Here is a 144,179-nt window from a genome sequence, read left to right as displayed (position 1 = left end):
AAGCACGTTCCTCTTTCAGTGCAGAGATCTGTGAGTTGGGAGATCCTGGTAGGAAAGAGGAGGGTGAAGGTGTTAATGACATGACCTGATTCTGCCATGAAGGCTGAGTGGAATCAGGTGGAATGCTGAAGTTCTCCTGTGCACCGATCATCTTTCTTCTTCCAAGTGGACAGAGGAAATGACAAGGCTCTGTCAGTTACTGGCAGTATTTAATTAGCTCCTGTACACAGCGACCATCATGACGTCAAAGAAGGACTCTGGGTGGGAATAGAGGGACTGAGTTTCTCCTTTAGTGCTTCATGCTGTGCCCATCATTTCACCTACAAGATGGTAGGGAGCGTATCCAAGTGGAAAGCTGTCATGATATTCATGTGGCCTAAAGTCAGTGTGGGTTTTGTACCATGGAGGTAATTGTGAACCAGGGCAAAGGCAAGGCTGGTGAGAGTGGGTGGGGTTTTTTTGTTTTGTTTTTTGTGGTGCTGATTGCATTGGTGAGCCACTCTCTCTCTCTATTGGCTTTATTCCAGAGTCCTTTCCTTCCGAGTACGTCGCTGTGCGTACCGCACGAAAAAGCATCGATCTCCACTCTGGTAATCCCTCCTATTTACCTGATCCATCATCTGCCCTATTCTTGATTATCTGCTCTGTGCTATCTTTGGCAAAAAACATGCATGTGTTCTGGAGAGTTATACATTGAGAGCTGATGAGTCAGGAACCATAAATATACCCAGAAAGGACCTGTGAAAGCAGCAATGGTTTTCTGCCTAGACAGCAAATGAGACACCACCAATGATCTGATGTACATTGGTGTCATATTTTTATGACAATCATTCCTCCACCTGTTTCCTCTTTGAAAGGTTCTTCCTGTCTGAGACCATGTGAATACACAGAGCAGTTTTTATTGCCTATTCTGACGGTTGTGAATTTGGTCTCTTAGCTTCATGTAGGTTGATTTTGGTCACACTATACTGTAAATCTGACATCAATAATGCTCACCATGCCAGTAAGACACCTCCTTCACTGAGAGTGACACAAACCCCCTGACTGTCCTGATGACAGGGAATCACAAGTGTCTCTCTAGTACTATGTAGGAATGACAAAAGTGACATTAGAGCTGGGTGTGGCACTGAAGGCTAATTATTCAAACACTTGGGATACATAAGTAGGAGGATAACCATGAGTTCAAGGCCACCCTGAGACTACACAGTGAATTCCAGGTCAACTTCTTGTTATAGCAGCATGATAGATTCAAATAGGCTTGAAAATGTCAAGAGGGTCCTTGGCCAGTTGATAACTGTCCCAAGCTCTGCAAAGAATGTGAAAAGGCTTATATTTGAAAACAGTTGCATTCTACACAATTTCAGTTAGCTCCATAGCATATTTTTGGGACATGGCCTTAAATCCAGTGTGCCTAAAAATGGCCTCAAACCCTCTTCACCCTTCCTTCCTAGAGCTGACATGACAGGTAGGGGCTGCCACATTCAGCTCAGTAGGACTGATTTGTACCATTCACAGTGCCCAGAGCTTTCTGGCTGGGGCTTCAAAGTGTCAGTCATTCCGGCTTCTTTCTCCCCTTCCCCCGGTAGAAGGGATCATTAGCAACTCAGTACCACATGCTCAACATGCACATCAATGACTGTATAGGTCCACATGGAGAAATTTCCACCAGCCAGGTGAAATCACAATTACTAAAATAATGACATTGTTTCTGCTTCCTTCTAGACCTCGAGCACGAGGGAAAACATGGCAGTCCATTACCTCTAGAAACACCACAGGTCTGTGTCTGTAGAGAAATGCAATTCTATGTCCGGTACATGTGCATATCTTTGGACAGGTTAAGATCAATACGAGGAAGGACTTTCCTCATCAGTGAATTTCAATCTCACATTCCCAGCAAGATACCAGAGAGTCCAAGCAGACTCCAGAACTGCAGTCAGCCTTATAGACTATATTTTCTCGTCTAAAGTCAAATGTGACAGCATTGCTGACCTATGCAAACTGCCACTGCATGATTTCCTAATGCATCCTAGTTCAGCCAAACACGATGAGGAATGTACTAAGGGATGACCACTCACAATGTTCATTTTTCTCTAGGTGGAGAAGTTCAAGGAGGAGGATGATATTGGTATGTACTGGGAAATCCACATATACTGAGGTGGCATGTTCCTCTTTCTGTGCTGTGATCTCTGAGCTGGGTGGCCCTGGTAGGAAAAAGGAGGGTGAAGGTGGACATGAGATGACCTGATTCAGCCATGAAGGCTGTGTAGGAATCATGTGGAGTCCTGAAGTTCTCCTAGGCGCCGATTATCTTTCCTCTTCCAGATGGACAGAGGAAATGACAAGGCTCTGTCAGTTACTGGCAGTATTTAGTTAGCTCCCTGTACACATTGACCATTGTGACATTAGAAGGAGGAGGACTCTGGGTGGGAATAGAGGAACGGAGTTTCTCCTTTACGGCTTCATGCTGTACCTGTCATTCCACCTACAAGATGATAGGAAGTGTATCCAAGTGGAAAGCTGTCATGATATTCCTGTGGCCTAAAGACAGTGTGTGTTTCATAGCATGGAGTAATGGTGAACCAGGGGAAAAGCAAGGCTGGTATGCTGTGAGGGGTGTGTTTTGTGGGGTGCAAATCGGATTAGTGAGCCACCCTCTCTATTGGCTTTATTTCAGAGTCACCTACTCCCCGTTACGTTCCTGTGCGTGGTGCACGGAATAGCATCGATCTTCACTCAGGTAATCACTTCTGTTACGTGACCCAACATCTGCCATATTCTTAGTTATCTGGTCTGTGTATCTTTTGTAAAAACAATGCATGTGTGATGGAGAGTGATACTTTGATAGCTGATGTGTCAGGGAGCATTGACATACCCCAGACAGAGAGACATCTATGAAAGCTGCAAGTGTTTCCTGTCATTGCCTAGAAACCAAATGAGATATCTCCAATGGTTTGATGTATGTTGGTCTCACAGTTTTATGAGCAATTATTCTACCTGTATCCTCTTAGAAAGTTTCTTCTCCCCTGAGACCATGTGAATACACACAGCAGTTTTTATTGCCTATTGTGACAGATGTGACTTGTGTGTCTTAGCATAATGTAGTTTGCCTTTGGTCACACGTTAAACCTGACTTCAGTGATTCTCGGCATGCCACAAAGGATACCATGTACACTGAGAGAGACACAAACCCCCTGACTGTCGTGATGGCACGGACTCACAATGTGTCTCCAGCAGTATGCAGTAATGACAAAAGTGACAATGGAGCTGGGTGTGGCAATGCAGGACTTTAATTCCAACACTTGGGATGCAGAAATAAGGGGTTCCCCATGAGTCCCAGGCCATCCTCAGAGTATATAGCGAATTCCAGGTCAACCTGGCCTAGGGTGACACCATACCTATAAAATGAAAAACAGAAAATAAAGAAAGTAGGAAAGAAATGAAGAAAGAAAAGGAAGAAAGTTAACGATATTTGGTATTGAACCAGTATTAAATTATTGTACTTTCATGTTTGCAAATCCTGTTCACGTACATTATGGATTTGAACCTGTGGGTAGTAAACAACATTGTATTTCCTAGGTTATGCTTTCACCCTCAGATGAATTTCTGCCAAATTTGACAACCTGTAAAAGGGACTTCATGTTATAGCTGCATGATATGCACAAATGGACTTGAAAATGTCGAGAAGTTCCTTGGCCATTGTGGGAACGTTTCCAATTGGACAAAGATTGAGAAAAGGCTTCCATTAGAAAACACTGTGAATTCTATGCCATTTCACTTTCCTGTTTTGCATCTGTTTGGACCAGGGCCTCCTTAGCTCAGACAGGCTACAAATCCTGTATACCTAAAAGTGGCCTCAAAACCGCTTCACTCTTATTTGTAGAGTGGCATGACAGGTAGGGACTGCCACATACAGCTCAGTAGGACTGATTTATACCACTCACAGTGCCCTGAGCTTTACGGCCCAGGCTTCAAAGTGCCAGTCATTCGGCGTCTTTCTCTCCCTCCCCTGGTAGAAGGGATCATTAGCAGCTCAGTACCACGTGCTCACCATGCATCTCAATGACTGTTTAGGTCCACATAGAGAAATTTCCTCCGGCCTGATGTAATCTCAAGTTGCAATATAATGATATTGCAATATAATGACATTGCTTCTGCTTCCTTCTAGACCTCGAGCACGAGGAAGACCGAACCAGTCCCATCACACTCGTAAGACCACAGTTCTGTGTCTTTATAGAAATGTAGTTCTTTGTCCAGTACATGGGCACTGTCTTTGAGCAGATTAATAACAAGAGCTGGTGAGAATTCAGTGGGAAGCTCTATCCAGCCTATTGTGGGTACCACATGAAAACTTATGGCGCCAAATTCAATATCATTAATACGAGGAACGATTGTCCTCATCAGTGAATTTCCATTTCACATTACCATCAGGAAACCAGAAAGTCCAAGCGGAATCCATAACTGCAGTCAGCCCAATAGTCGGTATCTTCTTGTCTGCGGTCTGTGGCGATAGCATTGGTGACCTATGCAACCTGCCACTGCACGATTTCCTAATGCATCCTAGTTAAGCCAAACATGATAAGGGTCATAGGAGGGATGACCATTCACAAGGTTTCTCTTTCTCTAGGTGGAACAGTTCAAAGAGGAGGAGGACATTGGTATGTACTGGGAAATCCACATATACTGAGGTGGCATGTTCCTCTTTCCGTGCTGAGGTCCCTGAGTTGGGAGTTCCTGGTAGGAAAGTGGAGGGGGAAGGTGATAATGGATGACCTGATTCAGCCATGAAGGCTGTGTAGGAATCATGTGGAGTCCTGAAGTTCTCCTAGGCGCCGATTATCTTTCCTCTTCCAGATGGACAGAGGAAATGACAAGGCTCTGTCAGTTACTGGCAGTATTTAGTTAGCTCCCTGTACACATTGACCATTGTGACATTAGAAGGAGGAGGACTCTGGGTGGGATAGAGGAACGGAGTTTCTCCTTTATGGCTTCATGCTGTACCTGTCATTCCACCTATAAGATGATAGGAAGTGTATCCAAGTGGAAAGCTGTCATGATATTCCTGTGGCCTAAAGACAGTGTTGGTTTCATACCATGGAGTAATTGTGAACCAGGGGAAAAGCAAGGCTGGTATGCTGTGAGGGGTGTGTTTTGTGGGGTGCAGATCGGATTAGTGAGCCACCCTCTCTATTGGCTTTATTTCAGACTCACCTCCTCCCCGTTACGTTCCTGTGCGTGGTGCACGGAATAGCATCGATCTTCACTCAGGTAATCACTTCTGTTACGTGACCCAACATCTGCCATATTCTTAGTTATCTGGTCTGTGTATCTTTTGTAAAAACAATGCATGTGTGATGGAGAGTGATACTTTGATAGCTGATGTGTCAGGGAGCATTGACATACCCCAGACAGAGAGACATCTATGAAAGCTGCAAGTGTTTCCTGTCATTGCCTAGAAACCAAATGAGATATCTCCAATGGTTTGATGTATGTTGGTCTCACAGTTTTATGAGCAATTATTCTACCTGTATCCTCTTAGAAAGTTTCTTCTCCCCTGAGACCATGTGAATGCACACAGCAGTTTTTATTGCCTATTGTGACAGATGTGACTTGTGTGTCTTAGCATAATGTAGTTTGCCTTTGGTCACACGTTAAACCTGACTTCAGTGATTCTCGGCTTGCCACAAAGGATACCATGTACACTGAGAGAGACACAAACCCCCTGACTGTCGTGATGGCACGGACTCACAATGTGTCTCCAGCAGTATGCAGTAATGACAAAAGTGACAATGGAGCTGGGTGTGGCAATGCAGGACTTTAATTCCAACACTTGGGATGCAGAAATAAGGGGTTCCCCATGAGTCCCAGGCCATCCTCAGAGTATATAGCGAATTCCAGGTCAACCTGGCCTAGGGTGACACCATACCTATAAAATGAAAAACAGAAAATAAAGAAAGTAGGAAAGAAATGAAGAAAGAAAAGGAAGAAAGTTAACGATATTTGGTATTGAACCAGTATTAAATTATTGTACTTTCATGTTTGCAAATCCTGTTCACGTACACTATGGATTTGAACCTGTGGGTAGTAAACAACATTGTATTTCCTAGGTTATGCTTTCACCCTCAGATGAATTTCTGCCAAATTTGACAACCTGTAAAAGGGACTTCATGTTATAGCAGCATGATATGCACAAATGGACTTGAAAATGTCGAGAAGTTCCTTGGCCATTGTGGGAACGTTTCCAATTGGACAAAGATTGAGAAAAGGCTTCCATTAGAAAACACCGTGAATTCTATGCCATTTCACTTTCCTGTTTTGCATCTGTTTGGACCAGGGCCTCCTTAGCTCAGACAGGCTACAAATCCTGTATACCTAAAAGTGGCCTCAAAACCGCTTCACTCTTATTTGTAGAGTGGCATGACAGGTAGGGACTGCCACATACAGCTCAGTAGGACTGATTTATACCACTCACAGTGCCCTGAGCTTTACGGCCCAGGCTTCAAAGTGCCGGTCATTCGGCGTCTTTCTCTCCCTCCCCTGGTAGAAGGGATCATTAGCAGCTCAGTACCACGTGCTCACCATGCATCTCAATGACTGTTTAGGTCCACATAGAGAAATTTCCTCCGGCCTGATGTAATCTCAAGTTGCAATATAATGATATTGCAATATAATGACATTGCTTCTGCTTCCTTCTAGACCTCGAGCACGAGGAAGACCGGACCAGTCCCATCACACTCGTAAGACCACAGTTCTGTGTCTTTATAGAAATGTAGTTCTTTGTCCAGTACATGGGCACTGTCTTTGAGCAGATTAATAACAAGAGCTGGTGAGAATTCAGTGGGAAGCTCTATCCAGCCTATTGTGGGTACCACATGAAAACTTATGGCGCCAAATTCAATATCATTAATACGAGGAACGATTGTCCTCATCAGTGAATTTCCATTTCACATTACCATCAGGAAACCAGAAAGTCCAAGCGGAATCCATAACTGCAGTCAGCCCAATAGTCGGTATCTTCTTGTCTGCGGTCTGTGGCGATAGCATTGGTGACCTATGCAACCTGCCACTGCACGATTTCCTAATGCATCCTAGTTAAGCCAAACATGATAAGGGTCATAGGAGGGATGACCATTCACAAGGTTTCTCTTTCTCTAGGTGGAACAGTTCAAAGAGGAGGAGGACATTGGTATGTACTGGGAAATCCACATATACTGAGGTGGCATGTTCCTCTTTCCGTGCTGAGGTCCCTGAGTTGGGAGTTCCTGGTAGGAAAGTGGAGGGGGAAGGTGATAATGGATGACCTGATTCAGCCATGAAGGCTGTGTAGGAATCATGTGGAGTCCTGAAGTTCTCCTAGGCGCCGATTATCTTTCCTCTTCCAGATGGACAGAGGAAATGACAAGGCTCTGTCAGTTACTGGCAGTATTTAGTTAGCTCCCTGTACACATTGACCATTGTGACATTAGAAGGAGGAGGACTCTGGGTGGGATAGAGGAACGGAGTTTCTCCTTTATGGCTTCATGCTGTACCTGTCATTCCACCTATAAGATGATAGGAAGTGTATCCAAGTGGAAAGCTGTCATGATATTCCTGTGGCCTAAAGACAGTGTTGGTTTCATACCATGGAGTAATTGTGAACCAGGGGAAAAGCAAGGCTGGTATGCTGTGAGGGGTGTGTTTTGTGGGGTGCAGATCGGATTAGTGAGCCACCCTCTCTATTGGCTTTATTTCAGACTCACCTCCTCCCCGTTACGTTCCTGTGCGTGGTGCACGGAATAGCATCGATCTTCACTCAGGTAATCACTTCTGTTACGTGACCCAACATCTGCCGTATTCTTAGTTATCTGGTCTGTGTATCTTTTGTAAAAACAATGCATGTGTGATGGAGAGTGATACTTTGATAGCTGATGTGTCAGGGAGCATTGACATACCCCAGACAGAGAGACATCTATGAAAGCTGCAAGTGTTTCCTGTCATTGCCTAGAAACCAAATGAGATATCTCCAATGGTTTGATGTATGTTGGTCTCACAGTTTTATGAGCAATTATTCTACCTGTATCCTCTTAGAAAGTTTCTTCTCCCCTGAGACCATGTGAATGCACACAGCAGTTTTTATTGCCTATTGTGACAGATGTGACTTGTGTGTCTTAGCATAATGTAGTTTGCCTTTGGTCACACGTTAAACCTGACTTCAGTGATTCTCGGCTTGCCACAAAGGTTACCATGTACACTGAGAGAGACACAAACCCCCTGACTGTCGTGATGGCACGGACTCACAATGTGTCTCCAGCAGTATGCAGTAATGACAAAAGTGACAATGGAGCTGGGTGTGGCAATGCAGGACTTTAATTCCAACACTTGGGATGCAGAAATAAGGGGTTCCCCATGAGTCCCAGGCCATCCTCAGAGTATATAGCGAATTCCAGGTCAACCTGGCCTAGGGTGACACCATACCTATAAAATGAAAAACAGAAAATAAAGAAAGTAGGAAAGAAATGAAGAAAGAAAAGGAAGAAAGTTAACGATATTTGGTATTGAACCAGTATTAAATTATTGTACTTTCATGTTTGCAAATCCTGTTCACGTACACTATGGATTTGAACCTGTGGGTAGTAAACAACATTGTATTTCCTAGGTTATGCTTTCACCCTCAGATGAATTTCTGCCAAATTTGACAACCTGTAAAAGGGACTTCATGTTATAGCAGCATGATATGCACAAATGGACTTGAAAATGTCGAGAAGTTCCTTGGCCATTGTGGGAACGTTTCCAATTGGACAAAGATTGAGAAAAGGCTTCCATTAGAAAACACTGTGAATTCTATGCCATTTCACTTTCCTGTTTTGCATCTGTTTGGACCAGGGCCTCCTTAGCTCAGACAGGCTACAAATCCTGTATACCTAAAAGTGGCCTCAAAACCGCTTCACTCTTATTTGTAGAGTGGCATGACAGATAGGGACTGCCACATACAGCTCAGTAGGACTGATTTATACCACTCACAGTGCCCTGAGCTTTACGGCCCAGGCTTCAAAGTGCCAGTCATTCGGCGTCTTTCTCTCCCTCCCCTGGTAGAAGGGATCATTAGCAGCTCAGTACCACGTGCTCACCATGCATCTCAATGACTGTTTAGGTCCACATAGAGAAATTTCCTCCGGCCTGATGTAATCTCAAGTTGCAATATAATGATATTGCAATATAATGACATTGCTTCTGCTTCCTTCTAGACCTCGAGCACGAGGAAGACCGGACCAGTCCCATCACACTCGTAAGACCACAGTTCTGTGTCTTTATAGAAATGTAGTTCTTTGTCCAGTACATGGGCACTGTCTTTGAGCAGATTAATAACAAGAGCTGGTGAGAATTCAGTGGGAAGCTCTATCCAGCCTATTGTGGGTACCACATGAAAACTTATGGCGCCAAATTCAATATCATTAATACGAGGAACGATTGTCCTCATCAGTGAATTTCCATTTCACATTACCATCAGGAAACCAGAAAGTCCAAGCGGAATCCATAACTGCAGTCAGCCCAATAGTCGGTATCTTCTTGTCTGCGGTCTGTGGCGATAGCATTGGTGACCTATGCAACCTGCCACTGCACGATTTCCTAATGCATCCTAGTTAAGCCAAACATGATAAGGGTCATAGGAGGGATGACCATTCACAAGGTTTCTCTTTCTCTAGGTGGAACAGTTCAAAGAGGAGGAGGACATTGGTATGTACTGGGAAATCCACATATACTGAGGTGGCATGTTCCTCTTTCCGTGCTGAGGTCCCTGAGTTGGGAGTTCCTGGTAGGAAAGTGGAGGGGGAAGGTGATAATGGATGACCTGATTCAGCCATGAAGGCTGTGTAGGAATCATGTGGAGTCCTGAAGTTCTCCTAGGCGCCGATTATCTTTCCTCTTCCAGATGGACAGAGGAAATGACAAGGCTCTGTCAGTTACTGGCAGTATTTAGTTAGCTCCCTGTACACATTGACCATTGTGACATTAGAAGGAGGAGGACTCTGGGTGGGATAGAGGAACGGAGTTTCTCCTTTATGGCTTCATGCTGTACCTGTCATTCCACCTATAAGATGATAGGAAGTGTATCCAAGTGGAAAGCTGTCATGATATTCCTGTGGCCTAAAGACAGTGTTGGTTTCATACCATGGAGTAATTGTGAACCAGGGGAAAAGCAAGGCTGGTATGCTGTGAGGGGTGTGTTTTGTGGGGTGCAGATCGGATTAGTGAGCCACCCTCTCTATTGGCTTTATTTCAGACTCACCTCCTCCCCGTTACGTTCCTGTGCGTGGTGCACGGAATAGCATCGATCTTCACTCAGGTAATCACTTCTGTTACGTGACCCAACATCTGCCATATTCTTAGTTATCTGGTCTGTGTATCTTTTGTAAAAACAATGCATGTGTGATGGAGAGTGATACTTTGATAGCTGATGTGTCAGGGAGCATTGACATACCCCAGACAGAGAGACATCTATGAAAGCTGCAAGTGTTTCCTGTCATTGCCTAGAAACCAAATGAGATATCTCCAATGGTTTGATGTATGTTGGTCTCACAGTTTTATGAGCAATTATTCTACCTGTATCCTCTTAGAAAGTTTCTTCTCCCCTGAGACCATGTGAATGCACACAGCAGTTTTTATTGCCTATTGTGACAGATGTGACTTGTGTGTCTTAGCATAATGTAGTTTGCCTTTGGTCACACGTTAAACCTGACTTCAGTGATTCTCGGCTTGCCACAAAGGATACCATGTACACTGAGAGAGACACAAACCCCCTGACTGTCGTGATGGCACGGACTCACAATGTGTCTCCAGCAGTATGCAGTAATGACAAAAGTGACAATGGAGCTGGGTGTGGCAATGCAGGACTTTAATTCCAACACTTGGGATGCAGAAATAAGGGGTTCCCCATGAGTCCCAGGCCATCCTCAGAGTATATAGCGAATTCCAGGTCAACCTGGCCTAGGGTGACACCATACCTATAAAATGAAAAACAGAAAATAAAGAAAGTAGGAAAGAAATGAAGAAAGAAAAGGAAGAAAGTTAACGATATTTGGTATTGAACCAGTATTAAATTATTGTACTTTCATGTTTGCAAATCCTGTTCACGTACACTATGGATTTGAACCTGTGGGTAGTAAACAACATTGTATTTCCTAGGTTATGCTTTCACCCTCAGATGAATTTCTGCCAAATTTGACAACCTGTAAAAGGGACTTCATGTTATAGCAGCATGATATGCACAAATGGACTTGAAAATGTCGAGAAGTTCCTTGGCCATTGTGGGAACGTTTCCAATTGGACAAAGATTGAGAAAAGGCTTCCATTAGAAAACACTGTGAATTCTATGCCATTTCACTTTCCTGTTTTGCATCTGTTTGGACCAGGGCCTCCTTAGCTCAGACAGGCTACAAATCCTGTATACCTAAAAGTGGCCTCAAAACCGCTTCACTCTTATTTGTAGAGTGGCATGACAGATAGGGACTGCCACATACAGCTCAGTAGGACTGATTTATACCACTCACAGTGCCCTGAGCTTTACGGCCCAGGCTTCAAAGTGCCGGTCATTCGGCGTCTTTCTCTCCCTCCCCTGGTAGAAGGGATCATTAGCAGCTCAGTACCACGTGCTCACCATGCATCTCAATGACTGTTTAGGTCCACATAGAGAAATTTCCTCCGGCCTGATGTAATCTCAAGTTGCAATATAATGATATTGCAATATAATGACATTGCTTCTGCTTCCTTCTAGACCTCGAGCACGAGGAAGACCGAACCAGTCCCATCACACTCGTAAGACCACAGTTCTGTGTCTTTATAGAAATGTAGTTCTTTGTCCAGTACATGGGCACTGTCTTTGAGCAGATTAATAACAAGAGCTGGTGAGAATTCAGTGGGAAGCTCTATCCAGCCTATTGTGGGTACCACATGAAAACTTATGGCGCCAAATTCAATATCATTAATACGAGGAACGATTGTCCTCATCAGTGAATTTCCATTTCACATTACCATCAGGAAACCAGAAAGTCCAAGCGGAATCCATAACTGCAGTCAGCCCAATAGTCGGTATCTTCTTGTCTGCGGTCTGTGGCGATAGCATTGGTGACCTATGCAACCTGCCACTGCACGATTTCCTAATGCATCCTAGTTAAGCCAAACATGATAAGGGTCATAGGAGGGATGACCATTCACAAGGTTTCTCTTTCTCTAGGTGGAACAGTTCAAAGAGGAGGAGGACATTGGTATGTACTGGGAAATCCACATATACTGAGGTGGCATGTTCCTCTTTCCGTGCTGAGGTCCCTGAGTTGGGAGTTCCTGGTAGGAAAGTGGAGGGGGAAGGTGATAATGGATGACCTGATTCAGCCATGAAGGCTGTGTAGGAATCATGTGGAGTCCTGAAGTTCTCCTAGGCGCCGATTATCTTTCCTCTTCCAGATGGACAGAGGAAATGACAAGGCTCTGTCAGTTACTGGCAGTATTTAGTTAGCTCCCTGTACACATTGACCATTGTGACATTAGAAGGAGGAGGACTCTGGGTGGGATAGAGGAACGGAGTTTCTCCTTTATGGCTTCATGCTGTACCTGTCATTCCACCTATAAGATGATAGGAAGTGTATCCAAGTGGAAAGCTGTCATGATATTCCTGTGGCCTAAAGACAGTGTTGGTTTCATACCATGGAGTAATTGTGAACCAGGGGAAAAGCAAGGCTGGTATGCTGTGAGGGGTGTGTTTTGTGGGGTGCAGATCGGATTAGTGAGCCACCCTCTCTATTGGCTTTATTTCAGACTCACCTCCTCCCCGTTACGTTCCTGTGCGTGGTGCACGGAATAGCATCGATCTTCACTCAGGTAATCACTTCTGTTACGTGACCCAACATCTGCCGTATTCTTAGTTATCTGGTCTGTGTATCTTTTGTAAAAACAATGCATGTGTGATGGAGAGTGATACTTTGATAGCTGATGTGTCAGGGAGCATTGACATACCCCAGACAGAGAGACATCTATGAAAGCTGCAAGTGTTTCCTGTCATTGCCTAGAAACCAAATGAGATATCTCCAATGGTTTGATGTATGTTGGTCTCACAGTTTTATGAGCAATTATTCTACCTGTATCCTCTTAGAAAGTTTCTTCTCCCCTGAGACCATGTGAATGCACACAGCAGTTTTTATTGCCTATTGTGACAGATGTGACTTGTGTGTCTTAGCATAATGTAGTTTGCCTTTGGTCACACGTTAAACCTGACTTCAGTGATTCTCGGCTTGCCACAAAGGATACCATGTACACTGAGAGAGACACAAACCCCCTGACTGTCGTGATGGCACGGACTCACAATGTGTCTCCAGCAGTATGCAGTAATGACAAAAGTGACAATGGAGCTGGGTGTGGCAATGCAGGACTTTAATTCCAACACTTGGGATGCAGAAATAAGGGGTTCCCCATGAGTCCCAGGCCATCCTCAGAGTATATAGCGAATTCCAGGTCAACCTGGCCTAGGGTGACACCATACCTATAAAATGAAAAACAGAAAATAAAGAAAGTAGGAAAGAAATGAAGAAAGAAAAGGAAGAAAGTTAACGATATTTGGTATTGAACCAGTATTAAATTATTGTACTTTCATGTTTGCAAATCCTGTTCACGTACACTATGGATTTGAACCTGTGGGTAGTAAACAACATTGTATTTCCTAGGTTATGCTTTCACCCTCAGATGAATTTCTGCCAAATTTGACAACCTGTAAAAGGGACTTCATGTTATAGCAGCATGATATGCACAAATGGACTTGAAAATGTCGAGAAGTTCCTTGGCCATTGTGGGAACGTTTCCAATTGGACAAAGATTGAGAAAAGGCTTCCATTAGAAAACACTGTGAATTCTATGCCATTTCACTTTCCTGTTTTGCATCTGTTTGGACCAGGGCCTCCTTAGCTCAGACAGGCTACAAATCCTGTATACCTAAAAGTGGCCTCAAAACCGCTTCACTCTTATTTGTAGAGTGGCATGACAGATAGGGACTGCCACATACAGCTCAGTAGGACTGATTTATACCACTCACAGTGCCCTGAGCTTTACGGCCCAGGCTTCAAAGTGCCAGTCATTCGGCGTCTTTCTCTCCCTCCCCTGGTAGAAGGGATCATTAGCAGCTCAGTACCACGTGCTCACCATGCATCTCAATGACTGTTTAGGTCCACATAGAGAAATTTCCTCCGGCCTGATGTAATCTCAAGTTGCAATATAATGATATTGCAATATAATGACATTGCTTCTGCTTCCTTCTAGACCTCGAGCACGAGGAAGACCGGACCAGTCCCATAACACTTGTAAGACCACAGTTCTGTGTCTTTATAGAAATGTAGTTCTTTGTCCAGTACATGGGCACTGTCTTTGAGCAGATTAATAACAAGAGCTGGTGAGAATTCAGTGGGAAGCTCTATCCAGCCTATTGTGGGTACCACATGAAAACTTATGGCGCCAAATTCAATATCATTAATACGAGGAACGATTGTCCTCATCAGTGAATTTCCATTTCACATTACCATCAGGAAACCAGAAAGTCCAAGCGGAATCCATAACTGCAGTCAGCCCAATAGTCGGTATCTTCTTGTCTGCGGTCTGTGGCGATAGCATTGGTGACCTATGCAACCTGCCACTGCACGATTTCCTAATGCATCCTAGTTAAGCCAAACATGATAAGGGTCATAGGAGGGATGACCATTCACAAGGTTTCTCTTTCTCTAGGTGGAACAGTTCAAAGAGGAGGAGGACATTGGTATGTACTGGGAAATCCACATATACTGAGGTGGCATGTTCCTCTTTCCGTGCTGAGGTCCCTGAGTTGGGAGTTCCTGGTAGGAAAGTGGAGGGGGAAGGTGATAATGGATGACCTGATTCAGCCATGAAGGCTGTGTAGGAATCATGTGGAGTCCTGAAGTTCTCCTAGGCGCCGATTATCTTTCCTCTTCCAGATGGACAGAGGAAATGACAAGGCTCTGTCAGTTACTGGCAGTATTTAGTTAGCTCCCTGTACACATTGACCATTGTGACATTAGAAGGAGGAGGACTCTGGGTGGGATAGAGGAACGGAGTTTCTCCTTTATGGCTTCATGCTGTACCTGTCATTCCACCTATAAGATGATAGGAAGTGTATCCAAGTGGAAAGCTGTCATGATATTCCTGTGGCCTAAAGACAGTGTTGGTTTCATACCATGGAGTAATTGTGAACCAGGGGAAAAGCAAGGCTGGTATGCTGTGAGGGGTGTGTTTTGTGGGGTGCAGATCGGATTAGTGAGCCACCCTCTCTATTGGCTTTATTTCAGACTCACCTCCTCCCCGTTACGTTCCTGTGCGTGGTGCACGGAATAGCATCGATCTTCACTCAGGTAATCACTTCTGTTACGTGACCCAACATCTGCCGTATTCTTAGTTATCTGGTCTGTGTATCTTTTGTAAAAACAATGCATGTGTGATGGAGAGTGATACTTTGATAGCTGATGTGTCAGGGAGCATTGACATACCCCAGACAGAGAGACATCTATGAAAGCTGCAAGTGTTTCCTGTCATTGCCTAGAAACCAAATGAGATATCTCCAATGGTTTGATGTATGTTGGTCTCACAGTTTTATGAGCAATTATTCTACCTGTATCCTCTTAGAAAGTTTCTTCTCCCCTGAGACCATGTGAATGCACACAGCAGTTTTTATTGCCTATTGTGACAGATGTGACTTGTGTGTCTTAGCATAATGTAGTTTGCCTTTGGTCACACGTTAAACCTGACTTCAGTGATTCTCGGCTTGCCACAAAGGATACCATGTACACTGAGAGAGACACAAACCCCCTGACTGTCGTGATGGCACGGACTCACAATGTGTCTCCAGCAGTATGCAGTAATGACAAAAGTGACAATGGAGCTGGGTGTGGCAATGCAGGACTTTAATTCCAACACTTGGGATGCAGAAATAAGGGGTTCCCCATGAGTCCCAGGCCATCCTCAGAGTATATAGCGAATTCCAGGTCAACCTGGCCTAGGGTGACACCATACCTATAAAATGAAAAACAGAAAATAAAGAAAGTAGGAAAGAAATGAAGAAAGAAAAGGAAGAAAGTTAACGATATTTGGTATTGAACCAGTATTAAATTATTGTACTTTCATGTTTGCAAATCCTGTTCACGTACACTATGGATTTGAACCTGTGGGTAGTAAACAACATTGTATTTCCTAGGTTATGCTTTCACCCTCAGATGAATTTCTGCCAAATTTGACAACCTGTAAAAGGGACTTCATGTTATAGCAGCATGATATGCACAAATGGACTTGAAAATGTCGAGAAGTTCCTTGGCCATTGTGGGAACGTTTCCAATTGGACAAAGATTGAGAAAAGGCTTCCATTAGAAAACACTGTGAATTCTATGCCATTTCACTTTCCTGTTTTGCATCTGTTTGGACCAGGGCCTCCTTAGCTCAGACAGGCTACAAATCCTGTATACCTAAAAGTGGCCTCAAAACCGCTTCACTCTTATTTGTAGAGTGGCATGACAGATAGGGACTGCCACATACAGCTCAGTAGGACTGATTTATACCACTCACAGTGCCCTGAGCTTTACGGCCCAGGCTTCAAAGTGCCAGTCATTCGGCGTCTTTCTCTCCCTCCCCTGGTAGAAGGGATCATTAGCAGCTCAGTACCACGTGCTCACCATGCATCTCAATGACTGTTTAGGTCCACATAGAGAAATTTCCTCCGGCCTGATGTAATCTCAAGTTGCAATATAATGATATTGCAATATAATGACATTGCTTCTGCTTCCTTCTAGACCTCGAGCACGAGGAAGACCGGAACCAGTCCCATAACACTTGTAAGACCACAGTTCTGTGTCTTTATAGAAATGTAGTTCTTTGTCCAGTACATGGGCACTGTCTTTGAGCAGATTAATAACAAGAGCTGGTGAGAATTCAGTGGGAAGCTCTATCCAGCCTATTGTGGGTACCACATGAAAACTTATGGCGCCAAATTCAATATCATTAATACGAGGAACGATTGTCCTCATCAGTGAATTTCCATTTCACATTACCATCAGGAAACCAGAAAGTCCAAGCGGAATCCATAACTGCAGTCAGCCCAATAGTCGGTATCTTCTTGTCTGCGGTCTGTGGCGATAGCATTGGTGACCTATGCAACCTGCCACTGCACGATTTCCTAATGCATCCTAGTTAAGCCAAACATGATAAGGGTCATAGGAGGGATGACCATTCACAAGGTTTCTCTTTCTCTAGGTGGAACAGTTCAAAGAGGAGGAGGACATTGGTATGTACTGGGAAATCCACATATACTGAGGTGGCATGTTCCTCTTTCCGTGCTGAGGTCCCTGAGTTGGGAGTTCCTGGTAGGAAAGTGGAGGGGGAAGGTGATAATGGATGACCTGATTCAGCCATGAAGGCTGTGTAGGAATCATGTGGAGTCCTGAAGTTCTCCTAGGCGCCGATTATCTTTCCTCTTCCAGATGGACAGAGGAAATGACAAGGCTCTGTCAGTTACTGGCAGTATTTAGTTAGCTCCCTGTACACATTGACCATTGTGACATTAGAAGGAGGAGGACTCTGGGTGGGATAGAGGAACGGAGTTTCTCCTTTATGGCTTCATGCTGTACCTGTCATTCCACCTATAAGATGATAGGAAGTGTATCCAAGTGGAAAGCTGTCATGATATTCCTGTGGCCTAAAGACAGTGTGTGTTTCATAGCATGGAGTAATTGTGAACCAGGGGAAAAGCAAGGCTGGTATGCTGTGAGGGGTGTGTTTTGTGGGGTGCAGATCGGATTAGTGAGCCACCCTCTCTATTGGCTTTATTTCAGACTCACCTCCTCCCCGTTACGTTCCTGTGCGTGGTGCACGGAATAGCATCGATCTTCACTCAGGTAATCACTTCTGTTACGTGACCCAACATCTGCCGTATTCTTAGTTATCTGGTCTGTGTATCTTTTGTAAAAACAATGCATGTGTGATGGAGAGTGATACTTTGATAGCTGATGTGTCAGGGAGCATTGACATACCCCAGACAGAGAGACATCTATGAAAGCTGCAAGTGTTTCCTGTCATTGCCTAGAAACCAAATGAGATATCTCCAATGGTTTGATGTATGTTGGTCTCACAGTTTTATGAGCAATTATTCTACCTGTATCCTCTTAGAAAGTTTCTTCTCCCCTGAGACCATGTGAATGCACACAGCAGTTTTTATTGCCTATTGTGACAGATGTGACTTGTGTGTCTTAGCATAATGTAGTTTGCCTTTGGTCACACGTTAAACCTGACTTCAGTGATTCTCGGCTTGCCACAAAGGATACCATGTACACTGAGAGAGACACAAACCCCCTGACTGTCGTGATGGCACGGACTCACAATGTGTCTCCAGCAGTATGCAGTAATGACAAAAGTGACAATGGAGCTGGGTGTGGCAATGCAGGACTTTAATTCCAACACTTGGGATGCAGAAATAAGGGGTTCCCCATGAGTCCCAGGCCATCCTCAGAGTATATAGCGAATTCCAGGTCAACCTGGCCTAGGGTGACACCATACCTATAAAATGAAAAACAGAAAATAAAGAAAGTAGGAAAGAAATGAAGAAAGAAAAGGAAGAAAGTTAACGATATTTGGTATTGAACCAGTATTAAATTATTGTACTTTCATGTTTGCAAATCCTGTTCACGTACATTATGGATTTGAACCTGTGGGTAGTAAACAACATTGTATTTCCTAGGTTATGCTTTCACCCTCAGATGAATTTCTGCCAAATTTGACAACCTGTAAAATGGACTTCATGTTATAGCAGCATGATATGCACAAATGGACTTGAAAATGTCGAGAAGTTCCTTGGCCATTGTGGGAACGTTTCCAATTGGACAAAGATTGAGAAAAGGCTTCCATTAGAAAACACTGTGAATTCTATGCCATTTCACTTTCCTGTTTTGCATCTGTTTGGACCAGGGCCTCCTTAGCTCAGACAGGCTACAAATCCTGTATACCTAAAAGTGGCCTCAAAACCGCTTCACTCTTATTTGTAGAGTGGCATGACAGGTAGGGACTGCCACATACAGCTCAGTAGGACTGATTTATACCACTCACAGTGCCCTGAGCTTTACGGCCCAGGCTTCAAAGTGCCAGTCATTCGGCGTCTTTCTCTCCCTCCCCTGGTAGAAGGGATCATTAGCAGCTCAGTACCACGTGCTCACCATGTATCTCAATGACTGTTTAGGTCCACATAGAGAAATTTCCTCCGGCCTGATGTAATCTCAAGTTGCAATATAATGATATTGCAATATAATGACATTGCTTCTGCTTCCTTCTAGACCTCGAGCACGAGGAAGACCGAACCAGTCCCATCACACTTGTAAGACCACAGTTCTGTGTCTTTATAGAAATGTAGTTCTTTGTCCAGTACATGTGCACTGTCTTTGAGCAGATTAATAACAAGAGCTGGTGAGAATTCAGTGGGAAGCTCTATCCAGCCTATTGTGGGTTCCACATGAAAATTTATGATGCCAAATTCAATATCATTAATGCGAGGAAGGATTTTCCTCATCACTGAATTTACATCTCACATTACCGGCAGGATACCAGAAAGTCCAAGCGGATTCCATAACTGCAGTCAGCCCAATAGTCGGTATCTTCTCGTCTGCGGTCTGTGGCGATAGCATTGGTGACCTATGCAAACTGCCACTGCACGATTTCCTAATGCATCCTAGTTAAGGCAAACACAATGAGGGTCGTATGAGGGATGACCATTCACAATGTTTCTTTTTCTCTAGGTGGAAAAGTTCAAAGAGGAGGAGGACATTGGTATGTACTGGGAAATCCACATATACTGAGGTGGCATGTTCCTCTTTCCGTGCTGAGGTCCCTGAGTTGGGAGATCCTGGTAGGAAAGTGGAGGGTGAACGTGATAATGGATGACCTGATTCAGCCATGAAGGCTGTGTAGGAATCATGTGGAGTCCTGAAGTTCTCCTAGGCGCCGATTATCTTTCCTCTTCCAGATGGACAGAGGAAGTGACAAGGCCCTCTCAGTTACTGGCAGTATTTAGTTAGCTCCCTGTACACATTGACCATTGTGACATTAGAAGGAGGAGGACTCTGGGTGGGATAGAGGAACGGAGTTTCTCCTTTATGGCTTCATGCTGTACCTGTCATTCCACCTACAAGATGTTAGGGAGTGTATCCAATTGGAAAGCTGTCATGATATTTCTGTGGCCTAAAGTCAATGTGGGTTTCATACCATGGAGGTAATTGTGAACCCGGGGAAAAGGAAGGATTGTGCGGTGCGAGGTGTGTGTTTTCTTTGGAGGTGCCGATTGGATTGGGTGAGCCACTCTCTCTATTGTCTTTATTCTAGAGTCCTCTCCTTCCGGATATGTCGCTGTGCGTGGTGCACGGAATAGTATTGATCTGCATTATGGTAATCCCTCCTACTTACCTGACCCGTCATCTGCCCTATTCTTTGTTATCTGCCCTGTGCTATCTTTTGCAAACACCATGCATGTTTTTTGGAGAGTCATACTTTGATAGCTGATGAATCAGGGAGCGTTACCATAGCCCAGACAGAGAGGAATCTATAAAAGCAGGCAGTGTTTCCTGTCATTGCCTAGATCTCAAATGAGACACCCTCAATGATTTGATGTATGTTGGTGTCACAGTTTCCAGATTAATCATTCTTCTACTTGTATCCTTTTAGAAAGTTTCTTCTCACTTGAGACCATGTGCATACACAAAGCAGTTTTCACTGCCTATTGTGACAGCTGTGACTTGTCTCTCTTAGCTCTATTTAGCGTGCCTTTGATCACACGTTAAACCTGACTTCAGTGATTCTTGGGATGCCACAAGGATACCACCTTCACTGAGGGAGACACCAACTCCCTGACTGTCGTGATGGCAGGAACTCACAAGTGTGTCTCCAGCAGTATGCAGAAATGACAAAAGTGACATTACAGCTGGGCGTGGCGCTGCAGGCCTTTAATTCCAACACTTGGGATGTAGAGATAAGAGGTTCCCCATGATTTCCAGGCCGCCCTGAGAGTACATAGTAAATTCTAGGTCAGCCTGGCCTAGAGTGACACCATAGTTATAAAACTAAAAAAAAAAAAAAAAAAAAAAAAGAAAGAAAGAAAAATGGTTGAAGATATTTGATATCTGAACTAGTATTAAATTATTGTAGTTTCCTATTTGCAAATCCTGTTTGCATGCACTATGATGTGAACTTGTGGAGAGTAAACAACGTTGCATTTCCTAGGTTATGGTTTCACCCTCAAATGCTTTTCCTCCAAATTTCACATCCTGCAAAAAGGACTTCATGTCATAGCAGCATGATATGTTCAAATAGGCTTGAAAATGTCTAGAAGGTCCTTGGCCATTTTGATAACTTTCCCAAGCTCTGCAAAAAATGGAAAAAGGCTTCCATTTGAAAATAGTGTGAATTCTATGCCATTGCACTTTCCTTATTTGCGTGTGTTTGCGACAGGGCCTCCTGTAACCCAAACAGGACTCTAATCCAGTGTGCCTAAAAATAGCCTCAAACCATCTTCACCCTTCTTTCCTAGAGCTGGCATGACAGGTAGGGGCTGCCACATGCAGCACAGCAGGACTGTTTTGTACCATTCACAGTGCCCAGAGCTTCATGGCCCGGGCTTCGATGTGTCAGTCATTCCGGCTTCTTTCTCTCTTTCTCCTGGTAGAAGGGATCATTAGCAGCTCAGTACCATGTGCTCACCATCCACCTCAATGCACTGTGTAGGTCCACATAGAGAAATTTCCACCAGCCAGATGAAATCAAGTTAGCAACATAGTGACACTGTTTCTGCTTCCTCCTAGATCTTGCGCATCAGGACAACCATCGCAGAACAGTAACACGTGTAAGACCCCATTCTCTGTCTTTATGAAATGTAGTTCTATGTCCAGTACATGTGCACTGTCTGTGGACAATATAAGATCCTGAGGTGCTTAGAATTCTGTGGGAATTCAGCCTATTGTGGGTTCCCATCACGATTAATGTTGCCAAATTCAATATCATTAATACATGGAAATTTTTCCTCGTCAATGAATGTGCATCTCATATTACCAGCAGGACACCTGAAAGTCCAAGTGGATTTGGTAATGGCATTCTACCTTAAACACTATACCTTGTCATCTCCTGGCCATTGTGGTCACTGTTGACCTATGCAAAGTGTGCCACTGCATGATTTCCTAATGCATCCTAATGATGCCAAAAACTGATGTGGAGTGTACTGAGGGATGACCATTCACAGTGTTTCTTTTTCTTTAGGTGCAGAAGTTCGAGGAGGAGGAGGAGTGTCCTGGTACGTACTGGGAAATCCCCCATTTACTGAGGAAGCACGTTCCTTTTTCAGTGCAGTGATCTCTGAGTTGAGAGTTCCTGGTTGGAAAGAGGAGGGTGGCGTTGGTAATGAGATGACCTGATTCTACCATGAAGGCTGTGTGGACTCATATGGAGTGCCGAAGTTCTCCTATGCACTGATTATCTTTCCTCTTCCAAGTGGACAGAGGAAATGACAAGGCTCTGTCAGTTATTGGCTGCATTTAGTAAGCTCCCTGTACACAGCAATCATCGTGATGTGACTCTGGGTGTGAATGGAGGGACCAGGTTTCTCCTTTTGGGCTTCATGCTGTACCCATCATTCCACCAACAAGATGTAGAGAGTATATCCAAGTGTAAAGCAGTCATGATATTCATGTGGCCAAAGTCCGTGTGGGGTTGGTACCGTGGAGGTAATTGTGAACCAGGGGAAAGGCAAGGCTGGTATGGTGTGAGGGGTGTGTTTTATTTGTGGTGCAGATTGGATTGGGTGAGCCACTCTCTCTATCGGTTTTATTTCAGAGTCTCCTCCTTATTGGTGCTACCCTGTGCGTGGTGCACGAAATAGCATTGATCTGCATTCTGGTAATCCCTCCTATTTACCTGACCCATCATCTGCCCTATTCTTGGTCATCTGGTCATTTGTCTTTTGCAAAAACCATGTATGTGTGCTGGAGAGTCATACTTTGATAGCTGATGAGTCAGGGAGCATTAACATACACCAGAGAGAGAGAAATCTGTGAAAGAAGCAAGTGTTTCCTGTTACTCACCTCGATGCCAAATGAGACACCTCCATTGAATTGATGTACATTGGTGTCATATTTTTAAGGCAATCATTCCTCCACCTGTATCTTCTTTGAAAGGTGCTTGCTGTCTGAGACCATGTGAATACACACAGCAGTTTGATTGCCTATTCTGACGGTTGTGAATTGGGTCTCTTAGCTAAATGTAGGTTGACTCTGGTCGCTCTTTGAACCTGACTTCACTGATTCATGGCATATCACAAGGATACCTCCTTTACTGACAATGACACAAACCTTCCTGACTGTCCTGATGACAAGGAATCACGCGTGTGTCCCCAGTAGTATGCAGGAATAACAAAAGTGAGATTACAGCTGGGCATAGTTGCACACGCCTTTAATCCCAGGAGTCAGGAGGCAGAGGTAGGAGGATCAGCCTGAGTTCAAGGACAGCCTGAGACTACATAGTGAATTCAAGGCAGCCTGGGCAAGAGTGACACGCTAACTCGGTACCTAGCAAAAAAAGGTCATTAGGAATCCGAACTAGTATTAAATTATTGCACTTTAATGTTTGCAAATCCTGTTTTTGTGCCCTATGGATGTCAACTGTGGTGAGTGCACACATTGTATTTCCTAGGCTCTTTCACACCCAGAAATGGATTTCTATCAAATTTCACAAACTGCCAAGGGGACTTCATGTTATAGCAGCATGAGATATTCAAATAAGCTTGAAAATGTCAAGAAGGTCCTTGGCCATTTTGTATACTTTCTCAACCTTAGCAAAGAATGGGAAAAGTCTTGCATTTGAAAAAAATGTGCATTCTATGCCATTTCACTTTCCTTATTTGCATGTGTTTGGGACAGGGCCTCCTGTAGCCCAGGCAGGCCTTAAATCCAGTGTGCCTAAAACTGGTCTCAAACCTATCACCCTTCCTTCCTAAAGCTGGCATGACAGGTAGGGGCTGCCATATTCAGCTCTGTAGCAATGTTTTGTACCATTCACAGTGCCCAGAGCTTTACGGCCCGGGCTCGACGTGTCAGTCAAAGCAGCTTCTTTCTCTCCTTCCCATGTAGAAGGGATCATTAGCAGCTCAGTACCACGTGCTCACCATACACCCGAATGACTGTTTAGGTCCATATAGAGAAATTTCCACCGGCCAGATGAAATCACAAGTTAGCAACATAGTAACATTGCTTTTGCTTCCTTATAGATATGGAGAAGGAGGAGGAGCGGAGCAGTCCCGTACCTGTGGTAAGACCACATTCTGTGTCTTTACAGAACTGTAGTTCTATGTCCAGTACATGTGCACTGTCTTTGAACAGAATAAGATCACGAGCTAGAATTCAGTGGGAACCTCTGACCAGACTATTGAGGGTTCCCCATGGTGATTAATGTTGCCTAATTCCAAATCATTAATATTTGAAAGGATTTTCCTCATCAATGAATTTCTATCACATATTACAAGCAGGACACCTGAAAGTCTAAGTAGATTTCATACCTGCAGTCTGCATTATATACTATACCTTGTCGTCTGCGGTCCATTGTGACATTATTATCAACCTATGCAAAGTGATTTCCTAATGCATCCTAGTAAAGCCAAAAATGATGTGGAGTGTACTGAAGGGATGCCCATTCACAATGTTTCTTTTTCTATAGATCCAGGAATTGAAGAACTGGGATGAACCCGGTATGTACTGGGAAATCCCACATTTACTGAGGAAGCACGTTCTTCTTTCAGTGCTGAGTTCTCTGAGTTGGGAGTTCCTGGTAGGAAAGAGGAGAGTGAGAGTGGTAATGAGATGTCCTGGCTCTGTCATGAAGGCTTTGTGGAATCAGGTGGAATGCTGAAGTTCTCCTATGCGCCGATTATCTTTCCTCTTCCAAGTGGACAGAGGCAATGACAAGGCTCTGTCAGTTACTGGCAGTATTTAATTAGCTCCCTGTACACATCGACCATTATGACATCAGAAGAAGGACTCTGGGTGGGAATAGAGAGACTGAGTCTGTCCTTTATGGCTTCATGCTGTGCCCGCCATTCCACTGACAAGATGGTAGGGAGCATATCCAAGTGGAAAGCCATCATGATATTAATGTGGCCTAAAGTCAGTGTGTGTTTGGAACCATGGAGGTAATTGTGAACCATGGGAAACGCAAGGCTGGTGTGGTGAGTGGGCGTGTTTTCTTCTGGAGCTGATGTGATTGGGTGAGACACTCTCTCTATTGGCTTTATTCCAGAATCCCCTCCTCCCTCGTCCGTCGCAGTGCGTGACACAAGAAACACCACAGATCTCCACTCTGGTAATCCCTCCTATTTACCTGATCCACCATCTGCCCTGTCCTTGGTGATCTGCTCTGTACTACCTTTTGCAAAAACCATGCATGTGTTCTGGAGAGTCCTACTTTGATAGCTGATGAGTCAGGGAGCATTAACACACCCAGACAGAAAGAAGTCTGTGAAAGCAGCAAGTGTTCCCTGTCACTGCCTAGACACCAAATGTGACACCCCCATTGATGTGATGCACATTGGCCCCATAGTTTCATGACCATCATTCCTCTACCTGTATCCTCTTAGAATGGTTCTTCCCGTCAGAGACCATGTGAACACACACAACAGTTTGATCACCTATTCTGACGGTTGTGAATTGGATCTCTTAACCTAATGTAGGTTGACTTTGGTCTGTCTTTGAACCTGACTTCTGTTATTGAGGGCATAGCACAACGATACCTCCTTCACTGAGAGTGACACAAACCCTGTTGACTGTCCTGATGACAGGGAATCACACGTGTTTCTCTGGTAGTATGCAGGAATGACAAAAGTGACATAGCTGCACGTGGTGGTGCAAGCCTTTAATTCAAGCACTTGGGATGCCAAAGTAAGAGGATGGTCATTAGTGCAAGGCTACCCTGAGACTCCATAGTGAGGTCCAGGTTAGCCTGGGCTACAACAGTGACACCAAACCTCGATAAACTAAATATATGTTCACATATATTGATATCTGAACTAGCATAAAATTATTATACTTTAATGTTTATAAATCTGTTAGTGTAAATTATGGATGTGAACCTGTTGTGAGTGCACAACGTTGCATTTCCTAGGTTCTGGCCTTTCACCCTCAGAAATGGATTTCTATCAAACTTCACAACCTGCCAAAGGGACTTCTTGTTAGAGCAGCATGATATATTCAAATCTGCTTGAAAATGTCAAGAAGCTCCTTGGCCATTTTGATAACTTTCCCAATCTCTGTGAAGAATGGGAAGAGGCTTCCATTTGAATACAGTGTGTATTCCATGCCATTTCACTTTGCTCACTTGGATGTGTCTGGGACGGCCTCCTGTAGCCCAGGCTGGTCTCAAACCCAGTGTGCCTAAAAGTAGTCTCAAACCTCCTCACCCTTCCTTCCTAGGGCTCACATGACAGGTAGGCACTGCCACACTCAGCTCAGTAGGACTGATTTGTACCATTCACAGTGCCCAGAGCTTTACGGCCCGGGCTTCAATGGGTCAGTCATTCCGGTTTCCTTCTCTCCTTCCCCCGGTAGAAGAGATCGTTAGCAGCTCAGTACCACGTGCTCACCATGCACCTCAATGACTGTTTAGGTCCACATAGAGAAAATTCAACCCGCCAGATGAAATCACAATTACCAACATAATGACATTGCTTCTGCTTCCTTCTAGATCTCGAGGAAGAGCACGGCACGACAGTAACTATTGTAAGACCACAGTTCTGTGTCTTTATACAAATGTAGCTTGAGGTCCAGCACATGTGCGATGTGTTTGGACAGAATAAGTTCCTGAGCTGGCAAGAAAACAGTGGGAAACTCTGACCAGCCTACTGTGGGTTCCGTATCATGATTAATGTTGCCAAAATCAACATCATTCAATGGGGAAGAATTTTCCTCGGCAATGAATTCCCTTCTCATATTAACAGCAGGACACCTGAAAGCCCAATAGGACTTGATAACTGCAGTCTGCCTTAAAGACTATCTTTGTCCTTTGCGGTCCATTGTGACATCATAGTTGACCTATGCTAAGTGTGCCACTGCGTGATTTCCTAATGCATCTTAGTAAACCAAAAAGGATGTAGAGTGTTCTGAAGGATGACCATTCACAATGTTTCTTTTTCTATAGGTGCCGAAGATTAACAAAATGGAGCAATCTAGTACGTACTGGGAAATCCCACATTTATTGAGGAAGCCCGTTCCTCTTTCAGTGCAGAGATCTCTGAGTTGGGAGTTCCTAGTAGGAAAGAGGAGGCTGACGTTGGTAATGAGATGACCTGATTCTGCCATGAAGGCGGTATAGGAATCATGTGGAGCGCTGGAGTTCTCCTATGCACCAATTATCTTTCCTCTTCCAAGTGGACAGAGGAAATGACAAGGCTCTGTCAGTTACTGGCAGTATTTAATTAGCTCCCTGTACACATCGGCCATCATGACATCAGAAGTAGGACTCTGTGTGGGAATTGAGGGACTGAGTTTCTCCTTTCTGGCTTCATGCTGTTCCTGTCATTCCACCTACAAGATGGTAGGGAGTGTATCCAAGTGGAAAGCCGTCATGATATTAATGTGGCCAAAAGTCAGTGTGGGCTTGATACCATGGAGGTAATTGTGAACCAGGGGAAAGGCAAGGCTGGTGTGATGAGTGGGCGTGTTTTCTACTGGAGCTGATGTGATTGGGTGAGACACTCTCTCTATTGGCTTTATTCCAGGCTCCCCTCCTCCCTCATCTGTCGCTGTGCGTACCGCACCAAACACTACAGATCTCCACTCTGGTAATCCTTCCTATTTACCTGATCCATCATCTGTCCTGTCCTTGGTGATCTGCTCTGTACTACCTTTTGAAAAACCATGCATGTGTTCTGGAGAGTCCTACTTTGATAGCTGATGAGTCAGGGAGCATTAACACACCCAGACAGAGAGAAATCTGTGAAAGCAGCAAGTGTTTCCTGTCATTGCTTAGACACCAAATGTGACAGCCCCATTGATGTGATGTACATTGGTCTCATAGTTTCACGACTTCATTCCTCTACCTGTATCCTCCTTTAATGGTTCTTCCCATTTGAGACCATGTGAATAGAAACTGCAGTATGATTGCCTATTCTGATGGTTGAGAATTGGGTCTCTTAGCCTAATGTAGGTTGACTTTGGTCTCTCTTTGGACCCGACTTCAGTTACTGAGGGCATATCACAAAGATCCCTCCTTCACTGAGAGTGCCACAAACCCTGTTGAATATCCTGATGACAAGGAATCACACGTGTGTCCCCAGTAGTATGCAGGAATGACAAAAGTGACATTATAGCTGCACATGGTGGTGCAAAGCTTTAATTCAAGCACTTGGGATGCTGAGGTAGGAGGATCATCATGAGTTCAAGGTTACCCTGAGATTACATATTGAATTCCATGTCAGTCTGGGCTAGAGTGATATCATACCTTAATAAACTACTATATAGGTAGATAGATATGTAGATATAGCTATCTGAACTAGCATTAAATGATTGTACTTTAATGTTTATAAATCCTGTTTGTGTAAATTATGAATGTGAAACTTGTGAGTACACAACATTGCATTTCCTAGGTTCTGGCCTTTCACCCTCAGAAATGGATTTCTATCAAATTTCACAACCTGCCAAAGGGACTTCTTGTTAGAGCAGCATGATATATTCAAATCGGCTTGAAAATGTCAAGAAGCTCCTTGGCCATTTTGATAACTTTCCCAATCTCTGCGAAGAATGGGAAGAGGCTTCCATTTGAATACAGTGTGTATTCCATGCCATTTCACTTTGCTCACTTGGATGTGTCTGGGACGGCCTCCTGTAGCCCAGGCTGGTCTCAAATCCAGTGTGCCTAAAAATGGTCTCAAACCCTCTTCACCCTTCCTTCCTAGAGCTGACATGACATTCAGCTCAGTAAGACTGTTTTTTACCATTCACATGCCCAGAGCTTTACAGCCTGGGCTTCGATGTGTCAGTCACTCTGTCTTCTTTCTCTCCTTGCCCCGGTAGAAGGGATCATTATCAGCTCAGTACCACGTGCTCACCATACACCTCAATGACTGTTTAGGTCCACATAGAGAAATTTCCACTGGCCAGATGAAATCACAAGTTACCAACATAATGACATTGCTTCTGTTTCCTTCTAGATCTCGAGGAAGAGGAGGAGCGGGGCACGACAGTAACTATCGTAAGACCAAATTTTGTGTCTTTATAGAAATGTAGTTCTACAAATTCAAGGCTGCGCATGGTGGCGCGTGCCTTTAATCGCATCACTCAGGAGGCATAGGTAGGAGGATTGCCATGAGTTCAAGACCACCCTGAGACTACATGGTGAATTCCAGGTCAATAGGTCAGCTTGAGCTAGAGTGAAACCCACCTCCAAAAAAACAAAAACATTCAGGCCTTAGTGATGATGGTTCAGTGGTTAAGGCACTTGTCTGAAAAGTCAAGAACCTGGCTTTGATTTCCCAGTACCCACATAAAACTAGATGCACAAGGTGGTTCATGCATCTGGAGTTTGTTAGCAGTGGCTACAGGCCCTGGCGTACCCATTCTCTCTCTCCAATAAAAAAATAAAAATAAAGTAAATCTGCTTAAGAAAAAGGAAGACAATACTTCAAGCACCAATCAAAATGCGTGGTAAGATGGATGAGTGTCACTTAGGCTCCTGAACCCCTGAACCAATTTAATGCTTATGTGGCTTTGATGGGCCTAAATAACCTCAGGAAGGTCACATTTTCAAGAACGCAGTTACACAGCATAGGAGAGAAGACCACAGGTTCGAAGCCAAATGACACTGAGCTCAAATCTGAGATATATAACCCTGTAACTTATTTAACTTTGCTAAACCTTAAGAAACAGAAAAATATGGATATTACATGTATGTGCCTATAGAAAGTAAAAGAGTATGTGCCTATAGAAAGTAAAAGAGTACCTACCTAAAAAAAAAAAAAAGAAAAAAAAAGAAAGAAAGAAACAGAAATGTAGTTCGATGTCCAGTACATGTGCACTGTGTTTAGTCAGAATAAGACCCTGAGCTGGTGAGAATTCAGTGGGAAACTCTGACCAGCCTGTTGTGGGCATGACGATTAATGGTGCCAAAATCAGTATCATTCATATGTGGAAGGATTTTCCACATCAATGAATTTCCTTCTCATATTAACAGCAGGACACCTGAAAGTCCAATATGACTTGGTAACATCAGTCTGCCTTAAAGAATATACCTTGTCCTTTGCGGTCCGTTGTGACATCATAGTTGACCTATGCTAAGTGTGCCACTGTGTGATTTCCTCATGCATCCTGGTAAAGCCAAAAACGATGTGGAGTGTACTGAAGGGATGACCATTCACAATGTTTCTTTTTCTACAGGCTCAAAAATCTAAAATAATGGAGGAATCTGGTACGTACTGGGAAATCCCACATTACTGAGGAAGCACGTTCCTCTTTCAGTGCTGAGATCTCTGAGTTGGGAGTTCCTGGTGGGAAAGAGGAGGGTGAAGGTGGTAATGAGATGACCTGATTCTGCCATGAAGGCTTTGTGGAATCATGTGGAGTGCTGAAGTTCTCCTATCCACCCACTACTTTTCCTCTTCCAAGTGGACAGAGGAAATGACAAGGCTCTGTCAGTTACTGGCAGTATTTAATTAGCTCCCTGTACACATCGACCATCACGACATCAGAAGAAGGACTCTGGGTGGGAATAGAGGGACTGAGTTTCTCCTTTACAGCTTTATGCTGTGCCTGTCATTGTACTGACAAGATGGTAGGGAGTGAATTCAAATGGAAAGCCATCATGATATTAATGTGGCCTAAAGTCAGTGTGGGTTTGGTACCATGGAGGTAATTGTGAACCTTGGAAAGTCAAGGCTGGTGTAGGGTGAGGGGTGTGTTTTTCTCTGGGGCAGATTTGACAGGGTGAGACACTCTTTCTATTGGCTTTATTCCAGCTTCCCCTCCTCCCTCATCCGTTGCTGTGCGTAGCACAAGAAACACCACAGATCTCCACTCTGGTAATTCCTCCTATTTACCCGATCCATCATCTGCCCTACTCTTGGTTATCTGCTCTATATCACCTTTTGCAAAAACTGTGCATGTGTTCTGGCGAGTCATATGTTGTTAGCTGATGAATCACGTAGAATTAACATATCCCAGAGAGAAATCTGTGAAAGCAGCAAGTGTTGACTTTCACTGCTTTGACATCAAATGAGACACCTTAATTAACTTGATGTATGTTGGTCTCATAGTTTCATGACAATTATTCCTCTACCTGTATCCTCTTTGAAAGGTTCTTCCCGTCTGAGACCATGTGATTAAACACAGCAGTTTGATTGCCTATTCTGAAGGTTGTGAATTGGGTCTCTTAGGCTAATGTAGGTTGGCTTTGGTCTCTCTTTGAACCTGACTCAGTTATTGAGGGTATGGCACAGAGATACCTCCTTCACTGAGAGTGCCACAAACCCTGCTGACTGTCCTGATGACAAGGAATCACACGTGTGTCCCCAGTATATGCAGGAATGACAAAAGTGACCTTATAGCTGCACATGGTGTTGCAAGCCTTTAATTCAAGCAGTTAGTATGTGGAGGTGGGAGAATGATTATGAGTACAAGGCTACCCTGAGCCTACATAGTGAATTCCAGGTCAGCCTGAGCTAGAGTGTCACCATACTCAATAAAATATACATTTACAAACATATATGTGTATATAAATCGGAACTAGTACAAAATTATTGTACTTTAATGTTCATAAATCTTGTTTGTGTAAGTTATGGATGTGACCCTGTTGTGAGTGCACACGTTGCATTTCCTAGGTTCTGGCCTTTCACCCTCAGAAATGTATTTCTATCACTTTTTACAACAACCAAAGGGACTTCTTGTTATAGCAGCATGATATATTCAAATAGGCTTGAAAATGTCAAGAAGGTCCTTAGCCATTTTGATAACTTTCCCAATTCTGCAAAGAATGGGAAGAGGCTTCCATTTGAATACAGTATGCATTCCATGCCATTTCACTTTGCTCACTTGGATGTGTCTGGGACAGCCTCCTGTAGCCCAGGCTGGTCTCAAATCCATTGTGACTAAAAGTAGTCTCAAACCTCCTCACCCTTCCTTCCTAGAGCTCGCATGACAGGTAGGCAATGCCACACTCAGCTCAGTAGGACTGATTTGTACCATTCACAGTGCCCAGAGCTTTACGGCCCAGGCTTCAATGTGTCAGTCATTCCGGCTTCCTTCTCTCCTTCCCCTGGTAGAGAGGATCATTAGCAGCTCAGTACCACGTGTTCACCATACACCTCACTAGCTGTTTATGTCCACATAGAGAAATTTCAACCAGCCAGATGAAATCACAATTACCAACATAATGACATTGCTTCTGCTTCCTTCTAGACCTAGAGGAAGAGGAGGAGCGAGGAAGCCCAGTAAGTGTCGTAAGACCACATTCTGTGTCTTTCTAGAAATGTAGTTCTATGTCCAGTACATGTGCACTGTTTGGACAGAGTAAGATCCTGAGCTGGTTAGAATTCAGTGGGGAACTCTGACCAGCCTATTGTGGGTTCTACATGATGGTTAATGTTGCCAAAATCAATATTATCCATATGTGCAAGGATTTTCTTCATCAGTGAATTTCATTCTCATATTAACAGCAGGATTCTGAAAGTCCGAGGATTTTGTAACTGCAGTCTGCATTAAAGACTATATACCTTGTCCTTTGCGGTCCATTGTGACAACATTGTTGATCTATGCAAAGTGTGCCACTGCGTGATTTCCTAATGCATCCTAGTAAAGCCAAAAATGAGGGGAGTGTACTGAGGGATGAGCATTCACGGTGTTTCTTTTTCTCTAGGTGCAGAACTTCGAGGAGGAGGAGGAGGAGGAGTGTCCTGGTACGTACTGGGAAATCGCACATGTACTGAGGAAGTCCGTTCCCCTTGCAGTGCGGAGATCTCTGAGTTGGGAGTCCCTGGTAGGAAAGGGAAGGGTGACGGTGGTCATGAGAAGACCTGATTCTGCCACGAAGGCCGTGTGGACTCATGTGGAGGGCTGAAGTTCTCCTATTCCTCGATTATCTTCCCTCTGGTGTTGGCTCGAAGGGGGAACCACACTTTGGGGACTTCCCTCCAGTCATTAGCAATGTAGCGCCGGGAGATCTCTTCGGGGTCCCTAGTCTGGAGCGTGGCGATGGCTGCGGGAGGCAGGAAGCGGGCTTGGGTCCCAGGCGGCCTGAGTCCCGCGGCAGAGGAGGCTGAGGGAGGCCGATGGCGGCTGAGGACGGCGAGGACGCGCGGGTCGCCGCCCTTCGCTCGCCCGGCCGCTGGGACCCTTCGCTGGCTGTGCTGCATCGGGACCGCTGCGTTCCAGGCCGCTGGCTGGGGCGGCTCCGGTCAAGGGTCGCGCTCATCGATGCCGCCGCCCCCGCCAGTTCTCTCGCTCTCCTTGTCGTTCGTAGCTCTTCTGTGGAATATTCCCAAGAGGATGTCTTCATCTGCCAGTGTGGAGGGGGCCGCCTCTCGCAGGGCGCGGGAACTCGCTTTATTGCTACAAGCCGTTACTCATATAACGTTGAAAACGAGGGTGGAGGTTTTAGGGCGGGGAGAGGTGAGGGCCAATAGGAAACCGCGGCTTTTGAGGTGATTGGCCCGAAGCGCGCCCGGGAATCCCACTCCTCGGGAAGGAGCAGCCAGAGGCTATTTGGCCCCTGCTGAGTCCGAGTGGGCCGGAGGCAGATCCCCAACTTCAGCTAGGCTCAGGAAGTTCCACGAGGCCTCACGCCCAGGCCTTCCAAGGCCCAACAGTCTTCTTTTGGATCCTCTTGGGTCTTTATTCTAGGACACTATGAGGATGTCTCCTTCAGTGTTTGTATTACATGACCTGACCGTGCATGGCCATTCAGACCAATTCATTATTTTAGCATCACATTTATGGAGACTTGAAGTGATTCTGTGAGCTATTGGAGGTTCAAACCATTTGACGACCGTCCCCTGATGTCTTTCCTTGCCATTAATGGAGTGAAAAGGGCTCATTTTCTCATTTCCACATTCGAGCAATCATTCTCGTACCTCTGAGTAACCTCTTTGAAAGTTTCTTCCTGTCTGAGACCATGTAAATATATACTGTGATTTCTTTAAAAATATTTTATTTTACTTTATTTGTATATCAAAGAGAGGGGGAGATAAAGAGAATGTGTGCTCCAGTGCTCCAGCCCCTGCAAAGGATCTCCAGATGCACGTGTCACCTTGTGCATCTCTATGTTACTTGTGAACTGGGAAAGGACTTGTAGTTCTGTAGCCTTTCCATAACCATATTACCTGCTGAACTGTCCCTAGAGCCTTCCGCGACTTCATTCCATCTCCCGACTCCTGTGGAATGGGTCTTTGTCTTCATATAGATCAATTTTCATGACTGTTTGAACTTGATCTCAGTGATTCAAGAAATTTCTCAATGGTACCACCTTCACTAAGTGTGATACAAATGCTCCTGACTGTCCTGATCACAGGGAAACAAATGCATGTATACCACATATTATACAAGAATGACAAAAGTGACTATGGAAATCCTGGACTATTATTAAGTTATTGTATTTAGCCAGATGTGGTGGCACACGCCTTTAATCCCAGCACTTGGGAGGCTGAGGTAGGAGGATCGTGATGAAGTTAAGGCCTGTCTGAGACTACACAGTGAATTCCAGGTCAGCCCAGGCTAGAATAAAACCCTACCTCAAAAAAAGTTATTAATCTTTAATATTTGCAAATAATAATCACTTATACTATGGATACAAACTAACTATAAGTGAATAAGAGTGCATTTCCTAGAATCTAGTGTATTTCATCATTGGAATTTGCTTTGTATAACAATCCATATCCTGAGCCGGGCGTGGTGGCGTACGCCTTTAATCCCAGCACTCGGGAGGCAGAGGTAGGAGGATCGCCATGAGTTCAAGGCCACCCTGAGACTACATAGTGAATTCCAGGTCAGCCTGAGCCAGAGTGAGACCCTACCTCAAAAAAAAAAAAAAATCCATATCCTGCAAAATGACTTCATGTAGCAGCAGCATGATGTATTCCAATGGCTTTGAAACAGTCAAGACGCTCCTGAGCCAATCTGATGACTTCCCAGACATGGGGGAAGGGTGGTAAAAGACTTCTGTCCAACAGTATTGTGCATTCATGGCTTTCAATTTTCCTTCTTTGTGTGTTTTGACACAGGGCCTCCTGTAGCCCAGGTAGGCCTTACATTCAGTGTGCCTAAGCACGTTCTCAAGCCCTCTGCATCCCACATCCCTAGTGCTGGCGCTCAGCTCAGCAGGATCATTTTGTATCGTGCCCAGTGCCCTGAGCTTTAGGGCCAGGGCGTCTCTGTGCCAGTCATTCCCGCTTCTTTCTGCCCTTCCCCCGGTAGGAGGGTCCTTATCCCAGTCCCGCTTGCTCAACAGCCCCCCCACTCGCTGCGCACACAGAGACATTTCCAGCAGTGAGAGGTAATCCCAAATTATCAAGGCAATGATATTTGTTCTGCTTCCTTTCAGCTTGGAAGAAAGGCAATAAAAGAAAAAATAAGAAAATTCCGGTATGTCTACAGTTCCGTGTCTTTTATAGAAATGAAGTTCTATGTTCAGTCCCTGTGCTCTGTTCAGAAGGAATCAGTTCCTGAGGGTATTAGAACTCCATGGGAATCTCCTACCAACCTATTCCTGATTCCCCATGACAATTAGTGCTGCCAAATCTAGTATATTGAAGTGGTAGAGCGTTTTCCTCATAACTGAATTTCCATCTCATAATATCAGCAAGATACCTAAACTTTCAAATGGATTTGATTACTGCACCCTGTATTAAAATCCTGTCCCTTTCTACATGACTTGCCCCATTTCTTCTGGGGTATGTTATGGTTTGGGTAGAGTTTTAGGGTGTCATCCAAAGGCTCTTGTGCTTTGTGCTTCATATGTTCAGTATCGTGGCATTGAGGTGATGACACATTTAAGTCATGAGACCTGATCGAGATAATTGGGACATAGAAATATCCCAACCACTTTAGAATGGAGTAATGAGCGCTCACAAGAGCAGATTGTTACAGTTTCTCTGTCATGCTGTTTTGTATCTTTGGAACTCTAAATGTAGCCTCAGCAAATAGAGTAGCATGATCAGAGCTCTGAATTCGCAAAAGCATAAAAAATATTTCTCTTTTCAAAGTGGCCAGCCTCATATGATAGCCACACATCAAAGACTAACAGCGTCTTTGACATGAGAACAAGGAACCAGAGACCTGGGTCAAGAGTACTCAGCATGGGGGAGGGAGGGTTTTACCATGGGATACTTTTTATAATCATGGAAAATGCTTATTAAATTGAGGGAAAAAAGTACTCAGTATGACGTGAGCCTCAAAATGTTTCTCCCTCTCTACTTTACAGACCATGACAAGGAAGGCACGAATATGTACGTATTCTGGAGTCACTGGTGAAGACACGTTTTAGATAAGAATTGTAGGGATGCTGGTTTCTCCAGTGCACTACTGTGCTCTGAGCCCTTTGCTCGGGATAGGGCATACAGCCTCTGAATGCAGCTCTGCTCCTTACCTAGTGTGGGATTTGGGGTGTCAATGTCTAACTACATGTATGTTTATCATAGAAAAATATTCCTCTCAACCCAATCCAACCCAATTTTTTTCAATTGAAAAACATCACGGTTCCTACTGTACCTTCATTAACTAGTTCCAACGTCATGGCTGACATGTATGCTAGGTTTATTGCCCTACACACCAATCCACAGATGAATAAACAGAGGTACCTACTTCAGTGAGCAAGCTTTCTAGCTGTGACGTGTCAAAGCCACAATGTGTACTGACATGTGGCCCAAAGTTGCTCACACGTCACCACGTCGACTTGTCATCCCATCAGGGATTTCCAGTCACTGTGTAAGCGCTCCTGCCTCTCCACGGTGCATGTTATAAGTTAGTTGGTGGAGTGCTGTCTCGGCGTGCTCGAGCCTCTTAGTTCAATCCCAGCCCTGAGAGAAACAGCTCCAGCTTCCCTGTGTGTATCTGAGATGCTCACGTATACAGAGATTCCAAACACTAAAACACTATCCTGACTGCCTCAGTGGCCAATCATTAAAGATAGCATCGACACATCTTCCTAAAGACCTTCACCAGCGTCAGTGATGTAAAAACCCATATGCTCCTCCTTAGGAAATCATGGGTTCTGAAAAAGGGGTGCACTTCACAGGAAGTGTGGGTGTGTATCATAATTAGGCTGTGCCTAGGCATGTCTCTCGTTCCTGTGAGGACTGGTGAGCTGCTCCAGGATACAGGCAACATCATCTTGTTATGGCTGTTTTACCCTGACTGGGATTCTGAGTCATGGCGGGAGACACGGGCCATGTTCTCACCTATCATAATCAAGATCCCATGGGTGACTTTGGAACAAAATCTGTCCTGTTTTGCATCAGTGTTGGAAATGTAGAGAATCCCTTCCTTGTTTCTGTCAGCTAGTTTGGTCACAGACATATGCCATTACCTAATACAGTATCCGCAGCTCAAAAGTGGGAGGTATGGGGCTGCAGAGATGGCTTTGCTGTTAAGGCACGTGCCTGCAAAGCCAAAGGGCCTCGGTTTGGTTCCCCAGGACCTACGTAAGCCAGATGCACAAGGTGGCACATGCATCTGGACTTCATTTGCAGTGGCTGGAGGCCCTGGTGCGCCCATTCTCCCTTTCTCTCTCTCTCTCTCTCTCTCTCTCTCTCTCAAAAAAAAAAAAAAAAGTAAAAGAAAGAAAGAAAGAAAAGTAGGATGTATGGTCAGTCACCTGCCTGCCTCCCTTACTGGACAGGATACTGTTTGATGCTCATGAGCTGGTTGAAGGGTCATGATTAGGTAAAGAACATGGGTTCTTCCCTTTCCTGGAACCATCCAAACATGTTCTCTTAACTCAACCACCCCTGTCTCATTGCTCTGGCATTTAAAGAACATCTCAGAGCAGTTCCAAAGTATCAGCCTTTTCATTAAAAGCCCTTACATTATTTAGACTCAAACATTCACAGAGGGAGCTCTTGTGATGATTATAGTGTCAGGGCGCAAAGAACGGGGAAGAGAAATCACAGGAATTTCACTGTGTTCATTACATATGAGCTTTAAAAGGAGTTTGTATGCTGACCACCAGGTCTGCATGCTGCTCTTTTCCCTACATGATCTCATGAATTTAGGCAGTCCTCACATACACTCTGTTAAGGATGCACTGGACATTATGATCTTCCTGAGGCCCCATCCTGGATGTGATGACTATATGGAAAGCGTGAAATGAGATCACGTGTTTAATCTCAGGATAATTACTCATTTCCCTCTGATTTGCTGCCACTAAGCTGACCTGACTGTGTTGTGAATGCATTCTCAGTGACGTCCATCATGAACATATTTCAACGAAATAGGACAAACCGTCAGGAGAACCATCCCAGTGACGAGCGTGAGGAAGAAGGGCCGCGTCGACAGCAGCGAGCAGGTAGGGGAGAAATTCAGTAACTGGGTTGAAGTAGGAGCAGCAAGTTGTACGTGACATTAGTTCATATTCCAGAGTAGATGTATGAAGTGTTTTGACAGGGTTTTTGTTTCTTCCTGAGACCACTGTGGACCAGGGAGGCACATCAGACCCTCCCCTCTACTTTCGAAGGTTTGGGGGGAGGGAGGGGGCCTCATCCACAGGGACCAAAGGTCAACCCCAACAGTGGGAGGTTGGGTGGCCCAAGGGAGATGGCAACCTTGGGGGGCCTTCGGCCACTCTTCAAAGATCTCTGGGCTAAGCAGGGCATGGTGGCGCATGCCCTCAATCCCAGCACTCACGCGGCAGAGGTAGGAGGTTCGCGGAGAGTTTGAGGTCACCATGACACTACACAGTGAATTCCAGGTCAGCCTGGGCTACAGTGAGACCCTACCTCGGAAAATCAAAACCAAACAAACAAAAAGATCTCTGGGCTGGGAACACTTCCTGAGGGGGCGGGGCCGAGGGAGTGGAAATGGGGCAAGGCCAGCAGGGTTTGGGGTGCAGAGGCCACCTCCCCCTTCTGCTCCCTACTCTCTACCTCTCCCCATCTTCCGCCTCCTTTGCCCCAGCACCTTTTCAAGGGGAACATCAAGGGATGGGAGGGGGGAGGGCACCTCATCTCCCCCTCTTTGATCTTCAGTACATTTCATCCTGGAGGAGGGGTGAATCTCTGCCCAGAAGCGGGGAGCAAGGCCAAGTAGAACTTGTCCTTGATCTGGTCTGGAGAGTGAGGGCTTTACTCCCCTAATCCTGGCGAGACAGGACTTTGGCAGGACGGGAAGTTGAGTTCTGGGCTTCAGATCCCCAACCCTGCACGCTCCTGTGTGGGTGCTGGGAGTCGCGAAGGCTGCCCTGTGGAAGATGCGCCAAAGGAGCGGAGCTGGGGACCCTCTCTTGGTCGTGGAGTTCTGGGGATCTCCACCAGGGCTGTGCCACACCCTTTTCTCTATGTGTGAACTTCCCTCATAGGAATACTTAAAAGACTGAGAAAAAAAAAAAAAAAAACACCTCTAAATGACACCTCCTTAATCTCATTCCTTGGAGGAGGCCGAGGTAGGAGCATCACTGTGAGTTCATGGCCACCCGCAGCCTGAGCTACAGTCAGACTTTGCCTCAAAAAGTAGTCAACTGTGGTTTTCCTTGACAGGAAGAAACTATCCTCATCTGTGATGTGGATCCTGCTACTGTCTGTCATTACACATGCGCACATCGTCTGTGTGAATTATGGTTGAAATGTCCATATGATCATGTTTTTGCCCTCACAGTATCAAGCAGAAACTTTCTTTTTTATTTTATTTTTATTGATTTATTTGAGAGAGAGATACATACAGTAATAGACAGGCAGAGAAAGAGAGAATGGGCATGCCAGGACCTCCAGTCACTATAAACGAATTCCAGATGCATGTTCCCCTTGTGCATCTGGCTTATGTGTATCCTTCGGAGTTAAACTTGGGTCCTTTGGTTTTGCCGGCAAGTGCCTTAACAGCTAAGCCATCCCTCCAGCACAAAACTTTCTTTTTTTTTTTTTTAATTTTGTTTTGTTTTGTTTTGTTTTTCGCGATAGCATCTCACTGTAGCCCAGGCTGACATGGAATTCACTATGTTGACTCAGGGTGGCCTCAAACTCACAGCAATCCTCTTACCTCTGCGTCCTGAGCGCTGGGATTAAAGGCGTGCACCAGCACACCTGGCTTCGGAAACTTTCTTTCTCCACACAGAAATCGTCTGTCCTTCAGTAACTAATGCTTCACCCTTTGCTCAAAACCCTAGTGACATTTTGTATATTATGTTTATGCTTTTGTGCTTTTCATAAGGTCATTGAGTGGGAATCAGAATACAGCTTGCCTATGCAATCCTGTTTTGCTAATCAACATACACTGCATGTTCTGCTTTCCTCATTGAGAACATGGTTTAAATACAGAACACAGTCTTCTATATGGATGAAGTTAAAACTGTAATCCATTTACCACTGCAAAGAAATCATGTTTTATTCCAGTTTATGTGACTATAGACACAGGCGACGTGCATGTTCCTGGGGAGAGTTTGTGCGGATGCAGCTTTTCATGTCAACTGGATAAATATGGAATATCACAGAGACTGCATTCCGTGGTGAAAAAGTTTGGATTCATAAGAATTTGTTGGGTTCCTTTAAAGACATTGTCTGTGTTTGCTGCTTTCCAGGCCTCTGGTGTCATTTCTAGTAGTCAGGTTTATTTTCTAAGTAGACAGAACTCTGAAACCTTTCATCATCTGCAATGTTTGCATCGTGCCACATTTGATCATTCCCTAATTGAACCATTTTCATTACAGTACTCTATATGCCTTCCATTCAGTTCTGTTTCCTTTCCATAGTTTGCTTATTTACTTGTTTATGAGAGAGACAGAGAGAGAGAGAGGGAAGAAGAAAGAGAGAAAGAAAGAAAGAATATAAAAAAGAAAATGGGGATGCTAGGGCCTCTAGCCACTGTGAACAAACTCCAGATGCATGTGTCCCTGTGTGCATCTGACTTTCTATGGGTACTGGGGTTTCAAACCTATGCTGGCAGGCTTTGGAAGCAAGCTATCTCTGCTCCTCAATTCTAAACATTGCAGTATAAGCTTGGCATTTGTTACATTTCACAGTTAATGAATTTGTTTCCTTGATTTCCAGGACATCATGCACGCAGGCTGAGACGTCTATGTGAAAATGTATTTTGCTGCCTCAAGTGTAAGTGTTTTATAGGTTTGAGAAATTCTATTGTTGGTTTATAATTCAGTTGCACAGTGATTGTGAGTTGGTCCTTAAACACCATGTGGTGGAACTGTGCTTGCCTGCTTGTGAATATCGTTTTTGAAAGACTTTGCTCTGAGGTCCATTGGAAACCTTTCAGATTTATGTAAGTGTGGCTGCAGGGCAGACTGTCCCAGTCACGGTCCTTCTGCTGGGAAGAGCTCGTGCCGTGCTCCTGACTTGAAGGTGTCATTTTCTCCATGATGTGACTGCTGCTGTTTAGTCCAAACCCTGAAGTGGACAGTGAAGGATGGAGTCAGGACACATAAAAATGCCATCAAATGTATTGTTTGTGTATGACGCTTCCTGCTTTACTATAAGCATTGGTTCATTTCCAGTATCCTGAAGTGTCTAAGATGTTTTGTGGAAGGGACATTTTGGGACAGTCCTTATATTGCCACCCCATCTGCCATACACTCATGGATCACAGTCTATGCAAAAATATCCCCGCAGGTTTGCATTACACATCATTAGGTGGCATTGTAACTCAGTCTGTTTCGTGGCGTTAGGAGATTATCCATGACGGCTTCAGAGTGATCCCTACGAGTTCCAGGACACGAGGACCACCTGAAGACCCTTCCCTGTTGTCCTCCATTGCCTTTATCAGGAGGACAAGGCTCGGTTCTCATTTCCCTGCGGCTGCTCCTTTAGTCTCTGCTTCTCTGAGCTCGCTGCTCCAGCCCCCTCAAGGTTCATTGCACAGCCACACACACCCACCTGTGTGGGCATCTCTTGTCCTCATAATTCTGACCATTGGGACCCAACCCGGGCAACTTCCCGTGGTGCCCTCTGGCATTGGTGATGGGCTAGTGTGGTCAATGCAGCCACTGGCTCAGAAGATGTGCAAACTGGAGGGTGGGAGGATGGTTATGATTGTCATGGAAATCTTTTCAAGTGCTTAATAAATTATGTTTATATTTTTGACACTGGGATCACCAAGTAACATAATAAGGCTTTTTTCCTAGAATCATTCCCATGGCCCCTACAAAAGTTTCTCTATACACCTTGAAAACTGTGGGGAATGGGTGAAAGAAGTCAGAACAGGATGGACCTGATGGTCTTGTTCCATGGTAAGATGACAGTGACACTTGTTGTTGACGTCTAAATGGGCAAAAGAACTGACCAGATGCCATCACTGAATCACATGGTGTACTTAGGGCCATGTACAGATTCGCCATCATGCGTCACATACTGTGGACTCTAGGTATAAATACAGGGGTCAGTTTCTCCTTTATGGCTTGATCCTCTCTCCATCCTTCCTCCCCAGAGGAAGAAAGTACATTTCATGTAGAAAGAAATGAGCATAATTGTCTGGCAAAGATTCAAATGTAGTTTGTTACCATATAGGCAATCTGTAGCCTGGTGTGATGGTGCATGCCTCTAATCCCTGCACTCAGGAGGCAGAGGTAGGAGGATTTCCAGGAGTTCGAGGCCACTCTGAGAGTTTGTACTGAATTCCAGGTCAGCCTGGATCAGTGTGAGACCCTACCTCGAAAAACAAAAGAAAAATAATAATTAAATAAAAGAAAATGGGTAATCTGTGAAGCAGGGGAAGCCGAGGCTGGTCTGTGTGAGCATATCTTTAGCTGGTGTCGATGGGAATGGCTGAGCCACTCTATCCTCTTTCTTCCAGGCCAGTCAACGGTTGAAGTGGCAGAGAGGCACCCCTCGGCCAAACATCCTGAGGGGGAAGGTAACTGACCCTCTTTACCTGCATCCTCTCTGCCCTGTGTCTCCATTAGTGAACATTTTGCTTCTCCGCTCCATGCTGCCTGTTGTGGGAACCCTGTACACCCAGATAAAGCCCCCTGGGTGACTGAGCTCTTTTCCTCGGGGAACTGAGGTGAGGAGCTGCTGTCGGCCAACGGCGACAAGCAGTAGAGCTGCCCAGAGAGGAAAGAGCTTGTCTCCAGATTCCACCAGAAGCCTCATCCCTAAGATGAGCCAAGGCAGAAAAAGAACACAAATGAAGCAGAATGTTGTTCCCGACCTTGGGGACAGCAGAGGAGGAGGGGAAGGAGTCACCCACCTAGGATGGTCAACTAAGTCCTTCTGCAGAGCTCTGCACAGAAACTCCACCTAACCTGACCCTTTTCCCACTCTGTCCCCAGCAGAACCACCGCATGAAGATGACCCATGTACATCAAAGAAACATTAAGTTTTGTAAATTTAAATATTGTCCACAATTTTAAGGGATAACATCAAAGATTTTTTTTTTAATTTTAAAGATATTTTTAACAAGGTTTATGACAACTGACCTGTGTAACATCATATGAAATAAAATACATCAACACCACCGAGGTATTCCGCATCATGTCTTCATAGGAATCATAGTCCATTGCCATCGAGTTCCACAATAGGCATGAGCGCGTCACGTGGGAGGAGTTTAATCAGCTTGGGTTGGACCAAAATCACTTGAGAGGCTGGAAAGATGGCTTGGCAGTTAAACCATTCGCCAGGTTCAATTAATTCCCCAGTATCCACTTAAGCCGGTGGCACATGCATCTGGAGTTTTTCTGCAGTGGCTAGAGGTCCTGAAGTACCCATGTTCCCTCTCTCTCTCTTCCTGTCTCTCTCTCTCCCTCTTTCTCTCTCAGATAAACAAATAAGTAAAGTAAGAATCACTTGATTTAATCCCAGCACTCAAGGGGCAGAGGTAGGAGGATCGCTATGAGTTTGAGGCCACCCTAAGACTACATAGTGAATTCCAGGTCGCCCTGAACTAAAGTGAAACCCTACCTCGAAAACCAAACAATAAAAAATGGAATAAAAGCCGGGCATGGTGGTGCATGCCTTTAATCCCAGCACTCAGGAGGCAGAGGTAGGAGGATTGCCGTGAGTTCAAGGCCACCCTGAGACTACAGAGGGAATTCCAGGACCATGAAGTATCTTATCCCTTGGACTCATGACAATAACTTCCTTTAGTGCAGGGAATGTCCCTATCTTAGCGAACATTCATGGGAACATCTGAGAAATGCATGAAGAGGTTCCACTTTCCAAACTGTCCCTGATGGTGTCAAACTAGATATTTCAAAGCTGGGCATGGTGGCGCATGCCTTTAAGCCCAGCACTTGGGAGGCAGAGGTAGGAGGATCGCCATGAGTTTGAGGCCACCCTGAGACTACATAGTGAGTTCTAGGTCAACCTGAGCTATAGAGTAAGACTCTACCTCGGGGAGAGCGGCACTAGATATTTCACCTGGTAAGTGCTCCCCCTTGTAGGACCTCATATCGAACTGGAAACTCAGCTGTGTTCCCTCAAAGACCATGGATTTCTCTTCCTACTCCCATATTCTGCCCCAGCATGAATCTGTACCTCAGTGACCTTCCCTTCTCTATTCTGCCACCATGGGCAATCACGAGTCCTTAATCCCCCCTGGTATTGAGAACCACAGACAGAACAGGCATGGTGGTGCACGCCTCTAATACCAGCACTTGGGAGACAGAGGTAGGAGGGTGGCCATGAGTTCAAGGCCATCCTGAGAGTACAGAGTGAATTCCAGGTCAGCCTGGGCTAGAGAGAGAGAGAACCTAAAAAAGAAAGAAAGAAAGAAAAAGCAAAAGGCCGTGTGTGGTGGCCCACGCCTTTAATCCCAGCACTTGAGCACTCGGGAGGCACAGGCAGGAGGATCACCATGAGTTTGAGGCCAGCCTGAGACTACCTAGTGAATTCCAGGTCAGGCTGGCATAGAGCAAGACCCTACCTTAATAATTAAGTAAATTAATAAATAAATAAAAAGGAACCACGTGCAGGGCTGGAGAGATTGATCAGTGGTTATGGTATTTGCCTGCAAAGCCAAAGGACTCAGTTTCAATTCCCCAGACCCCACATAATCCAGATGCCCAGGGTGGCACATGTGTCTGGAGTTCATTTCCAGTGGCTGTAGGCCCTGGAGTGCCCATTTTCTCCCTCTTTCTTCCTCTTTCTCTCTCTCTCAATTAAGTAAAAATAAATATTTTTAAAAAGAGAACCATAGCTGGCTGTGGTGTCACACGCCTTTAATCCCAGCACTTGGGAGGCAGAGGTAGGATTGGTGTGAGTTCAAGGCCACCCTGAGATTACATAGTGAATTCCAGGTCAGCCTGGGCTAGAGTGAGACCCTACCTCCAAAAAGGAGAGAGAAAGAACCATGTACAATGATTATTCAGGGTTAGGCACCATCCCACAGTGATCACTCGGGGTTACCCAAGTATCTTGGGTATTGTTTTTCTGTTTGGTTGGTTTTGGTTTTTCAGGGTAGGGTCTCACTCTGGCCCAGGCTGACCTGGGATTCACTATGTATTCTCAGGATGGCCTTGAACTCATGGTGATCCTCCTCCTCTGCCTCAGAGTGCTGGGATTAAAGATGTGTGCTACATCTGGCTCTACATTCCACCCCCCCCCTTTTTTTTTTGAGTCAAGGTCTTACTGTTTAGTGCAGGCTATAACTATTTTTTTTTTCCTTTTTCTTTTTCTGAGGCAAGCCCCCTTTTCTTTTTTCCAAGTAGGGTCTCACTCTAGCCCAGGCTGACGTGGAATTCACTACGGAGTCTCAGGGTGGCCTTGAACTCACTGTGTTCCTCCTACCTCTGCTTCCTGAGTGCTGGGATTAAAGGCGTGCAACACCACACCCCAGCTTTTTGGGGCATTCTTTTTGTTTGTTTGTTTGCTAATGGCTTTAAAAAGAAAGCAGGTACTGAGGATTTCTTCAGCAGCAAGAGCACTTGCCTCAAGCATGTGGGCCTGAGAGGTTCTGAGAGCCCCTAAATTCAATTCCCCCATAAACCGCTGGGCATGGCCAAGCTCAAGTGTAATCCAGGCTGTATGGAAAGCAGGAACTGGGGAGAATCACTGGGTGAAATATCAGCTCTGGGTTGCAAGGAGAGACCTCATGTCAAGAAAATGTGCCGGTGAGGCAGGCATGAGTGCACATGCCGTTAATTCTAGCATTCAGAAGGCAGAGGACTGCAGTGAGTTCGAGGCCACCCTGAGACTCCATAGTGAATTCCAGGTCAGCCTGGGCTAGAGTGAGACCCTACCTCAAAAAAAGAAAGAAAGAAAGAGAGAGAGAGAGAGAGAGAGAGAGGGAGGGAGGGAGGGGAGGGGAGGGGAGGGGAGGGGAGGGGAGGGGAGGGGAGGGAAAGAGAAGAGACAGAAGAGAAGAAAAAAGAGAAAAAGTGCAGATGAGTGATGGAGGGGGCCTCCACACATGCACACATGGGATGAATAAACTGTCCACGACACTCATTTCCCACGATGTAACTCCTGGCATTCAGGAAGTCACCATGCCACGTGTTGTCCAGCCACACTTTGCCTCACAGGGGTCTCATGAGGCTGACATGTCAAAAGGTCTAAAGGTCCCTGAGATGCTACCACAGGGGTCTGCAGCGTCAGGCCTATTTTCATGAGGATGTAATGAGGCTTTCTGGGAGCTGGAGAGATTGGTTTAGCATTTAGGTGCTTGCCTGTAAAGCCAAAGAACCCAGGTTTGATTCCCCAGTACCCATGTAAGCCAGATACACAAGGTGGTGCATGCATCTAGAGTTCATTTACAATGGCTAGAGGCTCTGGCACACTCATTCTCTCTTAAATAAATAGCAGGGCATGGTGGTGCATGCCCTTAATCCCAGCACTCAGGAGGCAGAGGTAGGAGGATGGGATGGCCATGAGTTCAAGGCCACCCTGAGACTACACAGTGACTTCCAGGTCTGCCTGGGCTAGAGTGAGACCCTACCTCGAAAAATAAATAAACAAAATAAAAAGCATAGCAATGAGATTTTTGCCATTGTCATTGTCTCATGAATGTCCAGAGGGCTTTCAAGGGACCCGCTGCCTTCTGGGGTGAGAACGGAACCAGCACAGGCAGCTGTGTGGATCCAGATGTTTTACAGTGAGCAAACAGGTACAGAACTGTCACTCTTCCCACCAGATGTTTTGTTGTTGAACGTACAGTGGCCTTTGCTATATAGTCGAGTATGACCTTGAACTTCTGACCCTCCCGCCTCCACGTCCCAAGTGCCGGTTACAGTTGTGCATCATGCCAATGGGTAAATGATTCAAAACCATGTTGAATATTCTTTAAGACAAGAGAATCAGGTACACTGGCACGTGTCTGTCATCCCAGCACTCGGCCAGTTGAGGCAGGAGGAGTGCTGAGTCTTTGAGAGCAAAATTCTCACAGCCGCTAAGCCATCTCCTGTCCCCAGGGTCTCCAGAAGGGTCTACAAACTTCAGGTCCAAAATGGGGGGGGGGTGTTCCTATGTTCTAAGCAAAGAGCACAGGTGACTTTCTATGGCCAGAAGAGGTACTGATCCACAGCACCCAATGTCTGAGTAGATTCACAACTCACTGAAATTCTTCAATCCATGAACTTTGTTTTTCATTTTGTTTTGTTTTGCTCAGTGCTGAGAACCAAACTACAGGCTTTGTGTATGCTTTGGAAATATTCAGCCACTAAGTTACATCCCTAAGCCCTTAGTTTTTTGGTGGTTGTTTTTTGTTTGTGTGTTTGTTTTTTGGTCTTTCGAGGTAGGGTCTCACTGCAGCCCAGGCTGACCTGGAATTCACTGTGGAATCTCAAGCAGGCCTCGAACTCATCACGATCCTCCTACCTCAGCCTCCTGAGTGCTGGATTAAAGGTGAGTGCCACCACGCCCGGCCCATATATTTAAAAAAAAATTTTTATTAACATCTTCCAAGATTATAAACAATATCCCATGGTGATGCCCTCCCTCCTCCCACTTTCCCCTTTGAAACTCCATTCTCCATCATATCCCCTCCTCCTCTCAATCAGTCTCTTGTATTTTGATGTCATGATCTTTTCCTCTTATGATGGTCTTGTGTAGGTAGTGTCATACACAGTGAGGTCACGGATATCCAGGCCATTTTGTGTCTGGGGGGAGCACGTTGTAAGGAGTTCTACCCTTCCTTTGGCTCTTACATTCTTTCCGCCACCTCTTCCACATTAGACCCTGAGCCTTGGAAGGTGTGATAGAGATATTGCAGTACTGACCACTCCTGTCACTTCTTCTCAGCCCCATGATGCCTTCTGAGTCATCACAAGGTCACTGCCATCTGAAAAGAGAAGATTCTCTACTAAAAGTGAGAGTAGCATTAATATATGGGTATGAATGTTAAGAGAAGAGTGCTTACCGGGCAGTTTGATAAGCATAGTATATACATTTAGCCAGACAGCAGCAGACATTACACCCTTAGGGCTCATGACTACCCATTTTAGGTTTTCAGTATCAGGGATGTATTCCCTCCATGAAGCAGGACTCCAGTCCAATTAGAGGGCAGTTGGTTTCCACCATGACAGATGTGCCACTATTGCACCCCTTGGCTCATTTAGCCTGGCTGGCCAAATATAAGGCTTGCAGTGTTAAGCATCTTCACTGGTGATTTCTCTCTCTCCCATTGAACTGCATGCAGAATGACTTCTTCCAGCTTTCTGCTGGCTAGTTTACATGGAGGAGGCTATCAACTCAGTTCCAGCAGGATTTCTCAGTGGTCTTGCAGTCCAAGTATGTGGAGTCTTCAGCAATAGGGTCTTACCATCTGTTCCTGGTGGGAATCCAAGGGCCTCGGCCATGGCCTATAACGTTTTGGGGGCATCAGTGACTTCCCTGAAAGCCCATCATATTTTTGAGACATAGCTTCCAGCTTGGGCTCCACATTCATCAGCACCCCCTAGGGATGGGGTCACAATTGTGGGCCATTACTCCTGACCAGCATGTAAGATTTAAGCTCTGAACCATTCCTGCTCTTACACATGCTTACACAGACAGTCACACACACACATACACAGTCACCTGGGCACAACAAGAGTGCTTATAAACACTTTTTAAAAAAAATTCCTTATTTATTTGAGAGAAGCAGAGAGATAGAGGAAATGGGTGCACCAGGGCCTCCTGCCACTGCAAACGACCTCCAGACATAAGTGCCACCTTGTGCACCTGCCTTACATGGGTCCTGGGGAATTGAATGTGGGTCTTTTGGCTTTGCAGGCAAGCACCTTAACCGCTAAGCCATCTCTCCATCCCACAAACACACTTTCTTCCTTTTCTTTCACAATGAATTCTTTCACATTTATTTTCAAATTTAATGACTAACAGTCATCCAACTTGCTTTGCTTATTTTGGATATTTTGGTTTCACATGGTCTTTTATTAAATTATTTTTTTGTTTATCATTTTCACTTGTTTATTTGAGAGTGACAGACAGAAAGAGAAAGAGGCAGATAGAGAGAGAGAATGGGAGTGCCAGCACCTCCAGCCACTGCAAACAAACCCCAGACGTGTGCGCCTCTTGTGCATCTGGCTAACGTGGGTCCTGGAGAAAGGAGCCTTGAACCAAGTTCCTTAGGCCACACAGGCAAGCGCATAACCGCTAAGCCATCTCTCCAGCCCTCACATGCTCTTTTATTTGGCTTTAAGGAAATGATGTACAGGAATTCCTTATCCATAGCAAAGACAGTGTCTATGGGGTATGCATTTGTTTTCTAGCAGTTCTTTACACTTCCTGACGGTGTGCGCGCTAGACAGCGTACTCAGTAGCCAGCACTATTCTCTTACCGGAGTCTTGCCGGGGTCTGCTGCTCCCATAGCTGAGCACATCATCAGTGGCAGAGCTGGGAGGTGAACCCAGGCCTTTCTGACTCCAAAGCTTTTCTTTTACCCACCATCCTGTTCTGAGTTGACTTGATGGCGTGATTTGCAGGCAGAGCTTGATTTCTTCCCCCTGCCACCCTGTAGAGAGAAAACCAAAGTTGCCAAGGTCAGCCAAGGAGTAGAAGATGGGCCTGATACCAAGAGAGCAAAATTTGATTCATCTGAAACAACCATGGTCAAGAAGGTACGTGCAGTGGGAAGAGCTGAGCTCACAAACGCTGTGGCGTGCTTGCAGTTGAAATGACAGAAATAAGCACAGGGAGACCTTGGGGGGAGGGCCATGGTGTGGGTTAGTCTAAATTGTGTCTACTCACCCCCTCACTCTCCCATACTCTCCTGACTGTGTTAACCCTGGAAGGTAGGGACTGCCTCGTGGAATGATAATTCAGTATACCTCTGGACTAAGCGAAGGAGAGGTCACCTTTTTTCAGCCTGAACCTCTGCTTCCCTCCCTCACAGAATGCCTCAACTCTTCCCGTAAAAACATTCTGACCCACCCTCATTCTCTTTCTGGATCTTCTGTTTCTCAGGTGGTACATCGCGCCCCCCCCCCCATTTTCTTCTCTCCTGTACAATAGTACAATAAAGTTTTAGATCCAAGAAGCTGTCTGTTTGGTCCTCCATTGTGACCCCTGAAATCTAACAGGGTGCCTCTTTTAATGGGAGATGGCTGCTACTTAGTGCCCTTGCCTCCAGGAAGTGCAGGTTTACTGTCCAAATGGATGTTTCAAAAAAAAAAAAAAATCAGAGGCTGGGCTTGGTGGTGCACACCTTCAGTCTCAGGTGTTGGGACAGAGAGGTAGGATCGCTGTGAGTTCGAGGCCACCCTGAGACTACATAGTGAATCCCAGATCAGCCTGGGCTAAAAGCAAGACCCTACCCGAAAAATCAAAAAAAAAAAGAAAAAACAGAAAAAAAAGAAAAGGGGGAAATCAGTAAAATTTATTTATTTATTTTTATTTATTTGAGGCAGAGAGAAAGGGAGAAAGAGACAGAGAGTGTGAGAATGGGCATGCCAGGGCCTCTAGCCACTGCAAACGAACTTCAGACACATGGCCACCATGTGCATCTGGCTTATGTGGGACATGGAAAATCAAACCTAGGTCCTTAGGCTTTGTAGGCATAGCCTTAACCACTGAACCATCCCCAGAGTTTCTTTTTAAATTTGTGGTAGGGTCTCGCTATAGCCCAGGCTGGCCTGAGCTGTAGTCCTAGACTGGTCTCAAACTAAGTGATCTTCCTACCTCTGCTTTCCCACTGCTGGGATTAAAGATGTGTACTTTTCTCCCCTCAGTTTTGTGGTTCTCTCAATCTCAGGCTGACTTGGATCACAGAGTAAGTCCCTACCACAAACCATATTAAAAAGTACACACTGGGAGGCTGGAGAGATGGCTTAGTGGTCAAGATACTTGCTTGCAAAGTCTAAGGACCCAGGCTCGGTTTCCCAGGACCCATATAAGCCAGATAAACAAGGTGGAGCATGCATGCATGCATCAGGAGTTCATTTGTAGTGCCTGGAGGCCCTGGAGCGCCCATTCTTTTGTTCTATCTGCCTCTTCCTTTCTCTAAATAAATAAATAAGTAAATAAATAGAATATTTTTTTAAAAAGTACACACCAGGGTCTGGAGAGATGGCTTAGCAGCAAAGGCACTTTTGCCCGCAAAGCCTATGACCCAGGTTCAATTCCCCAGTGTGCGCATAAGGCCAATGCACAAGATAGTGCACACATCTGGAGTGTGTTTGCGGTGGCTGGAGGCACCCATTCTCTTATCTATCTGCCTCCTTTTTCTCTCAAACAAACAATGTTAAAAAATATTTTTTTAAAAAAAAGTTGTGCTGAGGGGGATTCTAAAGGCACAAACCACAGAGGTTGAACTGGAGTCTGCAGCAAGACTGAGCCAGAGAGGTTCTTTCTCTGGCTTTTTGTTGTTGTTGTTATTTGTTTTTAGGAGGTAGGGAGTCTCACTGTAGCTCAGGCTCTCCCGGATTTCACTATATAGTCTCAGGGTGGCCTCAGACTCACAACGATCCTCCTACCTCTTGCCTCCCCCAAGTGCTAGGATTAAAGACGTGTGCCAACACGTCCAGCTTGATTTCTCTTTCTTTTGCGTTAGTGCTGGAGTAGCTTGTGCTGTGATTGTGATGCAGAGGAATTATTCAACCCTAATTTCAGTGTTTCTTCAGAAGACCACAGTTATCCATGATGAACCTGGGTGTTTGAGACAAACCTTGCCTCCTTCCTTCCTTCCTGTATTTGAGAGTGACAGAGAAAGAGGCAGAGAGACAGAATGGGTGCGCCAGGGCCTCCAGCCACTGCAAACAAATTCCAGACACCTGCGCCCCCTTGTGCATCTGGCTAACATGGGTCCTGGGGAATCGAGCCTCCAACTGGGGTCCTTGGGCTTCACAGGCAAGTGCTTAACTGCTGGGCCATCTCTCCAGCCCCTTCCTTCCTTTTCTTTTTGAGGCCCAGTCAGGCTTTCTCTGAATAGCTCCATGAGTTTAGTAAGGGGAGAGAAATTGTTAGCAAAGAGGAGGAGTACAAAAGGAGCTTTGTGGGACCTGTCACTTTATAAATCATGCCTTCTTACAAGTGTGACACTTGACTTTGTTGTGAAGGGTTTCATGGCTCAAGGGTCTTCTCTGATTGAGGCGTGCCTTTGGCATTCTAATAGAGAGCCCTTCACAGCCGGAGTTCTCCCTGTCTTCACTTGCCCCATCACTTGCCCCCTTGGGGTGGATCTGGAGGCCTCTTTCGGAGCCACTTTATCTCACTATGAGGGGAATGTGGGCAGCCCAGGCCGTGGTGTTTTACCCTGGGACTCTGTGAGGGAATTTGGGCAGCCCAGGCCCCGGTGTTTCATCCCGAGGCTCTGTGGCACTATGAGGGAATGTGGCACTATGAGGGAATGTGGCACTGGGCCTCTTGCGCAGCTTCCTCCCGCCGGGCTGGATTTGAAGGCATCAGAATACTCTCCAGCTGGCATTGTTGGTCAGCTGTTACAAGTGGACAGTGCAGCCGGCTTCCAGCCTGGGCCCTTAGGGGTGCGCGGCATGCAGCACATTCCTCCCCACAACCCGCATTCCAGACCTTGCCTTTGTGTGCCTCACCAAGAGCAGAGTAAGGGCAGCTGCGCTGGGCCCGTCCTGTTCCTTTGTCACCTGGCAGTAATGCCGCCTCCATTTGGACAGAGAACACCCTGGGATTTCAAAATTCTCTCCAGTCCAGAAATTTCTTGACTTAGGTTCCACCCTTTTGACTGAATTGTGTAGAATAGCCAGTTGGGCTTGCAGGCTGGGGGCGGGGCAGCCGCCCCTTCCTATGTCCTGTGCAGTTTTGGGTTAGAGTCCCTTCACCTCCTGCTTTCCCAGCCTCAGGCAGATGTTACAGGCACCTCGGCTTCAGGGCGCACTTTGTGCTCTTAAATTAGAAACTTCAGAAAGCAAGAGGAAAACCAGCTTGTGGCTGTCACACCATCTAGGCATCTAGCAGGCAAAGACGGTAGGAAAGGGCTGGCCCGGCAGTGAGTGCTCAGGAGCTTGTTTGCTTCCCGTGCCCAGGAGCAGTTACGAGACAGCTCAGCAGCCAGGTTCTTGGCACCATCGGTGCCCACACTGACGCACAGCAATGAAGGAGGGAGAGAGATGAGGTGGTGAGGAAGCAGCCAAAAGCGGGGCCGGGGGAAGTGTGTGAGTCGAATCCGGGCTCACTGAGATGAAACCCATGGGACAGAGCGAGGGGCAGGGCCACGCTGGCTCTCCTCACTCCAAGGCTGCCCCGAGTGCCCTCCGTAGAGTACCTCCTATGTGCCTGGCACCTCAGTCTGCAGCTGGTGGAGAAGTCAGGAGAAAGTCAGTGGCCAGGACAGGTGTGGCTGAGGTCATAGATTGCCGAACCACTTACAAATCAAAATTAATGGGAGTTTCTAGGATAATTACAAGTTTTGTTTTTTTTTAAGGGGGATGAGATAAAAACATGTTAGTTTGGGTCCTGCTGGAAAACCGTAGCATAAAAGGCCATTGCCCAACTGGGTGTGGTGGCACATCTCTTATTCCAGTTCTTGGGAGACAGATGTAGGAGGCTTGCCATGAGCTCAAGGCCAGCCAAAGACTACATAGTGAATTCCAGGCAGGTCAGCCTGGGCTAGAGCAAAACGCTACATTGGGGGAATAAAAAGGCCATTGCTATACCCACATGTTGCGATTCACTGTCCTGTATTTGTATGTGTGTTTGTTTTTAATATTTATTTATTTGACAGAGCCAGAGTGAGACCCTACCTTGAAAAACCAAAACTAAATAAATAAAAGAGAGACCGATGGGGGAGATATGATGGAGAGTGGAGTTTCAGAGGGGAAAGGGGGGGGGGTTGGAGGGAATTTTCATCCCTTATTGTCTACAATTATAGAAGCTGTCAATAAAAAATAATAAATTAGAGCTAGAGTGATGGCTTAGCGGTTAAGCGCTTGCCTGTGAAGCCTAAGGACCCCGGTTCGAGGCTCCATTCCCCAGGACCCATGTTAGCCAGATGCACAAGGGGGCACACGTGTCTGAAGTTTGTTGCAGAAGGCTGGAGGCCCTAGCACACCCATTCTCTCTCTCTCTCTGCCTTTCTCTCTCAAATAAATAAATAAATAAAAATAATAAATTAGATGGCTGGGCATGGTGACTCACACCTCTAATCTCAGTACTTGGAAGGCAGAGGTAGGAGGCTCACTGAGAGAGGTCACCCTGAGAGTACATAGTGAATTCCAGGTCAGCCTGAGCTAGAGCGGCATCCTCACTCAAAAAACAAAACACAAACAAACAAACAACAACAACAAAAAATAACAGGCTGGAGAGATGGCTTAGCAGTTAAGGCATTTGCCTGCAAAACCAAAGGACCTTGGTTCAATTCCCCAGGATCCACGTAAGCCAGATGCACAAAGTTGCGCATGCGTCTGGAGTTCGTTTGCAGTGGCTGGAGGCTCTGGCATGCCCATTTTTCTTTCTGTCTCTCAAATAAATTTTTAAAAATTAAATTAAATTTTAAAAATATATATATTAAAAAAAAACACTTAATGCAGGAGAGGGCCATTGAATTTGCACCATAGTCTTGTGTTTCAGAAACAGCCATGGGCAGTGTAAAGCAGGCTTGCTGGATTACCTGCATGGAGAGCGGATGGAGCCATGAGGATTACCTGTGGGTTGCAGTGGAGACCCAATAGAGATGCCAGAACTACACAGACATGTGTGGCCATGGGTAGTGATTCTTCTGCCTTAGCGCCCCACCAGGTGGGATTACAGGTGTGTGCCTCTACACCTGGTTTTCTTTCTTTTCTTTTTGTTTTTATTTATTTATTTATTTTTTATTTTTTGGTGTATTGAGGTAGGGTCTCACTTTAGTCCAGGCTGACCTGGAATTCACTTTGTAGTCTCAGGGTGGCCTTGAACTCATGGTGATCCACTTACTTCTGCCTCCCAAGTGCTGGGATTAAAGGCGTGAGCCACCATGCCCGGCTTTCTTTCTCCTTTTGTAATTAATTAATTAATTAATTAAATTTAAAATTTGAGACAGAATGGGAGAGAGAGAGAGAATGGGCATGCCCACTGCAAATGAACTCCAAACACATGCACTTTGTGCTCATGTGGGACCTGGAGAATTGCACCTGGGTTCTTAGGCTTCACAGGCAAGCGCCTTCACTGTTAAGCTGTCTCTCCAGTCCTCTTTTTTTCATTTCATTTCATTTCTTTTCTTTCTTTCTTTCCTTTTTTTTTTTTTTTTTTTTTTTTTTTTTGAGGCAGGGTGTCACCCTAGTCCAGGCTGACCTGGAATTCACTGTGTAGCTTCAGGGTGGCCTCCAACTCACAGGATCCTCTTACCTCTGGCTCCTGAGTGCTGGGATTAAAGGTGTGTGTCATCACGCCCACCTTTTTTTGGTTTTTCAAAATAAGGTTTTGCTCTAGCCCAGGCTGACCTGGACTTCACTCTGTAGTCTCAGGCTGGCCTCAAAACTCATGATGATCCTCCTGCCTCTGCCTCTCAAGTGTATGGGTATAGGCATGTGCTACAATGCCTGCCTTTTTTTTTTCCTCTCTTTTATTTATTTCCTTCTTTTGAGAGAGAGAAGCAGATAGAGAGAGAAAGAGAGTGTGGGCACACCAGCGCCTCTAGCAAGTGTGAACAAACTTCAGAAGCATGTGCCACCTTGTGCATCTGGCTTACATGGGTAATGGGGAATCAAACCTAAGTCCTTAGGCTTTCCAGGCAAGCACCTTAACTGTTAAGCCATTTCTACAGCCCCCCTTTTTTTCTCCTGAAGTGGGGTCTCTCTAGCCCAGGCTTACCTGGAATTCACTGTAGTTGCAGGCTGGTCATGAACTCACTGAGATGCTCCTACTTCTGCCTCATGAGTGCTGGGATTAAAGGTGTGTGCCAGCATGCTTGGCTTCCGATAGGATGGGCACACCAAGGACTCTAGATGCTGGACTCCAGACGCAGCACCACTTTGTGCATCTGGCTTTCATGGGTACTGGAACTCAGGTTGTTGGGCTTTGCAGGAAAGCGCAAAGTGCTGCGATTAAAGGCATGTGCCACCACGCCTGGCACTTTGTTTTTTTTTTTTTTTTTTTTTTTTTTTTTGAGGTAGGGTCTCACTCTAACGCAGCCTGACCTGGAATTCACTATGAAGTCTCAGGATGGCCTTGAACTCAGGGTAATCCTCTTACCTCTGCCTTCCAAGTGCTGGGATTAAAGGCATGTGCTACCAACATCTAGCTTTTAGTTTTAGTTTTTTCTTAATATTTTATTTTTATTTCTTTATTTATTTGACAGAGAAAGAGGGAGAGAGAGAGAGAGAGAGAGTGTGTGTGTGTGTGCCAGGGCTTCCAGCCACTGCACACGAATGCCAGACACTTGCGCCTCCTTGTGCATCTGGCTAAGGTGGGTCCTGGGGAACTGAACCCAGGTCCTTTGGCTTTGGAGGCAAACACCTTATTTGCTAAGCCATCCCTCCAGCCCTAGTCTTTTTTTAAAGTTTATTTTTATTTAATCTCCTTATATATATATTTTTGGTTTTTCGAGGTAGGGTCTCACTCTGGCTCAGGCTGACCTGGAATTCACTATGTAGTCTCAGGGTGGCCTCGAACTCTCGGCGATCCTCCTACCTCTGCCTCCCAAGTGCTGGGATTAAAGGCCTGCGCCACCACGCCCGGCTCAAATCTCCTTTTATATCTTGAGAGAGAAAGAGAGAGAGAAGAAAGAAAGAGAGAGAGAGAGGGAGGGAGAAACAGAGATTGGTTACCCTGAGGCCTTCAGCTCTGCAAATGAATGCCAGATACATGCTCCACTTTGTGTATTAGCTTTATGTAAGTACTGGCAAATCAAACCTGGGTCCTTAGGCTTTGCAGGCAGGCCCTTTAACCACCAAACCATCTCTCCAGCCCCACCTGGCTTTTTTTTTTTTTTTAATAATGGTTTATTTACTGTGACTATGGTAATGGCATCACAGATTATGCACATGTTCAAATTCATCAGTTGTATACATGAAATAGAGTTTTTGCAAAACACGACTTCAATAAAGCTGTTGAAATTATTTCTATTGATTTGTTTAGTTCATATTGCTGTAAGATCATGACATCAAAATGAAAGAGAGACTGATTGAGATGGGGAGAATGGGGTTTCAAAGGGAAATTGGGGGGAGGTAGGGTATTACCATGGGATAGTTTTTATAATCATGGAAGTTGTTAATAAAAAGAATTTTTTAAAAAGAATAAAATTACAAGTAAAGCTTTCATGTTATATCTATCCTACTGCTGTGCTCTAGAACAAATATGACAAACTCTGCCTGTTGACTGAACTTGGCTCTAGGAAGGAGACTCTCCTGTACAATCTTCTATCATTGCATCTTTTTTTTCAAGAAAATATTTTATTTACTTATAAGCAGACAGAGAGTATGAGTGTGGCTTTTGAGGTAGGGTCTCCCTCTAGCCTGGGCTGACCTGGAATTCACTATGGAGTCTCAAGGAGGCCTCGAACTCACAGTGATCCTCCTACCTCTGCCTCCTGACATTAAAGGCATGCACCACCAGGCCCGGCTTTGACCACCTGACTTTGTTTGTTTGTTGGTTTTTCAAGGTAGGGTCTCACTCTAGCCCAGGCTGACCTGAGATTTACTCTGTAGCTACAGGCTCATCTGAACTCATAGGGATCCTCATACCTCAGTCTCCCATGTTCTAGGAAATTTTTTTTTTTGTTTTAATTTATTTGTGTATGTGTGATGCATGTGCTACGTGGTGCATCTGGCTTTACATGGGTCAATTGCTGGGGAACTGAACCTAGGCAGACGGACTTCTCCAAGTAAGTACTCTTAACTATTTAGCCACTGAGCCATCTTCCTAGTTCCCCTTTATTCCTATGCTCTTTTTTTTTTTTTTTTTTTTTTTGTGGGGGGAGCAGGTCTCGAGGTAGGGTCTCACTCTAGTCCAGGCTGACCTGGAACTCACTCTCTGGTCCTAGGCTGGCCTTGAACTCAAGGTGATCCTCCTACCTCTACTCCTGAGTGCTGGAATTAAAGTGTGTGCCACCATGCCCCCAATGCTGTTTTGTTTGTTTGTTTGTTTTCAAGGTAGGATCTCCCTCTCTTTAGCCCAGGCTGACCTGGAATTCACTATGTAATCTCAGGGTAGCCTTGAACTCACATTTGAAGTGTTAATAGCCTTTCCTGAAAGCCAAAAGGAACTAAAGACTTAATAGCTATACCTAAAACTTGTGGGCACTAAAGAAGGCCCAGAGGAATTCACCCTCATTAAGTTTGACTCCTTTCCTGATTGATGTACTCCCCTTAGCCTAGATGGCCTTGAAGGACCAGGGACCATCTGAGTTTCCTCCCTTAGACATTCCTGGCTGAAGAAGCCTGTTGTGAACAAGGACACAAACAGCTACAATTTCCTTATCAACTGCCCCTGGTACAGTCTGTTTTTAGGATCTTCCATATAGGTTTGAACTTCAGCCTGGCTCAGGGCTTCAGTCCTCATCCCGCGAGAAGGCTGCTGCCCCTCGCTGTTTCTTTCAGTTAACAGTCTTTAGAGATCAAGTCCAGTGCTCTCTTTTAATTTTCTCTTACATTTTCCTTACAACAGTGATCTCCTATGACTGCCTTCAGAGTGATTGGATTAAAGGCATGTGCCAACACCCCTGGCTTCAATGCCCTAAATATGCAAGTCTAATTTTTATTTATTTATTTGAGAGAGAGAAAGAGGCAGAAAGAGAGAGAGAGAGAGAAAATGATTGGCTATACAAGGGCATCTAAGCCACTGCAAACGAACTCCAGAACCATGTGCCACCTTGTGCAGCTGGCATATGTGGGTCCTGGGGAATTGAACCTGGGTCCTTAGGTTTTGTAGGCAGGCACCTTAACTGCAAGCCATCTCTCCAGCCCATCAATGCCTTTTAAAAAAATATTTTATCCTTATTTATTTATTTGACAGAGAAAGAGGGAGAGAGAGAGACAGAGAGAATGGGCATGACATGGCCTTCAGCCACTGCAAATGAACTCCAGATGCATGCTCCCCCTTGTACATCTGGCTAACAAGGGTCCTGGGGAATCAAACCTAGGTTGGCTTTGCAGGCAAATGCCTTAATTGCTAAGCAATCTCTCCAGGCCTGAATGCCTTTTTTTAATTTTAAGAAATTACTTATTTGAGAGCCGGGGTTGGTGGCACACGCCTTTAATCCCACACTCAGGAGGCAGAGGTACAAGGATCGCCATGAGTTCAAGGCCACCCTGAGACTGCATAATGAATTCCAGGTCAGCCTAAGCTAGAGTGAGACCCTACCTCGAAAATCAAAAGAAAGCAAACAACCCCCCCCCACAAAAAACCATAAAAAATATTAATTTGAGAGGGGGAGGGACAATGGGCACTCCAAGGCCTCCTGCCACTGCAAACAAACTACAGACAAATGAGTTAGTTTGTGCATCTGGCTTTACATGGGTACTGGGGAATTGAACCTGAGCAAGTGTTGTAAATGCTGATCCATCCCTCCAGCCCCACCTTTTAATTAATTAATTAATTAACTTATTTATTTATTTATTTTTGAGGCAAGGTTTCACTGTAACTCAGGCTGACCTGGAAGTCACTCTGTAGCCCAGGCTGAGCTCAAATTCCTGGTGAATCTCTTACTTCTATCACTGCATTTTATTTTTTATTTTATTAAAAAATATTTTATTACTTGTTTATTTGAGAGATGGACAAAGAAGAAGAAAGACTGGCAGATAGAGAATGGGCATGCCAGGGCCTCCAGCTGCGGCAAACAATCTCCAGACTCATGGGCCACTACGTATCTGGCTTACCTGGGTCCTGGGGAACTGAACCTAGGTCCTTTCGGCTTTGCAGAAGAGTACATTAACTGTGAAGCCATCTCTCCAGCCATTATATTTTATTTATTTAAGAAAGATGCAGATAAGGCGGGTGTAGTGACATTACAGCTGGGTATGGTGGTGCAGGCCTTTAATCCCAGCACTAGGGAGGCAGAGGTAAGATGATCGCTGTGAGTTCAAGGCTAGCATGAATTCCAGGTCAGCCTAGGCTAGAGTGAAAAACAGAAGATAACTACAGAAATAAGTAAGATTAAACAAATCGACTAGGTAGATATCTCCCTGGGGTCAAAAACCTCGCCAGTTCTTTTTTTTAAAGGTACTTATTTATTTGAGACAGAGGAAGACAGGGAGAATGCAAGGCCCAGGGCCATGAGCTCCACATGCATGCGCCACCTTGAGCTTGGGCTTCTGTAGGTCCTGGGGAATTGAACCTCAGTCTTCTAGCTTTGCGGGCAAGCGTCTTAAACTCTAAGCTATCCCTTTTTTTTCTTTTATTGCAAGGACGGATTGCAACGCCCCTACCGGGATGGGAGGCCCGCTTGCACCCTCCCCTAAGCGCGCCATCGGCTGGCGTCCAGGCTGCGCGCGCCAGCGTCCCTGCGCAGGCACCGCCGTCCCGCGCGTGCGCAGACGCCGCCCCTCCCCGCGCGTGCGCAGAGGCGGCCGGCCCGCGGCGGGGTGGACTTGGCGGTTTGCGCGGGCGCGTGGGAGCGCGTCGGAGCGGCTCTGCGGCTCGCCACAGGTGAATCCTTGAGCATTTATTAAGAGAATATTTTGTTGCACTCGGGAGGCAGAGTAAGAGGATCGCCGGGAGTTCGAGGGCACCCTGAAACTACACAGTGAATTCCATGTCAGCCTGAGGTAGAGAGAAACCCAGGTTCGATTTCCCCAGTACCGACATAAGCCAGATGCACAAGGTGGACAATGCATCTGCAGTTCATTTATAGCAGCTAGAGGCCCCGGTGTGCCTGTTTCCTCCCTCTCATCTCTGTTTCTTTCTCAAGTAGGTAAATTAAACGTAAAAATAAAGGGCTGCTGAGGAGATGGTCAAGGTTAAGGTGCTTTCCTGCAAAGCCAAAGGACCCAGGTTCAATTCTCCAGGATCCATGTAAGCCAGATGCACAAGGTGGCGCGGGGAGTTGGCTTTTTTCTCTCTCTCAAAAATAAATAAAGGGCTAGAGGGATGGTTTAGTGGTTAAGGCGTTTGCCTGCAAAGTCAAAGGATCCAGGTTCGATTCCCCAGGACCCATGTTAACCAGATGCACAAGGGGCCACACCCACCTGGAGTTATTTGCAGTGGCGCATCTATTCTTTCTCTCGCTTCCTTCCTCCCTCTTTCTCTGTCAAATAAAAAATATTTTAAAAAAGAAAAAAAAAACAAGAAAAGGGTTAAAAAATAAATAAATAAAAATAAAAAACTAAAATAAAATAAAGCCGGTCTTGGTAGCACATGGCCTTTAGTCCTAACACTTGAGAGGCAGAGGTAGGAGGATTGCCTTGAGTTCAAGGCCACCCTGAGATTACTTAGTGAATTCCCGGGAAGAATATTTCTATTTTCTTTTCAAAAAATTTTTTTATTAAGCTCCATGACTGTAAACAATATCCCATGGTAATGCCCTCCCTATCCCCACTTTCCCCTTTTAAAATCTGTTCTCCATCATATTCCCTCCCCCTCTCAATTAGTCTCTGTTTTATTTTGATGTCATGATCTTTTCCTCCTATTATGAAGGTCTTGTGTAGGTAGTGTCGGGCATGGATATCCAGGCCATTTTATATGTGGAGGGAGTACATTGTAAGGAGTCCTACCCTTCCTTTGGCTCTTACATTCTTTCCGCCACCTCTGGAAGAATATTTCTAGCATAGAGAATGTTAAATTCCAAAACCACCTTGCCCCATTGTGCCTAGCAAGTTAAAGAAAAAAGATGGCAGCCAGGCGTGGTGGCACACGCCTTTAATCCCAGCATTCCAGAGGCAGAGGTAGGAGGATTGCTGTGAGTTAGAGGCCACCCTGAGACTACATAGTGAATTCCAGGTCAGCCTGGGCTAGAGTGAAACATTACCTTGAAAAACCAAAAGAAAAGAAAGAAGGTGGGTAGATGGGCTAGGGAGATGGCTTAACAGTTAAGGTGCTTGCCTGAAAGCCAAAGGACCCAGGTTCAATTCCCCGGTACTCACATAAGCCAGATGCACAAGGTGTCACATGCGTCTGGAGTTGGTTTGCTGTGGCTGGAGGCCCTGGCGTGTCTGTTCCTAATTTCTTTTTGTCTCAAATAAATAGAAAAAAATAAAAAAGAAAGGAGGTGGCTGGAGCCAAATGAGTTGAGAGCTATGATTGCAAGTGTGCTGAGTTTTTTTTTGTTTGTTTTTCAAGGTAGGGTCTCCCTGTAGCCCAGGCTGGCCTGGAATCCACTGTGTAGTCTCAGGGTGGCCTCAAGCTCAGTGAACTCACCTTGATCCTCCTACCTCAGCCTCCCAAGTGTTTGGATCAAAGGTGTCTGCCACCACAGCTGGCCAAAACCGTATCTTCTGAGCAACAGGGGAAATCTGAATACTCATCCCTAGCCCATTTTATTGACGGGAACAAACTCTGCCAAAGTCATGCACCAAGTAAGTTGAAGAAACCACGTGTGACACTAAGTGAACAGCTTCAGGCTCACTGCTATTTCTGTAACAGACACTTCCACAACAGGGAGCAGCAGTAAGTTGGCAGCTACGTATGCTTTTTTTTCCTTTTTCTTTTTTGATTTAGGGTCTCTCTCCAACCCAGGCTGACCTGGAATTTGTTATGTAGTCTCAGGCTGGCCTTGAACTCACGGTGGTCCTCCTACCTCTGCCTCCCGAGGCTGGGATTCAAGGCATGCACCACCACGCCCGGCTCTTCCTCATTTTTATTCAGTCCATGACCCTACCCCATTTGTCATACTGTCCACCAAGGTGAATTTTCCCTCTTCAGTTAAATCTTTCTGTAAACATCCTCATAGAGACCCCCAGTGGTGTGGTTCCCTGGTGATTGTAAATAATCAAGTTGCAGTGAATATTACCCACCACAGACGGCTTGCAGAAAAGTATTCCGGTTGGGTTTTGGAGCCTGGTAATGCTCGACTAGGCTAGGGAGGAAGAGGAGGTGCAGGCCAGGGGCGTACTGCTGTGACTTTCACATCTGGAGGCGGGAAAGTGAAGGCAAGCTTGGCAGTGACTAGTCTTGTAACAGCAAGAAGTAAAGGTGGTAAACTGGAATAAAGGGCTGCAGAGGTGGCTCAGCAGTTACAGGGCTTGCCTGCAAAGCCTATCTGCTTTTCTTTTTTAATTTTATTTTTATTATTTGAGAGAGAGAGGGTGGGAGGGAGAGAATGGGCCCGCCAAGGCCTCCAGCCACTGCACATGAACTCTAGATGCATGCACCACCTTGGGCATCTGGCTTATGTGGGTCCTGGGGAATCGAGCCTCAAACCAGAGTCCTTTGTCTTCACAAGCAAGCGCTTAACCACTAAGCCATCTCTCCAGCCCCGCATCTGCTTTTTTTTATCTCTCAAATAAGTAAAGTAGTATAGAATCAGTTCTGAGTGACTTTTTATTTATTTGAGAGTGAGAGAGCAGAGAACATGCTAGGGCCTCTAGGCTTACCTGGGGACTGGGGAATTGAACCTGGGTCCTTAGGCTTCACAGGCAAGAGCTTTAACCACTAAGCCCTCTTTCTAGCCCTTAAATGTCAGCTTTAGGGCTGGAGAGATGGCTTAGCGGTTAAGCGCTTGCCTGTGAAGCCTAAGGACCCCGGTTCGAGGCTCAACTCCCCAGGACCCACGTTAGCCAGATGCACAAGGGGGCACATGCGTCTGGAGTTCGTTCGCAGTGGCTGGAGGCCCTGGCGTGCCCATTCTCTCTGTCTCTCTCTGTCTCTCTCTGCCTCTTTGTCTGTCACTTTCAAATAAATAAATAAACATAAAAAAATTAAAAAAAAAAAAGCCAGGTGTGGGATTTTCCCCTCACACCGCGCTCTCCGCAACTCGGGAAACGTGAGGGGAGAATGGCAGCGAGCAACGGAGGGAGGAGCAGACCGCGAGGTAAAAGCACACGTGGAGAAGCGATACAACCAGAGCAGCCGCGGCTCCCTCCCCTCCCCCGCCGCCTGAACCCAGCTCCAGCGAACACAGCAGCGGCCCGGGACCCGGCCACGCCAACTTGGGCTGACGGCGGGACCCAAGCAGGAGCAGAATTCGGCAGCAACTTCAGCGGCTCCAGCACCGGTACCAGTGGCCCCAGCAGCAGCGGACCCAGGAGCGGCAGCGGCGGCAGATCCCGCAGCAACGGCTTCGGGGTGAGCAGCGGCGGTGGACACGGCAACGGCAGCTTCAGCAGCGGTGGTGGCTCCGGGGGTGGCAGCTACAACAGCAGCAGAGGCGGCAGCAGCGGCTCAGTTTGCCCTGTAGGAAAAGCAAGTGCCCAGCTCCAGAAATCAGAACAGCAGCCCGACGACCCAGGCAGCAACTTGACTGAGACCACAATCACCCAAGGTAACTGGGATTGCACAAGGGAAGGGTCTCACTTGGTCACAAGCTGACTTGGATACCTCAACAGACCAGAAATCTAAACCTCTTTATTGATAGAGGATCTGGTCATTATAATAACTACTCTTGCATACATACTCAGGGCTGTTTTTGATTGAATGTCTACAGTGTTTAGTTAAATTTTAGAATCTACCAGTATTTTATTCCACTCAGCCGGCTTGAATACTCCTATAGCAGGGAAACTCAACCCCTAAGAACATCTTTGTAGATACTCTGAGAGTCTTAAGAGCCACACCTAATACCTTAAGGTCCTACCCTGAAAATATATTACATCAAATCAATTGATACAGCTAAGAATACACAGCTAGCTAGAAAATCCAAGCATTAACTTAATCCAAAATGCAAAAATATATACATTATAACACAAGAAACACTAAAAAGCAAGACGATATAAATCCACCTAAAAGTATTAATGCATCAGAAATGTCCTCCAGTGAGAAAGAGTTAGAGGAAATGCCTGAGAAAGAGTTCAAAAGAATAATTATAAATATGTTCAAAGAGGTCAAAGAACACATGAAAACAATCAAAGAAGAAATCAAAGAGGAAATCAAAGGAATCAAAGAAGAGGCAGGACACCAATTTAATGAAATAAAGAAGGCAATACAAGACATAAATAGAGAAATAGAAATAATAAAGAAAAACCAGTCAGAATTACTAGCAATGAAGAACACAGTTAATGAAATAAAAAACTCTGTAGAAAATCTCACCAGTAGGATGGATGAGGGAGAGGACAGAATATCTAAGCTAGAAGATCAGGTGTCAGACCTAATGCAGTCCAACAAAGAGAAAGACAAACTTATAGAAAAGTATGAGTGGGAATTTCAAGATATTCGGGACACTATGAAAAGATCCAATATAAGAATTCAGGGCATAGTAGAAGGAGAAGAACTCCACTCCAGAGGCATAGTAGGCATCTTCAACAAAATCATAGAGGAAAATTTTCCCCAAATTGGGAAAGAGGTGCCAATACAGATACAGGAAGCCTTTAGAACCCCAGCCAGACAAAACCCAGAAAGAAACTCTCCTCGCCACATTATACTCAAACTTCCAAACACACAAACCAAAGAAAAAATATTGAAAGCAGTTAGAGAGAAAAATCAAGTTACCTACAAAAGCAAGCCCATCAGGATTACAGCAGATTATTCAACACAAACTTTTAAAGCCAGAAGGGCTTGGAGTGATATATTCCAAGTTCTGAAAGATAACAACTGTCAACCAAGGTTACTTTATCCTGCAAAGTTATCCATCCAAATAGATGGAGAAATAAAGACATTCCATGACAAAAGCAGGTTAAAGGAGTATCTGAAGACAAAACCAGCTCTACAGAAAATACTTGATAGAATCCTCCATGCTGAACAAAAGGAAAAGCACACATATAAGGAACCTAGAAAAAACAAGCTATACTCAAATACCAGTTAACAGAAGAGAGCACAGGTAGAACAAGTAACACACACACACACACACACACACACAAATGGCAAACATAAATACACACCTTTCAATAATATCTCTTAATATCAACGGTCTCAATGCCCCAACGAAAAGACATAGATTTGCAGACTGGGTTAAAAAGCAGGATCCTACAATTTGTTGTCTCCAAGAAACTCACCTTTCTACAAAGGATAGACATTATCTTAGGGTGAAAGGTTGGAAGACGGTGTTTCAAGCAAATGGGCCTAGAAAACAAGCAGGGGTTGCTATCCTAATATCAGACAGGGTGGACTTTAGTCCGAAGTTAGTCAAAAAAGATAAGGAAGGTCACTTTATATTGATTAAGGGCACACTCCAACAGGAGGACATTACAATCCTAAACATATATGCACCTAACATAGGGGCTCCCAAATTCGTCAAACAAACACTATTAGAACTAAGGTCACAGATAACACCAAACACAGTGGTGGTGGGTGACTTTAACACCCCACTCTCATCAATTGACAGGTCATCCAGGGAAAGAATAAACAGAGAGGCATCTGGACTAAATGAGGTCATAGAAGGAATGGACCTAACAGATATATACAGGACATTTCATCCAAAGGCTGCAGAATATACATTCTTTTCAGCAGCACATGGAACATTCTCTAAAATAGACCATATATTAGGACACAAAGCAAATCTTAACAAATTCAGGAAAATTGAAATAATTCCTTGCATTCTATCTGACCACAATGGAATTAAACTACAAATCAGTAGCAAGAAAGGCTATAGAGCATACACAAAATCATGGAAACTAAACAATACACTACTAAATGATGAGTGGGTCAATGAAGAAATCAAAAAGGAAATCAAAAAATTTATAGAGTCAAATGATAATGAGAACACAACATACCAAAATCTCTGGGACACAATGAAGGCAGTTCTAAGAGGTAAATTTATAGCCTTAAGTGCCTACATTAAGAAATTAGAAAGGTCGCAAGTAAACGACCTAATGCTTCGCCTTAAAGCCTTGGAAAAAGAAGAACAAGGCAAACCAAAAAGTAGTAGACGGGAAGAAATAATAAAGATTAGGGCAGAAATTAATGAAATAGAAACAAAAAGAACAATCCAAAGAATTAATGAAACAAAGAGTTGGTTCTTTGAAAGGATAAACAAGATTGATAAACCCTTAGCAAATCTGACCAAAAGAAAGAGAGAAGAGACACAAATTAATAAAATCAGAGATGAACAAGGTAACATCACAACAGATTCCAGAGAAATTCAAAAAATTATAGGGACATACTATAAAAGCATATACTCCACAAAGTATGAAAATCTGAAAGAAATGGATGATTTCCTTGATCTATATGACCTACCTAAATTAAATCAAAATGAGATTAATCACTTAAATAGACCTATAACAAACATGGAGATCCAAGCAGTTATCAATAATCTCCCAACTAAAAAAAGCCCAGGCCCGGATGGATTCACTGCTGAATTTTACCAGACTTTTAAGGAAGAGCTAACACCATTGCTTCTTAAGCTTTTCCAGGAAATAGAAAAAGAAGGAATCCTACCAAACTCCTTCTATGAGGCCAGCATCACCCTGATACCAAAACCAGGCAAAGATAGAACAAAAAAAGAAAATTACAGACCAATCTCCCTCATGAACATAGATGCAAAAATTCTCAACAAAATATTGGCAAACAGAATACAAGAGTATATCAAAAAGATCATTCACCCTGACCAAGTAGGCTTTATCCCCGAGATGCAGGGATGGTTCAACATACGCAAATCTATAAATGTAATACATTACATAAATGGGTTGAAGGACAAAAATCACATGATCATCTCATTAGATGCAGAGAAAGCATTTGACAAAATCCAACATCCCTTCATGATAAAAGTCCTACAGAGACTGGGAATAGAAGGAACATATCTCAATATAATAAAGGCTATTTATGACAAGCCTACAGCCAACATATTACTAAATGGGGAAAAACTGGAAGCTTTTCCACTAAAATCAGGAACAAGACAAGGGTGTCCACTGTCTCCACTTCTATTTAATATAGTTTTGGAAGTCTTAGCCATAGCAATAAGGCAAGAGACACACATAAAAGGGATACAAATTGGAAAGGAAGAAATCAAGTTATCATTATTTGCAGATGACATGATTCTATATATAAAGGACCCTAAAGACTCTACTAGCAAGCTGTTAGAGCTGATCAAAACCTACAGCAATGTAGCAGGATACAAAATAAATACACAGAAATCAGTAGCCTTTGTATATGCTAACAACAAACACACAGAGGATGAAATCAGAGAATCACTGCCATTCACAATTGCATCAAAAAAAATAAAGTACCTTGGAATAAACCTAACCAAGGAAGTAAAGAATCTATACAATGAGAACTTTAAAACACTCAAGCGAGAAATTGCAGAAGACACTAGAAAGTGGAGAAACATCCCTTGTTCCTGGCTTGGAAGAATCAAAATCGTGAAAATGGCAATCTTACCTAAAGCAATCTACACATTTAATGCAATCCCTATCAAAATTCCAAAGGCTTTCTTCATGGAAATAGAAAAAACAATCCAAAAATTCATTTGGAATCATAAAAAACCTCGAATATCTAAAATAATACTGAGCAACAAAAAAGAGGCTGGTGGTATCACCATACCTGATTTTAACCTATACTACAGAGCCATAGTAACAAAAACAGCATGGTACTGGCACAAAAACAGACATGTAGATCAGTGGAACAGAATAGAGGACCCAGATGTAAGCCCAGGTAGCTATAGCCACCTGATATTCGATAAAAATGCCAAAAATACTCATTGGAGAAGAGACAGCCTCTTCAGCAAATGGTGTTTTGAAAACTGGATAAATATCTGTAGAAGGATGAAAATAGATTCTTCTCTCTCGCCATGCACAAGAATTAAGTCCAAATGGATTAAAGACCTTAACATCAGGCCGGAAACTCTGAAACTGCTAGAGGAAAAAGTAGGGGAAACCCTTCAACATATTGGTCTTGGCAAAGACTTTCTGAATACAACCCCAATTGCTCAGGCAATAAAACCACAGATTAACCACTGGGACCTAATGAAATTACAAAGATTTTGCACCACAAAGGACACAGTGAAAAAAGCAAAGAGGCAACCTACAGAATGGGAAAAAATCTTCGCCAGCTATATATCTGATAGAGGATTAATATCTAGGATATACAAAGAACTCAAAAAGTTAACTAATAAGGAATCAAACAAGCCAATCAAAAAATGGGCTAAGGAGCTAAATAGAGAGTTCTCAAAGGAAGAAATACGAATGGCATATAAGCACCTAAAAAAATGTTCTACGTCACTAGTCATCAGGGAAATGCAGATTAAAACGACATTGAGATTCCATCTCACTCCTGTCAGATTGGCCACCATCATGAAAACAAATGATCATAAATGTTGGCGGGGATTTGGAAAAAAAGGAACCCTTCTGCACTGCTGGTGGGAATGCAATCTGGTCCAGCCATTGTGGAAAACAGTGTGGAGGTTCCTAAAGCAGCTAGAGATCGATCTACCATATGACCCAGCTATAGCACTCCTAGGCATATATCCAAAGGACTCATCTCATTTCCTTAGAAGTACATGCTCAACCATGTTTATTGCTGCTCAATTTATAATAGCTGGGAAATGGAACCAGCCTAGATGTCCCTCAACAGATGAGTGGATAATGAAGATGTGGTACATTTATACAATGGAGTTCTACTCAGCGGTAAAGAAAAATGAAGTTATGAAATTTGCAGAAAAATGGATGGACCTGGAAAGTATTATACTAAGTCAGGTAACCCAGGCCCAGAAAGCTAAGCGCCACATGTTCTCCCTCATATGGGGATCCTAGCTACAGATGACTGGGCTTCTGTGTGAGAATGAAAATACTTAGTAGCAGAGGCCAGTAAGTTGAAAAGGAGACATAAAGGGTGGAGAAAGGAAGGGAGGAGGATACTTAATAGGTTGATATTGTATATATGTAATTACAATGATTGTAATGGGGAGGTAATATGATTGAGAATGGAATTTCAAAAGGGAAAGTGTGGGGGTGGGGAGGGAGGGAATTACCATGGGACATATTTTATAATCATGGAAAATGTTAATAAAAATTAAAAAAAAAAATTAAAAAAAAAATCAAAAAAAAAATGTCAGCTTTACATTTGCTGAACTGGGGCGGTCGCTCAGTTGGTAGAGTGCCTGTCTAGAATGTCCAGTGCCCTAGGTTTGAGCCCCAGCACCTCATAAACCAGGAGTGCTGGTTCACGCTTGTAATCCCAGCGCTTCAGAGGTACAGGCAGGAGGATCAGAACTTCACATCATGCTCCACTACAGAGCAGCTCCAGGCCAGTCTGCGCTACGTGAAACCCTGCCTGAAAATAAGACTTTTAGTCTTAATTGCATCTAAGTGCTCATAACTATTAGAGCCATATTTGGAAGAGTTCCTTACATTCTCCCAAATACTGGTACTTAGATGGAATTGACTTGTTACATAAATCAGGAGCAAATATACTGACTAGCAGAACTTGAATTTATATGAGATTGTTTTTTATTTTTTTGGTTTTTTGAGGTAAGGTTTCACTCTAGCTCATACTGACCTGGAATTTACTATGTAATCTCAGGGTGGCCTCGAACTCATGACGATCTTCCTACCTCTGCCTCCTTAGTGCTGGATTAAAGGCATGCGCCACCACGCCCAGCTCTTATTTTATATTTCTTAATTTTTTGTTTGTTTTTTAAGAAAAAGAAAAGAAAGGAAAGAGGGCTGGGATGATGGCTTAGCAGTTAAAGGGATTTTTTTGCAAAGCCTGCTGGCCCAGGTTCAGTTCCCCAGCATCCACATAGAGCCAGATGCAGAAAGTAATGCATGCACCTGGAGTTTGTTCACAGTGGCAGGAAGCCCTGGTGCACTCATACTTACTCTCAAATAAATGGATAAAGTATTTTTTAAGCCGGGTGTGGTGGTACACTCCTTTAATTCTGGCACTTGGTAGGCAGAGGTGGGAGGATCCCCATGAGTTTGAAGCCACCCTGAGACTACATAGTGAATTCCAGGTTAGCCTGGGCTAGTGTGAGACACTATCTCAAAAAAAAAAAAAAAAGCCACAACAAAACAAAACCATGCACACACACACATTTATTTTTACAGAGCTTGGTGTGGTGGTGCATCACCATGAGTTCAATGTCACCTTGAGACTACATAGTGAATTCTAGTACAGCCTGGGCTAGAGCGATACCGTACCTTGATTTAAAAAAAAAAAAAAAAAAAAAGCTCAAAAGTGGGCTGTAGGCATGGCTCAGTGGTTAAGGTGCTTGCCTACAAAGCCTAACGATCTTGGTTTGTTAAGTTGCCTGCCTACAAACCTAATCATCTGTGTTTAATTCCCTAGTACCCATATAAAGCCAGATGCACAAAGTGGCACATGCATCTGGAGTTTGTTTGCAATGGCTAGAGGCCCTGGCATATCCATTCTGTCTCTCTCTTGCTCTGACTCTCCTTGCAAATAAGTACATTAAAAAAAAAAAAAAAAGCTAAAAGAGCCTGGCATGGTGGTACACTCAGGAGGTAGAGGTAGGAGGATTGCCATGAGTTCAGGGCCACTTTTAGACTATCTCCAAAGAAAAGAGAAGAGAAGAGAAGAATCTAAAAATATTTTCTACTGCAATACAAAGAGAACCACAAGTTGGCAGACTTAATGTTATAGCCATCTTTTTTTTTTTGGTGAGGGGTTTCAAGGTAGGGTCTCCCTCTAGTTCAGGCTGACCTTGAATTCACTATGTAGTCTCAGGGTGGCCCTAAACTCATGGTGATCCTCCTACCTCTGCTTCCTAAATGTTGGGATTAAAGGCATGTGCCTGGCAACAATTTTTTATTTCTATGTGTGAGTGCACGAGAATCAAAATTTGGAGAATTAGGCATACCAGGGCCTCTTACCCCTGCCAGTGAACTCTAGACACATGTCTGGCTTAATGTGGGTACTTTGACTGTTGAGCCGTCTCTCCCCAGCCCCCACAGAAGCATTTTAAAAAGGAAAATAAAACCCAGGGGGAAAAACCCTGTATTTGCTGAGTATACTGCCCTCTAGAGGCAGGAGCAGGTCATCTGCAGGAAGGCTAGTATAAGAACACAGGTCTGGGACACTTCCTAACTTTAGTGGCCCTTGGTGTGGACAAATGAACCGCCCCTCCCCTGCCCTCCAGCCATCACCTCTGGTTCTGAGAATCCGAGAATAGGGGCCTCACACATACTGCGAGGTAGGTGATCTGATGCCGCATCAGAAGAGGGCTGAGGCCAAGTGTGATGGTACACACCTTTAATCCCAGCACCCGGGTGCTGAGCTGAGGTAGGAGGATTGCCATTCGTTTGAAGCCAGCCTGGGCTAAAGAGTGAGCTCCAGGATCCGCCTGGACTGTCTTGCTTTGCTGGGCCGGGGCCGGTGGGGGGAGTAAATAAAAAGAAGGCGGCTAGCTGGGCTTGGGTCTGGCCACCATCTCTTTTTACAGAAAAGCAATTTGAAGGAAAGAACGTGACATCACTGGCCTTGTACTTAGTTGGGAGGATGTAGAGTCTTCAGAGCCCATGCCCTCAGCCGGCTCACTGTGCAGGGCTTCGCTCGGAATAAATCAGGGATGGGAAGAGCAGGTTTCTGGCTTGGCTAACTAGGTGGCTGGTGGGTGGCTTATAAACCGATGGCAAATACGGGAGCTATCAATCACAACAGGCTGATGACATATCCCAGGGGATGTGGTGAATTGAATAGATGACTAGAATAAGACCCTACCTTGTGAAAGCAAAGAAAGAAACTAGACTGACGATGAGAGCACTGGAGTCTCTAGCTGCTGCAAATGACTCCAGATGCACGCGCCACTGTGCATTTGGCTTTACGTGGGTACTGGGGAACCGAACCTGGGTCTTCAGGCTTTGCAGGCAAGTGCTTTAAGTGCTGAGCCATCTGTCCAGCCCTGGACCCCCTCTACTTCCAGGCTAGCCTCGAACTTGGGAACCCTACCTCTGCCTTCCTAGTACTGGGATTAAAGGCGTGCACACCACATGCCGTTCTTTATGGCGTTTTCATGCATGTCTATAATGTATTATCGTATTCACCCCTCCCACTGTCCCTCTTCCCACTCCTTGTGTGTGGTGCTTGCACTGGATATGCCCACACAGCACCCACGTGCCCAGGCGGCAGCTGGAGCTGAGCACCAGGGGTCTCGCTCTGTTGTTGGTCTGGCCTTTTTTTTTTTTTTTGGTTTTTCCAGGAAGGGTCTCCCTCTAGCCCAGGCTGATCAGGAATTCACTATGTAGTCTCAGGGTGGCCTCGAACTCACCGCGATCTGCCTATCTCTGCCTCCAGAGTGCTGGGATTAAAAGTGTGCACCACCACCCCTGTCGGCTCTGCCCATTTTTTTTTTTTTTTTTTTTTTTTTTTTTTTAATTTTTATTAACATTTTCCATGATTATAAAATATATCCCATGGTAATTCCCTCCCTCCCCACCCCCACACTTTCCCATTTGAAATTCCATTCTCCATCATATTACCTCCCCGTTACAATCATTGTAATTACATATATACAATATCAACCTATTAAGTATCCTCCTCCCTTCCTTTCTCCACCCTTTATGTCTCCTTTTCAACTTACTGGCCTCTGCTACTAAGTATTTTCATTCTCACACAGAAGCCCAGTCATCTGTAGCTAGGATCCCCATATGAGGGAGAACATGTGGCGCTTGGCTTTCTGGGCCTGGGTTACCTGACTTAGTATAATACTTTCCAGGTCCATCCATTTTTCTGCAAATTTCATAACTTCATTTTTCTTTACCGCTGAGTAGAACTCCATTGTATAAATGTACCACATCTTCATTATCCACTCATCTGTTGAGGGACATCTAGGCTGGTTCCATTTCCCAGCTATTATAAATTGCGGCTCTGCCCATTTTAATTTGAGCTTGAGTGGAATTTTTTTTTTTTTTTTTACTGACTTTAGAGCTTGCTATTGCTTTTTCATGAGCTCTGGTGCTTCTTAGATCTTTGCTCCCCTGTGGGATTGGGGTTACGGGTAAACATGGAAGACCTTACGCCTAGTAAGGCCCTTATGCTTGCACAGGAAGTGCTCTGAGCCTCTCAGCCATCTCTCCAGCCATTACTGCTTTATTTATTTATTTATTTATTTATTTGAGGTAGGGTCTCACTAGAGCGCAGGCTGACCTGAAATTCAGTATGTAGACTTAGGGTGGCCTGGAACTCATGGTGATTCTCCCACCTCTGCCTCCCAAGTGCTGGGAGTGTGCGCCGCCACGCCCGGCTCTAGTACTGCATCTTTTAGGCTACTCATGAGTTGCCCTGAATGTTTATGGCTTGACACATTGTGTGTATTTAGTCAGTTCTTACCAATAGTTGTTTTGTTAATAACTAAGCAAATTGGTCTGGAGAGATGGGTTTAGTAGTTACGGAGCTTGCTTGGGAAGATTAAGGATCCAGGTTTGATTCCCTAGTACCCACGTAAGCCAGAGGCACAAGGTGGTGCATGTGTCTGGACTTTGTTTGCAGTGGCTAGATGCCCTGTTGTGCTTCCTCAAATATTTTTTAAAAATCTAAGCAAATTAAACAGGAAAAAGAAAGCATGGACTTCTGTGTTTGGAGTAATTCCCCCTGGAAAACACAAGGGGGAGCTCCCTAACCATCAGTGGCCAGTTCAGAAGCATTAAAAATCCTGTGTTAAAGCCTCAGAATGGAGCCCTGCGTGCACGACTTCAATCCCAGCACTGGGAAGCGGAGGATCCCAGTGAGTTCGAGGACACCTGAGACTACATAGTGAATTCCAGGTTAGCTGGGGCTAGAGTGAGACCCTACCCTGAAAAAACAAACAAACTAAAAGTGTATGTGTCTATATATATAATGTAAATTAATAGCTTCAGTAGGAATGAGGCAGGGAGTCTGCTGTAGGCCAGTTGCATGGGAACAGTAATACAATTTGATATCTGTTTTAGCATCTTTTCAAATAAGTTGTCTTTGAGATGCACTTTCTAGAAAACCTCAAAAATTATTTGAAAACTTCTTCCTAGGTATCTCCAGAAGGTGCTGGAGCTCAGTTCCTGATTCGTACTGGGTCTGTTGGCCGAAATAGAGCTGAAGCCTCCTTGGAGCGAGCGCAGAATCTCAACCCCATGGTGGATGTGAAGGTGGACACTGGGGACATAGAGAAGAAGCCCGAGTCATTCTTCACTCAGTTTGACGCAGTGAGTGTCCGCAGACTGCTGATCCTGCTGGGGTGATTCACGAAAGTCAGGCGCTGATGAAAGTCAGAATGGGAGCTGATGCCTGTAATCCCAGACCTTGGGAGGCAGAGGATTGTTGCATGTTTGAGCTAGCCTGTTCTACATAGTTGTAGCGTTCTAAAGCACTCAAATTAGAAATTCTGAGCTTTTCCCACGTGCTTTGAAAATACTTACTTGAGGGAGAAGGAGGGAGGATGGCACGCTGGGGCCTCTGGCTACTGCAGCGAGTTCCAGACACGTTTACAGCTCTGTGCATCTGACTTACGTGGTATTGGGGAACCGGACCTAGGCTGTTAGGCTTTGCAAGCAAGTGCCTTTAACCACTGAGCCATTGCTCAGCCCTCACGTGCTTTTATGAGCTGCTCTGCCCAGGTTGGTAGGTGGGTCCAGCGTGTTGGCCCCTTGTGGCTGTTGTGCTATGCTGTGTGCAAACTCCTCCTGTGAGTGGCACATGTTCCCCTGACTAGGTGTGTGCCACCTGTTGTGTTTTCTTTCCAGAATCTGCAGAGCTTGGATACATGCTCTACTGCAAGTGTTTTCCCCTGAAATCGCTATTGGCTGATTAATTTTGGTGCCAGAGGCACTTTTTGTTGTTGTTAGAAATAGCAGGCTACAGGGGTTTTTTTTTTTTGGTTTGTTTTGTTTTTTTTCGAGGTAGGGTCTCACTCTAGCTCAGACTGACCTGGAATTCACTATGCAGTCTCAGGAAGCCCTCAGACTCATGGCGATCCTCCTACCTCTGCCTTCCATGTGCTGGGATTAAGGGTGTGCACCACCATGCCTGGCCTACAGTGTGTGTTCTATCTTAAGGAAAAGCATGCCCAGAGACTAGGATAATAGCTTAGCAGTTAAAGGCACTTGCTTGCAAAGCCTGCCAGCCAGGGTCAGAGTCCCCAGTACCCGAGTAAAATCAAATGCAGTAAGTGGCCCGTGCATGTGGAGTTTGTTTGCTGCAGCAAGGTGACCTTGTGTGCCCACACACTCTCTCTTTCCTCGCAAATAAATGAATGCATAAATATTAAAGAGAGAGCACACCTATCTGGGTGTAGTGGGTCACACCTGTAATCCCCATTTTGTAGGTAGAGTCAAGAGGATCAGGTGTTTAAGGTCAGTCATGTTTGCCTACATATCAAGTTCTGAGCCATCCTGGGCTACATGAGATCCTTTCTAAAGAGAAAAAACGGGCTGGAGGTATGGCTTAGTGGTTAGAGCATTTGCCTGCTGAGCCAAAGGACCTTGGTTCGATTCCCCAGGACCCATGTGAGCCAGATGCACAAGGGGGTGCATGTGTCTGGAATTCGTTTGCAGTGGCTGGAGGCCCTGGCACGCCCATTCTCTCTATCTTTGTCAAAATAAATACAAATAAAATATTTAAAAAAATTAAAAAAGAAAAAAGAACACACCTGATTGTTTTCTGCTCCACACAGGCACATTGAAATGAATTCCAGATGCATGTGCCCCATTTTGCATCTGGCTTATGTGGGTCTTGGAGAATTGAATCGCGATCCTTTGGCTTTGAAGGCAAATGCCTTAACTGCTATCTCTCCAGCCCCACTAGACCTGAATGTATTTTATTTTATTTATTTATTGTTTGCTTGTTTCTGTTTTTGTTTTTTTGAGGTAGCCCAGGCTGATCTGGAACTCACTATGTAGTTTCACGATGGCCTTGAACTTACAGTGATCCTTCCAAGTGCTGGAATTAAAGACATGCACCACCACACCTGGCTTTTCTGAAAATTTTATTTCAGGTAGGGTGTATAGACCAGGCTGGCTATAAACTCAGGCCATATTCTTACCTCACCCTCCCAAGTGCTTGGAATAAAGGTGTGAGGCACACTCCATGTTGGATTTTAATAGATTTAATTAATTTAGGAATAATATTCTAGCTGGGCATAGTAGTGCATCCCTTTAATCTTTGCACTGGGAAGTCTGAGGTAGGAGGAACTTCTATGAGCTTGAGGCCAGCCTGGAGCTACAGAGTGAATTCCAGGTCAGCCTAGACTAGAGTAAGACCCTACTTCAACAAACCAAACCAGAACAACCAAAATGAAAGAATTTGCTAGGTTTTTTTTTTATTTTTATTTTTTTTATTTTTTATTTGTTTGAGAGAGAGATACAGAAATAGGCAGGTAGAGGGAGAGAGAATAGGTACGCCAGGGCCTCCAGCCACTGTGAACGAACTCCAGCTCCAGATGCGTGTGCCCCTTTGTGCATCTGGCTTATGTGGGTCCTGGGGAATTGAACCCGGGATCCTTTGGCTTTGCAGGGAAGCGCCTTAACCTCTAAGTCATTTCTCCAGCCCCAATTTGCTAGGTTATTACTTTTTCATTAAAGCACTCAAATGTGGTTTACATATATTCATAGCTTAGGGGAAGCAAATTCACTTTTTGGTTTTATTTTCTAGCTAAGCCCCTTTCTTTGGTCGTGCAAAGCGGCTACGTCATCATTTTACATTTTACACACTGAGACCTGAAGCTCTTCTTTTGTCTTCTAACCACAGCACTCAGAGAACCTGTCATACCAGTTTAAACCGGCTTAAAGGAGTCCAGAGAGTCTGTTTAGATTTGTCTGACACCAGGGTTAGCAGCACTCCACACCAGTCACTCTGTCTTTCCACAGGTGTGCCTGACTTGCTGCTCCAGGGATGTTATAGTGAAAGTCGACCAGATCTGTCACAAAAACAGCATCAAGTTTTTCACCGGCGATGTCTTTGGATACCATGGGTACACCTTTGCCAATCTTGGAGAGCATGAGTTTGTAGAGTAAGTGCCGGAAGAAGAGCAAAGTGAGAAAATGCTCCTAGAATTTATTCTTATTTCCTGGTAGGCAACAAATCACCTAAGACCTTCTGGAACCAAGTTACTAACCATTTGCTGAGTGTGATGGATTGTGGGTTCACAGTTAGAAGAGATACGGCCCCTGCCCTTGAAGGATGGTCTAATTCAATGCCTAAAGCAAGTACTTGTGCAGCCCACACACCACACGGCTGTTGGTCTGCCTGGCCTTCTGCTTTTGAAGCCTCCTCTTCTTCCCAGGGAAGGCTTGCATGTCTTGTTGACCCTTGTTCCCTAGCTTGTGCTACGTTTCCGTGTTGAGTGGCAGCAAAGCCAGTGCCCATTCATTAAATGGGCAACGCGGGAGGCACATTGAGCCAGTCTACCAGGGAAAGGTGCCAAGGTCCCTAGCTTCCTCTGATGGAACAGACACACTTGATCCTTCACTTAGCGCATTGAGTCTGTAGACCCGGCTGGTTCTGGCGTGACAGGACCTGCAGGGCTCCTTACTCGTAGCTCTAGATGACAGATGGCCGGGGATACAGTGTCGTTAAAGCGCACGAGCTGTTTGACTACAGGGTGCGTGTGCTCTGGTTTGCTCAGCTTCTCAATCAAGTCACTGTGCTGCTCTGGTCTGCGATTGCCTGCCGATAAAGTCAAGAAGATAAGCACGTTTGCACCATCTCCTAATTCTAGGCGTCATTTGGCTTCAGGAATGTCTAGTTGCTGAGTCCTATTACATAACTAGATAAAATCATAGTGATGAAAAGGAGCCTCAGTTATTTTAACACGAACTTCTTAAAGCAGAGGGGAGGAAGGAAGGTTGTCTTGTTCGATCATGATTCCAGGAGAATGCGTGCAGGTCAGCCTGGGCTAGAGCAAAACGCTACATTGAGAAAACAAAAGGCCATTGCCATACCCACATGTTGCTATTCGCTGTTCTGGATTTGTGTGTTTGTTTTTTAATATTTATTTATTTATTTGACAGAGAAAGAGGGAGGGAGGGAGGGAGAGAGAGAATGGGCGCAACAGGGCCTCTAGCTACTGCAAATGAACTCTGGATGTGTGCGCCCCCTTGTGCATCTGGCTAATATGGGTCCTGGGGGATTGAACTGGGTCCTTTGGATTTGCAGGCAAACACCTTAACTGCGAAGCCATCCCTCCAGCCCAGTTATGTTTTTTTTTGTTTTTTGTTTTGAGGTAGGGTCTCACTGTAGCCCAGGCTGAACTGGGTTTCACTCTGTTGTGCCCAAGCTGGTCTTGAACAAGCATAGGTCCTCCTACTCCTCCTCCTGGCCTGGCCTCCCTCCCCCCACACCAGATAGGATTTCTCTCTAGTCCAGGCTGATCTTGAATTCACTGTGTAGTGTCCCGGCTGTTCTCGAACTCATGCTGATCCTCCTACCTCTGCCTCCGAAGTGCTGGGATTAAAGGTGTGCGCCTCGCCTGGCTTTTTTTTTTAATTGACAACTTCCATAATTGTAAACAATATCCTATGGTAATTCCCTCCCTCCACCCACTGTCTCCTTGGAAACTCCACTCTCCATCATATCCCCTCCCCTTCTCAATCAGTCTCTTTCATTTTGATGTCATGATCTTTTCCTCCTCTTACGATGGTCTTGTGTAGGTAGTGTCAGACACTGTGAGGTCGTGGAGATCCAGGCCATTTTGTGTCTGGAGGAGCACGTTGTAAGGAGCCCTACCCTTCCTTTGGCTCTTACATTCTTTCCACTACCTCTTCCACATTAGACCCTGAGCCTTGGAAGGTGCAATAGAGGTGTTTCCGTGCTGAGCACTCCTCTGTCACTTCTTAGCACTGTGGTGTCTTCTGAGTCATCCCAAGGTCACAGCCCTCTGAAAAGAGAAGCTTCTCTAACAAAAAGTGAGAGTCGCATTAATATATGGGTACGAACATTAACAGAAATGCTTACTGGGAGGTTTGGTGAACATAGTATATACATTTAGCCAGACAGCAGCAGACGTTACAGCCCTAGGGCTCATGACTACCCCTGTTGTATGTTTTCATATCAGGGACGTATTCCTTCCCATGGAGCAGGCCTCCAGTCCAATTACAGGGCAGTTAGTTGGTTTCCCCCGTAACAGGCGTGTCACTGTTGCACCTGTTGGCTCATCTGGCCTGGCTGGCCAAATACAAGGCTTGCAGTGTCCACTGTTGAGTGTCTTCACTTCTCTCTCTCTCCCATTGAACTGCATGCAGAATGGCTTCTTCCAGCTTTCTGTCAGCTGGTCTACATGGAGGAGGTTTTCAGCTCAGTTCCAGCAGGATTTCTCAGTGGCCTTGCAGCCCAAGTATGTGAAGTCTTCAGCGATACCAGCCTTGTTTCTTATTTGTACAACTCAGTGGCATTTGTACCTATATTTTTTCCTTCAAGATAGGATCTCCCTTTAGCCCAGCCTGATGTAGAATTTACTATATCTCAGACTGTTCTTGGACTCAAGAGCTGTCCTCCTACCTCTACCTCCCAAGTGCTGGAATTAAAGGCATGCACCACCATGCTATGTTCAGGGTTTTTTTTATTTTTTTCAAGGTAGGGTCTCACTCTAGCTGAGGCTTAGCTGGAATTAACCATGTAGTCTCAGGATGACTCGAACTCATGGCGCTCCTCCTACCTCTGTCCACCAGGTGCTAGGGTTAAAGGCATGCACCACAATGACCGGCCCCAGCTATTTTTTTTTTAATTTCTAATTTATTTGCAGTAGGAGAGAGAATGAACTGGTACACCAGAGCCACTGCAAACCAATTCCAGATGTATGTACCCCTTTGTGCCACTGGCTTTATATGGGTAATTGGTAATCACCTGTGCCATCCTAGGCCAGCAGGCTCTGTGAGCAAGCACCTTTAACTGCTCAGGCATCTGCCTAGACCCAAGGAAGGTTTTGTTCACTGATTTATTAGTAGTCCAATGCTTAGCACACTCAGACTCGGAATATTTACTTTTTTCTTTTTTTAGTTTTTTGAGGTAGGGTCTCACTCTGGTCCAGGCGGACCTGGAATTCACTGTGTAGTCTCAGGGTGGCCTTGAACTCACAGCGATCCTTCTGCCTCCCGAGTGCTGGGATTAAAGTTGTGTGCCACCACGCCCCCAGCTAGGGTATATTTAAATATACATATTTATGTTTTTTTGTTTTGTTGGGTTTTTTTGTTTTGTTTTTTGAGGTAGGGTCTCGTTTTGGTCCAGGCTGACCTGGAATTCACTCTGTCATCTCAGGGTGGCCTTGAACTCATGGCAATCCTCCTACCTCTGCCTCCCGAGTATATTTATGTAATTTTTTATGGTCTGGGTGTCATTTTATTGACAGCAGTTTTCACGTTTTCTTCCCACGAATGCTTCCTTGGAGCACCGGCACACAGGCCCGAGGAAGGGCAGTCTCTGGAGAGGGAGCGAGAAAGGCAGAATGCACACGTCTTTGGCAGGTGTTTGGCCCCAGCAGGATACAATCCTTCAAGTTGGAATCCCATTGGGTATTTGAGAGGACCAAGGGCGGGTAGACAGGAAGTCTTCTGTAGGACTCACATCTCATTCCAGGCCCCTTATACTATCCAAGTCCATAATTAATTTCAAGGTAGGTTCTCTAACCCAGGCATTGACCTGAAGTTCATTATACAAATAAAAAAAAAAAACCACTATGTAGTCTCAGGCTGGCCTTGAACTCATTGTAGTCCTCCTAACTCTGCCCCCCAAGTGCTGGGATTAAAGTCATGAGCTACCATGCCCGCCTGTTTTTACTTGTTTGTTTGAGAGTATTGGTACATGGGATTTCCTGCCACTGCAAACAAACTCGAGTTACGTGCACCACTGTGTGCGTGGCTCTATGTGGGAACTGGGGAATTGAATGTGGGCCTAAAGCACTGAGCTACGACTCTAGCCACAGATTCAAGGAATATTAATGGTATAGTTATGTCTTCTCCTACAGGATGCAGCCACCCTGAAGGAGATCATTGAATGTCTCTGTCTCTGTGATCAGCTAAACGGATTAGCCTTACCGTATATTAGTTCTCATAGTTCAATTTATTTAATCTGTGAGAGAGAACAGCATTCCCCAGAAAAGGACCTGGTGAGAAATGCTTGTAAGTGAGTCATGTCATCAAGTTGTCAGAACTGCAAGCTCCAGACCGTGAGGTTCATGGCTGTAACTGCCTGTCAGCCCTGGTGGAGGGGAGGGCATGTGCAGATGCCCGTGCAGAGCGTGGGGATTGCTCCTAGCAGGTCTTTAGGTAGGATGGTTAGCCAGATGGAGAATGCTGTCCTGTCTCCTGAGGATGTTTCTGAGCTCCAATAAAGGGAGGGCGGAGAGGCTGTCTCTGTGTCTGTCTCTTCCCTTGTCTTTTCCCTCCCTCCTCCTCTTTGCTTTTTTCCAGAGTTGAGAAAGTATCAGCCTGCCTGGGCCACAATAAGACCCTGCCAGTCCTCTGCGTGTGTCAGTGATCTTTGTGTGAGTGTGGTGGCAGGTCTCACTGTAGCCCAGACTGGCCTTGAACTCAGGCGATCTTCCTCCCTCAGCCTCCCAAGTCTTGGAATTACAGGTGGATACCACTATGCTCAGCTAATTGTGATGCTTGACATGCAAAAGACACATCCATACAGCTGTGGTTCATACCAAACAAACTGCCCATCTTAGAAACTAAAATATTCTCAGTATTGTCATAATAATCTTATCATCTGTGTTCTTTCTGTCCCCCTCCCCCCCCCCCCAGTAGATAACCACAAAGCTACTAGTATGTCCATAAGGATTAAAAAGCCCCCAGCTGGGCGTAGAGGTGCACACCTTCAATCCCAGCGCTCTGGAGGCCGAGGTAGAAGGGTCACGATGAGTTTGAGTTGCCTAGGACTGCAGAGCGAGTTCTGTGTGAGCCTGGGCTGGAGTGAGACCCGACCTTACAGTGAACAAACAGAACCTAGTGTAGTTCTGGGTTAGCCGTCAGTCTGTGAGCAGTTGTCAGACTCAGCTGCCTGTTATGATAGCTTGGAGCCACATGCGCCTATTCAAATGAGTTAACGTTAAATAGTTTTACTACTACTATTATTATTATAAACCTGATTTCCTCTTCCCCACTCGCCACAGTTTGGGTGTTTGGTAAGCACATGTGGCTCTCGGCATAAGATGCACACACGGTTTGTACCGTTGCCGCAAGTCCTGGGCTTCACCCTGGGCCTTTCTGTGGCTCTGAAGTATGAGCGTGTGCTACATTTCTGTTCATGTAGCTTTGTGGAGGTGGGCATTCAGGTATTTAAGTTTTTCCTGTTAGCAATTGTGCTTCCATGAACGATTTGTTTATTTGTGAGTGTAATCTCCTTGGGCAGTTGTGTTGATGCCTCTGTTTTGTTGGAATAAAATTAGGGTAAGGGCATCTGCAACTTCCCAAAACTTGATGAATGACTCCCCAATAGTTTTACCAGTTTACACTCATCAGCAGTATGTAACAGTAACATTTGATAACTTGAGAGGATATTTTTGTTTTCTCTCCCAAGGTAGTGTCTTACTCTAGTCCAAGCTGACCTCAAACTCACAGCAATCCTCCCTCTGCCTCCTGAGTGCTGGGATTAAAGGTGTGCACAGCCACCCCTGGCAACTTTAGAGGTTCTCTTTGTACGGTTGCTGAATGCAGATTGTCTTACTATGTAGCTCTGGTTGGCTTCGAGCATGCTGCAGTCTTTCTGCCTCTGCTGGGATCATAGGCATATATCACCATGCTCAGTGTTGGTTTTTTTATTTATTTTTCCAGGTAGGGTCTCACTCTAGTCCAGGATGACCTGGAACTCATCCTTTTAGGGTGGTCTCGAACTCACTGTGATCCTCCTACCTCTGCCTCCCGAGTGCTGGGATTCCACCTCCACATACTGTGAATTCTTCCTTCTCTTTTTCTTTTTTGGTTTTGTGAGGTATGGTCTTAATCTTGCCTATGCTGATCTGAGAATCATTCTAATCTGAGGCTGGATGTGCTCACCTCTAATCTATTCTAGTCCATCTGGCTTACTGCAAGCATCAATACAGAAGTGTGGCTGTGGCCAAGATGGCGACCGCCTAGCTGCGCTGCAAATCCCGGGGAAAGAAAGATAGATGCAGATCCTAAGGAGAGAGCCACCCCATCATACCTCAAAAGGGCCCCGGCTGAAATAAGGAAAATTGGCGAAACAAGCAAGGGTGCTGTTTTCCTGATGAACCAGATACCAGCACAAGAAGGAAGGAGACCAACAACTCCTCCTAAATCAGAGAGACAGCCTCAGAGGTCCCCAACACCTCATCACTGAAGCAGACCAAAAATGAACCCAACATGGCTCAGGGAAATTTTGCGGAAGAGGGGGCGGAAAGAATGTCAGAGCCACATGTTGGGTCATGATATGCAGAGACATTTACCGCACCAATAACTCTGGGCGAACTCCACAATGCACGACCCATATACTTCAACAAGGAGGGGACAATGGAGAGGAGGTAAGTCATGGATGAGCCTAATAATACTACCAAACTGCCTATATTTGCTGAATACAAAACTAATAATGAAGAAGAAGTGTGGCTGCTCTGAGGTGGTGGTGACCTCCAGTGCCCAGGAGAGCACGGCTCCACCCTGCCCTGGCTGCCTTCCTGGCACCCAGAGCCATGACTCAGTGGGTGGACCATAGTTCATGGACATAAGGCTCCCCTGATGTCTTGCAGCCCAGAACCAGAAAGGAGGGATACTTGACCCGCAGCCTGAGAGTCCTGGTCCCCCCCCCCTTTATTTTTTTCTGTTTTTGTTTTTTTTCGAGGTAGGTCTTGCTCTAGCTCAGAATGCCCTTTGTAGTCTCAGGGTGGCCTTGAACCCATGTCTCAATTCCTACCTGCTCAGCCTCCCGAGTATTGGGATTAAATATATGTGCCACCACACCTGGCAATCCACCTAGCTTTTTTATTTTTATTTTTTTTAATTATTTGGGGGAGAGAGGAAGAGGCACATAGAAAGAATGGGCGCTCCAGGGCTTTTACCCATTGCAAACAAACTCCAGATGTATGCGCCACCTTGTACTGGGGAATCAAACCTGGGTCCTTAGGCTTTGCAGGCAAGTGCCTTAACCACTAAGCTATCTTTCCAGCCCCATTTAGGTTTTTAATTTTTTTTTTTTGGTCTCTTTTTAAATTGTTTACTCACAAAGAAAGAGAAAGAATGGGCAAAGCAGGGACCTCTTGCCACTGCAGACAACCTTTAGATGCATGCACCGACCACTCTGTGCATCTGGCTTTATGTGAAAATTGGGGAACTGAACTGGGGCCTTGGCTGTGCAAGCAAGTGTCTTTAACCTCTGAGCCACCTCTCCCGATCCCCCTTTTAAATTTTGTATTACTTTGCAAAGCCTGTGGGGTTTGTCTTATTGTTACGAGCAACGGTAATCGGCTGTGGGGAGTTCAGTGCAAAGTGGCATTTATCAGAGGCAGGGAGAACGAAGCATCAGTGCCAGAGGTGCGAGATAAGTGCAGTGAACCCAAAGACCAGCTCACGACCAGTGCACGGAGAGCTCAGCTGCCTGGGAGCGCTGGCGGCCGCGGAAGCTGCGGCCGTCTCTGCCCTGCCCTGGACCGGGATGAGCCTGTGCGGTTACATGACAGTTTCCAACACAGAGCCTCACTGGCCTCATAGGGACCTCCTCTCCAGGTAGCAGGGAACATCCTGCAAAGTGGCCTGCCACAGACAGGCCCAAGAGAAAGAAGTCCGTTCATTTGCCTAAGGTTGCAAGTGAGAGGGAGAGCTTGGGTCCAAGCCGGAAGGAGTGTATCCTAGTGTATCCTCCTTTCTTCCCTGATCTTCCTCCTGCTGGTACCTTCTGCAAAGGCAAGGAAATGTGCCTGCCAGAGCTCATCCCTTCCTCTCCAGTTCTACACCACACAGGATGTCTGGAACCCCTGACTGCACTTCCCGCACAGCTCTGAACTGTCCCAAGTTTCGTTGAGGGTTTCTTCCCTGAGCTGCCTCCAGAGGGGCAACTCAGCTCTGCCCCGGCAGCCCAGTGCCTGGGTCTGAGGAGCTGCGGCTGTACTTACGTGCAGAGCCTTTCCCACCACGGGAGCCCGGGGGAGCGGTGTGCGGGTTTCCAGTTTGATCGTAGCCTCTTATCTTAGCAAGATATTTTTGTTAGGGCAGGAGAATTTAATACACTTCCTTTTTCATAGAACAATTGCTCTATTCTGGAGCAGGAAGAAGTAGTGGGAATTGAACTAAAGCTTGCAGCATGCTAGGTAAGAACTCCATCAGAGAATGACACCTGTGACCTATCTCTCTCTTTTTAACTTAGCCCCGGCTGACATTGAAATAAAAATTAGCCAAGGATGACCTTGAATTCCAGATGCCCTTGCCTCTGAGTACTGGAATTGTTGGCATGTCTCCATATTTGGTTTTATGAAGTAATGAGGATCACGCTAGGGCTTCACGCATGGTAAACTAGTACTCTTCCCACTGTGCTGTATCCCCAGTGCCCTGTTTTTGTTTTTGGAGAAAGGTCTAATGTAGCCCGGATTGGCATTGAACTCTGTATTGAGGCTGACCTTGAACGCCAGTGACTCCACTTTGGAGTGCTAGGATTGTCTGTCTGTGCCCCTGTGAGAGGGAAGGAATGGGCATGCCAGGACCTCCAGCCACTGCACGTGAATTCCAGACGTGTGCACCACCTTGTGTATCTGGCTTACGTTGGTCCTGGGGAATCAAACCCGGCTTTGGCTTTGCAGGTAAGCCTTAACTACTAAGCCATCTCTCCAGCCCAAATTTTTGCGTTCTTTTTTATTTTATGTATTTAACCGCTAAGCTGTCTTTCTAGCCTCCACATTTTTTCATTCTTAAATATGAGTTCATGACATGAAGCCACACACAGTTATTTTAGCTTAGTATGTTTTTGTGCTTAAAAAAGAATAAAAGTGCCGGGTGTGGGGGTGCACGCCTTTAATCCCAGCACTTGTGAGGCAGAGGTAGGAGGATCACTGTGTCCAAGGTCACCTTGAGACTACATAGTGAATTTCAGGTCAGTCACCAAACTGGGGGGAAGCAACAGTAAAAAGCTTGTGCAGGGCTGGAGAGATGGCTTAGCAGTTAAGGCACTTGCCTTCAAAGCCAAAGGACCTAGGTTTGATTCTCTAGGACTCACATAAGCCAGATGCACAAGGTGGTGCATGTGACTGGAGTTCATTTGCAGTGGCTGTAGGCCCTGGCACACTCATTCTCTTTCTGTCTGATCCCCCCCCCTTCAAATAAATAAGTATAAAAAATAAATAATAAAAAAAGCTTATAGGTTGGGCGTGGTGGCACACGCCTTTAATCCCAACACTGTGGAGGCGGAGGTTAGAGGATCGCTGAGTTGAGTCCACTCTGAGACAACATAGTGAAATTCCAGGTCACCCTGGACTGGAGTAAAACCCTACCTTGAAAAACAAACAAAAAACAAAACAAAAATACTCTCATACATCTACATGGTTTTTAGGAACTTTCTCTTATCTTGTTTTCTGAGGTTAGGCCTTACTATAGGTCATCCAGACCTGGAATTTACTGTGTAGCCTTGGGCAGGCTTCTAAGTACAAAGGTATGTGCCACCCCACCCGGCTCTAACAGTTTCATGGTGTGCCCCCCCCGCTTTTTAAATCCTTTGTTTATTTTTTACTTACAAGACAGAATGGGTGCGCCAGGGCATCCAGCAAATATTCCAGACACAAGCTCTATCTTGTGCATCTGGCCTATATGGGTCCTTGGGAATTGAACCAGGGTCCTTTGGCTTTGCAGGCAGGTACCTTCATTGCAAAGCCATCCCTCCAGCCCTCACGGTGTGCTTTTATAACTGCATATATAGGCATGAGGTGTGTGTCTTCATCTACCTCCTTGCCCCCGGTCTGGAGTGTGGGCTCAAGGCTGTAAGTGCACTCCCCTTTTCCCACTGCTCGCAGCCGACTGACATCAGAATGCCCTTAGCGTTGCCCGTTGCCAGGCATACAAGGAAGGTTTGAGGTTTGGTTTTTGTTGTTTGTTTTTCCATTTATTTATTTGAGAGAGAGAATGGGCACAGCCACTGCAAATGAACTCCAGACATGTGCACCCCCTTGGGCATCTGGCTTACTTGGGTCTTGGGGAATTGAATCCTTTGGCTCCGCAGGCAAATGCCTTAACCACTAAGCCATCTCTCCAGCCCTCTTAGTAGTTTTTGAACCTGGCATAACTTAGTTTCCTCCTTCTGATAGCATTCCCAAATGGTACTGCTGATGGCTGGATCTGTTTTAAGATTTGTAAGAAGGGTCTGGAATTTTGTAATAGGCATTAAATGTCACTAGGCTGACTTGCTGTTTTGTTAGTTTTTGTTTTTCTAGGTAGGGTCTCACTCTAGCACTGGCTGACTTAGAATTCGCTATGTAGTCTCAGGTTGGCCTGAAACTCATGGCAATCCTCCTACCTCAGCCTCCTGAGTGCTGGGATTAAAGGCGTGCGCCACCATGCCCAGCTCAGGTGGGCCTGTGGCTCACTGCTGCATGCCAGGTTAGCTGGCTTGTGAGCGTCCATGCAATTATGTCTCTGCCTCCCTTTTTGCTACAAATGCCATGGGATTGCAGGCATTTACATGATAGGGCCTCTCACTGAACCTGAAACTCACAAGAAGCCCCAGGTATTCTCCTGTCCCTGCCTCCCCCTGCCCACACCAGGATTGCTCATGATTACAGATGCTTGCTGCTGTGCCCAGCGTTTACCTACATGCTTGCCTGGCAAGCACTTTACCACTGAGCTGTTGCCCCAGCCTCTGATTCTACTTAGAATGTGTCATATCTTTTACTGCTATTTGTTCTTGTCCTCAGGTTGTCCCATGTTTGGCCTGTGGTGGCCCCTTTAAGCTAGGCTTGAAGAGGACTTTTTCTTGACTTGTCCCCTTCCTCCTTCAAGCCCCTCTTTCTGGTACACTGAGGTGTTCAGGCTTCTCTTGCCCGCGCTTTGTGGCGTGCGTGTGCGTGTGCGGGGAGGCCGGAGCAGAGCGGCGGGTTTTCGAGTTCTTCCACGTGTATTGAGTGTGTGGCTGTTGCCAGCCTCTGCGGTGCCGGAGGTCTTACTCGGGCTCCTATGCCCACACCCCGAGCCCTCTCCCCAGGCCCTTGGGCTGTTCTCATACTCGACCTGCCCCGCTTTGAAATAAGCCATGGCAAAGGAGAACTGTTGTCCTGATTAGAAACCAGATCCTGACTTTCATGTACCTACTGCTACCAACGGTCATCTCCTTGACACTGTTCTTTAAAGTGTTTAGTTTATTTTCAAGCAGAGAGAAGGGTGGAAAGAGGAGAGAATGAGAATTTGAGGAGATAGATATGCTAGGACATCATGTCACTGCAAAAGAACTCCAGAAGCGTGTGCCACTTTGTGCCTCTGGCTTCTTATGGATTATTGGGGAATTGAACTTTATAAGCAAGTACCTTTAAGTACCAAGCCATCTCTCCAGCCCTTCTTTGAGACTTTTTTTTTCCTCAATTTTTATTAACATTTTCCATGATTATAAAAATTATCCCGTGGTAATACCCTCCCCCCCCCACTTTTCCCTTTGAAACTCCATTCTCCATCATATCCCCTCCCCATCTCAATCAGTCTCTTATTTTGATGTCATGATCTTTTCCTCTTATGATGGTCTTGTGTAGGTAGTGTCAGGCACTGTGAGGTCTTGGATATCCAGGCCATTTTGTGTCTGGAGGAGCATGTTGTAAGGAGTCCTACCCTTCCTTTGGCTCTTAAATTCTTTCCGCACCTCTTCCACATTAGACCCTGAGCCTTGGAAGGTGTGATCGAGATGTTACTCAGTACTCCAGTCACTTCTTTCCAGCACTATGATACCTTCTGAGTCATCCCAAGGTCACTGCCATCTGAAAAGAGAAGATTCTTTACCCAAAGTGAGAGTAGCGTTAATATAAGGGTATGAATATTAAGAGAAGTGCTTACTAGGCAGTTTGATAAGCATAGTATATACATTTTTCCAGATATCAGCAGATGTTATATCCCTAGGGCTCATGACTACTCCTGTTTTAAGTTTTCAGTATCAGGGATGTATTCCACACACATACACACACACACACCCATGGAGCAGGCCTCCATTCCAATTGGAGGGCAACTGGTTTCCACCATGACAGACATGCCACCATTGCACTCATTGGCTCGTTTGGCCTGGCTGGCCAAATATAAGGCTTGCAGTGTCCACTTTTGAGTATCTTCACTGGTGGTATCTCTTTCTCCCATTGAACTACATGTAGAATGGCTTCTTCCAGCTTTCTGTCGGCTGTTTTTGTTTTTCAAGGTAGGGTTTCACTCTAGCCCAGGCTGACATGGAATTCACTATATAATCTCAGGGTGGCCTCAAACTCACAGTGATCCTTCTACCTCAGCCTTCCCCAGTGCTGGGATTAAAGGCGTGCGCCACCACGCCCTGCCCTGTTTGAGAGTTTTAATTTGTGATATTTCTGTTCTTAGAGATAGGGACTCTTGTAGCCCATGCTGATCTTGTTTGCTCTGTAGCTAAGCCTTCCTTAAGTTGTTCACCCTCCTGCCTCTCTTCCCAGGTGCTATGATTACTGATTACTGGGGTGCACCACAGTGCCCAGCTTTTTTGACATGTCAGTGGACATAACCAGTTAGTGTGTGTATGCATTGCATATGTATATAAAATCTTATTGATCACTATTTTCTCTATTCAAGTGTTTATTCCTTAGGAAGCTTCACTCTTCAAGATAGGCAGAAGTATTTAGAATCCACTTGGGCCTCAGTGTTTGCAGGTGGATATCTTCCGACTGCAAAAAAAATCCAACTACATACAAGACTTAAACAGCCTTTACTACATTTGGGCACTAGTGAGACAAGTTAAAAGTGTAGATTGTTTTCCACTTTTCTTTACTTGATGCTTAATTTTACTGGAGTCATTAAAAGAAATATGCTTGCAATTTTAAAAAAAGCCAACTATTTCTGAGGCCAGTCTTGGTGTCCAGAGTCTTCAAGGCAATGTTAATTATAATTATGGCACATAGAACCTCCAAGCTCACTTGTCAGCAAAAGCACTGTGCTGAGCCTGGCAGAAGTCTGCCCTCGCGCTCAGAATCGCCATAAATGTACAACATATATTCCAACGAAAAACGTGGGCGAGCTGCGAACTGGGCATTGAAGTCTGGCGGAGGCGGGAGTGAGGGAAGGCGCCTCTCTCCTCAGTCACCTCGGTGGCAGTGGCAGCAGCGGGGGCGAGACTCCCCCCCCAACCTCTGCTCATGACGCCTGGCCCGGTGGCGGCGACGACAATGACAGCGCGTGTCCACCTCTTGCTGCTCCTGCTGAGGCCAGGCTACTGTGTATTAGCTCCTGCCACTGCTGGCCCTGCTGCCACTGCTGCCTGCTGGCGTCCTCTCACGCCAGACCCAGATGCCACTGCTGCTCCAGCCGCTCGCAGACATACGACGGTTACAGCCTGGCCGGATTGCGCCACCACCACCACCCTAAAATCTTCAGTATTGTGTTTGTTTGCTTTCTTGTTTGAGAGACAAAGGTTCACTAAAATGCCCAGGCCAGTGTTGAGTTTACGATCCTCCTACCATGTGCTGGCATTACAGGCCTGTCCTGCTATGCCTAGTTCCATTTATTTACCTGTGTATATTGCCAGTGAGTTTGAGGCCACTCTGAGACTACATAGTGATTCCAAGTCAGCCTGGGCTAGAGTGAGACCTGACCTCAAAAAACCAAAAAGAAGACCCTGTTCTTTGTATTTGTTCTTTGTGAGTTTTAGAGCAGGATAAATAGTACCTCTTGTGCAAAATGTAAGTAACTTGCATTGTATTTACTTATTTGCAAGCAGAGAAAGAAGAGAGAGAGACTGAGCACTATAGGGCCTCCAGCCACTGTAAAGCAACTCCAGATGCATGTACCCCTTGTGGGGTGCCTAGGTACCAGGGAAATCAACCTGGGCAAGCACCTTAACTGCTTTTTCAGGGTAGGTCTCACTCTACCTCAGGCTGACCTGGAATTCACTGTGTAGTCTCAGGGTGGCCTTAAACTCATGGCCACCTCCTACCTCTGCCTCCCGAGTGCTGGGATTAAAGGCGTGTGGAACTACACCTGGCCATATTTGCTGTTTTTTTATTTGGTAGCCTAAATTATATGGAAAGGTGTTTGAGCCTACATGAGTAACCTTGTTCTCTTCATGCCTAGGTAATGTAGTGTGTCTGTTTTGTTTTTCAAGGTAGGGTCTCACTCTAGCCCAGGCTGACCTGCAGTTCACTCTGTAGTCTCAGGGTGGTCTCGAACTCATGGTGATCTGCGTACCTCTGCCTCCCAAGTGCTGGGATTAAAGGCGTGTGCTGCCACGCCTGGCTTGTAGTGTGTCTTTTGATATGCGATCCATCTATGGCCAGCTCATCTTGAAAACATGTAAGTTGTTTTTAATTTTTTCCAGTTCTTGAAATTTATTCCCAAGAGCTTTTCTGGGAATGTGAGTGATATGAGATGCTGATTTTGAAGTGTTGACCTCGTGTAACCTGCCGATTCCCACGGGGTTGGTGCTTGCCTGGGCTGCACATTGAGAACAGGGAACCTGACATCTTTTCTCCTTTGCCTAGTGGAGTACATGCTAGGTGCCTGATGAATGACTGTTCTTGTCTAGCTCTTATTTCTGTGTCCATTTGCCTCAGGTCAGGGGAAAGCTGCTGCACACTGGTGTCTGCATAGTTTACTCATGCTGCCAGCTCCATGGGAAGCCACTAGGCCTGTTCTGCACTGCTGGGGGCTAGCCTCGTGCAGACAAGGCGTGTGCTCTGCCACTGTGCTGCACTGGCAGCCCTTTTAAAAATATTTCTTAGGCCGGGCGTAGTGGCGCACACCTTTAATCCCAGCACTGGGGAGGCAGAGGTAGGAGGATCGCCGTGAGTTCAAGGCCACCCTATGAATACAGAGTGAATTCCAGGTCAGCCTGTGCTAGACTGAGACTCTACCTCAAAAAACATAAATAAATAAATCAAGAACCCATATGTCAGTTTAGGGCTGGGGCCCTCCCCTTGGCTCAGTCTGGTTGGGCCTGGTCCAAGCCAGCCAAGGCCCAGCTTAGGGAAGAACTCGCCCACAGCTGGAAGTTCCTGGGTGGTCAGAGCTATATATGCATATTTCTTAGAGCTTGATTTGGTGACATATGGCTTTAATTCCAGCACTTAGGAGGTAAAGATAGGAGGTTTGCTGTGAGTTTGAGACTAGCCTGAGCTAGAGTGAGACCCTACCTTAAAAAAAAAAAAAGATTCTTAGACATGGTGGCACATACCTTTAATCTCAGCACTTGGGAGGTTGAGGAAGGAGGATCTCTATGAGTTCAAAGCCAGCCTGGGGCTACAAAATGAATTCCAGTTCAGCTTGGGCTAGAGTGAGGCCATATCTTAAAATAACAAACCAAAATTTATGTTGAGGGGCCGGAGAGATGACTTAGCACTTAAGGTGTATGCCTACAAAGCCTGAGGACCCAGGTTCGATTTTCCAGGTCCCACGTAAGCCAGATGCACATGGTGGCACACACATCTGGAGTTTGTTTGCAGTGGCTGGAGGTCCTGGCATGCCCATTCTCTCCCTCCCCACCCTCCACTGCCTCCCATCGCTAATAAATAAATCTTTTAAAAAATGTTCATGTTGTGACAGGGTCTGGACTGTTTTTGAAGTTGTGGACCTTCTGCCTCAGTCTCTCAAGTACTCTGGAATACCAGCTTACATGTAACTTCAAGCCTAGCACACCCCAGTCTTTTGAGTCAAGTGTTACTGTACAGTCACCCACAGTCTTGCAGCCTCTGCCGTGTGTGTGTGTGTGTGTGTGTGTGTGTCTGCCATGTTTTGGTGTTGGGTTTTTTTCCAGTTTACTTAGTAGTGGCCAGACTGAAGGCTTCCTGCTGCATTTTTCCACTATCTTGAGCATTAGCCTTGCCATCTGTGAGCAGAAAGGTCTCATCTCTTTATTATTATCCCGTGGAATGTTGCAAAACATTAAGCATGAGCTGGTTTCCTGTGGCAGAAAGTTGACTTTGATTTGTTCTTTTTGAGGTTACTGTGAGTTTATCATAACAGGTGTGCTAAAAATACTGAGTCTAGATGGAAACAGCATTTACTTAGCAGCATGAACAAGAATGCGCAGTCTTAGCCGGGAGCAGGAAAACATGGACGTCACCTCAAGATGAGTGTACTGATCTGAGGATCCTTGGTGATCTTGACTTGCTCAGTCTGTTCCACTTAAGCTGTGGAAAAGTACATTGGTCATATTTGAAACTCAGAGATGAAGTTAAAAGAGACAGAAAGAGACCAAACATTTTTGGAGCACCTGCAATTTGCCACATCTACTAGCTGGGAATCATCAGAGGAAGAATTTGACTCTTGCCAGTGGAAAACAGTAAACACTGATAGTATCAGCCTTTGTGAAGAAAGCCTTAGCAGAGGGCCATAGAAAACTCCCTTGAGCTGAGTGGCAGCGCACACCTTTAATCCCAGTGCTTGGGAGGCAGAGATCGTAGGATCGCCATGAGTTCGAGGCCACCTGCGAAGCCTAAGGACTTCAATTCTGGTTCAATTCTCCAGGTCCCATGTAAGCCAGATGCACATGGTGTCACATGCATCTGGAGTTTGTTTGCAGTGGCTGGAGGCACTGGCATGCCCATTCTCACTCCCTCTCTCTGTCTCTAATAATTAAAAAAAATAATAAATAAAACTTAGGGGGAAAGCCAATGACGTTGAACCCTGGAGTTTGAAGCCAGTCTTTCTTTCTCCTTGTAAATAAATACTTAAAATTCTTATTTTTTGAGGCAGGTTCTTATTTATTCCATTTTGCTGATAAGAGGACTGAGTCAGAGAGTTTAAACAATTTGTCCAAGGTTACACAACTTGTAGGTGGCAAGAATCAAGTTTGGGGAGGGAGGGTGTTACCATGGGATATTGTTTATAATCATGGAAGTTGTTAATTAAAAAAATTTTGAAAAGAAAAATAAAGAGTCAAGTTTTGAACTAGGTAGTCCAGTTCCAGAGTTTTGTTTGTTTGACACAGGGTCTCATGCTGTAGCCCAGGCTCTCCTGAACTCATGGCAGTCTGCCTGCTATGCCTTTAAATAGTGACTGTGATTACAGGTGTGAAACAGCCCAGTTAGGTTTATAACTTTTTCTTTTCCTATTTGACAAATTCCATTAATTGTAAACAATATCCCATGGTAATTCCCCCCTCCCCCCACTTTGCCCTTTGAAACTCCACTCTCCATCATATCCCCTCCCCATCTCAATCAGTCTCTTTTATTTTGATGTCATGATCTTTTCCTCCTATCATGAAGGTCTTGTGTAGGTAGTGTCAGGCACTGTGAGGTCTTCGATATCCAGGCCATTTTGTGTCTGGAGGAGCATGTTGTAAGGAGTCCTACCCTTCCTTTGGCCCTTAACATTCTTTCTACCACCTCTTCCGCATTAGACCCTGAGCCTTGGAAGGTGTGATAGAGATATTGCAGTATTGTCTGTCACTTCTTTCCAGCACCACGGTGCCTTCTGAATCATCCCCAAAGTCACTGCCATCTGAAAAGAGAAGGTTCTCTAGCCAAAAGTGAGAGTAGCATTAACATATGGGTATGAACATTAAGAGAAGTGCTTACTGGGCACAGTTTGATGAGCATAGGATATACATTTATCCAGACAGCAGTAGACATTACACCCCTAGGGCTCATGACTACCCCTGTTGTAGGTTTTCAGTATCAGGGATGTGTTCCCTCCCATGGAGCGGGCCTCTAGTCCAGTTAGAGGCAGTTTGTTTCCACCATGACAAATGTGACACTACTGCACCCATTGGCTCACTTGGCCTGGTTGGCCAAATATAAGGCTTACACTGTCCACTGTTGGGTATCTTCACTGGTGATTTCTCTCTCTCCCATTGAACTGCATGCAAAATGGCTTTTTCCAGCTTTCTCTCAGCTGGTCTACATGGAAGAAGTTTTCACCTCAGCCCCAGCCAGGTTTCTCAGTGACCTTGCAGCCCAAATATGTGGAGTCTTCAGCAATAGGGTATTACCATCGTATTCCTGGTGGGAAACCAAGGGCCTATGCAATGGCCTATAATGTTTGGGGGGCATCAGGGACTTCCTTGGCCAACAACTCACTGGAAGGCATCCCATCCCTGGCACTGAAAATTTTCTAGTAACAATATATGGCTCCTGAGTGTTCCATTGTCCAAAAAAGCAGGCTTCCATATGATTCATTTATATCCTCTTAGATTTTGATTAGCCCTCCCTCCACCTTTTCTTTACTCAATCTCTTCCCCTGACCTCACTTTGGGTCCTTTCACCCCCATTAATCTATTCTACTTACACCAGGGCCTCCAGCTGCTGCAAACAAACTCCAGACACATGTGCCACCTTGTGGATCTGGCTTATGTGGGTCCTTGGGAATCATACTTGGGTCCTTTAGCTTTGCAGGCAAGTGCCTTAACTGGCAAGCCATCTCTCCAGTCTGAGGACTGTTTTATGTTTGAGTTTGGTTTTGATTTTTTGAGGTAGGGTCTCGTTCTAGCCCAGGCTGATCTGGAACTCAATCTGTAGTCTGAGACTGGCCTCAAACTCATAGAGGTACTCCTACCTCTATGCGGCTCCAAGGACTCTTGTAACCTCCTTTCTTTTCGCCTTTCCTAGTGCTCCTGAAGTTCCGTACGGATAAAGGGCGCGATCCTGGTTCTGACACCCAAAGCGAGGATGCCGAGTTGCTGCTGCAGAATCGGAACGATGTGCTTGACTCGCTGGGCGTCAGTCCTGACCTGCTTCCTGACGACTTTGTCAGGTTGGTGTCGTTGCTTGCCCCAGCCCACGAGCCCAGCGTGTGAACGTGTGCTCTGAGTGTTCGCCTTTATGGAGACACGGGGATCTAAGGAGGACCCCCTCCCCACCTGCCGCATTCTGCCGGCTATGTGGACCACCGCCCCTCGTCTGGTGTGACAGTTCCTGAAAGCTGGTGAGGTGCAGGTTTTGGTTTGGGCAGCACGTAAGGGTGTTCGTACTCACAGGCGTCAGCCTCACGGCTGCGTGAGCTCTGCTAACCCGTCCTGTACCTTTTGTTTCCCCTGTCTGCACGTGGTCCTGTGTGGGCCTGCCTCTGCGTCACCCCGTGATTTCTTCACACCTGTCCGCTGTGGTGCAGTGGCACAGCCTGTCAAAGCAGACGGCGGCTTGCTGTGTTGGGCTTTGGTTGTGCGGGGTGTGCTGAAGGATGTCACCTTGTCTCGTACACTGTGACCCAGCACGTGTGTTCACGTGCAGCTGCAGGTTCATTTAGTGGAAGGGGGCTTGCTGTGCCCCAGAGTGGTGCACGCCTCTGATCCCAGCGCTGGCGAGACAGGTAGGGGCATCACTGTGAGCTGGAGGCCAGCCTGGAACTACAGAGTGAGTGCCAGGTCAGCCTCGCTAGAGTGAGCCCCTACCTCACTTTAAAAAAAAGTGGTGATTGGTCACTTGGTAGTTATTGCCACTTCGTTGTCCCTTTGGAGCCTATTAATTTACACCTCCATCAACAGAGATTTTGCGTTCTGGTCCTTGGGCACTGGGGAGCTTTCACGTTGGGGTCCAGTCTTGTTTTCATACAGGTTGAGTTGAAACTTCGTGTGTAGAAGACCAGAGGGCTGTGAATGAATCTCACCCGGGCAGCTGTGGTGCCACGTGCTCGCTCTGGGCCTAGTCCGCGGCCCTGTGCCCCAGGTGTGGCACTAACCGTGGTAGTGACAGCCATTCTCTGTAGCTCTCACAGCTCAGTCTTCATCCTCATGGCAGTTTTGTGGGTGAGGAAACTGACGCACAGAGAAGTGGATGACCGTCTGACGGTGCAGCATTAGCCCCCATTATTGAAGTTAGCAACAGGCTCAGGAAGCGGTGGCCCTCTGCCAGCGTTACTTTGCTCTTTGTTCTGTCGGTGCTGGGTTCTAAGTAACAGTTTTGCAAGTGCTACCTTCATAAGCATGTGCCATCACGACCAGCTCTGCCCAAGATTTTTTAAAAAATTTTTTTGTTCATTTTTTTTTTATTAATTTATTTGAGAGTGATAGAGAGAGAGAAAGAGACCGAGAGAGATTGAGAATGGGTGCACCAGGGCTTCCAGCCTCTGCAAACGAACTCCAGATGCATGTGCCCCCTTGTGCATCTGGCTAACGTGGGTCCTGGGGAACCAAGCCTCGAACCAGGGTCCTTAGGCTTCACAGGCAAGCACTTAACCGCTAAGCCATCTCTCCAGCCCTGCTCATTTGTTTTTATGTGACCTTTTTTTGTATGTGTATATGCATGTTAATTACTATGTGTGTGGGTGCATATGTGTATGCTGGTTCATGTGTGTGTACATGTGGAGGTCAGCGATTGATTTTAATTGTGTGTGAGTGTACATACATACATACATACATATATTATTTATTTATTTGCAAGTACAGAGACAGACACAGAAAGGGCATGCCAGGGCCTTCATCCCCTACAAATGAACTCCAGATGCATTTGCCATTTTGTACATCTTGGCTTTATGTGGGTCCTGGGGAATTGAACCCGGAACCTTAGGTTTTGCAGGTAAGCACCTTCACTGCTGAGCCATCTCTGCAGCCCTTGAGTATCTTCTTTAATTGCACTCCACTTTATGACACAGGCCTCTCATTTGAACCCAGAGCTTACATGTTCAGCTAATGTAACTAGCCAGCTAGGCTTAGGGATCTTGTCTCTTCCTGTTGAGTACTGGTATACAGGCAGGTCACCATGCCTACCTGGTATTTACATGGGTGCTGGGGATCTGAATTCAGGTTCTCATGCTTGCATGGTTACTGATTGATAGTTTGAATAAATGGCCCCCAATATATTCAGAGTTTTATTAGTTTGTAGTTTGGATCTGCAGCCACCTGGCTGGAGAAGGTGTCACTGGGCAGATCTTAAGGTGTGGTGGTGGGCCAAAAATCCCAGTCTAGGGCATGGTGACACATGCCTTTAATCCCCGCACTCATCACCAAGAGTTCAAGGCTGCCTTGAGACTCATAATGAATTTCAGGTCAGCCTAGGGTAGACCTATCTTGGGGCAGGGGAAATCCATTCAACAAGTATACAAAGTGTGCCTAGCTGCAGTGCCTGAAGTGTGCTGTGTGGTTGTGGCTTTTGGGCTTGTGGGTTGTGGCTTCTCTCTCTGTGATTGGACTTGTGAAAGTAGGGCCAGCTTCTGCCAGTATGGAACTTCTCCTAGATCTGTAAGCTTCAATACCTGCATGACTGTGCCTGGTCTGGAATGGAAGTTCATCTCTGCAAATCTGAAGCTATCTGCTACAAAAATTGGTACTGGGAGTGGGGTGAGCCTGACCATGTGGAGTTTGGAACTTTTGTTTTCTGGACTATTCTGATGAGAATTTGATAATGCTAAGTGCAGAGAGGATTGAACTTGGAGGTTACGAGGTTTCTAAGGGGAAGGAAAGACTACAGAGGACTTTGGAACTGGGCTACTGGCATAAGGCTAGCTGCCATTTGCTACCCAGGCCTAGAGAGTTTGATCAAGGTTAAATTTGTAATGGACTGATGTGCTTGGTTAAAGATTCTGGACTAAGAGATTTAAAGTTTTAATTTAGAAAACCTCAAGCAAGAGACTGGTGTTAGGTTACTGAAGCTGCTATTGTTGACACATTAGCAATGTTAAGGAAGATGGCCCACCTGCTTTACAGTAAAACAATGGAGAGATGTCGGGTGTAGTGGTGCATGCCATTAATCCCATCACCAGGGCCACCCTGAGACTACATAGAATTCCAGGTCAGCCACAAACACACTTTTATAGACACACACTCACACATGGAAATAATCCCATATACACACACACACACACACACACACACACTCCCATGAGAGACACACCTATCAGAGACTCAAACATAGTTTGTGGTTAACAAATGGAACCTAGTGAATGCCACCCTCCGTATTTTGTAAACTGTAGGGTGCTGAGGATGTACCTCAGTTGGAAGAGTGTTTGCCTAGCATGCGCCGAGCACTGAGCGTCCACCCCCAGCACTGCATAAACGCAGCATGGTGGCGCAAGCCTATAATCCCAGCACTTGGGAGGCAGAAGGATCACAAATTCAAGGTCACTGTTGGCTACATAGTGAAGTCAAGACCAGCCTGGGCTACATGGGACCCTGTCTCAAAAAAACTTGGGCATCTGGGGAGATAGCTCGGGGGTTAAAGGTATTTGCCTGCAAAGCCTAATGACCTATGTCCTATTCCCCAGTACCCACATAAAGCCAAATGTAGAAAGTGGCACATGCAGTTGGAGTTCGTTTGCAGTGGCCGGAGACCCTGATGTACCCGTTCTGTGTCCTATCTCTACTTTAAAATATCCCCTTTTATTCTTTCTCTCCAACATTTTCTTCCTGAACTGTCTTCCTGCATTCCATCAATGCACTTTCAGGATCCTTTAGAATGGCTCCCCTCTCTGAAAGTGACTCTCTTAACTGCCGTATTTCTACACCCCTGTTCAGTGAGAAGCAGTTAAAGACTGACCAGTCACCACCCTCTTTCATCTAACAGCAGTTAGTGTCTTCTTGAGAGAGAGGGAAGTCAGGTGGGCATGGTGACGCATGCCTTTAATCCCAGCACTCAGGAGGCAGAGGTAGAGGAGCGCTGAGAGTTTGAGGCCAGCCTGAGACTACACAGTGAATTCCAGGTCAGTCTGGGCTAAAGTGAGATGGCCCTACCTTGAAAAACCAAAACTACACGTAAATATACATACATACATACATACATACATACATATATCTATTTCTTTAATTGTGATGGAGGGCAGGAGAAATGGCTCTATGGTTAAGGCACTTACCTGCAAAGCCTAACAACCTGGATTTAACTGCCCAGTACCCACGTAAAGCCAGTTGCACAAAGTGGTGCATGCATCTGGAATTCCTTTGTAGTGGCAGGAGGCCCTGGCATGTCCATTCTTATTCTCTCTCTCTCCACTTGCAAATAAGTAATAAATTTGTTTAAATGTGATGGAAAATTAGTTTCTCCTCAAAGTCATTAAATAATCAGTAATTAGGATGAACCTAGGCTTGGCAGCACTTGTAATCTCTCTCTCTCTCTCTCTTTCTAGCTCTAATAAGTAAATAAATAATCTTTTTTTACAAAAAGGTATTTCAGAGTAGAGTTTATGTGTTTGAAATACTGCCATTGACAGAGTCCTTGGCTCTGGCCCCGCCCTATTTTGGCTCCCCTCAGCACACTTGCTACCCCCTGTTCTCCCCAGGGTCCCCCGCACAGTCACTCAAAGGTCAACAGCAGGCTGTCTCGTGACTGCTCCTGGGCACGGGAAGCAAACAAGCTCCTGAGCACTCACTGGGTCTTCACGTACAGTGGTGCAGAGCCAGGTCAACAAGGATGGGTCCTGGCCAGATCCCACCTTCCGCTTGGCTTTGTAAACAAAGCTTTATTGGAACCGCCCCAGCCCGGCAGTCTGCGGCTGCTTTCATGCTTCAGTGGTAGAGCTGGACCACTGCGGCCGAGAGCTGCGATCTGCACAGCTGAAAATCTCTCTCTGGCCCTTCATGCAATGCGTGCTGACCTCTGGCCAACCTGCTGTACAGCATGAGGGTCTGGGCTTGGACCCCCAGCACCCACATAATGCCAGGCAGGCGTAGCAACCCACCTCTAATGCCAGTGCTCAGAAGGCAGAGAGAGGGCATCCCTGAGGCAAGTCTGCTAGCTGAACTGATGGGCTCTGGGTTCAAGTGAGAGATTGGGTCTCAATAAATAAGGTGGAGAGCAACTGAAGAAGACGTCCAATGTCAGCCTACGGCCCCCCAAACATGGCACGCCCACACACCCCACTTATTAACAAGCATACACACCACACACAAAATAAAATAGTTCTAACAAGAGTCATGGTGGTGCCCATCTTTAATCCCAGCACTTGGGAGGGAGAAGTAGGAGGAGGATCATTGTGAGTTCAAAGTCAGCTTGGGACTAAAGAGTAAGTGCCAGGTCAGGCTGGGCTAGAGTGAGACCCTATCTCAAAAACGGAAAAAAAAATAATAATAGTAAAGAAAGAGCTCTAAGAACAAGTGCCCTGAGTTCACAGCCTGGCTCTGCCACAAAGTGGTCACGTGACCTCACAGAAGCCCCACAGACCTGGGTTTGAGGGCCTGCTTAGTATTACCCTGGCCTTGCCCCACCAGGCAGCACATGGCATACCTTGTCCTGGTCGGCCACAGAGAGAGCACTGTGCAGCGGCAGCACCACCCAGCGCTGGGTGTGGCTGGCATAGGCCTGGGCGGCGTCCAGTACGGCGCTGATCTCCGCCATGCCACTCAGGAAGACCAGGAGGTCTCCTCGCTCCTCAGGAGGGTACTTCTTGTCGATGGCCTCCAGCGCCCTCAGGAAAGGCCGGGGGTCCAGCTTCTCTGATTTGGATGCTGTGGGCTCCACTTCCTGAGGCTGGTACACGACCTGTAAGACAGCGCCAGGGGCCCTGTTATGCCAGCAGGACGACACAGTGGGGAACACAGGCTGGCACAAAAGACTCACAGCAGACAGCGCACGCAGAGCAGGGAACTTTTGGAGCATGCAATAAAAAGACAAAGTGGGCTGGGGAGATGGCTCAGTGGTTAAGGAACACTTGCTTGCAAAGCCTGCTGACCAGGGCTCAGTTTCCCAGTACCCACATAAAGCCAGATGCACAGTGACACATGCATCTGCAGTTCATTTGCAGTGGCAGGAGGCTCTGACACACCCATACACAGTCTCTTTCTCTCTCTCTCTCTCTCTCTCTCTCTCTCTTTTTCTCAAGTAAATAAACAACTCCAAGTGGTAACAGGAAGGCCTCTGAGTGCTGGCAATGCTTGAATTTTGAAAATATGGGTGCTGGCTACAAAGACATATTCAACTTATGAAAATTAATTGTATAGCACACTCTTCTGCATGATAACTTCAATGAGACCAAAAAAAAAAAAAAAGTTCAAATGGTAGAAAGCCGTTGAAAATACTTCTTGGGACACATCCTGCTTTTTACTTCATGACTGCTTAGGAGACAGATTCAAAGGCATGTAGAGGGTGAGGGAGATGGCTCAGTGGTTAAAAGTGTCTGCTTGCAAACCATGCCAGCTCAGGTTTGATTCTCCAGTACCCACATAAAGCCATGTGCATGCATGACCTTGTGCATCTGGCTTATGTGGGTCTGAGGAGTTGAACTTGGGTCCTCAGGCTTTGCAGGCAAATGCCATAACTGCTAAGTCATCTCTTTAGCTATTTTTTTCAAGTTAAGATGGCCCGGCGGTTACAAGCACTTGCTTGCAAAGGCATGTAAAGCTGGAAACTACCAAGGTCAAGGAAGTCCTCCCGGAAGCTGTGCCACAGACAGAGACAAGTCCCACTGATTTTTCGGTTGTAGGTGTTCTGAAGGAGGCAGAGGTAGGAGGATCGCTATGAGTCCGAGGCCAGCCTGAGACTACAGAGTGCATTCCAGGTCAGCGAGGGCTAGAGCGAGACCCTACCTCAAAAATCCTCCCCATCCTCAAAAAATCTATAGCTCCCACCATACAACATCCAGCCCAAAAGTTCAAGGTTGCTGACTATGAGAACCCAGCGCTGCAAGGTGGCCGAGCCACAAGAAGGGAGGTGCTGAGCCTCGGGATGACCATACAGCGCAGAGCTGCCTCCCAGCCCAGAATGGCCAGACGTCACAGGACAGAAACCCTTTGTTAGACCTTTAATTCCTGCGTGTCTCTGCACTGGGATGCAGTGCTCACTGGACCCAAGACTCAGCACGTAGCGTGGTGCAGACGTGCAGAGAACAGCAGCTTCCACAAGAAACGGCCGAAGTGGAGAGCAGGGCTGGAGAGACAGCTTAGCGGTTAAACGCTTTCCTGTGAAGCCTAAGGACCCCAGTTTGAGGCTCAATTCTCCAGGACTCACATTAGCCAGATGCACAAGGGGGTGCACGCACTTGGAGTTGTTTGCAGTGACCAGAGGTCCTGGCGCACCCATTCTCTCTCTGCCTCTTTCTGTCTGTTCCTCTCAAATAAATAAATAAATAAGAACAAAAAATTTTTGTTTTAATCACAAACAATTGTACTGAAATGAAAAGGCAACAATTACTAAAAGACACCACAGAGAACAGATGGCAGCTCTCAGTTAAGCGGCAAGGGATGCAACACAAAACTCCCACAAGCACTGGGACTTCCACGCCTTTAATCCCAGCACTGGGGAGGCAGAGGGAGGAGGATTACCGTGAGCTCGAGGCCAGCCTGAGACTACACAGTGGATTGCAGGTCAGCCTGCGCTACAGTGAGACTCTACCTGAAAACATCAAAATCAAAACAAAACAAAACAAAAATCCTACAACGACCCACATCAAAACCTAAAAATACCTTAAAACGAAGAATTATGCAGAAGGCTAGCACATAACCTTCAGAAAGAGGATCTCCTACAACAAAAAAAACGAAGTGAATCTCCAAATGGCCAACACATGCATGAGAAGGCCACCACAGAGAAGCGCCGAGGAGGCTGGACTCGGAGCACTCATGAGGCTCCAGCAGGACTGCTGGAAGGGAGGGAGGAAGGGAAGAGCGGAGGGAAGGTAGTTGGGGAGGAAGGAAGAAGGAAGGGAGGGAGGGAGGAAGGGAAGGTGGGTGGCTAGGCAGAGTGTCAACTTATTCAATAAGACACTTGCCTAAAACTCCTAATGACCTGGGTAACCCAGGTTCAATTTCCCAGTACCCACAAGAACTTGGATGTATGGGGTGGAAAGTGCATCTGGAATTCTTTTGTAGCAGCTGGAATCCCTGGCATGCCCATACTCATTCTATGTCTCTGCTTAACACATAAACAAAATTTTTAAAAAGACTCAAGCTAGAGAGATGGCTTAACAGATCCAAAGGATATCTGCCTCTTTCTATCTTAAATCAATAAATTTTTAAAATTCAAACAAACAAAAAAACCCAACAAGTTGTACTGGAGAGATTGCTAAGCAGTTAAGGTGCTTATCTCCAAGCCCAAGGATCAGAGTTCAATCCCCCTGTATCCCTACAAAAGCAGATGCACTGGATGACACATGAATCTGGAGTTCATTTGCAGTGGACGGAGGCCCTGATGCGGCCATTCTGCATGTCAGCACACATCTTTAATCCCTGCTTTCAGAGACAGACGTAGGAGGATCTCTGTGAGGTCAAGGCAAGCATGTAAGTACACAGTGAATTCCAAGTGAGCCTGGGCTAGAGTGAGACCCTACCAAAACAAAACAAACAAACAAAACAAATAACCTAACAACAACAACAAAAATAGGGAGACCTAAATATTTGCCCGGTGTGGTGGTGCGGAGATGGTGGAAGACTGATGAAGAACTCAGGGCCACCTTCAGCTACATCAGGAGCTCCCAAGCTCATCGGGGCTTATGAGAACCTGTCTCAAAAAACAACAACAACAAAAAAATCACACAAATATCTACTTTGCATGTGGTTTAGGAATGACACTAACACATTAGCAATGCAGGACAGTTTCAAGAGGAACCACGGAAGCAATAGTTTAAGGGCTGGGGAGGAGGCTCCGAGGGTAAGTGTGCTTGGTAGAAGAGGTTTCCCAACAAGGTTCAATTTTCCAGATGCTCACAGAAAGCAGGACAGACATGCGTTTCCAGCAGACAGAGAACCTGGTTTGTGAACACACACACAGACAGAGAGAGAGATTTAAAAAATATATATATATTTTTTGACCACCTCAGCACATGTAGACAATAAACCATGAACACAGTCACTGCCATAATCTACATTTTGCCTCCATGTAATTCTTTCTTCTTTACAACTAGTCACTTGTATTTTGAAGTTTTCTTCCTTCCTTCCCTCCTTCCTTCTTTCCTTCCCTCCTTCCTTCCTTCCTTTCTTCTTTCCTGGTTCTTGTCATGAGGAAGAGACAGGAGAACCAACTGTTTCAGGTCTGATTTCCCTGGAAGCAAGGAGCCTGCCCCAGTGGTGCATGGGCTGGACAGACAGGCGCTCTGGCATTGGGTACTGGGCATTCAGATGCAGGCTGGCTCCAAGGGCAGGGCCAAGCATGGCCCCTGCACTGGGGTTCTGCAAACGACCTTCTACTGATTTCAGCACCAAGGACAGCGGCAGGCTCCTGGGAGGGCCACTTCATGACCTCTGGCCAAGTGGACATGAGGGAGGTGCCCGCAAGAGTGCCTTTCAGGCTGTGGTGGGGACACTTCTCTGGTTTTAGCATCACTGCTCTAATAACAATAAATATAATGCCACACTTCCATCATTTTTCCTGGTTTTCACCACTTGGATGCAGGTTTTCTCCCCCCTGTCCACACCTGAGGTTCTCAGCAAGCCTAAGTGGTCCCTGGGAAACTCCAGATCCAAGGTGGCCCTGGTGCATCCATTCCTCCATTTCTCCCTCTCCCTCTCCCTCTCTCCCTCTCTCCCTCTCCCTCTCCCTCTCCCTCTCCCTCTCTCTCTCTCTCTCTATATATATATATATGTATGTGTGTATGTATATATATATATGTATATATATATATATATATATATATATATATACATACACACATACATATATATATATATGTATGTGTGTATGTATATATATGTATGTATACACACACACACATACAGAGAGGGAAAGGGAGGCATATATATTTATATGCCTCCCTTCTGTGCTTGCACATAAATAATTTTTAACAATGCAACTGGAATGGCAGGGACCACTAGGGTGTCTCAAACACACCCAAGTCCTGGGAAGAAATGACATGTAGTGTTCAGCTCTAAGAGAGACATCTTGATCACACTCTCCAAGGTTCAGGGTACACAGTGGAGGAGGTGGCTGAAAGAGTCCGAAGAAGCAAGGAGTGCGTACCATACAGTCTACACTGTCTCCAGGACACAAGGTGGCCCTGATATTCATGACCACATAGTGGGAGGAAAAACAATGATATCAAAATGGAAGAAAGACTAGTTGGAAAGAAGAGATTCAGTGGAAGGGATGAGAGAGAGAAAAGGGAGGGAATATTTGGTTCTTTTCATTTTGTTTTTTAAATTATTTTTATTTTATTTACTTATTTGGGGGAGAGACAGAAAGAGGCAGAGGGAGGGAGAGGAAGGAGAGAGAATGGGCATGCCAGGGCCTCCAGACACTGCAAACTCCCGACACATGCGCCCCTTTGTGCATCTGGCTTACATGGGTACTGGGGAATAAAACCTGCATCTATTGGTTTTACAGGCAAGCACCTTAACCGCTAAGCCATCTCTCCACCTCACCCCCCACCTTTTTTTTTTTTTTTGTTTTGTTTTGTTTTGTTTTGTGGTAAGGTCTCACTCTAGTCCAGGCTGATCTATAATTCACTATGTATTCTCAGGCTGGCCTCAAACTCCCAATGATCCTCCCACCTCTGCCTCCCAAGTACTGGGATTAAAGGCTGCACCACCACACCTGGCTTTTATTTTTTTTTTTAAGAAAGAGAGAAAAAGGGGGGGGGGCGCACACAGGAACCTCTTGCTGCTGCAAACTCCAAATGCACATGCCATTTTGTGCACCTGGCTTTATGTGCGTACTGGGGAATTGAACCTCAGTCCTTTATGTGGGTCCTGGGGAATTGAACATAGGTATTTCTGGTGGCTAGATTTAGGTGTCCCCCATAAACTTATGTGTTCCGAATGCTAGGTTCCCAGCCGATTTGGGAACTAACACCTCCTGGAGGAAGTGTATTGTTGGGGACGGGCTTATGGGTGCTACAGCCAGCTTCCCCATGCCAGTGTTTGGCACACTCTGCTGTTGCTGTTCCCTTGCCGTCATGGAACTCGAGTCTGTAAACCGAAATAAACCCTTTTCCCAAAAGCTGCTCTTGGTTGGGCTATTTCTACCAGCATTGCAAACCTGACTGCCACAGTACTTTCTGTGGGTACTGGGGAACTGAACCTAGGCTGGCAGAGTTTGCAGGCAAGCACCTTAATTGTGTTTAATTACTATTTTGTTTATTTATGATGGGAGGAACGGGGGTGTCAAGGCCTCTAGCCACTACAAATGAACTCCAGATGCTTGTGCCACCTTGAGAATCTGGCTTTACATGGGTACTGGTGATTGAAACCCTGGTCCTTAGGAATTGCAGGCAACAGCCTTAACTGCTGAGCCAACCCTCCAACCCACACATCTTTCTTTTTTTATTTATTATTTTTTGGTTTTTCGAGGTAGGGTCTCTGCTCCAGGCTGACCTGTAATTAGCTCTAGTCTCAGGGTGGCGTTGAACTCATGGCAGTCCTCCTACCTTTGCCTGCCAAATGCTGGGATTAAAGGCATGGGCCACCATGCCCGGCTCTTTAATTTATTTTTTATAACAACTTCCATGACTATAAACAGTGTCCCATGGTAATGCCCTCCCTCCCCTGACTTTCCCCTTTGAAACTCTATTCCCTATCATATACCCTCCCTTTCTCAATCAGTCTCTTTTATCTTCATGCTATGATCATTTCCTCCTATTATGATGGTCTTGTGTAGGTAGTGCCCTGCACTGTGAGGTCATGGATATCCAGGCCATTTTGTGTCTAGGGAGGAGCACGTTTTAAGGAGTCCTACCCTTCCTTTGGCTCTTACATTCTTTCCACCACCTCTTCTGCAATGGGCCCTGAGCCTTGGAAGGTGTGATAGAGATGCCAAGCGGGTGCTTTATGGGAGCCAGTCTAAACAAGACCTCCAAAAAGTAGGCTGGAGGTGTGGAGGGGAGCTCTGCTGTAGCGCGAGACGAAGTGATGGGGAGGGCTGCTTTGAGGAGCTGCTCTGGCTAGAGTCCTGAAGGCACCAAGCGTGGATCTCTGGGGGAAGAGTGCTCTTGCCAGAGGGGCGTCCTGTGTAAAGGCCCTGAGGCAGGCACGTGCCTGGTGTGCTGGGGAACAGCTGGGCCGAGAGTAGATGGAGATGAGGTCAAGAGGCCGGAGAAGCAGGACCAGGAGGTTCTGAGCAGGGCTGGGCCAGGCATTGATATGGAGCATAGAGGGAGTGTGTATCCAGGGGGAAGAGGCAAGTGGAAGGGCTGTGGCCAAGGCTGAAGGCGTGCCAGATGCAAATTCAATTTGCATTTCATTAAAAGAATATATTGGGCTGGAGGGGTGGCTTTTTGGTCAAGGTGTTTGCCTGCAAAGCCAAAGGACCCAGTTTTAATTCCCCAGGACCAATGTTAGCTAGATGCACAAAGGTATGCAAGTGTCTGGAGTTTGTTTGCAGTGGCTGGAAGCCCTGGCATGCCCATTCTGTCTGTCTGTCAAATAAACAAATAAAAATAAAATTCTAAATAAAAGAATTTATTTACTTATTTGAGAGAGAGAATGGGGAAGGCATATAGAGAATGGGTGCACCAGAGCCTCTAGCCACTGCAAACAAACTCCGGTGCATGTGCCACCTTGTGCATCTGGCTTACCTGGGTCCTGGGGAATCAAACCTGGCTCTGTAGACTTTGCAGGGCAAGCACCTTAACCAATAAGCCATCTCTCCAACCCTGTATTTAATTTTTTTGTTGATTTTTTTTAATAAAACCTTCCATGATTGTAAACAATATCCCATGATAATGCCCTCCCTCTCCCCCACTTTCCCCTTTGAAACTCCACTCTCCATATCTCCTCCCCCCCTTGATCACGCTCTCTTTTATTTTGATGTCATCTTTTCCTCCTCTTATGAGGGTCTTGTGTAGGTAGTGTCAGGCACTGTGAGGTCATGGATATCCAGGCCATTTTGTGTCTGGAGGAGTACCTTGTAAGGAGTCCTACCCTTCCTTTGGCTCTTACATTCTTTCCGCCATCTCTTCCTCATTAGACCCTGAGCCTTGGAAGGTGTGATAGAGATATTGCAGTGCTGAGCACTCCTGTCAGTTCTTTCCAGCAACATGATGCCTTCTGAGTCATCCCAAGGTCACTGCCATCTGAAAAGAGAAGATGCTCTACCAAAAGTGAAAGTAGCATTAATATAAGGGTGTGAACATTAAGAGAAGTGCTTACTGGGCAGTTTGATAAGTATATACATTTATCCAGAGAGCAGCAGACGTTACACCCCTAGGGCTCATGACTATCCCTGTTTTAGGTTTTCAGTATCAGGGAGGTATTTCCTCCCATAGAGCGGGCCTCCAGTCAAATTAGAGGGCAGTTCGTTTCCACCATGATGGATGTGCCAATAACTATTGTACCCATCGGCTCATTTGGCCTGGCTGGCAAAATATAAGGCTTGCAGTGTCCACTGTTGAGTATCTTCACTGGTGATTTCTCTCCCATTGAACTGCATGCAGAGTGGCTTCTTCTAGCTTTCTGTCAGCTGGTCTACATGGAGGAGAGTTCTCAGCTCAGTTCCAGCAGGATTTCTCAGTGGCCTTGCAGCCCAAGCATGTGGAGTCTTCAGCAATAGGGTCTTACCATCTATTCCTGGTGGGAATTTGTTGGACTGTATTAGATCTGCCACCTGGTCTTCTAGTTTAGATATTCTGTCCTCTCCTTCATCCATTCTACTGGTGAGATTTACACCAGAGTTTTTTATTTCATTAACTGTATTCTTTATTGTTAGTAATTCTGACTGGTTTTTCGTTATTATTTCTATTTCCTTATTTATATCTAGTATTGACCTCTTTATTTCATTAAATTGGTGTCCTGTGTCTTTGATTCCTTTACTTTCTTCTTTCATTCCTTTGATTTCCTCTTTGACTTCTTTGAGCATATTTATAATCATTCTTTTGAAATCTTTCTCAGGCATTTCCTCTAACTCATTCTCACTGGCGGTCATTTCTGATACATTAATATTTTCTGGTGGACTTATATCGTCTTGATTTTTGGTGTTTCTTGTGTTATAATGTACATATTTTTGCATCTTGGATTAATGCTTGGATTTTCTACTTAGCTGAAGTATTATTAGATTATCAATCTATCTGATATTTTATATCTTCAGAGTAGGAGCTTAAGGTGCTAGACTTAAGACTTTCAGAGTATCTACAAAAGTGACCCTAGATGTTAGGTTTGCCTGCTATGAGAGAATTCAAGCAGGCTGAGTGGAATGAAATACAGGCAGATTCTAAAAGTTAATTAAATAATGTATACATTCAATGAAAAACAGCACAGAGTATTTATGCAAGAGTAGATATTATGACAACTAGATCCTCTAACAAAGTCACAGTCCCTTAGAGTGTGTGTTGCCCCACAGCCTCAATCCTGTCAACAAGAAGGTTAAGATTTCTGGTCTGTTGAGGTTTCCAACTTAGCTTGTGACCCTTCCCTAATTAACAACAGAAGAGGAAAGAAAGACACTATAAATCAGGAAGCAATAAATAAGAAGCTCAAAGCATTTTTAAGTATATTTAAGAATGGCAAACGTGATCATCCATCAGATTTAACATATAATTTATCCTGATATGGAAGGAGCAATTAACACTTCTGATTCAAGCTTCCGATACCAGGGGTATTTGGCAGATACTGACCTGGTGTAATCCCAGTTACCTTTTGGGATGATTTTGGTCTCAGTTATTTTGTGCCCCTGCTTGGGTCCCTCTTTGGTGCACTGTGGGTCTAAGTTGGCTGGCTCCCTCCTTGGATCACTGCTCCGGTCACCGGTGCTGGGTGCTGTGATCTCCCTTCCCCTGGTCTCTGGTGCTTGCTAGGACTTATGCTGGTGGTGGTTGAGGGGAGGCTGTGGATGGTGGCCCTAGTTATCCCGCTGGTCCATGTGATCCTGTACCCCGTGATCTGCTCCTCCGTTGTTGCCGTCCTCCCTTCACGTTTATTCAGTTTGCGAAGAGCTCCCGTGTGAGTGGAAAATCCCCTCACCTGGCTGTTCCCGCGGCTCAAGCCATCCTTGCAGCTGTGGCCCTGCGGACCTGGAGCCGCTTCTGGCTGCCTGTGTGAGCTCTGTGTGCTCAGATCTCTCCTACTTCTCTGCTGCCCTTGGTAATTTCTTACACACCTCACTTTCTAGTAGAAGAGTGTGTTTTGCTAGGTTTTTTTTTTTTTTTTTTTTTGCTTTTTCTCACCTAGGCTGCTTTGGCGTGTTTCCTACGCCATCATCTTATCTGGAAGTCTAATATTTTTTAAATAATCTTTTTTTATTTATTTGAGGGAGAGAGACAGTGAGTAAGGGCATGTCATAGCCATTGCCACTATGAATGAACTCCAGATACATGCAGCACATTGTGCACGTGGCTGTACATGGGTACTAGGGAATTGAGCCCAGGCCAGCAGGCTTTGCAAGCAGGTGCCTTTAACCCCTAAGCCATCTCCTTGGCCGTGTGTCCCAGATCCTCTTGTAAGTGGAGTGTCTGTAGCTAGAAAGCGTTGGCCCGGCCAGCAGTCGCCACTGTGGCCCAGCCTGCATCAGTGCATCCTCGTGGTCTGTCTTACCTTACAGAGACAAAGTCTGAGTGACCGCACCTTACTGCCTGAGCCACACAGTGACCCAGGTGGATGTCCCCACTACCAGGAGTTCCCGGCTGTGGTCCCAGAGAACCCAGAGGGACGAGAAATGACCAGATTCCTCATGTGCTATGGCTCCCCGACCTCTGCTGATGTAGGAACTGGCCGTCCCGCCCCATTCACTTCCCTTGGAAGCTGTGGGATGCTGGGCGCGGCTGCACTCGGCCAGCCACGGGCTTGGTCGCAGCGGGGCGGCCGCCAGCAGACCCAGAACTAGCAGTGCGGTGTGCGGTGCTCGTTCCTGTCCTCCCCGTGCTGGGAGCTCCAGCCAGCCTGGACGCGAGTAGCCCTGCCCCAGAGCAGAAAGCGTGGAGGTGGGGGAGGGCGCGGCGTGGGCTCCGGCAGCACAGCCAGAGGAGGCCTTGCCAGCTGCGATTACAGCGCTGCCTCCTCCGCGGTTCTCGTGACGGCTTTTCAGCGCCAGCGCGCGTAGTCTGCGGGGTCCTCGCGGTGTCGTTGCCCAGCCCCCAAGCCAGCCGCCCATGCCAGCCGTGCACAGCAGACACCACACAGTGGTTACGGTCCACATTTGTCCCCAGAGGTCAGCGTGCCCTAGTACACTCTTTCCCCCATGTTATTTATGAGTGCCTCCTTGTGTCCGTGGTTTTCATTTGTTTTTCATGCTTTAGACCCAGCCTTGCTCCACTGCGCAGTCTGTCCTCTGTCCTCCATCCTCCTGCCTCGGCCTCCAAGCCCGGTACCAACCTGGCCACTTCCCATTTCAAGACACAACGCCGCCCTCCCTGCTCCTCCACTGCTCCTGTCCCTGACTGAGACCCCCAGGACTCTGCTTATTCCCTGTGTTTGTCACTCCAGATCCACTGTTGCTTGAGTGGGGGGCTGGGAGAGGGACTGTCTTGGTCATTGTGTCTCCCAGTACCCACAAGAGTGCCTGGCAGAGGAGGCTGTGGGATTTGTGGTAGGTGGGCAGACTGGGGGTTCCACTGGGAGGCAAGTGGATGGGTAGGCAGTGGGGATGGACAGGTGGGGGACGGACAGATAGGAACCTTGGATGGACAGGCGCATGGATGAATGCTGAATAGTTAGGTAAGCAGGAGCCTAGCCAAGTGGGGACTCTGGGTGGCATCTGACTCCGACTCCTGCCCTTGTCTCCTCCAGTCCTTCCTGCTCTTCTGCCGGTCCCTCGACACCAGTGGTGACTGTTCCCGCCTCGTGGCTGACGGCTGGCTGGAGCTGCAGCTGGCAGACAGTGAGTGCGCAATCCGGCTCCTGGCAGCATCCCTGCGACTCCGTGCCCACTGGGAAAATGCCCTGAACCGGCAGCTGGCCCACCAGGCCCAGCGACAGAGGCTGGCGGAAGAGGAAGAGGAGGATTCCCCACCAGTCAGCCGTCAGGAAGTGGCCACCTTGAGCAGGGAGCTGCTACAGTTCATTGCAACCAAGGTGCCGTGTGGCCAGGGAGGGCTCCACCACAGGGCTTCCGGTTCACTCATTTGGGGGCACAATTGGTGTTTTTCAAGCCAGAGAGGTTAAGTGATTTGCCTGAGGTCACAGCTAAGAGAGGCTAGAGAGGCTGGGAACATGGCTAATGGTTAAAGGCACTTGCTTGCCACGCCTCATGGCGTGGTTCTGAAGTTCATTTGCAGCAGCATGAGGCACTGGTACACCCATTCTCTCTCTCTTTCTCTCTCCCCCCCCCCCTTGAAAATAAATACATTAATTTTAAAAAAGAACAGATAGAGCCAGGATTTGACCCGGAACCCTCGCTCGAGTCCACGCTGCTAGCCACTGCCCTGTGCCCCTTGTACCGCTCAGTGGGCAGGTCTGTTCCGCCCCTCCTGCATCCCCGCTGATAACTGGAGATCAGCAGACTGAGAGGGCAGCAGAGGAGACTCGTGAGGACAGACAGGGAAGACCTGGGCAGAGGAGACTCAAAATCATGCCCAGCACTTGTGGGGAGCAGATGCTGGGCTGGGTGCAGTGCAGTCCTGGCTGACTTCCTTGCCCGAGAAGAGTTGTGGGAGCCCAGGGAGTCAGAGAAAGGGGAGCATGGTTCACAGGCTGTGAGAGGGTGGGGTGGCCAGACTTGGGGTCTGCCTTTTGCTCCACCAGTGATGGAGCAGCAGGAAGACTAAAGAGGGCAGTTGACGTTGGGTCATTAGGGCCTGGAGGGATGGCTTAGTGGTTATGGTGCTTGCCTGGGAAGCCAAAGGAGGGTTCCATTCCCTAGGACCCACTTGAGCCAGATGCACAAGGTGGTCATGTGTCTGGAGTTCATTTGCAGCAAGCATCTGGAGGCCCTGGCATGCCCATTCTCTCCGTCTGTCCCTCCCTCCCTCCCTCTGTGTGTGTGTGTGTGTCTCAAATAGATAAAAGAAAAAAGAACAAAAAACGAAGTTGGGGCATCAGGCCAGCTGCTGCTAAGCGTCTACAGCAACAGTGTGAGTGGCTTGGACTGGGAAGTCCACTCACAGCCCTCTGTGTGGCTTGTCCTGAATCTCTGTCTCCTGTCTTCCCTTCCTTAGGTTCCATACAGCCTCTGACAGCTCACAGGGTTGGAAGCCCAGAACCTGTATGTGGGACCCCAGACCATCATGACGTCCCCTAGTCTCCCTAGAATCTTTGGAAATGTTAACCTCTCACCTCACCAAGGGAGGCTATGCCATCACTGACTTCCTCACCCCCAAGGGTGGCACCCCAAGCAAGGACGGTGAGGGACCATGGGGTGCACGTGCCCAGAGTGATGTCTGCCGTCCACCATGTACCCTTGTTGCTCCCTTGTATGGGGACTAATGGCCTCAGTCTCCTGACCCAGGCCTTGTCACCGTGACCCTGTGTGCAGGCGGAAGCTGAAGGCCACCTCTCTGTCTCACCTCTTCCCCAGCCCTCACCACCCACAGTGACCCACGTGGCCTCTTGAGAGTCTCAAGTGTAGTCCAGCTGCGCGACTTTGCATTGCTGTGATGCAGAACCTGACAGAAGCCGCTTACAAGAGGAGAGGTGCATTTTGGTCATGGTTTCAGGGACTTCTGTCATCCCGGAGGGAAGGCGTGGCAGGCCAGCTCCCGTCACAGCCACCGCTCAGTGGGACGGAGGCCGCCGCATCGTGGCAGGCCAGAAAGGAAAAGTGGGGCAGGACCCGGCGGGGTATAACCTTCAGAGGCCTGCATGGGTAACTTTCACCAGCTGGCTTCCACCTCTTTAAAAATGATCTGAGTGTGGCCTCACTCCGATTTCCAGGACACAGAATAAAATAAATGCCACAGTCCAATAAGTCACTTGTTCCTGTTTGGAGCAGTCAGGTTCGAATTGCTGGCAGAAATCACCTGACCAAGAGCAGCTAGTGGGAAAAGGGTTTATTTTGGCTTACAGACTCAAAGGGAAGCTCCATGATGGCAGGGGAAATGATGGCATGAGCAGAGGGTGGACATCACCCCCTGGCCAACATAAGGTGGACAACAGCAACGGGAGAGTGTGCCAAACACTGGCCAGGGGACACTGGCTGTGATTCCCATAAGCCCACCCCCAACAATGCACTGCCTCTGGGAGGCCTTAATTCCCAATTCTCCATCAGCTGAGAACTTAGCATTCAGAATGTCTCAGTTTATGGGGACACCTGAATCAAACTACCAAATTATGCCCCTGGCCTCCATAAACTGGTAAGCTTACATGTTCACACTGCAAAGAATGGTATTGGGCACAGCAAAGAAATATTCAGCTAATACAAGATTTAAATAGGGAAAACAAACTCTGTAGCTTCAAGTCCAACAACTAGTCAGTGACAAATCTCCAAGGCCGATAATTTTAACCAGCAACAAGTCTCTGGAGTTCCAATTCCGCCCCTCCAGCTAGGCTACTCACAGTCCTGGAAAACTTCATCCGGGGCCAGCAGCTGTCCTTAGCAGCCATCTTGTGTTCCCGCCATCTCCACTGGGTCTCCACTGCAACCCACGGTTCATCCATTGGGTCTCCATGCAGGCATCCCGCAAACCTGCTTCACACTGCCCATGGCTGTTTCCAAAACTTAAGGCCCTGCTGCAAATTCAATGACCCTCTCTTTCCTGCATTTCTGATACTCCACAATACCAGGTACAGTGCCAATTTGTTAATTCAGAGGAGGAATAAAGCAGACTTGGAAGAACAGGACACTTCTTGAGGCCCCTTTAAAGAGTTCCACAAAAATCTCCCATTAATGCTGGTGACAGCATTTACAGGGTTTCTATAGCCCACATCTCTAAGCTCTTCTAAATTTCTCCCATAAGCCATGTCCACAGACCCAAGGACCACATGATCAGCTTGTCTTAGCAACCGCCATTCCTCGTCTCACTTCCTGAGTTTGTTACCTTTGCATCACTGACCACAACACCTGACAGGAACAAAGGGGGGAGGGGGCTCATTTATTTTGGTTCCGTTTCTGAAGGTTCCCGTTCAGTCCATCAGTGCAGGGCGGGCTTGGTGCAGCAGCTCAGTTCGTGGCAGTGGGAGTGTGTGGCGGAGACAGTTCACGTCAGGGGTCAGGAAGCAGAGCAGGGCAGGAACCAGGGCCAAGTGTAACTTTCAAAGGCTTCCCTAGTAAGTTGCTTTCTCCAGAGGAGCCCATCTTTCTCAAGGTTCCACAGCCTTCAGACATAGCACCACCAGCTAGGAAAGAACCTTGTAAACATGCCTGTGGGGAGGATTCAAGCCAGAGCATCTGTCCACTGCAGCCCCCAACGAGGTGCTGCCCCTCCCAAGGCACCCCCAGTGAGGAAAGGCGTTCCCCACAGTGGCTCCATTTGCCAGTTACCACTCCTGCATCATGGACGGCTCTCCAAGCAAGCCTTGGGGTGGCCAGGTTGGTGTGCACATCTGCATCTGTAAGCCCATCACTTGGGAAATAGGCAGGGGTATCACAAGTTCCAGGGCAACCTGGGCTACATAAAGGACGAACCAGATGTAACAAGTTTTTAAACTTTTTTTAGGAGGGGGAACAGGGTTTAAGGTAGGGTCTTGTTCTAGCCCAGGCTGACCTGCTATTCATTATGTAGTCTCTGGCTGGCCATCAAACTCAAGAGGTATCATACCTCAGCCTCCCAAGTACTGGGATGAAAGGTGTGTGCCACCACACCTGGCCTAAAAACTTTGATATATATATAATTTATTCACTTATTTTCAAGGAGAGAGAATGGGCATGTCAGGGCCTCCGCCTCCTGCAAGCAAACTCCATACAACACTTTGTGCATCTGGCTTTACATGGGTTCTGGGGAATTGAGCTCTGGTCATTAGGTTTTGCATGCAAACACCTTAATCGCTGAGCCATCTGTCTGGTCCCTTAAAAACTTTTTTTTTTCACTTGAAGCACATTTATTTACTTTTTACAAAACCCCTTCTTTTTTTTTTAATTTTTTTTTTTAATTTTTTATTTATTTGAGAGCGACAGACGCAGAGAGAAAGACAGATAGAGGGAGAGAGAGAATGGGCGCGCCAGGGCTTCCAGCCTCTGCAAACGAACTCCAGACGCGTGCGCCCCCTTGTGCATCTGGCTAACGTGGGACCTGGGGAACCGAGCCTCGAACCAGGGTTCTTAGGCTTCACAGGCAAGCGCTTAACCGCTAAGCCATCTCTCCAGCCCGCAAAACCCCTTCTTAATATTGATTATTTACAATGTTAGAAACCCCAGGAACAGGAATGAGTTAAAATAATTTTTCTCTTAACTAAAAATAGTGAATACTGCCATGAAGATATTTAAGGTTTTTTTAATCCAAGTTTAATTTTTATTTATTTTTTCTCAATTTTTATTAACATTTCCCATGATTATAAAAAGTATCCCATGGTAATACCCGCCCTACACCCCCCCACTTTCCCCTTTGAAATTCCATTCTCCACCATATCCCCTCCCCATCTCAATCAGTCTCTCTTATATTTTGATGTCATGGTCTTCTCCTCCTCTTATGATGTTCTTTTGTAGGTAGTGTCAGGCCCTATGAGGTCATGGATATCCAGGCCATTTTATGTCTGGAGGGAGCACGTTTTAAGGAGTCCTACCCTTCCTTTGGCTCTTACATTCTTTCCCCCACCTCTTCCGCCTTAGACCCTCAGTCTTGGAAGGTGTGATTGAGATGTTACTCAGTACTCCAGCCACTTCTTTCCAGCACTATGATACCTTCTGAGTTATCCCAAAGTCACTGCCATATGAAAAGAGAAGATTCTCTAGCCAAAGTGAGAGTAGCATTAATATAAGGGTATAAATATTAAGAGAAGTGCTTACTGAGCTATTTGATAAGCATACTGTATACATTTTTCCAGACATCAGCAGATGTTACACCCCTAGGACTCATGACTAACCCTGTTTTAAGTTTCATTATCAAGGATGTGTTTTCCCCGATGGAGCAGGCCTCCAGTCCAATTGGAGGGCAGTTGGTTTCCACCATGACAGATGTGCCACTATTGCACCCGTTGGCTCATTTGACCTGACTGGCTAATTAAAAGGCTTTCAGTGTCCACTGTTGAGTATCTTCACTGGTGGTATCTTTCTCCCATTGAACTACATGTAGAATGACTTCTTCCAGCTTTCTATCAGCCCCTAAAAAATGTTTATGGACAGCGTGGCCTCGAACTCATGGTGATCCTCCTACCTCTGCCTCCCAAGTGGTCAATTAGAACTTTTTCTTTTTTTTGACAACTTTTATGTGTGTAAAAAATGTATTTAGGGCTGGAGAGTTGACCTAGCAGTTAAGTCACTTGCCTGCAAAGCTGAAAACCTTGGTTCGATTCCCCAGAAACCACATAAGCCAGATGCACAAGAGGGCACATATGTCTGGAATTTGTTTGCAGTGTCTGAAGGCCCTGGCATGCTCATATTCTCTCTTTCTGCCTCTATCTCTAAATAAATAAAAAACAAAACTATAAAAGTTTTAAAAATGTACTTAGGTCAGAGTTGCCTCTGCCTTTTTCCTCCCCCTATTCACTGCCCCCATCCTTGAACAAGTTCCTCTACTATTTTTACTAGTTATTTATTTGATAGAGAGAGGCAGCTAGAGATAAATAGTGAGTAGGGCCATGCCTTTGCCTCCAGCCACTAGGCAAACTGCAGACCTGGCTTTCTGTGAGTACTAGGGAATCAAGCCCAGGCTGTTAGGCTTTGCAAGCAAGTTCCCTTAACTGCTGAGCCATTTCTCCAGCCCCTCCATCTACTATTTTAATTGACTATGAATTTATTTATTTGAGAAAGAGACAGAGAGGCATGGGCACACTAAGGACTTTGGCTGCTGCAAACAAACTCCAGACACACATGCCACCTTGTGCACCTGGCTCACATGGGTACTGGAAGTGAAACCTGGGTTCTTTGGCTTTGCAGGAAGCGCCTTAGCCACTAAGCCATCTCCGCAGCCCTGACTGTGAATTCTACCATGTGACCCTGTCAGGTGCTGGTCATAATCTCTTCCTGCCCCCAGTCCTCTGAGGATCCTCCTCAGCGGGATTACTGGTGTCTCCCATGGGGTCATGAGTGCATCGATCAGTCTCGGGTTGGGGGGGCAACCATGCCACAGGAGACTCCTCCCCCTGTGGTCCTCACAATCTTTCCACCACCACCCCGTCTTCTACAGTGTTCCCTGAGCCTTGGTGAACGTGTTAGAAGACTCCATTAGTGGGAAGCTCTCTGCAGTCCTGTGCTGGGATTAGCTCAGTGTTAAGACTGCCTGTTCCTCATGCGCCTGCGCCCGGCCCTGACCTTCATCCTGAGCTCTAAGGAGATCGTGGCTTTACTTTCTGGGGTTTGTGTTTTCCACGTGAAAGCATCTCTTCTGGCCTCGCCATCAGCAACTGCGCCAGGCCTGCATCAGTGATGTCAGCCAGGCCCCCCTCAGGGCTTCCTGAGCCTTACCCAGCCTCAGCGGCACCATCCTCACAGTGAACCCACACTCTGGCCCTCCCCTGTCCTTACCATGGAGGTATCTCAGTTAAGAGTGGCGGTGGGGGGTGGGGGAGAGCCAAGTCCTACCAACCCAGACCTGTCCCAGTCCAGATCATGAGGTGGGGCAGAGGGACCCACGTGGAAAGACCTAAGTCCTCCTGCCCTCCATGCCGGAAACACCTTAGTCACTAGTATTCACAGAACGACAGAACAGGCTGTGGGTGTGCACAAGCGTGTACGTGCACGTGTGTAAGCACTGAGTCCATCACAGTCGGGATCACAGCTCAAGAAGCTGCGGACCCTGAGTGTGGTCAGCACATGCACGGGATTTCACGGGGGACACTGGCCCAGTGGCCATCTCCCCTGAGCCTCAGTGTGCTGATCTGCAACAAGGCCACGACTACCCCAGGAATCCTGTGACTTCACCCCCAATGCTGCTGGGCCACACAAAGCACTGGAGCTTCCTGTAAACAGGCCACCATGGTGAGCACAGGCTCGGCCAAACTGACCACAGAGCCCAGGATCAGCATCTTCCCGACCTCCCGGCCCTGCCCTGACCTGCATCACATCCACAAAGGACCCTGAGAGCCACACCGCCACACTCACACCACGTGCTGGGCTATCTGGCCATGTGGCCTCAGGCCAGGGCCTCAACTTCCCCAACTAAGGCACATGGCTCTGTTTAGGGCTAGTAACCACTGTCAACCACACTTGTATTCACAAAGGTTTCCGCACCACCTCCCAGCCTCCCTGGCTTGATTTCCTTTGGGCCCTCCACAGTGCATGGCTCTCCTGCCCCCCCACCCCCGACTGCCTTGGCACGCAGGAGGCACTGATCGGTGCTTACGGCAGGATGAATTTTCTGTGGCCTTTACTTAGTTGAAGACAAAGAGACAGAGGAAAGGAAGGAAAAGAGGAGAAAGAAGGGAGTGTGGAAGGCAGGGAGTGTGAGGCCCTGACAAGGACACGGACCATCTCGGCCTCGGGCCTCCTGCTCCGCTGCCAGGCCCTAAGTGGTCCATCTCGGAGCCTGGTTTCCCGACTCCCATCCTGGGAGATGATGCATGTGAAGCACTCCATATCCCGCCCTCTAAAGCCAGGCTCTACTGCTCCCTGGCTCCATATCTTGGGGTACACATGGACTCCACAGCCAAGCACCATCTTTGTCTGTCCACATGTGGATCAGAAGACTGCCCACAGTAGGCAGGGAAGAAATGAGGTGAGCCCAGCAAGACTGTCACTGGCACAGCACAGCAAGTGCCCCCAGAATATTCTCTTTAGACTTTTATTTAGCAGAGAAAAGAGAGAAGACAGAATGGGCACGCCAGGGCCTCCAGCCACTGCAAACAAACACCAGATGCAGTGCACGTGTTACTTTGTGCATCTGGATTTACATGGCCACTGGGGAATCAAACACAAGTCATCAGGCTTTGCGGGCAAGTGCCTTTGCTAAGCCATCTCTTCAGCCCCTGCCCCAAAAATATTCTTGCCCTTCATCCTGGAATGCCCCCACTCCTTCCAAACCAACAAAACTAACCACCTGCCTAGCCCCGGGCGGCCTCGGACACTACAGTACGCAGCCTCCCCCTCAGCTGCACTGAGGCCCAGGGACGTGAAAGCAGGAACACTTCCTAGTGACAGGCCTGGCCGTGGCAAGGCAGGTGGCCCTGCTGAGGGAAACCATGTGGGCTGCAGGCTGTGTGGAAACAGAACGTGGAGTCAGCACAGTCAGTGAAAGGGTGACTCAGGGGTGAGCAAGAGGAAGATAAGCCCACTTGTGACATCCGCGTGACCACAGAACAGGGTCACCAGGGCAGCACAGGGACAACTGTGCAGAGTGGGGGAAGCCCAAGACCCACTGGCTTGACCCTCCCCAGGAGACCCCTGAAACACAGCAAGTACTGGGGAGTTCACAGGAGGGTGGGGACCAGGCCCCTTGCTGCAGACAAGGTGTGGTGTCTGCGGTATAGAAACGACCTGAAGACAGTGTGCCACAGGACCAAGGATAACAGAACGTAGGCCAAAAAGTGGACGGGCCCAGTCTCACAATAAATGCCCCTTACTGGTCACACCACCTGCTTCTGACCACTGGGGACCTGAACTTGCAGCACAGTGACACGGCTCCACCAGCCCGTGGCCCATCAGTCCTGCAGACCACCTTCAGTCATGCAAAGCGCAGCTCCCCTCAACACTCCAGGCCCTTGTCCAGGCCAAAGTCCTCAGTGACCCTGGGCCAGAGGAAGCGCGGTCTCTACTCTCCCTTGCCTTGCTCAAGTGCCCTGTCTCAGCGAGGCCCTGAGGCCACTTGACACGTTCCCGACCCTGCTGTTCCCCTCAGGAATGGACTTGTCCATTTTACTCCTCATGTGATCACCCAGGGGTGGTCCTCACCAATCACCACGTCCACAGGCAGCTAGGCAAGCAGGCACCCAATGGGGATGAGGGGCTCTGAGCTGTCCAGAGCCCCCTGGTCTTGAAGATAGAGGATGGCAGTTTCTAGGCTGGCAGGCGGGGGGGGGGGGGGGCTCAATGAAGGGGAAGGTTCGTGGGTCCCCCACACTCATGCTCTTCATCTGAAATGAGAACCAAACACCCCCAGAGTGGGAGAACAGAGTCACTGTGAGTTACAGGCTAGAGGATCAAACTCACGATATTCAGACTTGTCAGGTCAAGGTCTGGCACTGGGGAGAGGCACTGTCTGTCTCCCTCACAGACCTAAGCTGGCCTCACTGTGATTCCTCAGCCCCAGTCAGAGTAAGTGACTGTGCACTGCGCAGGGGCCAGAGCTGGGCCAATGCAAACCTTCTCCGGGCGGCGGTGCACAGGCGCTGGAGTGCTCGGGCCCTTCTCTGGGCAAAGGCAGGTGGACAGAAGCCCAGCACTTCGATGGTGGATTCGCTGCCTGGAAACCCGCCCATCCAGCAGAGTTCCTACATTGCTCCTCAGCTGGACATGCCTCCTCCTGGGGGCACAGAGGGATCAAACCCCACCTCTCAGTGTCAGTATGGAGCTGGGCTTTCCTCACTCACAAAGGCGTCCATTAATCCTGAGGCCCCGAAAAGCAGCCCTCTCGGCGCTGGGGAGAACTGAGTGACTGTCCAGGCCCATCGCCAGGCCTGGCGTGGCACACGTAACAAGTGCCTCTCAGGCAACTGGAAGGAGTCAGGCTGGCAGGGTGGCCTGTGGGACTGCAAGAGCATGACCAGAGAGCTCAGGGCTGCCTGGCGTCTCTGGGGCTGGCAGGTCTGTCTGTCCACCTGGCCAGTTGCTCCACCTAACTCCCTGCTGCCTGAGCCTTGACCTTCATGCAGCTGAAGACAGGTTTTAGGGGGGCAGGAGTGGGGATCCCAGCACTAGGCAGGCTGAGGCCTGGCCTACAGAGGAAGATCCTATTTCAAAATATAAAATAGCAGCTGCAGAGATGGTGTAGCGGTTAAGGTGCTTGCCTATGAAGCCTAAGAACCCACATTTGACTCCCCAAATCCCACATAAGTCAGACACACAAGGTAACATATGTGTAAGGTTGCACGTGTGCACAAGGTGGCACATGTCTGGAGTTCTATTGCCGTGCCTGGAGGCCCTGGCGTACCAATCGTCTATCTCATAAAAAAAGAAAAACAATGCTGGGTGTGGTGGTGCATGTCTTTAATCCCAGCACTCAGGAGGCAGACGTAGGAGGATCGCTGTGTTTGAGGCCACCCTGAAACTACATAGTGAATTCCAGGTCAGCCTGAGCTAGTGAGACTGTACCTTGAAAAACCAAAGCAAAAGAAAAACAGTGACAACAAACATAAAGGAATAATAATAGTCCATCCTGTCTGGACCCTCACAGCCTCTTGCTAAGTAAACCACAGACTTTCTCTGCTGTCCAGCAGCACTTGGCTTCCTTCCCCCTCCCTTCTGAACTGTTGGATCCAAATGATTCTCCCATGTCGGTTTGGGCTCTGAGGGAGGGGTTCCTGCACCCCCACTGCAGTGGCTCGGCCAGCTCTGATATCCTGGCTGGTCTGGCTAAACACCTCCTGTGCTCCCTGATGCTGCAGCCAGAATGTCCTCTCCCAGGCAGGTCTCACCTGCAGCACAAGTGCATCCAGGGCCACCCTCCGAATTTCTGGGACCGGGTAGGGGGCGAAGGCGTCGTAGTCGGACTCGGCATAGAGGCGGTAGCAGACGCCGGGTCCCGTGCGGCCCGCACGGCCCTTGCGCTGCTCTGCACTGGCCTGGCTGATCCAGAACTCCTGCAGCCGTTGCAGTTTGGCCTGCGGGTCGTAGCTCATCTCCTTCACCTTTCCTGTGCGCGGAGAAGGGACACGGAGGAGCTCTGCTCAGCAGCAGGCAACGCCACACATCTCACTGCTGACCACACTCACTTCTTCACCGCCTAACACTGACCTGGTGCATAGTCTGGACCCAATTCGGACATCCTGCCCAGTTAGTCTCCCATCTCCTTATCCCCACATTGCCATGGCATGGGTTCTGGAGGGAGGCCCCCTAAGGCTCATGCCTCTTCCCCTACTTGGCATTACCTGGAGATGGAGCAAACGTTCAGAGGTGGGGCCTAGTGGGAGGACTTCGGTCAGTGGGTGTACGGCTGGCGAGGACAGTGGGACCTCAGCCCTCCTCTCCTCTTGTTTCTGGCCCTGAGGTGAGCAGTCTTACTCTCCCTACGCTCACATTTCCTGCCACCAGCCCAAAGGCTTGGCTCAGCTGGCCACGGGCAGAAGCCTCTGTGACTGCGCAAGCCACAGCAAGCCCTCACTTCAGAAGCTGACCAGCCCAGTCGTCTGTTACAGTAAGGGAAAACTGACTGACACACACGTCTTTAAAATGTGTGTGTGTGTGTGTGTGTGTGTGTGTGTGTGTATTTTTATTTTGAAGAAAGAGAGAAAGAGGAGAAGGCAGATAAGATAGATGGAGCATGGGTGCAGCAAGGCCTCCAGCCACTGCAAACAAACGCCAGATGCGTGCGTCCCCTTGTGCATCTGGTTTATGTGGGTCCTGGGGAATCAAGCCTCGAACCAGACTCCTTAGGCTTCACAGGCAAGTGCTTAACTTCTAAGCCATTGCTCCAGCCCTGACACACACATCTTCGCACTGGTGTTCTCTTGCTTTGCTCCTTCAGATATGCAAGCACGTCCTCAGTGAGCACCTACTATGCGCAGGCGTGGTCACAAACCCAAGCTGCTGAGATGAAGGCCCCAGGCTATGGAGGGGTCGCAGCAGCCTGAACTTATTAATATATTTCAGGGACTATACCAGCAGGGGTGCTCCTCCCCCCCCCCATTCTCAGGGGTTGTAGAGAGCCTGGAACACCCCCCCAACACACAAAAAGTTTCAGACACCGAGATCAGCAGGAAGTAAAGCCACTTCCTCTCCAAGCATGGGATGCCTGGACATGCAGATAAGACTTAGGCTTTGCCCATAACCCTCTCGCCTTGGGCCAGTTGCCTAGGAAACTCCTTACATAGCCAGCACCTTTGTAAACCTTCCCGTTGTCACTGCCTATGTGCTGGAAGGAATGTCCCCACATGCTAATTAGGCATCAGCAAGCAACCTTGTACACCCAATCCCCCTAGGATCCTCAACTGCTTATAAACCCATTTCCCTGACAATAACCAGAGAGCCGTTCATGGAAACTGTCTCCTGAGAACCAACACCACAGTTGCCTGGGACACCTCCAGGGAAACCAAGGCCGGCCACAGAGCAAGGACCCAGGAACACACAGGGAGACACTCGTGCCAGCCCCAAAATGAGGGGAGAGGAAGGGGGAGAAGAGATAGCCAGAGAAAGACAGGTTTCAGCGGACAGAAAAGTAAGTACTGGGAAAAGACCCTGGGGCAGAAACAATCTTGGAATATCACCAGACAGATCACCACCTAGAGTGGTAAACATTACCGCACCCAGTTTCCAGACAGGGAGACTAAGTCTCAGACCATTGACATCACTGGCCTGTGAGTGACAAGCTTTGATTCTATGGCTTTGGTCCTGGTGACATTACCTCTTGTTAGGTATAAGAAGGGACGGTGCTGTGAGCTCCTTAGGGTGTGATGCCAGTGTGACTGTAGAGGGTGGGTTTCTCCTTTTGTTCTTTCTGTGATGTGGGGGACAACTGAGACAGAGTACAGTTAGGATTATGAGAATCATTACTGTTTGGAGCTTGTGAATTAAGGTGTATACACGGGGGGACAGCCTTAAGTCACCAGACAGGGGCTTCTCCCCTGCTTTCAGTACTGCAGTTAGAAGTCAAGGCCTGAGCCTGGCATGGTGGCCTACGCCTTTAATCCCGGTACTTGAAAAGCTGAGATAGGAGGATCGCCATGAGTTTGGGGCCACGCTGAGACTACATAGTGAATTCCAGATCATCCTGAACTAGAGTGAGACCCTACCTCAAAAAACCAAAAAAAAAAAAAAAAAAAAAAAAAAAGAAGAAGAAGAAGTCAAGGCTAGCATTCCTATGCTGAGCCACACCCCCAGCCCCTCACTGTGGATTCTAGACAAGTGCTCTACCTCTGAGCCTTATGGGTGTTACAGCCAGTTTCCCCATGCCAGTGTTTGGCACACTCTCCTGTTGCTGTTGTCCATCTTAGGCTGGCCAGGGGGTGATGTCCACCCCTGCTCATGCTGTCATTTCCCTTGCTGTCATGGAACTCGAGCCTGTAAACCAAAATAAACCCTTTTCCCCAAAAGCTGCTCTTAGTTGGGTTATTTCTGCCAGCATTGCAAACCTGACTGCCACAGTACTTTCTGTGGGTACTGCGGAACTGAACCTAGGCTGGCAGGGTTTGCAAGAAAGCACCTTATTATGTTTAATTACTATTTTGTTTATTTATGATGGGAGGAATGGGGATGCCAAGGCCTCTAGCCACTGCAAATGATGCCAGATGCCTGTGCCACCATGAGGATCTGGCTTTACATGGGTACTGGTGATTCAAACCCTGGTCCTTCGGAATTGCAGGCAACAATCTTAACTGCTGAACCATCCCTCCAGCCCACACATCTTTTTCATTTATTTTTTATAACAACTTCCATGACTATAAGCAGTGTTCCACGGTAATGCCCTCCCTCCCTCGACTTTCCCCTTTGAAACTCCATTCTCCATCATATCCCCCCCCCAATCAGTCCCTTTTATCTTCATGCTATGATCATTTCCTCCTATTATGATGGTCTTGTGTAGGTAGTGCCCGGCACTGTGAGGTCATGGATATCCAGGCCATTTTGTGTCTGGAGGAGCACGGTTTAAGGAGTCCTACCCTTCCTTTGGCTCTTACATTCTTTCCGCCACCTCTTCCGCAATAGACCCTGAGCCTTGGAAGGTATGATAGAGATAGTTCAGTGCTGAGCACTCCTGTCACTTCTTCTCAACACCATGATGCCTTCTGAGTCATCCCAAGGTCACTGCCATCTGAAAAGAGAAGATTCTCTACCAAAAGTGAGAGTAGCATTAAGATATGGGTATGAACATGAAGAGAAGTGCTTACTGGGCAGTTTTTTGAGTATAGTATATACATTTAGCCAGACAGCAACAGACGTTAGAACCCCTAGGGCTCATGACTAGCCCTGTTGTAGGGTTTCAGTATCAGGAATGTATTCCCTCTCATGCAGCAGGCCTCCAGTCCAATTAGAGGGCAGCTGGTTTTCACCATGACAGACGTACCACTATTGCACCTGTTGTCTTATTTGGGCTGGCTGGTAAAATTTAAGACTTGTAGTGTCCACTGTTAAGTATCTTCATTGGTGATTTCTCTCTTCCATTGTACTATGCAGAATGGCTTCTTCCAGCTTTCTGTCAGCTGGTCTGCATGGAGGAGGTTATCAGCTCAGATCCAGCAGGATTTTTCAGTGGCCTTGCAGACAAGGTATGTGGAGTCTTCAGCAATAGGGTTTTACCATCTATTCCTGGTGGGAGGCACAGGCAGGAGGACTGCTGTTGAGTTCGAGGCCTGCCTGAGACTACAGGCTGAATTCCAAGTCAGCCTGGGTAGAGTAAAACCCTACCTCAAGGAAGAAAAAAAAAGAAAAAAAGAATCCACAGTGACAGGCTGGAAACATGGCTCAATGGTGAAGATCTTGTCTAGCATCTACCAGTGAGGAAAGTAATGGCTTTATGGATTCTTCTTACAGACAGTATTAAAAAATTACTGGAGATTTAAAGAACAGAAACACAAGTTTAAAAATATCTTAAAGTAGTAACTTAATTTCATTTGAGTTGGTGTTTGCATCAAGGACCTGGAGCAGTATTTGGTGCTGTCTGTGAGGCTCAGTCCTCCTGGGCAGACACACGTGTGACAGGGTGAGTACCAGGTCAGCTTGGGCTAGAGTGACAGCCTACCTGAAAAACCACCACAAGAAAAAGAAACAAGAGAAAAAAGCGGGCTGGAGAGATGGCTCAGTGATTAAAAGTGCTTGCTTGCAAAGCCTGATGGTTCAGGTTTGATTCCCCAGTACCCATGTAAAGCCAGACAGACAAAGTGGCACATGTATCTGGAGTGAGTTTGTAGTGGCAGGAGACCCTGGTGTGACCATTCTCTCAGTCTGCTCACAAAGAAAAAAGAAAAAAGCCAGGTGTGGTGGTGCACAGCTTTAATCCCAGCACTTGGGAGGCAGAGATAGGAGGCTCATCATGAATTCAAGGCCACCCTGAGACTACATAGTTAATTCCAGTTCAGCCTGGGCCAGAGACTCTACCTTGAAAAAATAACAACAAAAAAAAAAAAAACAAAAACAAAAAAAAACCCAAGTTCGGTGTGGCAGCACACACCAAGAATCCCAACACTTGGGAGGCTGAGGGAGGAGGATGACTGTGAGTTCTAGGCCAGCCTGAGACTACATACTGAGTTCCACAGTTAAAGTGGAAAAACAAAAACAAACAAAACAGGGCTGGAGATGGTTTAGCAAATAAGGCACTTGACTGCTTAACCTAAGGACCAAGGTTTGACTCCCCAGAACCTACATGAGCCAGATGCACAAGGTGACTCCTGCACACAAGGTGGCACTTTGGCATAAGGTGGCACACACATGTAGAGGTGGATTGCAGTGGGGACCCATGTTCCACTCCTCAGATCCCACAGAAGCCAGACACACAAGGTGAGGCAAGCGTGCAAGGTTACACACGCACACAAGATGGTGCACTTATCTGGAATTCAATTGCAGTGGCTTGAGGCCCACAACAGTAACTTCTCAAAGTGGTCTCTGACCCTTACGAAGATGCCCTCCCACATCATACACAAATTATAAAAATTCACATTCAAAAGCTCCAGTTACCAGGACGCTAAAGCAGAGCTGCTCAAGTCCCTGAGTCTGAGGCCACCTGGGCAACACAGTGAGCGCTCGTCGCATTAATAAATAAGGCAACCAGGAGAGCAGAGCCTGAGCTAGCCCTGGTCGGACTCAAGGAGACAGGAACCATGCATGTTCCCATTTTACAGACAAGAAAACAGGTGCATGGGCTGGGCTGGAGAAATTGCTCAGCGGTTAAGGCACTTGCCTGTAAAGCTTAAGGACCCAAGCCAGACACACAAGGCGGCACAGGCATCTAGTGTCTGCTTGCAGTGGCTGGAGGCCCTGGTGTGCCCATCTGTCTCTCTTCTATTTCTCTCTGCTTGCAAAAAAAATTTAAAAAAAAAAAACAGCTACAAAGAGATAATGCTTCTTTTGTTGTGTTTCAAGGTAGGGTCTCGCTTTAGCTCAGGCAGACCTGGAATTCACTATGTATTGTCAGGGTGGCCTCTGACTCACAGTGATCCTCCTACCTCTGCCTCCAGAATTCTGGGATTACAGACATGCGCCACCACGCCAGAGAGGACATGGAAGTTTTGAGACTTATTCACAGGTCCTGACCACTGTCCCTCTGAAATAGTCCTTAACTTGTACCTAGTCATACCCCGCACCCAGTTTTGACCCTCCCCAAAGTGCATAATCTCTGAGCCGCTGACATGCAAGCAGGGATCACTTCAAATGGGGCAGAGACTAGAACTTCAGGCAGCAGGAAGGTTCTGTGAAGGTCCCGAGGTGGGAGCCCGCAAGGACACACGCAAGCACAGAACAGAGCCCGTGGGCTCGGCGTCCAGCAACCGGGGCAGTGACGGGAGCGAGGGCCACGACGCAAACTTCCCGGGATGGGCGAGGCAGGCTGCTGGGCTGCCTACCACTGTGAGTTCTCGCTCTTCAGCAATCACACACTGTGGAGCTCAGGCTGGCCTCGCACTTACAATCCTCCTGCCTCAGTGCTCACGTGCTTGGGTTACAGGCATGCACTGCCACTCTTAACTGAGAGACCTCAATGGTAAGGATGGGGCGGGGGGGGGGGGCAGAGTTGGTGCCACTGAGGCTGGCTAAGGCTCAGGAAGCCCTGAGGGGGGCCTGGCTGACATCACCGATGCAGGCCTGGAGCAGTTGGCGGTGGCGCTGCCAGAAGAGATTCTTTTACGCGGAAAACACAAACCCCATGGCATGGTTGTCCCCACCAACCCGAGACTGATCGATGCATTCATGACCCCGTGGGAGACACCAGTAATCCCGCTGAGGAGGATCCTCAGAGGACTGGGGACAAGAAGAGATTATGACCAGCACCTGACAGGGTCACATGGTAGAATTCACAGTCAGGGCTGCAGAGATGGCTTAGTGGCTAAGGCGCTTTCCTGCAAAGCCAAAGAACCCAGGTTCCACTCCCCGTACCCATGTGAGCCAGGTGCACAAGGTGGCATGTGTGGTCTGGAGTTTGTTTGCAGCAGCCAAAGTCCTTAGTGTGCCCATTGCCTGTCTGTCTCATTCTCAAATAAATAAATTCATAGTCAATTAAAATAGATGATGGAGGGCTGGAGAGATGGCGTAGCGGTTAAGCACTTGCCTGTGAAGCCTAAGGACCCCGGTTCGAGGCTCGGTTCCCCAGGTCCCACGTTAGCCAGATGCACAAGGGGGCGCACGCGTCTGGAGTTCGTTTGCAGAGGCTGGAAGCCCTGGCGCGCCCATTCTCTCTCTCTCCCTCTACCTGTCTTTCTCTCTGTGTCTGTCGCTCTCAAATAAATAAATAAAATTAAAAAAAAATAGATGATGGAGGGACTGGAGAAATGGCTCAGCAGTTAAAGGAACTGAGACTACATAGTGAATTCCAGATCATCCTGAACTACAGTGAGACCCTACCTCAACAAACCAAAAATAAAAAAAAAGAGTCAAGGCCTTGCACAATCTAGGCTAGCATTGCTATGCTGAGCCATGCCCCCAGCCCCTCACTACGGATTCCAGACAAGTGCTCTACCTCTGAGCCACTCCCCCAGCCCCTCAGTGGATCCTGGACAAGTGCTCTACCTCTGAGCCACACCCCCAGCCCCTCACTGTGGACTCTAGACAAGTGCTCTACCTCTGAGCCACGACCCTAGACTCTCACTGTAAATTCTAGACAAGTTCCTTGACTGTTGGGCCATGCCCCCAGCCCCTCACTGTGGGTTCTAGACAAGTGCTCTACCTCTGAGCCACGACCCCAGCCCCTCACTTGGGTTCTAGACAGTGCTCTACCCCTGAGCACACCCCCAGCCCCTCACTGCAGATTTTTAGGACTCCACCACTAAGCTGGATCCTCAAACCCTTCTTTAGTTTTTATCTGGAGACATGGTCTTTCCAATTCGCTTCGTAATGGCCTCAAATTTGCCAAGTAGTTCAGGCTGGCCTCCACGTCAGTTGGTGATTTTGTTCTAAGTTTCTCCAAAGGATTTTTTTTTTTTTTCTCCTAGGTAGGGTCTTACTGTAGCTCAGGCTGACCTGGAATTCACTATGTAGTCTCACAGTGGCCTCAAACTCTTGGTTATCCTTCTATTTCTGCCTCCCAAGTGCTGGGATTAATTAATTAATTTGACAGTGACAGAGAGAGAGAATGGACGCACCAGGGCCTCCAGTCACTGCAAACGAACTCCAGACGCGTGCGCCCCCTTGTGCATCTGGCTAGCGTGGGTCCTGGGGAATCGAGCCTCGAACCAGGGTCTTTAGACTTCACAGGCAACTGTGAACCATCTCTTCAGCCCAAGTGCCTGGATTAAAGGCTTGTATTTCCCTCCAATCTTTTAGTGGGAGTCCTCCTTTTAGTGTTGCCTCTTCCTCCCAATGGCAAGTAAGTCCCTGGAACCCAATCTGAACAGCCACTGCCGCCTCTGTTCTGTCTAGGAGCACACAGGAACGCGGGACTAGCTCTTAGGTGAATAATGGGATCTGGTCAGGCATGGTGACGCACACCTTTAATCCCAGCATGCCAGAAGAAGAGGTAGGACAATCCTCATGGGTTCAACGCCAGCCTGAGACTCCGTAGTGAATTCCAGGCCAGCCTGGACTAGAGTGAGACCCTACCACGAAAAAACAAAAAGAGTGGGATCTGTTCAGTCTGCCCTTCTGTTACTACTTGTGACACCCAACCAGAGCCCCTGCCCCTGTGAGCATGGGTGTGATTACTTGAACAGGGCATCTTCAGTGCGGGATGTGCACACACACACAGTTCATCCAGCCTCTTGAGGCCAAATCACTACCACTGTGCCTCTGCTTGGCTGAATGACGTTAGCTTAGGCAGGTTACCTAACCTCTTCTCAGTCTCTCTTTGGTTCGATGGGTAACAGACTTGTAAGAATTACATGATCCACGTCAAACGGTTCCCATAACACTTCCAGGCACCATAAATGTTAGCCATGATTATAATTTATTAGTATTGGGATTACATCCTAGGGTGTTGGGAGATTTATATGAAACTGCGTGCAAGGCTTTAATAATGTCACTAGATGTTATGGCATTATCACTGGGTATGGTCATGGTGCCATTTGGCAGCTGTGGATACAGAAGCTCAGAAAAGAGAGGGGATGACTTAGGTTCCTAGAGCCACAAAAGTCCATCATTGAAAGGAGCTATCAATTTATTTTTATTTTTTAGACTACTATTATTATTTTTTTCTGAGGTAAGGTCTTGTTCTAGCTCAGGTTGACCTGGAATTTACTGTGTAGTTTCAGGGAGGCCTCGAACTCTTGGCCATCCTCTTACCTCGGCCTCCCAAGTGCTGGGATTAAAGGTGAGTGCCACCATGCCCAGTTTAGGAGCTATCAGTTAAAAACAAAACAAAACTTATTTATTTGAGAGAGACAAAGAGGCAGATAGAGTGAGAATGTGCACACCAGGGCCTCCTGCCACTGCAAATGAACTCCATCCGCAGAACCACTTTGTGCATCTGGCTTCATGTGGGTAGTGAGGAATTGAACCTGGCGCTCTCAGGCTTTGCAAGAGCTTTTTTTCATGCTGAGCCATCTCTCCAGCCCCAGGAGCTATCAATTTTGAGATCTAAGTCGTGAACACTTGCCCTGCCCCTGAGTATTTCTATCAAGGAAGGACTGTCCCTTTGCATCTTCTAGCCTCAGTTTCCCCAAGGGTACCCTGGAAGTCTATGTGTGTGTGGGATCTGCCGGAGATAGTCCCCATAGGAGAGACCTAATTTTGCCATGTCAGAAGGAGGCACGATTGGGCAGTCAAAGCATCTGTACCCCAGAACCAAGCAGCCCAGGTGACAATAAATTCTGATGTCACCACTCAAGAGCCCTGTGACCTTGGACAAGCTGTTTCATTTTACTGAGCCTCAGTTTCCCTTATCTGTAAAGCCAGACCTTAAGTCATCTCCCAGGAGGACTGTATTGAGAAATTCATCCGTCTCAGAGCCCGTCTTGCTTGTAGTAAGTGTTACATGCAGTGGAGGCGACAGTCATTACACTAGCAGCCATTCACTGTAATATTGTGCAGCTGAGCCAAACCTAGAACACCTCATTCCCTTTAAGATGAGGGAGGGACCCCCCCTTCCCTGTTGCCCTGAGAGCTGAGCAGCCAAACTGGGCTCAGGGAACTCCTGGGTCACCCTATCCTTGCCAGGACTGGGAATGGCCACAGGGCAGGAAGCAGGGAAGGAAGTCGGTGTGGACATTTTCATGTGTGTGCTGAGGGTGTGGGGGTGCAGGAAGACGGACAGGAAATTCTCTTCCACCCCTCCCCCAACTTCCCTTTCCTCCAATTTCTTTTGCACACCCTCAAAGGCCTCCAAAGGGGGCCTTAATTCCTGGCCCCACCTGCCTGGAGGTGAGGGGCCCTGAGGTGAGAGAAAGGAGGAGAGGGGCTTGGCTTTCTCCCAGGGGAGGTGTGGGAACCCGCCCCCGCCCCGATGCACACACTCAGCCCCAGGAGGGAAGGAAGAGTACACCCCACCAGCCAACTCTCTTCTAACCGGGGGGAAAAGACCAGAGAAAGAAGGGATTTGGGGCAAGATGATAGGGGCGGTGGAAAGGAGTTTGTTCTAGGGTCTCCCTCCTTGCCGGAGCCAGGTTCTGGGGACCCCCTCCACAAAGCCTGCCTGCTCCCTGCAAACAGGAGCACTTGGCCCCCTGGCTTAGCGTTGGGTTCTCTGCTATGTGCCCGTCACCCTGGTCACACACATGGAGGGGTTCTCGTGCTACCTACACACCTCTGTGGTATCTGACATTCAGTCACCTGACAAATTCACATGCACACACCCAGAATCACTCCCCCATCTCTGGTGTGACACACCCAGCCATTCCACACTCTCCTTGTTACACACATACACACAAATAATCCCTCTCCAAGATGTCATACGCAGACGTCCTCTGTCGCTCCGGACCCCGTCTTTCCCTTTTCTGGTTAACCTACCTTCACAGGTTTCACCCACCAGCCCCTTGTCATAACCCCCACCTGCTTCTGTTACACACACGCCCCCTGGATGTTACCGTTGCACACTTCCATGTTTCACACCCAACCACACAGCCTCTCTGGAGTCACACCCACACCCTTTTCTTGTCACATCCCCTCAAGCAGCTTTTCCCAGCCCCACTCCACCCCGTTCATGCCTATGTCACACACGCTGAACCCCTTTCTCTCATCCTGGGTTTCTCAGGGCTCACAGCCAGAGCCAGCCCACTTGGCCTCTCCCACACGCCCCCTTTACTTGCCACACACACCTTCTCACTAATGTGTCACACTGGCACAGCCCTCCCCCCGCCCCCCCAGTGACAGGCACCTTTCCTTGTGACACGTCTCCCACGGAGGGGCTCCAACATGGAGCCCAGCCCCTCTCATCTCTCTCTCTCTCTCACACACACCCACACACACCATCGCACCCCCCCCCCCCGCCACGCCACGCCGGGGAGTCCCGCGGCCCTTGAAAACTCACCTCCGGTGTTGCTACCTTGTTGCAGACCACCTCGGGGCGTCTCGAGGGGTCTCTTGCGGAAATCCGGGGCCTCGGGCTCCATGGGGGACCCTGGGGCCGCGGAGGCCGTGAAGAGGCCGAGCACCGCGCCAGCGGCCATCATCCTCATGGTGGGGGGGGGGAGGGAGGGGGAGGGGGGGTGGCGAGGACTGGGGGAGGGAGGGAGGGGGCTGAGCGCTGACAGAGCCTGGAGCACGGATGGGAGGTGGCAGCCGCGGAGGAGGAGCAGGAGGAGGAAGGGGGTGGTTCTCCATGGAGAAGTGAGGGATGAGTCTCTCTGTCTTTCTCTAAGATTCACCCAAGCTGGGGACTTGGTTGAAGCCACTGGGATGCGAGGGGAGAATGAGACCCCCTTTTTCCTCTCTTTCTCGGGGCTTCCCCCTTTCCCTCGCTCCCCTTCCCCGTCCCCCCTCGCCCCGGAGGAGCGGAGGGCTGAGCCCCCACCCCACCAAAGTCCTGCTCAGGGCGAGGGGAGGGTCCCGGAGAGATAGAAAGGGGAGGTTCGCCGCTAGCTAGTAAGGGCGGCCCGAGGGTGGCGGGCACGGGAGGCGGCGGAGACACGGCTGCCAGGAGCATCTTCTTCTCCCGAGGCTCCCACCGCGTCCTGTGGCCCCGCCCACGCTCGCAAGGCCACGCCCATACCGGGCAGAGCCACGCCCTCCGGCGCCCCCATTGGTCCGCCCTTGAAGCCTGGGCCACGGTCCTCGGGGTTGGCCACGCCCCTCGCCGCGATGGAGCGCGGCCGGGACCCAAGTACCCCTCAGCGCAGGGGGGTGCAATGAAGACCGTGGGGGTTCCTACACGCCTTCCTCCTTGGTTTGTTTTCTGAGGCAGGGTCTCACTCTAGCCCAGGCTGACCTGGAGTTCACTATGGAGTCTCAGGGTGGCCTTGAACTCGCAGCTTTCGGCTTGGACACAAACTGGTAACACACATTTAAACATGGGACCCACACAGTCGGGAGCACACAATGACCAGACCTCAAGAGCCAAACGCACAACACACAAGACTTGCGGTGTGCCAACGTTCGGTCACGCACTCACACACACACAAACACAAACCTCCTCTTAGATATTTTTAAACTGCCCCAAACCCATCAACATAGCATCCCAAAGTCAGCTTCCCAAGCACCAAATCCTGGGGGATTTCAGGGCCCCGATCACAGGCAGGTGGAGGGATCTGTACTGTCTTCCTTCATCTGTGGCCACCCCGGTGGCCTTCCTGGGTGGGACGCCCTAAGCTGGGCAGGGACCAGGACCAGTGGTGGGCAGGGACCAAGTAGGAGCAGTGCAGCCCCCACCTTTCCTCCCGTCCTATACAGGGCTCACCGGCACACTCTGTACTCCTAACGCTGAGCACAGGTCAGCCTGAACCTAGCCGCAGAACCTAGCCTGGGTTTGAACCTTGTCATTTACACACCACAGGACTTGGACACATCCTTATCTTCCCTGAGTCTTATGTCCCTCATTTGGGAAAACACTAGCATTCACACTGCCACACCTCAAAGGACTGCTGTGTCAAAAGGGGGTCAAAAGTCCAGGCATGAGCCAGGCGTGGTGGTGCACGCCTTTAATCCCAGCACTCGGGAAGCAGAGGTAGGAGGATCACCATGAGTTCAAGGCCACCCTGAGACTACAGCGTTAATTCCAGGTCAGCCTAGACAAGTGAGACCCTACCTCGAAAAACAAAACAAACAAAAAAGTCTAGGCGTGTGTGAATTTTCCCTGAGAACGATGAGATGCCTCTTCTCTACAACAAAGTTGGGAGACCAAGAGCACCACTCCATACAATGTTGGGGTCAGGTGGCCATTTTCCTAAGAAATTTGCATGCATTCTAACTTAAGACGTAAGCATGGATTTATGGGTAGGTTCTTAATGTATATTGAGGAGAAGGAATGAGACGAAGAGAGCTTTCCTCGTTAAACACTTTTTTCCTTGTCTTTAGGTTATTAGGCATTGAGCATAGGACCACTGAGCCACACACCCAGTCCTTCACTGTGGATCCTAGACAAGTGCTCTACCTCTGAGCCAGGCCCCAGCCCCTCACTGTGGATCCTAGACAAGTGCTCTACCTCTGAGCCACGCCCCCAGCCCCTCACTGTGGATCCTAGACAAGTGCTCTACCTCTGAGCCATGCCCCCAGCTCCTCACTGTGGATCTAGACAAGTGCTCTACCTCTGAGCCATGCCCCCAGCCCCTCACTGTGGATTCTATACAAGTGCTCTACCTCTGAGCCACGCCCCCAGCCCCTCACTGTGGATTCTATACAAGTGCTCCTCCTCTGAGCCACAGCCCTGTCTTATTTGAGAGAGAAGAAAGAGGCAGATAGAAAGAGAACAAGTGCGCCAAGGCCTCCAGCCACTACAAGTGAACTCCAGACACATGCACCACCTTGTGTATCTGCCTTATGTGGGTCCTGGGGAATCGAACCTGGGTTCTCTGGCTTTGCAGGCAAGTTCCTTAACTGCTAAGTGATCTCTCCAGCCCTCTCTGGTGGATTCTAGACAAATGCTCTACCGCTTAGCCATGCCCACAGCTCCTCCCTGGCTGATTCTGAGAGTGCTCTACCACTAAGCTACATCCTCAGCTCACTTTTTACGTTTTATCTGGAGATAGGGTCTCACTCTAGCCCATGCTGACCTGGAATTCACTATGTTGTCTCAGGCTGGCTTCGAACTCACAGAGGTTCCTCCTACATTGGCCTCCTGAGTACTGGGATAAAGGTGTGCAACACCACCCCAGACATGGAAGCAGATTCACATTTAGTTGCTCAGAAATAATAAAATAAAATAAAATAAAATAAAATAAAATAAAATAAAATAAAATAAAATAAAATAAAATAAAAAAATAAAATAAAATGGCCAGACGTGGTGGCACATGCCTTTAATCCCAACACTCAGGAGGCAGAGTTAGGAGGATCACCATGAGTTTGAGGCCCCCCCCCCAGACTACATAGTGAATTCCAGGTCATCCTGAGCTAGAGTGAGGCCCTACCTCAAAAAACAAACAAAAAAAGAAAGAATTACATCTTGTTCCAATATTTGATGCTGCAGAATATAAAGCATCTTGCGGGGCGTGGTGGCGCATGCCTTTAATCTCAGCACTCGGGAGGCAGAGGTAGGAGGATCGCTGTGAGTTTGAGGCCACCCTGAGACTCCATAGTGAATTCCAGGTCAGCCTGGGCTAGAGTGAGACCCTACCTCGAAAACCAAAAAAAAAAAAAAAAAAAAAAAGAATATAGAGCATCTTTAGCATTTTTCACAGAACTTTGATATTTTAATTTTATAATCAGTAGTTCTGGGAATACTGCTGTGCATTATTGATACACTGTACAAAATAACAGAAGTAGGTACCCAGCCATATCAGAAATTGTTGGAAAGCTGGGCGTGGTGGCGCATGCCTTCAATCCTGGCACTCAGGAGGCAGAGAGGTAGGAGGATCACCATGAGTTCGAGGCCACCCTGAGACTACATAGTTAATTCCAGGTCAGCCTGGACTAGAGTGAGACCTTGCCTTGAAAAACCAAAAAAAAAAAAAAAAAAAAAAAAAGAAAAGAAAAGAAAAGAAAAGAAATTGTTGGAAAGCTGGGCATGGCGGCGCACACCTTCAATCCTAGCACTCAGAAGTCAGTGGTAGGAAGATTGATGTGAGTTCGAGGCCAGCCTGAGACTAAATAGTGAATTCTAGGTCAACCTGGGCTAGAGTGATACCCTACTTAACAAAAAAAGAAAAAACAAAAATTGTTGGAAATTTTGTCCTAGTCTCAAAGTAAAATGCATTTACCTTTTTAAAAATATAGGGGCTGACCGGGCGTGGTGGTGCATGCCTTTAATCCCACCACTCGGGAGGCAGAGGTAGGAGGGTTGCTGTAAGTTCAAGGCCACTCTGAGACTCCATAGTGAATTCCAGGTTGGCCTGGGCTAGAGTGAGACCCTACCTCAAAAAAAAAAAAAAACCATATATATATATATGGCTTAGTGGTTAAGGCATTTGCCTGCAAAGCCAAAGGACCTTGGTTCGATTCCCCAGGACCCATGTAAGCCAGATGCACAAGGTGGCGCATGCATCTGGAGTTTGTTTGTATATGTATGTATTTATATTCATATTTATATTTATAAGAAGAATGAAGCAGAGAGATAGAGAATGGACACACCAAGGACTCCAGCCACTGCAATGAATTCCAGATGTTTGCACCACGTTGTGCATCTGGCTTTATGTGGATACTGGAAAATTAGACCTGGCCCATCAAGCTCTGCAAGCATGCACCTTTAACCACCGAGCCATCACTCATTAGCTTTTAAAAAATATTTTATTTGGCAGGAGTCTCCGGCGAGGCAGGTAGGCGGAGGGCCTCGGTGAGCGCCCCCGAACCCTTCTCTTCCGGGGCCCCGGGCAGTGGCTGCCCTGAGCCCACGGCTGCAGCGCCGGGCCATGGCGGGGCGTCAAGGGAATCCTGAAGAACAAGAGCTCGATGCGGGCGCCGGCCAACAGCCCGGCCGGAGCGCGGAGGAGCTGCGGGAAACGTCGGAGAGGCGGGATGAGATGAACATCCTGGCCTCGTGCCACCCGGCGCAGACTTGGGTTCAGCGAAGGCAGAAGAGCCGCGGTGACGACGACGTCACCGAGACTCAGGCCCGGAGTCCCGAAGTCTCTGCTGAGAAGTGAGCCGAGGTCCCGGCTCCCAGCCCGCGAGTCACACCCGGGAGCGAGAAGCACGCAGCTAAGAGGGAGACGCTGACCTCTTACCGCAGGAGCAAGAGAAAAAGCGACAATTTGAAATGAAAAGGAAGCTTCCCTACAATATTAAGCTAGCTAGACAGTTACTTTCAAAGGACCTGCATGATGATGAGGAAGATGAAGAAATGCTGGAGATTGCGGATGGAGAATGCATGAACATTGAATAATCAAATCAAGGATCTACAGGAAGTGACCGATGACAAAACAAATCGCAAAGTTCATGAAAGAAGTTTGTTCAACTTCGCAGTTTGTCAAATGCAAACTGTTACTGTAATACACTGCTTCTTGTGCTCCACAGTTCACAGCTTCAGCACCAAAATGCATAGCAGTTATTACATATTGCCAAGAATTAAATGATAACCATAGCGACTGGCTACAGTGAGATGCATATATTCCGGTGCCTCGTACGTCCTGCACCACCATTATAGTACAGTGTCACTAGTCCAGAACTGCTAAGCTTTTGGTGCAGCGGATACATAGGTGGATAAATATCCAGGCTGAAAGGTATTTTAACACTTCAACTTGTTTTGTGTAATTGAGGATTATAGAAGAGTTACTGTTGGAATTTTTGGCCTATGACCTTTAAAATTTGTACTAAGGATTTTTTTTTTTGTACGTGTTTACACGTAAAGGATGGAAATTTTTCTCAAACTAGCTTTTTTCACAAATTACCAGGTCAACATTGCGCTAACATCTGCTCTGTTTGCTTGTCATACACTGGGCAGAGACCTCAGATAGTGTTTTAAAATTAAATCTGTAGCCATCACACAAAAAATATTTTATTTGACAGAATGAGGCAGAGAGAGAGAGAGAGAATGGGTGCTCCAGGGCCTCCAGCCACTGCAAACAAACTCCAGACATATATGCCACTTTGTGCATCTGGCTTACATGGGTCCTGAGGAATTGAACCTGGGTCATTTGGCTTTGTAGGCAGGTGCCTTCTGCCATCCTCCCAGCCCTAACTTAAAATTTTTTAATTAATTAATTAATTAATTTGAGAGAGAGACAGACAGACAGACATATATAGAGAGAATGGGCACTACAGGGCCTCCAGCCACTGCAAAAGAATTCCAGATGCATGTGCCACCTTGTGCATCTGACTTACATAGGTCCTAGAGAATTGAACCTAGGTCTTTTGGCTTTGGAGGCAAGCCCTTTAACAGCTAAGCCATCTCCCCAGCCCAACATTTTGGGTTTTTTTGTAACATAAGCTAGCAACTCAAACAGCTCTTTTCAAAATTTGGGCTTTTTGGCTGGTGTGGGGGCACATGCCTTTAATCCCAGCACTTGGGAGGCAGAGGTAGGAGGATTGCTGTGAATTTGAGGCCACCCTGAGACTACATAGTCAATTCCAGGTCACCCTGGGCCAGAGTGAGACCCTACCTCAAAACTACCCCCACAATTTTTTTTTTAACATTTACTTTTGTTTATCTGAAAGAGGCCGAGATAGAAAGAAGCAGATAGAGAACGAACATGCCAGGGCCTCCAGCTGCTGGACATGAACTCCAGATGCATGTGTTACCTTGTGCATCTGGTTTACATGGCTCCTAGGAAACCAAACTTGGGCCCTTTGGTTTTGCAGGCCTTAAATGCTATGCCATCTCTCCAGCCCTGTTTTGTTTTGGAGATAGGGTCGCATGTATCCCACTGACCTCAAATTCCCTATGTAACCGAGGCTGGTCTTGAAGTCCCGATTCGCCTCCCTCCACCTCCCAAATGCTGAGCTCACAGGAGTGGGCCGTGGCCTCTGGCTTGGCTGGCTACAGTGTAAATGGGGCCGGCAGAGAAGGCCTAGCTAAGGAGTTGAGCAGAGATCTGAAGAAAATGAGCTGGGCATGGTAGCACACGCCTTTAATGCCAGCAGAGGTAGGAGGATCGCTGTGAGTTCTAGGCCACCCTGAGACTGACTACATAGTGAATTCAGGTCAGCCTGGGCTAGAGCAGAGACCCTACCTCGGGAGGTTGGGGGGGGGGGGAACAGCCGGGCGTGGTGGAGCACGCCTTTAATCCCAGCACTAGGGAGGCAGAGGTAGGAGGTTCGCTGTGAATTCGAGGCCACCCTGAGACTACATACTGAGTTCCAGGTCAGCCTGGGCCAGAGTGAGTCCCTACCTCGAAAAACCAAGTAAGTAATAATAAGTAAAACTGAGAACATGTGCCATGTGGGTCTCTGAGGGTAGGGGGTCCCAGGAAGAGGAAAGAGCAGGTACAAAGGCCCAGAGGCAGGAACACACCTGAGGCAAAGGAAGGGGCCTGGGAAACTTGGAGGAGCATAAGGGAGTGGAGGGAGGAGAGCTGAGGCCAGAAAGGCAGGGAACAGAGTGTTATAGGCCTTGTGAGCCACTGGATGGACTTACATTTGGCTCTGAGTTAAGTGGGACATACAAGAAGTGTGTGAACTCGGGTAGATAGGAAAGCGAGGAGCAAGAAGGGTCCAGCGAGATGGCAACGGGCCATCAAAGTGGGAGGTGTCAGGAGACCAGTGGCTGTACAAGTGTGGAGGCGCATGGGAGGCTCTCTTTGTCCCTGTGATGTTAGGCAAGCCATGATACCCCTCTAATTGCCTCAATTTACTCATCCTACCAATGAGGGTGTCTGTGAAAGCACCTGATTCCAAATGTGCCTCCGTGGTCGGAGTATGACTGTGTGTGACTACACAGATCACGAGTCATGGCCACGCCCTCCAGGTTTTTGGATCAGGACTCTTTTTTTTTTGTTGTTTTTTTGAGGTAGGGTTTCTCTCTAGTCCAGGCTGACCTGAAATTCATTATGTAGTCTCAGGGTGCCCTTTAACTCATGGTGATCCTTCTACCTCTACCTCCCAAATTCTGGGATTAAAGGCGTGTGCCATCACACCTGGCTAGGACTCTTTTTAAATATTACATATATATTTTAGCCAGGCATAGTGGTACACGCCTTTAATCCCAGCACTCAGGAGGGGAGGCAGAGGTAGGAGCATCACCGTGAATTCAAGGCCAGCCTGAGACTATATAGTGAATTTTAGGTCAGCCTGGGCTACAGTGAGGCCCTACCTCGAAACAAACAAACCCAAAAAATTTTTTAGGGCTGGAGAGATGGCTTAGCACTTAAATCCTTGCCTGTGAAGCATAAGAACCCCGGTTAGAAGCTTGATTCCCCAGGACTCACATAAGCCAGATGCATAAGGTGGCGCATGCATCTGGAGTTCATTTGCACTGGCTGGAGGCCCTGGCACGCCCATTATCTGCCTTTTTCTCTGTTTGTCGCTCTCAAACAAATAAATAAATAATAAACAAAAAAATTTTTAAATATTTTATTTGGGGTTGGAGACATGGCTTAGCCATTAAGGTGCTTGCCTGAGAAGCCTAAGAACCCAAGTTTAATGGTCCAGGTTCCACATAAGCCAGATGCACATTGTGGCTCATGCACCTGGAGTTCATCTGCAGTGGCTAGAGGCCCAGCATGTCTACCCTTTCTCTCTCTCTCTCTCTCTCTCTCTCTCTCTCTCTC

At 46.9% G+C, this 144,179-nt stretch overlaps 1 protein-coding gene and 1 long non-coding RNA gene across 3 annotated transcripts; one reads left to right on the top strand and one right to left on the bottom strand.

The window, feature by feature from the left end:
• Positions 1 to 61,045: 61,045 nt before the first annotated feature.
• On the top strand, positions 61,046 to 115,975 carry LOC123454701. Of its 2 annotated transcripts, XR_006633445.1 has the most exons (7): positions 61,046 to 61,121; positions 75,455 to 75,628; positions 78,287 to 78,429; positions 97,096 to 97,240; positions 113,988 to 114,272; positions 115,355 to 115,539; positions 115,714 to 115,974. It is a non-coding gene; the product is annotated as an uncharacterized LOC123454701 (long non-coding RNA). The 2 variants fall into 2 exon arrangements; XR_006633444.1 differs by having other exon boundaries at positions 115,355 to 115,975.
• LOC123454697 (probable ATP-dependent RNA helicase DHX34) lies at positions 90,244 to 136,056 on the bottom strand. Its single transcript, XM_045133556.1, has 5 exons — positions 135,917 to 136,056; positions 126,722 to 126,832; positions 124,797 to 125,014; positions 102,637 to 102,891; positions 90,244 to 90,303 (listed from the first exon to the last, which is right to left on the bottom strand). The coding sequence occupies exons 1-5, from the start codon at positions 136,053 to 136,055 to the stop codon at positions 90,283 to 90,285; spliced, it is 744 nt and encodes a 247-aa protein (XP_044989491.1). The 5' UTR covers position 136,056; the 3' UTR covers positions 90,244 to 90,282.
• Positions 136,057 to 144,179: the final 8,123 nt, after the last annotated feature.

This window comes from Jaculus jaculus, chromosome 14 (assembly GCF_020740685.1).
Source record: "Jaculus jaculus isolate mJacJac1 chromosome 14, mJacJac1.mat.Y.cur, whole genome shotgun sequence".
NCBI lineage: Eukaryota > Metazoa > Chordata > Mammalia > Rodentia > Dipodidae > Jaculus > Jaculus jaculus.
The sequence above is the reverse complement of the archived record's forward strand: the minus strand, read 5'-3'. Positions and strand labels throughout refer to the sequence as shown.

Excerpts from the sequence above, each read along its gene's own strand:
- LOC123454697 (XM_045133556.1), bottom strand. The coding sequence starts at position 136,055 with ATGGCCGCTGGCGCGGTGCTCGGCCTCTTCACGGCCTCCGCGGCCCCA. Across the intron at positions 102,892-124,796 it reads TGGATGCACTTGTGCTGCAG|GTCGTGTACCAGCCTCAGGA; the intron begins GTGAGACCTGCC and ends GCTGTCTTACAG. Across the intron at positions 90,304-102,636 it reads CTGTGGCCGACCAGGACAAG|ATGGCAGTGACCTTGGGATG; the intron begins GTATGCCATGTG and ends TTCTCTTTTCAG.